The following is a 143336-nucleotide window of genomic DNA, read 5'->3' as shown; positions in this document are numbered from 1 at the left end:
CTTTCTTGCCTTCAAATTGCCTTTGACCCCGAGCCGCCAACCTTCTCCTCGTCTTTGTGTGCACACTGTGTTTGCCTTCCTCCCCAAATTATTCATGAGCCTTAACAGTCTTAAGCAGCTCACTACTCTCCCCCCATCCTCTGTACGTGCTATGAAACAACGGATCTGTCTGTTCTCTGGGCCCCAGAGACCCCACATCCCTCATCCCTGGTGTCCAGCCTGCAGTATGGGAAGCTTGCCGAGGTGCCGAGGGTCCAGCTCATCCAGGAACCCACACAGCTTCCTCCGCTCACACCCTCTCAGGCTGCTACCTGGGAGCTAAGGTGACCATCCGCACTCACCTTGGGACCCACCACCATTTTCCTTTTCAGGTTGGAGAAGTACAGAGCGAACTACCTGCATTCCACGATGAACATTCTGGTATTTGTTTTATCCCATACCTATCCATTTATCCATAATCAGTGTATTTTTCAATGCATTTGAAAGCCAACTTCAGATACCGAGACACTTCTTACATTAAATTTTACAGTTAGCTTCTCTCTTTGCAAGTGAACGGAGAATGACCAGAAATCTGCCTTGAATATGAAGATACGCACTTTCTGATAACTTGCTGCTAAATTCTGAAGGGAAGCTCTGACGTCGGGGTGGTTTTAGAAATTACTCAGATAGGAAATCATCTTATATTTAAAATGAGGTGAGAAAGCTTTTTTCTCTGCCTCTGGTAACTTTTAACCTTGCTCCATTTTATGCTGGCATCGAGGAAAAAAGGAAGGGGGGGAGGGGAGAAATGCATCGAGAGTGTAGGACATCCTCCTCTCAGTGCACATATTACCATTTCTTGCGCAATTACCCATGGAATATTCTCATTTTGGACTTTTTCCACACCCTAAATTTAGCAAGCTGGAATTATCTTTTAAATACCACTTTAAGCAACCTTTTTGAAAAGAAGAATGCCAAAGAGGGGGAAATCTGCATTTCTCTGTGGTTAGAATGTAATGGCCTCAACTTAATTATTCTGCAAAGCTGCAGATTACTCCTTTATTATATGCTGCAGATATAGTAAAGACAGTAATCTAGCAAATTCATTACAAGTCTGAAGATTAGACATTTATCCATTCAGATTGAGAAACAGGCAACGCATTTACAAGTATCTCTACTTTATACGCTCTGGTAACGGCGCGCATACAGGCAACGCATTTACAAGTATCTCTACTGTATACGCTCTGGTAACGGCGCACATACAGGCAACGCATTTACAAGTATCTCTACTGTATACGCTCTGGTAACGGCGCACACACTGAAATGAAAAGTTGCCTTAAATGTGTCAGGCAGGTTTCATTACTTAAGGGAATTCTATGTTTGAGTCTTTTTAGGTCTAAAAAAGTCTTTAAAAATGAGACCTGAGGACTTTTCCATTTGTTGATTTCTGAACTTTGAAACAGTAAAATCTTCATATAAAATCAGTTTTTCTCCAAGTGAGACATTGCTCTAGAATACAACAGAATTTCCTTTTTTCTTTTTTTAAAGATTTTATTTATTTATTCAACAGAGATAGAGACAGCCAGCGAGAGAGGGAACACAAGCAGGGGGAGTGGGAGAGGAAGAAGCAGGCTCCCAGCGGAGGAGCCTGATGCGGGGCTCGATCCCGCAACACCGGGATCACGCCCTGAGCTAAAGGCAGACGCTTAACGACTGCGCCACCCAGGCGCCCCACAACAGAATTTCCTTAAGTCAGGTTTACAAAGAGAAATATATGAAGCTAGCACAAATGTAGAGAGAAGTTTTGAATGGATGGTTTTCGTTCATAATTATTAGTTTTACGGGGGGGGGGCTTAGTATTTGAGAAACAAAAGGTTTATAGTGATGAACTGTGGCTTTTTAGGCGATCAGGGGTACCTTCCTTGCTGCTCCTCATTATGAGGCTAATTTGTACAGTGGAATAAACAAAAAATGGGTTTTAAACCCAGCTCTGTCTCCAATTAGCTGGGAGACCTGGCCTGGTTCTGTTAAGTGAGGCCTCCCATTTCTCCTCTGTAAAATGGAGCTAATAGTAAGTGCCTCCACAGTGTGGTTAAGAAACCTCAGAAACCAATAATACATTATATGTTAATTAAATGAATTTAATTTTAAAAAATGAAAAAAAAAGTACATAAAAGCACGTGTAATACAGACTCAAAGTCACATTCAAATATAAGCTATTTTTGTTTCTAAAGTAATAGGGACTTAGACCCGCAAATAAGAGGACTGAGTGACAAGTCTGCAAGAAATAAGAAAGCTTGTGTATTTCCCCCAACAGTCCGATAGTCCTTTATCAACTATACACGATGTCATAGGTGCTGCACTTTGCTTTCCTTCACTGGGCATGGCTGATATCCAGCAACTATGCCATCTGTAGAGAAGTCAGATATGGGTCATTGTACTTGGAGCCAAATACAGAGGAATACATACCTCGAACATTTTGAATTTATCGGTCAGCCAACGTATACGAACCGAGTGCCTGCGACGAGCCGGCCACCGTGCCGACCCACAGAGACCACAGTGGCCCCTGTTCCCAAGATGCGTGTGGTCTTACGAGAGACACGAAACGAACATCACGTATACAGGTGACGAACATCACGTATACAGGTGCCAAACACGATCAAGTATGCAGCACCCACCTGAATTAAACATGGGCTGGGGGTGAGTGCAGGCAGGAAAGGCCTTTCTGAGCAAGAGGCATTTAAGCAGAAACCAGAAGAACGACAAGAACTGAAGAAAGATCAGGCAGAAAAAGCATCTGTGAGCACGTGGAGGCCAGACGGAGCCTGGGTGGTCGGGGAACCAATCTGGCGTGGTTGGAGCTCAGCAAGAGAAGGGAAGTGGGGGTATAAGACGAGACTGCAGGGACACTGGGGCACATCCTGTAGGGCCAAGTGGCCACAGTAAGGAGTTTGAATTTATGATAACAGGATTTAAGAAGAGAAGCGACATTATTTGAGTTAACTTTTTCATGGAGATGGGATGGTGGGCAAGCATGGGGGCAAGAGGCCAACTGGAAGGCTGCAGAGTGGCTCAGGTGAGGTGGGCTTGGACCGAGATGGTGGTAGTGGCAGCAAAGAAACACTAATGAATTCAGGATATAATTTTGGAGAAAAAAGTCAATAGAACTTGCTACCAGATGACATGTGGGGAGGGAGGGACCAGCAAGGATGACCGGTTTCTGGCTAAATGGCTTGGTGGAGAGAAGGGTTACTCAATCGGAATGAGGTTATAGAAAGAGAAGCTTTGGAGGGGAAGATTCCGATTTCGTTTTAGAAATATTTAATTTACCCAAAGGCACAGCAAAGGAGAGGCTAGGTAGGAATCTGAAATGCACCGTTCCGAAGCCCAGCGGCACGCATGGGCGAGATGTCCCCAGCGGGGGTTGAACTTACAGATGGGATTGAAGGCCATGGGCAGCATGGGCTCCCCTGGGCGGGGGGAGAGGACTGGCAATGAGAAAGGGGTCCATGACACGTTCCAAAGCACCACCACCTTTCAAGACCAGGAGGAGGCAGAGGGTGTGGGAAAGGGGAAGGAGTGACAGAGGAGGAAAGAGAACCAGGAGAGGTGAGCTCTCCACAGGCTAGAGAAGAGAAGGCTTTCAAGAGAGAAAGATCAAGAGTCAAATGTTCCTTAGCAATCAAATAAGAGATGGAGGAAAGTGGCTGCTGACTTTGGCAATGAGAGCTACTGGTGGCCCAAGAGCAGTTTTGCTGGAGTGGGGGGCGGGGGTGGAGGCCGAGTTGCGTGTGTTGAAAAGTGAATGAGAAGAAAGAAGCCATTCCTGAAGAGCTGAGAAGAAACAAAAATAAATGAATCTACTAAACGTAGATCGAGTTGGTCACAGAGCCATAAACAAAAGAAACAAATTTTTCGGGGCACCTGGGTGGCTTAGGAGGTTAAGCGCCTGCCTTTGGCTCAGGTCATGATCCGATGCTCCTGGGGGGGCCCCTGGACCGGACCGAGTCCCCGTTGGGCTCCTTGCTCAGCAGGGAGTCTGCTTCTTCCTCTTCCTACCGCTCCCCCTGCTTGTGCTCTCTCTCTGTCAAATAAATAACTAAACAAAATCTTTAAAAAGATTTTTTTTTTAAATAAGAAAAAGTAAAAAATTTTTCAGGTGGCTAGACACGTAGCATTTGGTTGTAATTATTTACCAGTATATCCTAAAGATAAAAAAGAACAGCAAAGAAATCTTCAATTATGTTCAATAATCTTTAGTGATAACACTTCTATTTTAATACCTTTATGTGTATATTTAGGTTAAAGCAAAGAAGTAATTGTTAATGTTGTGAGAAGTGAAAGAGATGTTTCATACTTTAAAAGTATAAGCCTGATATCTTAATTTCAATAGGAAATATCAATATGAATCCATGATTTATTTTCATTTTCTAAAGAACACATATTTCTTAGATGTGTCTGTTGAGCCTGGAAACCTAAAATAAGGAAAAAAACCTCAGGAGCAATGGCATCCCACTCTTTCGATTATAGCCTTTAAATAGCATTTCCCCTTAGAAGGAGCCAGGGCTCTGGAATGGTTGATTCAGTCTTGCCATTCTAGAACGCAAGGAAGAAACCCAAGACTACTGGTCATGTCAGAAAGACACAGGAGCCAAGATGAAAAGACTCCCATTGGCCTCTAATATGTGTGTAGGGGAGGGAGAGGGTGGGGACAAGGGGTATATAGGAAATCTGTGTCTTATGCTCAATTTTGGTGTGAACCTTAAACTGCTCTAAAAATTAGACTATCTTTTAAAAAAAAATATTTTAAAGACTCCCTTTGGCCAGGAGCGCCTGGGAGCTCAGTCGGTTAAGGGTCCGACTCTTGATTTCCGCTCAGGTCATGATCTCAGGGCCATGAGATTGACCAGGGAGGAGCCCCTCTGTTCCGCTCCGTGCTCAGCAGGAAATCTGCTTCTCTCCCTCTCCCTCTGCCCCTCCCCTCACTCATACAAGTGTGCATGCCTATGGTTTTTCTCTCTAAAGTAAGTAAATAAATCTTAAAAAAAAAAAAAAGCCTCCCTTTGGCAAGAGATAGGACAATTAGAGTATGAAAAGAATAATGACAATGGAATGAATCTCATCGAATCTATAAAATTCCTTGAGATCATATGAAACTAACTAAACTAGGGCACTAAACTCATTCTAAAACCCGGTCAATAAAGGGGAAGAATCAAGCCGTTTCCCTGCTTTTCCCGTCCAAACTGTATTGAAATATCAGGGGAAAGACTGATGGGGAACTTTATAGCAGATCGCTCTCTCATCAGTAAAAGTGGGAAATCCCGAGCCTCTAGTGATACAATCAGAAGTACACAGCCCTGCCCCCAAGGCTGAGCCTGCCTTTAATCCGGCCTCTAGGTCTGACTATCTCTCTATAGGAAATGGGGGAGATAAAGGGGAAAATTCAAAGACAACAAGAAGAAGCCATCTGCCAAACCCAGAGTTGCAGTCCTTTCACAAGACAAATGGCCTGTTTCTTCAAGGGCATTTTCAAAAACAGAGGGGAGCTATTATAGTTTTCAAAACTCGACAGACGTAACCAGGAGCAAGCTTCCCGTGAGAAACGACATTCTAAGGGGACGATATAGGTGGGGAGTGAGGCAACATGTGCGGGTTTGTTACTTTGTTTTCCATTTGAAGACATTTCGCTGAGCAGAGAATCGGAGTCCTTGCTGCAGGGGGGCATGGTGTCGGGGAGAACATTCGAACAGTGGAATGGAGTCAGCCCTTTGGAGCACCACAGGGAAGGATTAGGGCACGGGAAGGGAATGCGGTTGGAATGAGGTCCTCAAAGAGACACAGTGAGCAAGAGCCCAGTCCCTGCGGAAGGACCAGTCCCTGGGTAAGATGTGTTTAGACTAATACACTAATAAAAAACACGTGTAGAAATATGACGCTGACGGCACCGATCTGAAAAAGAAGGTAAGCGAACCTAGACCTTTAGGAGGGAGAAAGATACATGGGACATGCAGTGGGTATTTTCTAGCACAGTGAAAGCTGACTTGTTGAGTCAATTTTCAACATGCCTCTGACTTTCCTTACTCTGGTGGATAGTCTATGTTTACAAGATTCTTTTGTTTATAGCTCTCTTTGCTACGCTGTTTCAAAGAATTCTGGCTCATTAAAAGCCATTTGGTGCTTACCCTACAAATCCTATGAACATGGGAGCCTTCCAAATAATTAGTATACTCTCTTCACCCAGACCAGCCTTCATTCTGTTCAAACCTCTGTAGCCTCCCAGGCAAAAAGATATAGTGGTAACCTCATTCTCCATAGGCCTTCAGGGGTTGTAAATATTGGACTCTCGTTTTTTCCATTTGGCCCGTCATCAGAAAAGTGGCTTTGCCGCAAGCCGTAATTACCTTCCAGTGAGTTCCCAATCCTATTATTAACCACGCCGAGACCACGTGAACCCTGAAAGACGGAGCTGCAAACGCTGTCCTGCTCTGCACACATCAGTTTTGACTCTTCGGAGAAAGAAAGGGAGCAAACTCTGGGTTTTGGTTTTTTGTTTTACTTTCTCTCATTTTTGTTTCTCCTGATGAGAAAGTCTTCACCGCATACCGTTGGTCGTATGGTCTTGGAAACCTTGAGAGATACAGCTAAAGGTTTAGCCACCAAATCTCTGGAATTTATTGCATTCTTCCATTTCTCCTTAAGGGAAATAGTTAAAAATTTAATCTCTTTGTCCATAACCACATTCATACATAATTTTACGTGGGTGCACACGGTGGCCTCTGTGCTTTGTGAAAAGGTGTGGCCAGGCTTTCCTTTCTGTGTGTTTGTTGTGCTAAAACTCCAGCAGCTTCCTCTCTTCCTCCTTTTCCCCACCTGAGCGCCCAGGGCCATCTATGCTGAGAAGCTGGGAGATACGCTCCCGTGTTTCCTCCTGGCTCAGGTATTCTTCGACCCATACCTAGGCATGTATCTACTTAGAAAGGCATGCGTTTTTTTAAAGCACTGTCTTATAAACAGGCAGTCACGGCATCTCTTGCATCCCATGTCCACCATTGCACAATACCTTGTGGGGACCCCCCTAGTCCCCTGGTTTAGCTCCACTTCATTCTCTTTGTGAATGGCGAGAGAATTCCCCAGTGTGAAGGTGCTCCTGGTGAGCCTTTGCTTTGCGTTCAGGTTTTTGCCCTATGAAACCACACAATGAACCTACTTGTTTCTCCTTGTGGTCTTGAAGAACCCATAGCCTTACGTACGGTCATCTGTATTTGATAGTCTCAGGAACACAGCTGCCAAGGAATTCATTTCTTCTTTGAAGAGATGTTGCCAGATTGCTTTGCAAAAACTGGAGGGAGAGGAAGGGAGAGTTAAGGAGAGGACGCGAATGTGGCTAAAAGGCTTACTCTGTGAATTTCCATTGTGCGGATTGAATGAAGGGCCAGGTGCCATATAATGACCAATCCAGTGATGTTATTAGTTCTAAAGACGGTAGGCTCCCCAGGTGACCATCGGGGCCTCTGTGGAGGGTGGCCATTCACGAGGTGTGCAGCGAAAGGGACCCTCCACTTTTAATTGTGCACCTGGGGGTTTAGGAAGGAAGGTCAGAGCCATGAAGCACACAGGCTTTGGGGGTCAAACGGACCTCACCTCAAGTCCTCACTTGACCCCTTTCCAGTGTGGCATCTTGGGCAAGTGACCCAACTTCTTAGCTTCAGGAGCCTCCTCTGCAGAATGGAGAGAGTGCTGCTAGGCTCAGAGGGTGGCTGTGAGGACAAGCGTCTGGAAGGCGCTGAGCAGAGCGTCTGACACTCGGGATAGGGGACATCGTGTCTCAAAGGCCTTCATTACGGCTCTTCCCCGCAGCCCCCTCTTGGTGCACACGCCAGCAGGTGAGAGCCGCTGAAGCAGGGATGTGTCAGATTCATCTGGGCATCTTTACATATCCAGGGAGTATTTTAAAGTGAATCCCAGACATCATCTCATGTGGACTGTTAATACTTGTTGTGTCCTTCTCATAGCAGCTCGCAAAGTGGGATCTGGAGACCCCTGAGGGTTTTGAGCTGAGGAGGTCCGCCAGCTGAAAACTACCATTATAATAATACTAACACTGTCTTTTTCCTTCTCATCCACTCACGGACGTGCAGTGGCGTTTTCAGTCGCAGACTGAAAGCAGCAGCAGATCTGAGAATCCAGCTGTCTCGAACTAAACTGATAAGACCGAGTTGCAAAATTTTACAAATCTGTTTACAAAAATGTAAGACAATGCCACTCTGGGTTTGTTTGTTTTGTCTTGGACTATGTGCTTATTTTCATAAAAATAAATTTGAAAACAGGTTTATTTAAACATGTATATTTATGTTATTGCTGTTTTAAAAGAATCAAATGGATATTTTATTTTTCAAAAGATTTTATTTATTTATTTTGAGAGAGAGAGAGCGCGTGAGAGAAAGAGAGCCCGAGCAGAGGGGAGGGGCAGAGGGACAGGGAAAGGACGACTTCCCACTGAGCGCCGAGCCTGTTGAGGGCTTGATGTGGGCAACTTCATCCCAGGACCCTGGGATCATGACCGAGCCGAAGGCAGATGCTTAACCGGCTGAGCCAACCAGGCGCCTAGGAAAAAAAAATTTATTTCACATAAAGAAAAGCTCTTGGGGGTCCCCAATACATTTTTACTATTTTATTTGAGATTTAATTCACATAACCAAAGGATTCACCTTTTTAAAGTATATAATTCAGTAGGTTTTAGTATTTTTACAAGGTTGGGCAACCGGCACCACTAGCTAACTCCAGAACATTCTTATCACCCTAAAAAAGAAACTCCATATCCTCTACCCGTTAGTCTCAATTCTTCCCCCTCCACATCCTCTTTCTGACCCCGACTTGTTTCTTCTGAACATTTGATATACATGGAATCTTTTCACTTAGCATAATGTCATTAGGATTCATCCACATTGTAGCAGGGGCCAGAACCCCCTCACTTTTTGTACCTAATATTCCACTGCATGTATATGCCACATGTTGTTTATTCGTTCATCAGTTTATGGACTTTGGGCTTGTTTCTGCTTTTGGCTATTATGAATAACGCTACTAAGAACATTTGTGTCCAAGTTTTTGTATGGATACATGTTTTTAATTCTCTTGGCTCCATACCTAGGACCAGAATTGCTGAGTCTAACTCTGTGTTACTCTATGCTTAACTTTTTGAGAAACTGTCAGTTTTCCACAGCAGCTGCACCATTTTACATTTCAACCAACAAGGTATAGGCATTCCAATTCTCCATAGCTTTTCCAAAATTTGTTATTTTCAGCATTCTTGATGCTAGACATCCTTGGGAGTATGACTCAGTAATTTTTAGAAGTGTAAAGAATTTTGAGACTAAAAGTTTTGAGAATTGCTTTTCTGCCATAGAGCTTATAAAAATAAATACAATAACATTGTCGATCTAAAGAGTAACAATAATTCCACACAATTGTGCAACACCAGGGTGATCAAGTTGGCCTGGACAGACCCAATTTACACCTTTTTACCCTTTAACCTTCTCTCAATTGCCTTCTGTATGTCTTTTTCCAATGTATTGAGAATAAGATCCGACACTGCATATAGTTGAGATGTCTTTATTTATTTATTAAAATATTTTATTTATTTATTTGACAGAGAGAGAGAGACAGCCAGCGAGAGAGGGAACACAGGTAAGGGGAGTGGGAGAGGAAGAAGCAGGCTCCCAGCAGAGGAGCCTGATGTGGGGCTTGATTCCAGAACGCCAGGATCACGCCCTGAGCCGAAGGCAGACGCTTAACGACTGAGCCACGCAGGCGCCCCGGTTGAGATGTCTTTAAAAACTTTTAATCTCTATCAGTTCTCCTTCTACTCCATTTCTTTCATGTTCGTCATCGACTGAAGAAACTGGGTAATTTGTGGAACTGCTCACATCCTGATTCGGCTGATTAAACCATTGTAGTCTCTTTTCATCTGTTTCTTTGTCCTCCATGTTTCTTGCCATTTGGTAGTTAGATCTTGAAGTTCGATTACATGAAGGTTCAATGTTTGTGCAAGAATATTTCGTAGATGCTGTGTACTTCCTATTGCATTGCAACAGGAGGCATGTGGTATCTGTCTGTCTCACTCAGTGATGTTAAGATAAATCAGTGGGTTCAGGGTTTTTAACTTGATTCAGCCATTATATGTTTCCCACCAACATACTTTTTAAATTTTTATTTTTAAGTAATCTCTATGCCCAACATGGGGCTTGAACTCACCACCCTGAGATCAAGAGTCCCATGCTCTACCCACTCACTGAGCCAGCCACCTCATATTTTTATTAGCATGGCTGTTGCTGCCTTGTCCCAGTGTTTCTTTATGAGTTGTGAAGAGTGACTCTCTAATTCCAACTGTTCTGTTGCATTTATTTTTCTTACAAACTATTTGGTTACCCTGAAATGATAGCAGAATAAATGCTTGATTTTTTCCCCTCTTATTTACCAATTTTCCAAACAAATAGCTCCTTAGATGATACAAGAGTAAACAATGAGGGATTTTAAAATATATTATTATGCATTCATGGATTTGTATACATTTGATATGTTTCAATCAATCAGTCATTATTCTTTCTTCAGCCCAAACTGTTCCATCTTTAGCCAAAGGGTGCCCCTGTTATCTTTGTTCTTGGGCTCTTTTGACATGACCTTAGTAGTATTTGATAGCTACCTTACTTTCTGGCATAACAAAATGCCACAGGCTCATCTTACACAATCCCTGCCCCAGTTCTGAAATCAATCATCTCCTAAAGGGGTCTTTGTTTGTCTTAGTGGGCAATGGCATTCAGACGACCAGTTTGGACACTAGGGCTGTTCATAGCCAATGGATTGCCATTGCTGCTTGGCCTTTTCAGTGGACACAGCTAACATATATGTATTTTGTAGAAAGAGAAAAATTAATCATGACTCACATTGCCATTGCCGATTCAAATTTTCCATTATACAACTTATCCCTAATATCATTGATTTGAGACTTGTATCTCTTCGTCTTTCACTGAAGACCTTGGTATCTAACGATATCAGTTCAATGACTTATTTACTATTTTACTTACACATATATGTACAATACAAATACATGCAGTAGCAGCTAAACAACAATACCAGCATTATTACTAATAAATACTATTATTAAGTGCAGTTTGATTTCTTTGCCATTCTTTTTTTCCTGAGGATGTGTCATGCTAGGGATATGTAGTCAAAATAATGAATTCTAAAGTCAGTTACTTATTTTTCCAGGTAGTTATGTCAGTAACTCCTGATAACACTTTGATTAGTGACTTTTTTTTCCTTTGGGAAAATGATTTGTTATTTTCTTTAAAAAAAAATAACCATGTACACCATTTACATGATTCCAAAGTCAAACTATAAAACACAGTATATGAAAATAAGCCTAGCTTCCACTCCCATTCCCTTCACTCTTTTTTTCCTATATGTAACCATTCTTATTAGTTTGTGATTTACACCTCCATTGCCTCTTCTTAAAAATGTAAGCAAATGCACACATCTTTCTTAGAAGAAAGGCAACGTATATGTGGTCCCAGCCTTGCTTTTTTCACTTAATGTATCCTGGAGTTCTGTGGCCTTCCACAGAGATGGGCTTCATTCTTTTGTAAAGCTGCACAGAACTGCATTGTGTGGCTGTTCCGTGGTTTATTCAGCCGTTCTTCTGTGGGTAGACTTGTGGGTTCAACAAACATTTATTGCGTGGCTAAATAGTGCCAGGCACTGGGGATAAAGACATGGTCTCTGGCCTCAGGAAACTCAGAGTGAAGAGGGGGAGACGCCTGCAACACAAGCAATTTGCTCACAAGGGAGTGAGATCTTGGATCCACTTAGCACAAAGAGTGCGTGGAACAGGGCAGACAGGCTCACACACAGGAGGGACACAATGACACTCTGTTGGTTGGCATCTTCCTCCCACGCCGACCTTAATATGGGAGAATCCCCATGGCAGGAACTTTTTTTTTTTTTTAAATCAATGTTTGAAATTACTTAGAAAATCATGAGTGCCACCAATTGGTCAGAGAAGGCAAGGCCAAATGAAAGAGGCAGAGAGGAAGGGTCCTAACCCCAAAATTCCCTTAAAAGAGGAAACGTAAATAAATACATAATCTGTGGTTTAACAATTAACGCCGGTATTTAACACTCACTGGAGACCAATCTAAGCCGTTGATACATATTTTTTTTTTTTAAAGATTTTATTTATTTATTTGACAGAGAGAGACAGCCAGCGAGAGAGGGAACACAGCAGGGGGAGTGGGAGAGGAAGAAGCAGGCTCATAGCAGAGGAGCCTGATGTGGGACTCGATCCCGGTACACCAGGATCACGCCCTGAGCCGAAGGCAAACGCTTTAACGACTGCGCTACCCAGGCGCCCCCCGTTGACACATATTTAACTCCTTTATTTTAAATAACAATCCTAAGAAGTGGGGACTATGATTCCTCACATTTTACGGTTAAAGAAATAACGGCACAGACAGGTTACTGAACTCTCCCCCAAAGGCACATAGCGAGCGAAGGGAGCGAAAGGAAGAAGGGAGCAAGGAAGACAGCTCACACAGGATACTCGCAAGCAGTACCCTCTCCCCCAGATGGGACAAAAGCACAGTGTCTTTGCGGACCATAATCACCCCTGGGGAGGAGAAAGTACGGTAGAGACCTCCCTCTCCACACACATCCTCCCTCCCCAAGAATGGAAAAACCCTGCAGGGCTTTCTCCGGACTCGAGGGGCGCAGGAATCCCAACGCCAGTAGCTGAGCTGCTGGAAGCGCGCCGGAGGCCCAGCCGGCCCACGCCGCAGGCCCAGCCGGCCCACGCCGCAGCACGGATTTGAGCAGCGTCCGCGAGCTGCGGAGTTGCCCGCGGAGGGTCCCCCTCCGAGCAGCCCCCGATCCGGCTCTCCAACCCCTCCATACCCTCCAGGTGTGCGCCGCCCATTTCTCCGCGCTCCCGCTCACGCCTTGGCAGCAATGAAGTCCGCTTCCCCGGGCTCCTACGACAAGGGGGAAGCTACATGCAGTCACCGACAAACTCCCAGGGGGAGTCACTACCCTCCAATGGAGTACCCCAGGTCAACTGCACACAATTCTACACTCAGGAAACCCGCAGCGAGGGGACAAGTAGTGCTGACGTAGCATGACACGGGCAAGAACAAAGGGTCGCACCGGGCAGTGGCTTTCCGCCCCGCTCCGCCTCATCTTGTCTCTAACCGAAGGCAGGTGCTTGTGGGCCCCCCACCTTGAACCTGCAGATCCCCTCCTCCCACTGACTCGGGACTTGCTCCCTGCGTCGCCTACCGCCCAAACCCAGTACTGCACAAGCCTGCAGCCCAGCGCCGCGCGCTCACGCCCGCTAGCCCGCCGGGAGCGCGACTGCGCCGCTCTGGCCACCTCTCCTTCGCGGTGGCCTCGCTTCTGGAGAGGGGGTCAGTTCCCCACGCCAACTCTTCGCCCAACACTAGCCTACCATTCGACTTCCAGCAGCCTACGGACACCCACTTTAAAAAGCCGGCTTCCAAACAAAAAGCTAAACCCAGTACCAGACCAGACTCCGAAACGCGAAAGCTAGCGAACACAATTAGACTGGTGGGAAAAGTTGCTCCAACAACCTGCAGACACATCTCGGCCTAGAAATAACGGCAACCGTAACTTTTACCTTGAGAAAAGGTGATAAAAATCCCTACCTTTTCTCAGGAGAGTTGAAAGATAAAAAGGATCCTCCAAGTTCACGTCAGACGGGTAATGTGCCCAGGTCGTAACAAGGTTTGAGGGAGGCACATGTCACACAACAGCGTGAACACCCAATCATCACGCTCATGAACTACAAAAGGATCGTTTAGTTCGTTACTTTTGAAGAACTCCCGAGTATGTCCCACCGACTTTTTAGAAAGGGTGACAGACTACGTGCTTATATATTCAGTCACAACAGTAAAATCTTGTATACTTTTAAAATACCTTCGATATTTTTCTTTTGTTTCTACCTTAATAAATGAAAACAAAAACAAAATTGGCGAGGGGGTATATCTATGCAAATTTCTCGCCCAAACTCCACCTTTTTGGGGAACCTGGATCTATGTTACTTTACGATAAGCAGGTCGTGAAATGACGAAGTGTTGCCTGAGTATTGGCGGAAGCTAGCCTTGTGCTTTGCGGCAGCGAGGGGAGCTAGGTCCGGATCCTGATAGGTACAGCCGTGCTGGAAGGTCTGGAGGGACCCGTGGAGGTGTTTGTGTCATGCCTTAGGTGTTTTTTTTTTCCTTCCTTAAACTGTTTAGGGTTTTTGTTTGTTTGTTTTGGGAGGGACCTGTGGAGGTGTTTGTGTCATGCCTTAGGTGTTTTTTTTTTCCTTCCTTAAACTGTTTAGGGTTTTTGTTTGTTTGTTTTGTTTTTAATCTTCAGAAAGGCAAGAATAATCTATCTACTGTTGGGAGTCTGAGATTCTGTTACTCCCAGAGAGGCTTCTTTCCCTTTCCTGCATCTTTTCCTTTACGCAGACTTTACTCTTTTGCGGGTTAGACTCTCGCCCCCCACCTCCACCCCCCTACGTCTTGCCTTTTTATTTGGTTTTAGTTGTGTTCTTTAGGAGAATTCCAGCCTCTGGGGGGATTTTTTTTTTTTTTCTCTAGCAGATCCCCACCAGCCTCCCATCTTGGCTCTCTGGAGGAGACCAGCTTATCATTGCCGGGATGGAGCAGGACAGCTCTTGGGAATCCCCATCGCAGGAAGGTTCTTCCTTGCCGGGAGAGCCGCCTTCCTCTGCCCTCGGACAGTCCTTCTCCCAGGTTTTGCACCGGCTTACCAGCCAGGAGTCCCGACGGGGCAAGACCAGAAGTGCAGCACTTCAGGACCTCGGTGCTCTAATAGAAGCCGCAGAATGTGATCAGTTATTTGAGGGGAGCGGCACATCGCTCCGCGGAATGCCCGAGATGCTGGGGCAGGTGGCAAAAGCCCTGGAGAAGTATGCAGCCCCACCCAAAGAGCAGGAAGGTAGAGGTCATGCTAACGCTGAAGTGGCCGAGAAAGCGGCAGCGGTTGGGTTACTATTTCTTAAACTATTGGGGAAAGTTGAGGCGGCCAAGAATTCCTTGCTTTGCCCTACATGGAAGATAGGCCTGCGTCACTTGGCAGGACCCATCTATATTTTCGCGGTCACGCACAGCTTGGAGCAGCCATGGACCAGCCCAAGAGCCCACGAAGTTGCTGGAGAGGTGCTCTCCTTACTCCTTCGAGTTACTCAGTGTGGTTCTGTGGCAGGATTTCTGCACGGAGAAAATGAAGATGAGAAAGGGAGATTTACGGTAATAATGGAGCTTCTCAAACCCGACTTGAATAAGTGAGTATTCTTGTCAGAAGGGCCACTAATTAGAGCTTCAGCCTAACATTTTAGAATGTTAGAACTCAAAGGAACCTGAGTTTCTCTGATGGTAAGATAAAGGTGTTGTAATAATAGCAGATGTCTTAAGGCCCAGGAAGGTTGCGATTTGCTATAAATGACATTATTAGTTATTGGCAAATTCGGCATTAGAGCCCAGGTCTTCAGATTCCCATTTCCTAGTGCTTTTTCCAGCCCTGACAACTGCCCTGGACATTGGAAGTTCTTTCTCATTTATTTATACTCAAATTTCTTAAGGTAGGTGAGGGTGGGGATTTGGAGAGGATTTAAACTTATGGTTTGAATTTAAACTTAGGGATCTTTAAATTCATCACTAGTTATTAGATAAGGATGGTTATTAGATATGGAAGTGAGGTTTGGGATGAAAAAAGCCCTTTAGATTGCTATTAGCTGAAGTATTTTCTGTGAGTTCCACTTGCGACTTTGTATGTTACTATTAGTAATACAAGAGTGATGACAGAAAAATGTGTACATAACTGTCAATTTGCCAGGAGCTTGGAGTTTTGAGGTAGTCTGGTACTTCTTTTTATTGGTGCTGAGTAGGACCAGGTCAGAGAGCCTTTCTGAACCTCTTTCATTTTTTTGTGATATAAAAATAATTTTATCTATTACACAGTTATTTTGAAGGTTGAGTGAAGTGTGTAAGCCCACTTTATAAGCTGTAAATTGCTTTTGTTCAAATATTGATTCACTTGCTCCCTTGTAATACTTATAATAATACTGAAGACATTTCCTTTACTCCCCTCTCCCTCCTTAGCGGATCGTCCCTGTAACCACCCACACCTCACCACAGATTCTTTACAAGCTACTGTTGTAAATGACTCCTCATTGGATAAGCTTTAGACCCAGAGCCCTGGCTGATTGATTGTTAAATGTATTTAGTGTCAGGTTTTTGGTTTTTTTTTGTCTTTTAGCGCAAGTTCTGTAAGTTATTTTGATCTAAATCTTAATGTGTAACTATCAAGAGTTATGTGTGATGTATTCTTTTCAGGGACAAGAAAATGCTCTGTTTAGCTTGAAGAGGTTGATTTTCTTTGCTCATTAATACCACGTCACTTTACTTAATGTGGTTTCACGTTTCCATGTAGGGAGTCCTGGAAGAAAAACCCTGCCACCAAGCATGTTTTCTCATGGACTCTGCAACAGGTCACCCGACCCTGGCTGAACCAACATCTGGAAAGGATCCTTCCCCCATCACTGCTCATCTCGGATGACTATCAGACCGAGAACAAAATACTGGGTGTACACTGTGTCCATCACATTGTGCTGAATGTGGTAAGCAGCCTCTTTACTCTGTCATCTTGGATGGGACAGACCGAGTCATCATGGTACCATTTTATTGTTGTCTTTTTTTATGTCTTTTATTAACTTCCTATTACTATTGTTATGTGACTAAGTTCACTTACTGATATTTTTTCTTTATATTTTCCTTTTGCCAACGTAGATTGTATCTCATGGGTAACATGTGTAAGACACCTGGGCCATTATCCTGCATGTCAAACTGAATAACCAGACCTTGAGTAATTAACAATTAACTTTCAAGGAGCAAAAAAATCAGAAACTGAAAGAGGTTATACCCAAATGTGCAAGCTATTATTATATTACTCAAGGGAACTTTTTTTTTTTAAACTGTGTATTATGGAGCTTTTAAAATATACACTGTAGAGAGTGGTATAATGAATCCTATGGCATGATAGATTCTGTGTAGCCATACTTCAGTTTCAAAAATTATCAGCACTGGGTGCCTGGGTGGCTCAGTTTGTTAAGCATCTGCCTTGGGCTCAGGTTGTGATCTCAGGATCCTAGGATCTAGTCCCACAGGGGGCTCCCTGCTCAGCGGGGAGTCCGCTTCTTCCTCTGCCCCTCCCCCCTGCTTGTGTGCCCACGCTCGGGTGCTCTTTCTCTCTCTCACAAAAATAAATAAAATCTTTAAAAAAAATTATCAACCTTTTGGCAACCTTGGGAAAGTTTTAATTGGGTAATTTGTCTGCTTGCAGCCAGCTGCTGATTTGCTCCAGTATAACAGAGCGCAGGTCCTCTACCATGCCCTTTTCAACCACCTGTACACACCAGAGTACAACCTCATTCAGGTAATGGTAAGATTTGTTTATAACTGTGAATCTCAGTTCTCACATTTGAGTGGAAGGTGGTATTATGTGAATAAGGATAGTTGAGACACATTTTCCTCTTTTGGAAAGTGAGGATGATGACTAAGTCATAGCCACCTTGAAAATAAAGAGGTAGCAAATGACTAGTGAAAATGTCTCAGTACTAAGCAGGCATCCACATTTCTGAGTCTCCTTGGAGGAGCCAGTGCTTTGTCTTCATCTGGGTCAATTATATATCACTTGAGGGTGGCTTTGTCTGAAAAGTTCTATTTTTATTAACTTGTGTCCTTCTCTGCCTCTTTGTATCAACACACACTTGAAACTCTTTGTATGTTGGATATTACATTGTCATTCTTCCTTCCAGAAGACAGTGAATACCTACTGTGTGTGACTAACCATTGTAGGTTCCAAGAGTGAATGGATCAGACAGGGCTTCTGGCTTTAAGAAGCCCTTTGGAAAGACATGTAAATGAATGAGTATTTATACATGTCTATAGTACAGTGTGATGAATCTATTAAGAAGAGGTTTGTAGAGAGTGCAGTGGGTGTCCAGCAAAGGGCGGCTAACCAGGCTTGGTGGTCTTGGGATGGTTTTAGGAGGATTTGGTGATATTTGGTGATATTTGGTGAAGGAGGTGATATTTGAAGGATGAACAGAAGTTTCTTGGGAGGGGGAAGAACATTCTGAAGACAAAAGAAACAAGTTATATAAAATCAGAGGTAGAAATAACCTCTTCTTTTATGCTTGTCCTTCCTTACCCTCTCTCCTCTGCCACCTTTTGTTTTAAATATTAATTTAAGTATTAAATTGAAAATTCAGGCACCGACAGCCAAAAAGTTTAGGGCTCTTTAGATGACGGTTTAAAAACAAAACTAAGAAAAGAACCCAAAAATCCCAAGAGAGCTAGAAGGGCGTGCCTAGACACTGAAACTTCACATAGGGTGGTCAAACTGGACACAAATGAGGACCATCATAGATTCTTTGTAGGAGCAGTTTTATTGTGAGTACGTGTAACTATCAATTAAACTTAGAAGTCTAGTGGCAATAGACTCAGATTCCTAAAATTTCAGTTAAAGTCCCAGCTGTGCCCATAAAGTCCCATTTCACAGCTTAGCAAAGAGCAGTCTGGAAGAGAAGGTGTTAACTTGTTTGGAGATCATGTAAAACAAGCTTGAAAATATAAAGAAATATACACTTAATGTATTACTGCTATCTTTCAGAATTCTAGGACACGGACCCCAAGGATAGATGAATAAAGTTGCTAGGTCAGTCAGCGAATGTGAATGCAAATGGACGAACAGTTCTTTTCTGTTACTTCCTCCTAGGCTGTGCTCCTGTGTCTGCTGGATTTATTCCCTGTCCTGGAGAAAGGCCTGCACTGGAAGGGAGGTGCTGCTCGACCCACCACGCACTGTGATGAGGTCCTGCAGTTGATCCTGACGCACATGGAGCCAGAGCACCGCCTTCTCTTACGCAGGACCTACGCGAGAAACCTCCCTGCGTTTGTGAAGAGGCGAGTGCCTGGGCTGCTGGTCTGGCCTCCTCTTCAAGCTCGTCTCCTTGGTGCCACATTTTCTCTTTCTTTTTTAGGTTGGGGATCCTAACTGTCCGGCACTTAAAGAGGCTGGAGCGAGTCATCGTTGGTTATCTGGAGGTTTATGATGGACCAGAGGAGGAGGCTAGACTGAAGATACTGGAAACTCTAAAACTTCTCATGCAGTATGCATGGCCCAGGTAAAACAGCCAAGCAGGCAGGTGTGCCAAGAGGGGCAGAACTCAGCCAATTTTCTCTTCAGAACTTGCCGAAGTGTACTTCCAATACAGAGTCTTTTTTTTTTTTTTAAGATTTATTTATTTCACAGAGAGAGAGACAGCCAGCGAGAGAGGGAACACAAACGGAGAGTGGGAGAGGAAGAAGCAGGCTCCCAGCAGAGCAGGGAGCCCGANGCGGGGCTCGATCCCAAAACCCTGGGATCACGCCCTGAGCTGAAGGCAGACGCTTAGTGACTGAGCCACCCAGGCGCCCCTCCAATACAGAGTCTTAAGCACATGCCTTATATTTGAATATCTTCCATTTTTACATTTCTATTGGATTTTGAACTGAGGAAGTCGCATTGAAAAGATAAAATACACCCATTGTTATTGCAGGTGTACCTCTCTCTAGATTTATAATGCATATTAGAATTTCAAAGGCCCTTTAGAAGTGCTACAATAGACATGCTTAACTTTGTTCACCCCAAGGTTTTTAAAATCTAATTGAGAGCGGAGAACTTCATGGCACATTACTGAACACCTGAGAGCAGTGACCAGGCGAATACTAATTGAGGATATGATTGCTTAGAAAGCATTACAACTCTGGCTGGAAGTTAGTGTCAGGAACAGTAAACTGGAAAGTAAATACTTTCTTGCACGGACAACAAAGTTTAATTCACCGAGTCCGTTGCTCCAACAATGTCTGTATCTGTTCTGAACCATAATACTCTAATTTCAATGGAAGATTCCCAAAGTCTTTACCCTTAGTTACATCTGTAACTGGACTGCCTTTGTTGACTTCTGGTCTTTCTCTCCTACTGAACTGTAAGCCTGCCCTAGGATCCTGAGTATAGGAAAGTTTATGCAGTACCTGGTTATTAAATACACAAGTACTAGAAGAATGAATGGACTAGAACAGACTGAATGGATGGATGAATGAAATTGAATCCAGTTAGTGTTGCCAGGCCTCTGAAGAGCAGACTAGGTTCTAAGTAGAGATTGGCAGGTGTAAGCAGGAAGGTTAGAAAATGAATGTCCTGTATGGAAGGAGCGGGGCTGGGGAGTGGGAAACAGTGGGTTTTATGTTGATGACAATTAAGAGAGCTGAGCAGCAAACAATATAGGAAACCGCTTAATATTTATTAAATCAAGGGATGCAAACTTATTCTTCCAGTCACATTTCTGTCCAGAGATATGGTTTAGTATGCATGTTTTCCCACTACAAATTACTTTTCAGCTCCAATTAAGGCTTTTACAAGGTTTATTATTAAAAAAAAGTACATACGATTTACCATTTAAAAGTAGACTCTGACATTAAACACCTTCACAGTTCGTACAACCATCACCATTATGCTTTTCCAGAACTGTTTTTTATCAAGATAACAACTTTCAGAAAGGGTAGTAAGTTGAAGTAAAGGCTGGGCTTAACTGATGTAAGCCAGGATCTGGAACTAAGTGACAGATAATTCTGTTTGACAGAGAGTTCCCAGAAACCAAGCTTATTCCTCTCACTTTAACTTCTAGGCCCAAGACTGCATAAAAGTTCAAGTACTGTGGACCATTTCCTTTTCTCTGGCCCAGAGTCTAAGCTCCTACTAAGGGGAGATCCTAGTTCTCCCTTTTCAAGAGGGATTATTTCCTTACAGTAGAACCAAACTTCTGGAAGGGAACAAGGTATTCTTAGGCCAGAGCGTGTAAATGGGTACACACTACACTGCAGAGGAAAAGGGGGGCTCGAAGTCAAGAAATCTGATGTCTCGTCTCTAATTCTGCTTCTAGTTCCACGGTCTTTAGGTCATTTCACTTCAGTTCCTTCATTTAGGAAATGAGGGCTTTACCACTTAGATGGCCTTCGAAATCTCAGCTTTAATATCCTGATTTACGGTATGAACATAACTTTTTCTTCTTGATTCCAGAGTTTCCTGTAGACTTGTGGTGTTGCTGAAGGCTCTTCTGAAATTGATATGCGATGTAGCAAGGGATCCAAACCTTACACCTGAGCCTGTTAAGAACACCTTATTAGAGGAAGCCACAGATTGCCTCATTCTCCTGGACCACTGTTCTCAAGGACAGGTGAAGGTAAGAGAGTCTGCAACCTGGTCCTTAAGTAGTTCCTATGACTGATGATAATTTGCTGTTCACATGCCTGACCAAGTCTGTAAATGAACATGGAGGGTTCAGGTCCCCACCTTGGAGACCACTAGCCTTCAATAGAGGTTGATTAACATCTTATTTTTCCTTTAAAGCTATTCAGAACCATTTAGACCAAAAGGCAGGAGGATTAGGAGAGTTCTCCGGGGTGAGGACAGAAAATGCACAGAAGATTAAGAGTTTATAAAACTTAAGTTTTATTTTAGTCATCTGAACTTTTTTTTTTTTTAAATGATGAAGTAATGAGCTATAAGCCACCGAGGAGTAATAATATAAGTAAAATGATTCAGATCCCAGAAATGTTTCCAGTTTTTCCGGGGCAACTGTATTTTTCCATATTCGTATTTATCCACATGGGAATTCTTCCTTTAGCTTCATATTCCATCAAAGTTAACTTCTCAAAGCCAAAGCATATAAGAGCTATGTGTGTGTATTTATATATATTTAATAAACTATTGCCTCAGTTCTTTCCCCATTTAGAAATCTTCAATTTAAAGTTATAAAGCAGCTTGAAAAGAAATTCATATCTTAAAAATATTTAGAGATAGTATAGTTTGTTCTTTTATCAGTTTATTCAAATGACTTTGTGTTGGCTCTTTCATCTCAGGCAGTTTTCGAGCCCTGGATCCAATCTGATTTGCATTGGCTCATATTAACCTGCTTCTTCCTGAGCCAGCAGGACACTTCTGTGCATGCCAACACTGTTTTTAACGTTACACCTGTTCCACGAACTGTGCTCTAGTCTTGTCTGTTCTTTCTTTCTTTTGAGTATGGTACCAAGAAAGAAGAACCAAGGTAAAAGGAAAAGAGATACCAATTAAAAAGAAAAATCAAAGCCTGTTTGGTTTCATGTTTCAGGGTCTCCTGGTCAAAACTCTCCAAAGCTGTGAAGACAGCAAGGTGGTGAACTGTATCAGGAAAGTGCAGCAGGTGTCTGAAGGCGCATCCTACGACGGAACTTAAATTTGTCTTACTTTCCTAAAGCAGGAAGGCTTTTCTTCTTGTTCCGATTGTGTAAATGGAATTATTTAAGAAAAAAGGTATTTTCATACTAAACATTATAATGTAGACCTTCTTTTTCCTTCTTTTGTTCCCAAAGAAGTAGGGAAAAGAGAACAAGAAAAAAAATGAAGTCTGGACATTTCCAAATTAAGTTGGGGGTGGGGGGAGAGGACGCCAAGGAAACGGGTGGATAACATTTAAAATTTAGAAATATTTACACCCACAAATTCATCTGTTAAGCTTCTTAGGCTCAAGCTGTTACTTCAAAGCATATGCCAACGCTATAAAAATACTCTGTTCACAACTTAAGGCTTCCTCTGCTCCCTCCCAGATTTCTTGCCCCACAGAAGTAGCATAAATATTAAAAACACAAATATTGTGTTAAATACCATATGAAAGAGCAAAAACTGGAGGTGTGCACATGTTTATGGTGAAAGAAAGGAAGATGTTGGAAATGTTCAGTCCTGTTTACAAATGTCTGAAGAAAAGTCACGTAGTTTTGGCCTTGGCCACAGGCTCTGTCTCCTGCTCATACTCTATCTCCACGTAGGCTCGTTTTCTCCGCAAGGGTCCTTTCAAGGGTGTTTTGCCTTTATGTCTGGCATCAAGGGCCTTTTCTTCTTCCTCGCTGGAGGATTTATCGTCTTGGTCTTCATCACTGCTGGCATCCAGTTTATCCATATCCTGATATGGGGAGGGAAAGAAAAGAGAAAATGCTAGATTCAAACCCCAAACTCCTTTCATTGTACTCCAGTTTAGAACCAGAGAATTTATTTGCCTGTTCCAGAAACCTTCTTTTCCCCGAGGGCCAAAGGACATCTTTTTTTGCCCAAAATCTCACCTCAAAATCACTTATGTCACTCTCATCCACCTCCTCGTCTTCCACAAACTCTCTCTTTCCCACACCCTAAAATAAAACGTAACTGTTATGTTCAAAACACAGAACGAACATTCAGCTTACACATCCAGTTTTATTCTTTGATAAGTCAGTGCGTAACGAACAAACAGATTCATAGTCTACTTACTAGGCTCAACCCAAACCGACTTACTTCCAAGTTTAATACTTCTGATTTAAAAACATTTCAGGGATATCAATTCTCATGCCTAATATAAATCATTACAGGTAAAACATCCTCATTTTAATTTGTTAAAAAAATTAGTATATAGGTAGGGCTTTAGAAACAATTCTGTACATTTCATTAAACCTATGAATTTCAAATATCAAAAAAAGGTTACTACTAGGAAAAGTACACCTGTGTGCCTATGTGAGTGTACCATGTGATTTAGCAACTACTTGCTAAATCTGGCCTTTTCCTAAAAATACAATCATTCAAGTACCTCCTCTATATCAGTAGTGAAATTAAATCCTGTATAATTTCAGTAGGTTCCTTAATGGTATAATCTGTCAGCTGATGAGGATTCATTTGTCCCCTTGCAGGAAAAATTTTAGAATGCCGATAAGTAAAACTGTCAATGTGTAGCTTGTTGGCTGAACTAAAATTAACCCCATGATAGAAAAAAATGACCAAAGAATTATTTTTGGTTCAGGGAATGAAAATAATATTCTGTCTCTCAAGTACACATGAAGAGCTCTAGTTCTACAGATTACTGCTTGATGAAGCAAAAACAAACAAGGCTTACTTCTTCATCTTCGTCATCTTTTTCCTCAGAATCTGAAGAGTCACTCTCTGCCTCCTGCTGTTCCAGGGCCTTGTCGAAGGCATGAATGGGGAAGTTGTAGATGTCGCCATACTGAGGAAACAGAACACACATCGGCTGTAATGGCATCTCAATCTTACACTTGAAGTCCACTGTCCAATAAGCATATTCCTCAGTGATTAAACGAGAATATTTAATTTGATAAGTAGTATTTCTGTATTAATTTTAAGCCTAGAACGGACAATGTCTTTAAAAGCACATTTTAAATAACCAGTGGTTAAAATCAAACAGGTAACTTCCCTGAAGAATAGAAGCATATCACTTAAAACTTAGAAGTTTATAAAACACATGGGTTGGAACAAATGTAAATTTACTGACAAAGGAAATAATAAGGAAAAGTAAGTTTTATAAATTTTTGTCTTATAAATGACACTAATTTTTAAAAAGAATTAAAAACTCATTTTAAAGAACCTTAGAAGACTAAGGTAATATGCAGGAGGATCAAACTGCATGCCTTTTTTACGGAGATCTGGAATTGTTGCCTTGGGTACAGGACTGGCAATACGGTGCAAAGGCAAAGGTCTCTTACACTGAATAGAGTGTCAGGGGGACCGGAGCACTGTATGTGTTTCTGTCAGTGAACTAAAATGGGAAAGCCAAGGCTTACGTATTTGTTTTATTCCAGGAACAAAAATCAAAGTGAAGATCTTTCCAGCATCTTTGATGATAAAACACATTTCCCACTATTTCCTAGCATGATACTATTGGTCTAAAAAATAAAATTTATATCCCAAAGCTCCTAGCTTTCTCACCGTATCTTGTTTCAGTCTCTCCAGCAATTCCTTTTCAATAGCATTATCCAGCTGAGCAGCTATTAATGCCTTTTCCTGTAACAGACAAATTTGAGTAAACCCATTTACTCCATTAATACTCATTTTTCAGCCTCTAGAAGTGGAAGAACCCATCAAGTTTTTATTTAAAAAGAATCACTTTTTTCCCCTCCTGCTATCACTGGGATTTGTGCCTCTCCAGCCAGATATATTCCTGCCTTCAAACCTTGGGAACCTGTTATTTTTAAAAATTCCAATGGTTTTATACATAGCATTCTAAATTATATTCTAACGAGGCCTTTCATAGATACACAAAGCATGCAGATCTATATACATTTAAGTGTCTTAGAAAATGAGCAATCCTGAAACAGATTTTGTAAAAGCTGAGAGAGGGAAATAGAGACTTTTACTCATCCTTTTTCTAAAACCATGTTAGATTCCATGTGACAGAAAAATAGATTAAAAATCTCTTCCTCCAGTGATCTCACTGAAAATGATACATGGTATCAACCTGCACCAGTCACAACCAAAACATAAAAATCTAACTTCAGTCTATCTTTCCAGCCTAAGGCTGCATTAATTTAGTAGTAAAGATCAGAAAAGATTTTAAAGTCTCATATACTGAAGGTTTGTTAGAATGACAAACAGTGTGCAGGATAAATCACAGGGAGACTGGGGCACAAGATCAGTTAAAAGGCTATCGTAATGTTCTGCACTGTTCTCTAAAGTGGGTGCTCACACCTCAAAGGCGATCCACTGAGATGCAGGCAGAAAACAGTCAAAATTGCGGTGTATTTTTTCCTTAAAAACTGAGCGTTATTATTATTTTTTTAATACATACTGACATTGGTGCCTTAACTCTGGCCATAAAGCAAATAGCTGTGTGTCAGATACAGTAAGGAAGATAGCCTAAGGGAAAACTACGGCAGAGTCTGAAAGTGGGGAGCTCACTACTTCATTCACATGATTACAGCATACAGCAGCTGATGTCTGCTTACGTGGATTTACAGATGATACTAAACAGTTTGCAATACGATAGCAGTAGTTCTAAAGATACGCTATTTAATTGTTTAGTACTTAAAAAGAGCTGCACAACTTAAAGAATTATGCATTTTTCACAAAAAGAAAAACGTTTCAAATTTTCCAAGATGACAAATGACTGTGTAATATGTAACAACAAAAGTTTTAAAAAATAAATACGCTTACTCCATTCTTTCAAGAGAAAAGCAGTATTTTAACAGTGAGTTGAAAATGTTTTTAAATAAACTTGTTCTGTGGGTGGAACATTTGAGAAAGAAAAGTGATTACATCTATAAGTGACACTGAAAACATACGCCTCCCATAAATGCAGCAAATCACACACTCGAACAATCTGGAAACGTAATTTTCCAGCCCATTTAAAAATCCACCAAATCGACAGTTTTCAGAGGGCTTCAGACTTATTTGGTTAAAAGCAGAACAACTTAGTTTCCTCTGAAAGGCTTGCAAGCACACCTGTTGAGCAATGCAGAACTGCTGACGAAGGATGAAAAATGCAGAGCCAGTACTTAGTGCAAACAACCAACGATGCACTCCCTGACGCGTCTCTGACGTACCTATCCGTTACAACAGCCAGTAAAAACAAACTTCTTAGCGAAGAACCAGACCTTCATTTCACCACATCAATAACAGGTATGTTACTTACGTACCTATTAGTGCAAGTACACATGTACAATAATATTTATCATAATATACCAGGGAGGATAGGTTCAAAAATTTCTTTGGTGAGGAGTCACAACGGTTTGGAGACCAATGCTATAATAGACAGGAAGTCCAAAACTCTTTATGAGTAATGGGAACAAAAGCACCAAATTATTAAAGTGATTTCTTGATAGGATATGACAAATGATCAGGGAAATGCCTCTTGGTAGAGGGGGAAGTATGAACAGCAAATACCTAGAATAACTGGACATTTCAACTTGTAAGGAAAAACTAATTGCTGGGTCTTGAAAAGCAGAAGAAAAGTCAATTTGAATGAGGTACCAGTGAGGTAGACCGGCAGACTGCTCTCTGTGACAAAGGTTGGCGTTTCCTGTCTAGATTTTCTATGGACAGCACGGTATTACCATCGCTATTAATTAATCTGGTAACAAAGCTGCCTAGTTTACTACAAAGAAACAGATAATCCAAATCAATTCCTTATAACCAATTTGAAAATCCAAAAAAAACTAAATTTAGTGGCCTAATTCGACCTGAACTGACATAAGGCTCCCTAAAAAGTTTTCTGAAATTCCATCTAGTGTGCACCTTCTTGTATTTCACTGCAGAGCTATTAGTGTATCTGATTAGAATGTTCAAACCCTGGAGACCCAAATAAACAAAAGTACTAATGAAAGAGGAGAAATAACCACCAATACCACAGAAATACAGTGGTAACAATATTATGAAAGCCTGTATACCAACATTTGGACAACCTAGTAAGAAACGGATAAATTTCTAGACACCTGTAACCCACCAAAACTAAAACAGGTAGAAAAGAAAATTTGAACAGACCAATTACCAGCAATGAAATTGAATCAATAATCAAAATGCTGCCCAAAAACAAAAATCCGAGACCAGATGTCTTCACAGGCCAATTCTACCAAACATTTAAAGAAGAATTATTACCCATTTGTCTCAAACTATTCCAAAAAACAAAAGGGGAAGGAAAACTTCCAAATTCATTCTATGAGGCCAGTATTACCTTGATACCAAAACCAGACAAAGACACTACAAAAAAAGAGAACTACAGGCCAAAAGATCTCACGAATACAGATGCAAAAATCCTCAACAAAATATTAGCAAATGAATCCAACAGTACAGTAAAAAAATCATATATCATGATCAAATGGGATTTATTTCCAGGATGCAAGGGTGATTCAATATTCGCAAAACAATCAATGTGATACATCACATCATTCAGAGAGAGGATAAAGACCACAGGATCATTTTGACAGATACGGAAAAAGCACTTCACAGAGCACAACATCCATTCTTGATAAAAACTCTCTGCAAAGTAGGTGTAGAGGGGACATATTTCAACATAATAAAGTCCTTATATGAAAAACCTACAGCCAAAATCATCCTCAATGGGGAAAAACTGAAAGCTTTTCCGCTAAGGTCAGGAACAAGACAGGGACGCCCACTCTCACCTTATTCAACATGGTACTGGAAGTCCTAGCCACAGCAGTTAGACAACACAAAGAAATAAAAGGCATCCAACTGGTAAGTAAGAAGTAAAACTCTCACTGTATGCAGATGACATACTATAAATAAAAAACCCTAAAGGCTCCACCAGAAAACTGCGAGAACTGATAAACCAATTCAGTAAAGTCGCAGGATACAAAACCAATGTACAGAAAACTGTTTCATTCCTATACACTAATAAGGAAGCAGCAGAAAGTGAAATTAACAGAACAATTCCATTTACAACTGCATCAAAAACGATAAAATATCTAAGAATAAACTTAATCTAAGAGGTGAAAGACTGTATTCTGTAAACTACAAAACAGTGATGAAAGAAATTCAAAAGGATGAAAAGAAATGGAAAGACATTCCACTCCATGCTCGTGGGACGGAAGAGCAAATACTGTGAAAATGTCTACAGTACCCAAAGCAATCTACACATTAAATGCAATCTCTATCAAAATACCAACAGCATTTTTCACAGAACCAGAACAAACAATCCTAAAATTTGTACAGAACCACAAAAGACCTTGAATAGGCAAAACAATCTTGAAAAAGAAAAACAAAACTGGATGTATCCCAATTCCAGATTTCAAGTTATATTACAAAGCAGCAGTAATTAAAACACTATGGTACTGGCATAAAAAGAGACACATAAATCAATGGACTAGAACAGAAAACCCAGAAATAAACTCACAATTACACGGTCAATTAATCTTTGACAAAGGCATAATGAATATACATACAACGGGAAAAAGTCTCTTTAACAAATAGTGTTAAGAAAATGGACAGCCACAGGCAAAAGAATCAAACTGGACCACCTTCTTTCACCATACACAAAAATAAACTTAAGATGGATTAAAGACCTAAATATGAGACCCAAAACCATAAAAATCCTTGAAGAGAGCACAGGCAGTAACCTCTCTGACCTCGGCCATAGCAACATTTTTCTAAATATGTCTCCTGAGACAAGAGAAATGAAAGCAAAAATAAACTATTGAGACTATATCCAAAGAAAGTTTCTGCACAGCAAAGGAAACTAAAAAGCAACCTACTGAATGGGAGAAAGTATTTGCAAATGATATATCTGACAAAGGGTTAATATCGAAAACATAAAACAAATAATCCAATTAAAAAATGGGCAGAAGACATGAACAGACATTTCTCCAAAGACATCCCGATGGCCAACAGACACATGAAAAGATGCTCAACATCACTCATCAGGGAAATGCAAATCAAACTACAATGAGGTATCTCCTCACACTGTCAGAATGGCTAAAATCAAAAAACACAAGAAACAGTAAATGCTGGTGAGGATGTGGAGCAAAAGAAACCCTCTTGCACTATTGGTGGGAACGCAAACTGGTGCAGCCACTGCCCAACAGCATGGAGATTCCTCAGAAAGCTAAAAACAGAACTACCCTACAAGCCAGGCATCGCACCACTGGCTATTTACCCAAAAAATACCAAAACACTACTTCAAAGGGATGCATGTACCCCTCTGTTCACTGCAGCATGATTTACAATAGCCGAAGCATGGAAACAGCCCAAATGTCCACTGATTGATGAATGGATACAGAAGCGTATATATATGTACAATGGAATATTACTCAGCCATAAAAAAATGACATCGTGCCATTTGCAATGACTTGGATAGAGCCAGAGAGTATAATGCTAAGTGAAATAAGTCAGAGAAAGACAAATACCATAGGATTTCACTATGTGAAATTTAAGAAACAAAACAAGAAAAGGAAAAAAAATCATAAAGACAAACCAGGAAACAGACTATTAACTAAAGAAATTGATGACTACCAGAGGGGAGGTGGGTGGGAAGATGGGGGAAGTAGGGGATGGGAATTAAAGAGGTTTACCATGGGGGAGAGGGGAGAAAAAAAGAAAAAAGAATGCTCAAGCCCTGCAGAGAATAGTAAGAAAGGCAACATACCAAGGTCGGATTTCTGAAACATTTAACCTCAAGAATTTCAGACAAGGTATTCCTTCTGTTCTCCATTATATAGATCCCCAAGAACCCTTATTTTAACCTGCCCTGAAAGTCATAATCTTAAAATATGAATATCCAATATCTTACCCAATACATTAGTGAACCCAAGGCCTGAACAGTTCGTAGACGATAGTGACTGAATCTTTCTCATGATCCCTACCTACACACCCCTACCCTCAATGAAAATACAGAAGCTATGAATACCAAAATGGTAGGTTACCTCTCTTCTTTTTTCCCTCCGTTCCACCTTCTTACTCAAGGGAACAAGTTTCCTCCTACAGAAAATAAAACACATTATCAGAAAACCAAAGTGCACATTCTGTGTGTTCCTTTAAAAAAAAATGAGAATGGGGTGGCTCAGTCAGTTAAGCGTCTGCCTTTGGCTGACCCCAGGATCGATCCCAGGATCGAGTCCCACATGGGGTTCCTTGCTCAGCAGGGAGCCTGCTTCTCCCTCTGCCTGCCACTCCCCCTGCTTGTGCACCTGTGCTCTCTCACTGACAAATACTAAAATCTTTTAAAAAAATGAGAAGAAAAAAGGATTGGAGTTGATTTTGTACCGCTCAGCTCAATATAGCCAAGATTATATATACTTAACAATTTTCTAGGTGTTTAATGCTATAAAGTCAGACGTTTCCACATTTATTTTAATGTGTATTTTACTTTTTGTTTTCTTTAGGCATTCTGAGACTTCTGAGGGCATTCACTAGGCCAAGATTAATGCTTCAGTTAACAAAGAAAAAGAGTTTTCTGTAGAAGACTGCCATCTTCAGCTTTCTCTGAAGGTCACAGTGAAAAAGTATTAGGATCTACCACTCCTTAGGAAGATAATCAATTAACTGAATTTCACATCACTTTTAAAAATTAGTTTTCAGTGAATTCAGAGTAAAGTTCTTACATTCTTATCTATTCAAAATTTTTAGGTCATTGTCAATTCCTTAATTTTATGATTCTGTCAGGGAGTTATAAAGAAAATTTTCTGAAGCTGCTTTTCAGACAGGGAGGGGATCATTAAGTTTTACTATACTGCTTTTTAAATCCTGCAACATCAAAGGGCACAATTTCAACTGAAGGGAAACTTCTTTTTTTTTTTTTTTTTAAAGATTTTATTTATTTATTACAGCCAGCGAGAGAGGGAACACAAGCAAGGGAGTGGGAGAGGAAGAAGCAGGCTCATAGCGGAGGAGCCTGATGTGGCGCTCGATCCTATAACGCCGGGATCACGCCCTGAGCCGAAGGCAGACGCTTAACCGCTGTGCCACCCAGGTGCCCCAGGGAAACTTTCTTCTTGTCAGCATGTCATAAAAGGTTGTCCAAAATTGATTTAATAAGAAGCATTACTAGAGATTTCACAATCACTCATCTTCCTAATATGACCCATGAAAAGATAGACTTAAAAAATAAATATAATAAATGAATGACCTAAATACTTACTGTCGCTTTAGTGTAAGTTTTCTAATTCGAATTAGGTACTGGGTGATCTTGGTGAACCTCTGCTTACACTTGTGTCGAATGAAACGGGGCCAGTAAATTAGATTTTCATCTATTTGCTCCAGTGCTTTCTCATAGTTTTTATGAAGCCGGACCTATCAAACAGAAAAAGAAAGCTTAAAGAGTAAGGATAAATTATTAGGTCTTCACTGCTATGATACTCATGGGGCCTAATGAGGTTGGCTTCAGAAATTTAATCCAGAGGTGCCTGAGTGTTCAGTTGGTGAAGCCTCTGACTTTTGATTTTGGCTCAGGCCATGATCTCAGGGTCCTCGGATCAAGCCCTATGTTGGCTCTATGCTCAACAGGGAGTCTGCTTCTCCCTCTGCCTACCCCCCACTTCCCCGCTTGTACTCTCTCTCTCTCAAAAACAAATAAATCTGAATTAAAAGTTTAATCCAGCTATGGTCAAGGAAGACAGAAAAGCACATGGCATTTTTGCTCTTGATTAATGATCATTGTAATTTTATGTCCTAAGTCTTACCCGTTCCCAGAGACGCCTAGGAAAAGCTGCTCGCTCTATAACCTTCATATACAAGTAGCACTGTCCTGCAGGATAAAGTAAATGCCATTAATATTATTTACAGAGAGACTACAGAACATCCTTCTAAAAGCTGCTGACTAGTTCTCATGGAAGTTAAAACTAAGGAGTTACCTTTCTCTTCTTTGATAGTGGCATACTGACTGTTTGCCAGGGGACAAGACGACCGATTACACAGTCCAGTCAGGCTATATTCATTTCTGCAAAAACTCTGAGTCTTAGTTCTAGAATGGGAGGAAAAGAGCAAAAATTATAAGATGGGTGACCAAGAGGGCAACTGAAGGAATCTTTGCTCAAGCTGAAAATCTAGACTCACCTTATTTTAAAGGAACAAAACTGCTTGTTTCCTAGTGTATCCCAGATAACCTACAAGACAAAGAAAAAACCTATTTCAATTGCTCTGACCCAACAGATGGGAGTATTAACTCAAGAAAACAATGCCCTAGGGCAGTGCCCCTATTTACTGAGGAAGTCTCAAAGAAGTCTTTTGAGGAATGAGAGGAGGAAGAAATGCTTTGTAAAACAGTCTGATTTGTTTTCTTTTTACACAGATTCTTGTAGAAAAAGTATATACAAACTGGCAATAACCATCACCCTATGACCCACAGATAAAATTTCATTGGAATTTTGTAAATATTTCTGAATTTTTTCTGTACCTGTACATTCCAACGAGTACGCCTATATTTTTAACAGAAATGAGAAGTATATATATTTTGTAACATTCCTTTTTTACTTAATATGTTCATTATCCATTGTAAAAGGCTGCACAGTACTAGACTGTTGGATATATGTACCGTAATTTGATCTCATCTGGCAAAGAAAATCATCTACTGCTTTCTTCTACTAACATACTCTTTATTCTTTCAACATTGATTGTATGTTTAATTTATATAAGGCACTGATATCTCTAACTCCTGACAAGCAGGAGGTACTCAAGTATTTGCTGAATCAAGGAAGGTATAGTTCCCCCTATCTGCTTGGGGGGAAGAAATGTAAACAAAACATCACAAAGTATCAGTCTAAGTGCCACAAAAGAAGTTTATAAGAGCCTTTGAGTGAGCTGCCCTGAGGAACTGGGAAAGGCTTTAAAGAAGTTAAAGCCTAAAAAATAAGTGTAAACAGGGGCGCCTGGGTGGCACAGCGGTTAAGCGTCTGCCTTCGGCTCAGGGCGTGATCCCGGCGTTACGGGATCGAGCCCCACATCGGGCTCTTCCGCTATGAGCCTGCTTCTTCCTCTCCCCCTCCCCCTGCTTGTGTTCCCTCTCTCGCTGGCTGTCTCTCTCTGTCTAATAAATAAATAAAATCTTTAAAAAAAAATAAGTGTAAACAAATAGAACAACATTTTTGGAATTTTATAGACTGTGTGTTTGGTGGGGGACGACAGGAAAAGGTGAGAGGAAATCAAACTGGGAAAGTAGGAGCTCATTATAGCCTGTAGCTTTAAATATCATCTGTAAGTTGATGACTCCCAAATTGTCATCTCCTGGTCAAACTTCTCTCCTGAGCCTAAGTATATATACACCCAACTGTCAACCTGACATCTCCGCTTGGATGTCTGAAAGGCATCACACACATTAACAACCAAATGAAGCTCTCTATTTCACATCTCTCAAAATACTGTTTTCCTTCCCCATCTCCACAAATATAACCCCCACTGAACTATTTGTCCAAATCAAAAAATCCTTTGATTTCTCCCTTTCCCTCTTCACTGAATACCGATAATACAGATCTCAAATCATCCACTTCTTTTCCTCTCCACCATTACTACCTTGGTTGAAACTACTTTGAGCATACTCTAGTCTCCTTGCTTTCATTCTTTCTCTCCTTCAAAAGCCTCTCACATAACTACACAACTTTTCACAAAATAAGTCAGAGGTCATTTCCCATTAGAAGCCCTAAAAATACTTCCTACAAGACTCTACATGATCTTGCCCTGCAAGCATATCCAACTTCATTACCTCTCTCTCTTCCCTCGATTCCTACAGCACAGGTCACACTGGTATTCTTTACTATATTCCTTCTCTCTTACCTCCAGATCTTTGCCTTTTACTGTTCCCATTGCCTGGATTTTTTGCTTTTCCCTCAGCCCATCAATGACGGCTCATTCGCATCTTTTACATCTCAGCTCAAATGTCTTCCATTTAGGAAAACCTTCCCAGATCACCTTTGTCTGAAGTAGTCTCTGTTAATTACTCTCTACTTCATCAACCTTGGTCTTTCTTTCACAGTATTACACAGTACAAGGGTATTCAATTTGTTCACGTGTTTACCATGTGTCTCCTCCACCAGAGTGCTCCAGGAAAGCAGAGGTCTTTTGTCTGCTTATTAAAAACTAAATCTTAAGTACCACAGTGCTTGGCACACCGTAAACACTTTTGTATTTCTCATACATGTAACTAAACAAATGAATCGAGGATGCTTCCAAAAAATTATAACATGGGCAGACAACAGAGCAAATGTAAAGAAAAATCTAACACGGAAAAAGCAAATTTAAAAGTAACATACACGTGGAAGAAAGGGATCCTTAAATTTCATGCCCAAACTTGGCCATACCATCCCCCCCTTACCCCCACCCGCGCCTCCTACGTCCAGTGACACCACAGGCAAAGTCCTTCATTGCTGGGTACCACGGACTAGATAAGCCAACCCTGTATATTGAAGTGACTGTGCTCCAGCCCCTTCACCCAGCTAAGGGAGCGGGATGGGGATCCCGGGTAAACACGTGAGGGCCGCACGCTCGGAATTCGGGGTTCTGGAAACCTCGGTTCTGGAGCAACACGAAGCTAATGGGCCAGCTGAGTATGTGGCTTCTGAGTCTCCTAAAGCAAGAGAACCCAGGTGGCAGAGAAACACGACACTCACATCATCTGACTGCATGGTGTCCGCGGTTCAGCTGCAAAGCCTTGCCAGATCTAGGGAGCAGCCATGCTTCTTCCGGAAAATCACTTCCGGAGAGCCTAATCTCACCTATCGCGAGAGTGTTGATTTCTCGGCTTTGCCTAGCGCCCCTTGGCGGCGTAACTCCGGCGTTAGGTCCGTCACCGCCCTCTCACACCGCTTGGGTCTTGTCCCAGGTCTCCCTCTGGGAACGCAAACCGGGTTAGCGGCGCCCTGACACCCCGCGCAGGAGTCGGCCTGGGGCGCGTAGGCGGAGGTCGCTGGGCCCGCCCTTGTCCAAAGCGCGGTCTTATGACTGCCCCTGAGTATTGGCTGCCCCCGCCGGCGACGGGCCTCCTCTGTCCCGCAGTGCGCTCGGGAAAGCGCGGTCCGCCACCCGTCTGGCCTTAGCGCCTAGCCGTCGGAGCTGCATTACTTTTACGTCGTTGCCTGGGCTGTGGAGCTCAAACTTGAGACCCTCGCTCCCGCCCTCACTTGCCCTTCACTTAACCCCAGTGACACTTGTGTGGTGTGGCATTGGGTCTTGACCTTTGAAATTCATGGATTAGATGATATTAAAAGAAGACAGAACTTGGAGAATTAACAGTTTTCCCCCTCTTTTTATTTTGACGGGAAAAAGAAAACGTTTAGTAGCTCGCACCGTTTTTCTAAAGAAGGGCGAGTTTAATACCAAAAGAGTAAAAAAAGGCATAATCTCGGAATAAGGATGGGCACTTAATTTGCATATTGCATTTTAATTAATTAAGTATATAATAAATAATGTCATTTTGGGGCATGCAGGTAACAACCATGAATTAGAACCGCCCTGTTGGAAGGGTGCCTGGGTGGTTCGGTTAAGCTGAGGCTTAACTGATTCCACTCAGGTCATGATTTCAGGGTCCTGGGATCCAGCCCCTCCCCGGACTCCTTGCTCCGCGGGGAGCTGGCTTGAGGATTCTTTTTCCCTCTCACTCTGCCCCTCCCCTCCGCTGTCAATCTCCCTCTAAAAATAAATAAATAAATCTTCAAACCAAAACCCACCACCCTCTTGGAAACCATTGATTTGTCACTGGTCTTGGAGCCAAATTTGGGTTATAAAAACCAACTGCTATTTACTAAGTATCTTTGGGCAAATCACCCTTTAGCAAACTATCCCACTTGAAAAATGGGAGTATATGAAGACTAGAGGTATGTTAAATGCATGGTTTACATTGCTTCATAAAAAACAATTGTGATTGTTCTCACTTACTTGTTTTCCCTGGTTTAAAGACCTAGAGGGCAGTCATCACACATACACATGCCCTTTTATGTTAATGAAATCAAGTTTAAAATAATGTGGAAAAGGGGTGCCCGACTGGCTCAATAGTAGAGCCTGGAACTCTTGATCTCCAGGTACTGAGTTCAGCCTACCTTGGGCACAGAGATTGCTTAAAAAGTAAATAAAAAGATGAAGTTTCTTAAGAAATAATAATGCGGAAGAAATAAAAAGCTAGACGTACCACACCACACTCCCCAAATTGTTTTAAGCAGGGGAAGTGATATATTTTTATGTTTGATTTAGAATAATACTCCTTCCCTGCTCACCACCAACAGGTGAATCCAGTGAATAATTTTTAAAACTGATTTATTATTGACATATATTAGTTTCGGTAGTACAAAATAATGATTGATATATGTATATACTGCAAGAGGATCACCTCAGTAAGTCTAGTTAGTATCTGTCACTATATAATTGCAAATTTTTTCTAATGAGAATGTTGAAGATCTACTCTCTGAGCAACTTTCAAATATGTAATACACACTTTTTATATTTAACTATAATCACCATCTGCACATTAAATACCTATGACATTTTTTAAAAGATTATTTATTTATTTTAGAGAGAGAGTGCGTTCGCATACGAGGCGGGCGGGGTGGGGGGGGGGAGGCAGAGGGAGAGGGAGAGAGAGAATCTCAAGCCCACTCAGTGCTGAGTGCAGAGCTCAGGGCTTGATCTCATGACCCTGAGATCATGACCTGAGCCGAAGTCAAGAGCCAGATGCTTAACAGACTGAGCCACTCAGGTGCCCCACTATGACATTTTTGTAACTAGAAATGTGTGCGTTTTTACTGCCTCCCCCCAACCATTCTGTTCTCTGTTTCTATGAGCTCTGTTGCCTTTCTGGGTTTTTTTAATTTTTATTTTTTTAAAGATTTATTTATTTATTTGAGTGAGGGGGGAGGGGCAGAGGGAGAGAATCTTCAAGCAGACTCCCTGCTTTGTGCAGAACCCAGTGTGGGGCTCAGTGCGGGCCTGGATCTCATGACCCATAGATCATGACCTGAGCTGAAACCAAAATTCAGACACTTAACTGATTGAGCCACCCAGGGGCCCCTGTTTTTATTTTGTTTGATTCCACATGTAAGTGAGATCATATGATATTTGTCCTTCTCTGTCTGACTTATCTCACTTAGCATAATGTCCTCTAGGTCCAGTACATCACAAATGGCAAGATTTCATTTTTAATGACTGAATAATATTCCATTGTGTGTGTGTGTGTGTCTGTGTGTGTGTGTGTGTGTATTCTTATCCACTCATCAGTTGATAGACATTTAGGTTCTTACCATATCTTTGGGTATTGTAAATAATGCTGCAATGAATATGGGGGTACATACCATTAACCCTTCAACAACATGGGTTTGAATTGTGTGGGTCCACTTATATATGATTTTTTTTCAATAAATAAAGTACAGTACTGTACTGTAAATGTATTTTCTTTTCCTTGGGATTTTTAACATTCTTTTCTTAGTTTATGGTAAGAATATAGTACATAATACATACACCAAATATCTATTGGGGTGGGAGTTGGCATGTCCCTAACTCCCACATTGTTCAAGAGTCAACTGTGTTTTTTTTTTTTTTTTTTGAATTAGTGTTTCATTGTCTTCAGGTAATACCAAGAAGTGGAATTACTGGATCATACGGCAGTTCTATTTTTCAATTTTTTGAGAAACCTCCATACTGTTTTCCAGAGTGGCTGCACCAGTTTGCATTCCCACCAGCAGTGCACAGGGAGTCTTTTTTCTTCACATCCTAACCCAACACTTGTTATTTCTTGCCTTTCTGATTGGTGCAAGGTGATATCTCATTGTGGTTTTGATTTTTATTTCCCCAATGATTAGTGATGTTGAACATTTTTTCGTGTGTCCCAACATTTTTTTCATGTTGGTCATCTGGAAGTCTTCTTTGGAAAACTGTCTATTCAGGTCCTCTGTTCATTTTTTTTTTTTTAAGATTTTATTTATTTATGTGACAGACAGCCAGCGGGAGAGGGAACACAAGCAGGGGGAAGTGGGAGAGGAAGAAGCAGGCTCCCAGTGGAGGAGCCCGATGTGGGACTCGATCCCAGAATGCCGGGATCACGCCCTGAGCCGAAGGCATACGCTTAACCGCTGTGCCACCCAGGCGCCCCCCTCTGTTCATTTTTTAATTGGATTGTTTGTTTTTTGGGGTTGAGTTGAAGTTCTTTATATATTTTGGATATTAACCCCTTTTGGATATATCATTTGCAAATGTCTTCTGCATTCACTAGTTTGCCTTGTTGTTTTGTTGATGATTTCTTTTGACATGCAAAGCTTTTTTTTTTTTTGATGTAGTCCCAATAGTTTGTTTTCTGCTTTTGTTTCCCTTGCCTCAGGAGACATTTCCATAAACACATTGCTAAGGGCAATGTCCAAGAGATTGCTGCTTATGTTTTCTTTCAGGAGTTTTATGGTTTTGGGTCTCATACTTGTCTTTAATCCATTTGGAGTTTATTTTTGTGTGTGATGTAAGAAAGCAGTGCAGCTTCGTTGTTTTGTACGTAGCTGTCCAGTTTTCCCAACACCATTTATTGAAACAACTGTCTTTGCCCCATGTTATAATCTTGCATCCTTTGTCATAGATTAATTGACCATATAAGAGTGGGGCTTATTTCTGGACTCTCTATCCTGTTCCATTGATCTATGTGGCTATTTTTACGCTAGTGCCACACTGTTTCGATTACTATAGCTTTTATATCTTGCAATCTGGGGTTGTGATACGTCCAGCTTTGTTCTTCTCAAGATTGCTCTATTTCAGATCCTTTGCAGTCCACACGAAATCTGGGGTGGGTGGATGTGTAGTAGTATATAATTGTTGTCAGATTCTTCTTTGATGAAGTGTGTAAATTGTTGGTCCCTTCCTTCCCAGAGGAGATTTTTATTAGGTTGCTTTTTCGATTCTATCTTAGCACATTATAGGCATTCTTGGCTATATTCTGGATATGAATTCTTTCTTAGATAAATCTATTGCAAATATCTTCTACTCTGGATTGTTTTCCTATCAATAGTGTCTTTGATGAACTTTGATGAACAGAATTTACTTTCAATGATATCCAATTTACCAATCTTTTCCTTTGTCTTTCGTGTTTCTTGAGGTTGATACCATTATTATCACCCTGTTTTTACAAAGAAGTTAATGGAGGTGCTTGGCACTAGAACTCTCAGGGCCAGGACTAGAGTGAGGCAGGCCTAGGGCAGCGTTGAGTCAGGGTTCTGCAAGTGTGCCCAGTGTCTCCTCATATATTGAGCCCTGGATGCCTCCCTGCCTCAACCTAGCCCTGGCCCTACCAAGGTCTTGAATTACCTCCCTACCTATATCCCTTCCCTGGAGGCTAGAGCAAAATAATTCTAACTGGGTTCTCCGAATTTGCAATTCAGTAGCCTGAAGTTAAGTTTTATTTTACTGGCAAATGAGCGTCCGGCTCAGTCTACCAAAGACGGGTACCCGATGAAAGGGACCCAGGTCTCTGCTCTGCGTACCATGTTCTCAGTCTTCCTGAAGGTGGCTGCGTTTGCTTCAGTCCTAGCAGAGTCTGAGACGCAGAGAGCGTCCCACGACTTACTTAAGGGGAGAATTTCAGAAGCCTCCCAGGAACTTTCAAGAACTGCGGAGGCTCTCTGGTGAGGGGAGGGGCAGATGCTCCCGGGAACCCCTGTGGACTGGATTCTAAGCCGGGCACCGGCGAAAACCTGGATCAAGGATCGCTGGGCCCGGGCGCGCGGAGAGTTATCCCGCCTTTCCCAAACCTCCTTTCCGAGTCTTCGCCCCAGCTCAGGCAGGGCGCAAACTGAAAGTGGAAAACCGCGGGGCTGCCGGCCGCCGAGCGAGCCTCCTTCCCCCGAGACAAGGTGAGTGGGAGGCACTGGGGCTTTTCTAGCTGGAGTGATACTTGGTGGGGACAGGGTCTTGATGCCGGGAAACCAAAGGAGACTTCCTGGTGCGCACGGAAGCTGGGAAGCTGCCCGCCGAACTCGCCGCCGCACGACACCGCCTCTTTGTGCCCAGAAGGGAGTGTGTGTAAGAGAAAGACGGAGTTGTGCGCTGCGAAAGAAGCCGAGTCTGTTTTGGGAAACCTTGGGCAGCGCTTTCCAGAGACACCAGCTGAGATTTAAACCTATCGGGGGCTGGACAAGCACAGGTGGGAGCCCGGGGAAGGCCCGCGGGTCCCCGCCGCCGCCGACTGGGGAGTTCTCACGTCCCTCCCATCTGCCAAGATCCTTCCCAGCCCCACCAGTTCCAGAACCTGACTGTGCCACTGTGTGTTGTGAATTGCATCCTTCTTCCCCACATCTTCGCTGATAATCACTTGTTGCTGGAATTGTGCTGAAGTGGTAGCGATTCTGACTGCCCAGCGATAGCGAGCATTGCGTATTTCGTGGAGAAAATGCCCCGGGGGGAGCCCCCAGACTGGCAGGCTTTCGTTATCCATACGCGACCCATTTTTTCGGGATTTTTGCACCCGATTAGCGCCCGCGAAATAGAGCTAATTTTGTGTAAGATGTGGAAATAACATCGATGTGATTTTCATTTTTTGGGTCTCTTTTTAATGATTTTTGAATATGTAGCAGATGTCACGCAAAATGACTGTTTTCCTTAACATCACAGCTCCCAACAGACTGCCCCCTACTCGCTTCCCCATATCCCTAAAATGCGTGCGGTGACTTGGCTGGTTACATTCATTTGCGGAGTGCATGCGCTCTGGCAGGGTATACGGCAAGTTGGTCTTCAGGACCTCGTTCTCCTTGTCCGCCCTTCTTTCCCTCGGCATGAGACTACCCAGAATCTCATGACCAATCTTGGGCTTGCTCGTGATGTCACACTACAACTAGGGCATTGTGTCTGGTTCACCCCGTGGTCTCTCAAAGGGAGGGCTTTCAGGTGTGTCCCGGCTCTCCGCATCGAATAATCAACGCAGGTATTTGCACACTAAAGGGCAGACCCACCAATCTAGAAGCACCGTTATCTCAATTTCAGAAGTTTCTCCTCTGTCTGCAAGCCACAGGCAATGTCCTAGCGTCAGAGGTTCGTTAAGGTCCGCTCCATTTTTGAAATGCTGTAGTAACTCTTCCTTTGCTGGCTTCCTGCTAGATGGCAGTGTGTAACAGTGAATTAAATACACAGCCTTAACTGTTACTGTTGTCTTCTATTCTTCACTTAAAACTGTTTATACTACAAACAGTACACTTAAAAAAATTAAAACTAGGGATGAATTTAGAAAATAAAGAGCAAGAACATAGTTTGGACAAACAATAATGCTTTTACATATGTGTAAGTATTGCTCAGATGCAGACATTTCCAACCCATGTTTAAGTGCCTTCTAAAGGTGGAATGTAAAGTGTTGATTTCAGTGGGAATGCATTATCTAATTGTTCCCTATAAACATTATAGGGTTTCTGAACATGGGTTATTAAACATTTTTTAAAAAGTCTCTATTTACAACGTTTTGCAGATATTGATTTCTTTGAGAATAAAATTTGAGTTTTCAAAAGTTCGTGATGAATTACTAAAGAGAATGATGATAAAGTAACTCTAAACTTGTTATATAGAAATATTTCTTTATATTTACAGAACTCTTGGTTTATGGTGACTCAAGTTGTCTTGATCACTATCTCTTTACTTGATCAGCTTTTCTTCCTTGGAGAGTTTTTGCTCCTGGACGCTATTTGTGGGATTGGAGAGCCTCATTTTGGGATGAAACCCCAGGAGAGCCCCTGGTCCAGCCCTTTGTCTTCGGGCATGTGAAGTGTTAGCCACACTGTGTTGATGTTACTTGACTGGTGTCTCACTCCTGATTATATAAATGATGAAAGCAGATGAGGGATTTCAGTTCAGATCTTTTGCCTGGTAGGAAGGTTGTTACATAGTAACCAATGAATCCTTCTTGGAGAAAGAACAGTTACTAAGAAGACCTTACAAGGAGAAAGATGAGAAAGTCTTACTCTTCAGGAGCTGGCGAAGTTCTTAGTGTGATACAGAATCTTCACAATTTTGTGCCCTCACCTCCTTTTAAAAAAACCTGTTCCCTTTGAATGCTTCTATTTGGGGCTTCATATCAGTCTTTTCTGTTTTTTGCCTTTTTTTTTTTTTTTTTTGGTCTGGATGTGTTTTAATTTAGTTTCTATATTAAGTTGCCCCACTAAATGAAGTTGTATTAGTATCGCATAATTTGAGTGCTTCAGAATGTCTGGAATTTAACCGTTTAAGAGTGGCATCGCCTGGGACGCCTGGGTGGCTCAGTCATTTAAGCGGCTGCCTTCAGCTCAGATCAGACCCTGGAATCGAGTCCCACATCCGGCTCTTTGCTCATCAGAGAGTCTGTTTCTCTCTCTACCTACTCTGCCTGCTGCTCCCCCTGCTTGTGCTCTCTCTCTCTCTGACAAATAAATAAATGAAATCTTAAAAAAAAAAAAAGTGGCATCACCTCCAGTTCTACAGTAGAGATGCGAAGGTCTCAGGCTGCAAATTCTCCCCCACTCCCCGCTGTTAATCACCAGGCTGGTGTCACGTGACTGCCAGTATCCCTTTATCTCCAGTGTTCTTGATCTGTCTCACCTGAAATGTGTGCTTGGTGGAAGACGATGACCTTCCCAGATAGAAATCTACAACCCTAAGCACTCTAGTAAAAACAAACGCTTAGTGAAATATGAAGTCTTTTTAAAAAGAGCGAGGAAAACAAACACCAATCAATGTCAGTAAAGAAAACTGGATGAAAGTGGAAACTGGAACCACTATGCCATGTTCTCCAGGTGCCCAAGGAACAGGTGCGGGCACTAAGGAAGTCTTCTGTAAATTAAGAGTATATCAGCTTTTTAATGTTCAACAAGTGTTTTATATGCATCCAATAAAGCAACTTTAGAAAGTTTCCTGAAATCTGCCAGCTTCCTGCATTCTTTCCACTGCAGTGATAGAAACAAGCATGATGATATGGATCTAGATCTCCCAGCTTGGCATTGGGAGGGGTAAGGCTGGCCAAAGCAGGGGGTCTGGAGAGTCTAGGAGAATGACTGGGGTAGTGAAGGAGGTTGGATGTGCTAGATAGGGACTAGAGCACAGAACAGGAAGCGACCCTCCAGGAATAGTCAGAACAAAGGCTATGTGTGGCGGAAGCTGGAGAAGTAGGGCTGGGTCCAGGGAGTCTTGTTTTCAGACCTAATGCATTTGATCTTTATCTCGAAATCTGTGGGAAGCCATGGATGGATTGTAATCAGAGGAGAGAGATCCAGTTTACATTCCAAAAACAACTCTGCAGCCAGGTAGAGAGTGTAAGGTGCAAGGGGTCAGACTGGTAGGAACACCAGTTGTCAGGCTTATGGAGAAACCAAATAACAATGAAAGAGGAGTGTTGAGGAGGAGAAGTAGCTGAAGGGAGGGGTTGAAAAGCTCCTGGAGAGTTGTCCCAAGGCTCTTAGACCTTCCCACCGGCCTGCCGTCATCTGTCTTTCTCAGGACAGCCGTGTTTAAGGGATATGGTGAGGCTTTACACATTATAAAATGAAAACATGCTTTGGGAGAGTAAGCCTACTTGAGAAATTACACCTTAGTGGGTATCATTTAAGCTTGGTAATTAGATACAGTCCTTTTAAAGATTCTCCCTGGTATCACCTTAAGCTCTGTTTAGACAGTTGCTTATCAAAGATTAGAGGAGAGATGATCAAAGGAGCCTCCCCAGAGCTCTCAGCTTCTGCCTCACCTCTTTACCCTGCCATGGGGACAAGGAGGGAAAGATAGAGACACACAGACTGTCAGGGTCAGAAAACCCCGTGTGTCTCCCAGGGTTACCTTTTCATTTTATACTCAGAGATGCAGGGCAGAAATCATCTTCTGAGTACCATTTCTGGGACCCTTAACCTATACTTTGGACTGGCCCTGCGAGGCTGAAATTTGAAGCTGGCATCCTCAGACTGCTAATTTGCTCTAAGATCCCTCCTCTGTCCATTTTAATTCAAAACAAAGTGGAGAAATTTGAAATTATTTTAGGGTGAGGGTATTGCTGGTTTTGATGGACTGACTAGCTCTTGTGGGAGTGTGGGCTGGTCACGCTCAGCTTCAGACCCCGCTCTGGGCAGCAGATGGCCGGCCCCAGGCAGTGCACGCAAGCCGAAAAATGCATTTCGGAAGCTCAGCTCTAGGGTCAAGAGGGTTGGTTAGCGAGCGTCCGTTTCAGATGTTACCTACCATGGTTGTCTGAACAAGCACACATTGCTTCATCCGGGAAAGGAATGTTCTGGGGCACCCTCTTGGTGGACTCTGAGATTCACCCTGGGGGCAGTGATGAAACAGAAGGGAGCTTTCCTCCTAGAGTCCCCATTGCATGACGCTTACTGACTTTCGCCACGCTCTCTGCAAGCCCATCTGTCCCACCAGTGGGGGGACTGGTGACTGGATGACAAGCTCCTGGGTAATTGATACCATATATTAGATTGATGTGCCCCGAGGTCTGGTTGATGGCTGCATGCTGTAAATCTTAATACCGTCTACACTAACTGGCTCTGTTCCTTTAGTATAGTGGTGGGCATTTAACCACAGCTCGGTCCCTGAGACCTCACTATACCTCTGGCTTTGGGAGCATAAGCTAAATTGAGATTCTTTGGATGAAAGGGAATTTGTAACCTTAAATTCCTCTGTCATAGTTCATACAGCCATGTAAAGACTCAAAAAGGTCCTACCTAGGACAGACCCTAGGACGGCGTTGTGGTAGCTGTAAAAATATCCCAAACTATGTACTCCCATTCTCTCCCCATCTTTTGTTTTCCTTTATTACTGACCCTCTTGGACTCCTAACAAGCGGTCACTGTTTCCCCCATTTCTTTCCTTTCCCGTGAGCCTGGAGACAGGTGACTTGATTTCTAGACCCACTTCAACCTTTAAAAACTATGATCTTGGGCAAATCAACTTAAAGTTGCTGAGGCTCAGTTTCCTTATTTGTGGGAACTGCGAATAAAACCTACCTTGCTGGGGCGCCTGGGTGGCACAGCGGTTAAGCGTCTGCCTTCGGCTCAGGGCGTGATCCCGGCGTTATGGGATCGAGCCCCACATCAGGCTCCTCTGCTATGAGCCTGCTTCTTCCTCTCCCACTCCCCCTGCTTGTGTTCCCTCTCTCGCTGGCTGTCTCTATCTCTGTCGAATGAATAAATAAATAAAATCTTAAAAAAAAAAAAAAACCTACCTTGCTTACTTTACAAGGTTGTTATCAGTAAGATTGAGTGGAGTGATATATGTTAAAATCTTCTGAAGATGATAGAGTTTTATACCCACTTAAGGTGGTAATAATTCATTACCTAATCTGGGTTACATTAATTATAGCTATAATAAATTGCCTTTGCATATAAAACAGAAATTGGATCATCTTCCTGTAAGGCAAGGGAAAGAAATAATGACAGTTAACGTTTATTCTTTACTGTGATGAAACTGAAGCTTAGAAAGATTTAGTAACTTGTCCAAATTTATATTACGCGTAAATGACAGAGCCAGGATTGAAACCCTCAGTGCTATCTCCGCATTTTAGGTAGTTAATAGCTACTAGCATCAACTGAGTAGAAGGGAAGGCACTTTCCAGGTTCTTACAGATTTTCGTTACATTTTCCTCTGGTATACCAGCTGACCGAGAGCGATTCTCTATAGGTATTTTCTCTGATGAAGGCAAATGATCTGTGTTAGTATTATTGGGTGGGAATTTTATAGTCTTCGTTTTTTTTTTTTTTTAAAGATTTTATTTATTTATTCGACAGAGATAGAGACAGCCAGCGAGAGAGGGAACACAAGCAGGGGGAGTGGGAGAGGAAGAAGCAGGCTCATAGCAGAGGAGCCTGATGTGGGGCTCGATCCCATAACGCCGGGATCACGCCCTGAGCCAAAGGCAGAAGCTTAACCGCTGTGCCACCCAGGCGCCCCCATTCGTGTTAAAAAAAATATAAAAGAATGCATGAACCTCAGAGTCTGACTCGTTTCTGGTTGTAATACTTATCAAAGTTGTAGTGTTGGGTAAGTTAATTTACTTTCTTCAAATTGGGTTTTCTCATCCTTAAAAAAATGAGGACAGCAATTGCTGCTTCGTAAGAGTTGTGGGAGGATTGAATGATCTCATGCATGCGAGCACTTAGGAAGGGCCTTGCTTACAGTAGGTCACTCAACAAATATTAGTGATCTCCTCTTCTTTGGCAAGATGAGTGTTTCTCCTTTTGAAGTTCAGTGGATGGGACAGCAACATACTTTAGATGAACTCAGCTTTGTTTTAGACTTAAAAGTATAATAAAAATGATGATGAATATTTTAAAATAAGATAGCCAATAGTTATTGGACATCTGTGTGCCACACTCTGAAATGAGTGTTTTAGTAATCTTATCTCATAATTCTCAATAGCTTTCTGATTAGGCACCCTTATTATCTACATTTTGGAAATCGAGATATTGAGAGGCGAGGTTAAACCAGCTGGGGAGTTGAGATTTGAATCCTGGCAGGCTGACTCTACGGCTGTTCTGTCACCGTGGATTACAGAAGTTCCATGGGTAAAAGAGGAAAAACACACCATCGATGATTTCTGAATCCAGGAGTCATTTTGTTGCTGAGGGACTTACTCTAGACTTAAAGTAGATCACGAGAGGGGAGTCCACCTTTAAGGCCAATATTTTTAACCAGAATTCAACATCATTTTTATATTTCTAGTTATATCTTTCATGCTATATCTGGGAGATGTACAATCAGATCTTAGAACCAGATGTTTGGGGTACAGTAAAGTAGCCTCAGGAACGTTGATCCTTGCTGTGTTCCAGAACTCCAGTGGGTCATTTGACCAAGACATTTGACTGCACAGAGCCCTGGGAATAAAAGGCATTCTTTGGAACTCTTTAGTTCATTTTTAAAACTTTTTGAAATGATCATACATTTCAGACAGATGGAAATCTTATTTCAGAACTTCCAGAGAATCATATTGTTCACACAACCCACTGCTTTGTTACACTTGCCCTAAAAGACTGAACAAATACATCAATAATCAGAATTTCTTATGTTGTCGTTGAAGTTATTTTCCTTAGGGAAAGTGTGGGTCAGTTGATCGTGATCTATTTTCAAACCATGCCTGGAACTTTTATTTATTTTCTCCCTGAATTTTACAGGAGTGGGTGGATAATCTTGGTAATTTTTTTTTTCATTTTTATTTTTAGAGAGAGAGAGAGAACACGCACGGGGGAGGTAGAAGAGGAGAGAGAATCTTAAGCCAACTCTGCAGTCAGCGCGGAGCCCACCCCAGGGCTCGGTCTCACAACCCTTAGACCATGACCTGAGCCGAAACCAAGAGTCAGACACTTAACCAGCTGAGCCTCTCAGGTGCCCCAATCATGGTAATTTCAATTCTGCTTTTCTACTCCTTTGAAACCTAAGGAGAAAATGACTACATGTAAGTGACTTGGGCAATTCAATCTTCTGATGGCAGAGAATATTAAGTAGAGACAGAATTTTAGACTCAGGACCTAATTGTAGACCTGTCACAGTCCTCTAATGGGCTGTGTGACCTTGACCAAGTCACTTTACCTCTGATTTTGGTTTCCTTATCTAGGAATGAGGTATCTAGGATCTCAAAGCTCCTTTTAGTTTTAAAGTGTTGGGTTTCTATGTGATAACCCTGAAAGACTACATTTATTAAGTCTTCTGCACCAGGGCTAAAACATGATTCTTTTATTACAGAATTTTTTGATGCCTTCTGGTTTGAAGAATGTCCAGCTGCTCCGGTGATAGCTTAAGAAGACTGCATGCTGTTCCCTCTTGATGCCAAGCCAGGCTCACGCAGAACCTCGGATCTCAGTCCTTCATGGAGACCAGGTCCCAGCAGGAATGACGGTGCAAGAAATTGGCACCCAGATGGTACCTCCACGTGAAGTTGTCTTGGGCTATGGGCCGACTCGAGAACACCTGGTAACCAGGCTAGCCCTCTGTCAGTCACCCGGGGCCGGGCAGCATGGTGTGGATTCAAAGGAGGAAGCTTTTGGCATCTTGCCTATGCGTCACAGCCACCGTCTTTCTGCTTGTCACCCTCCAGGTAGCAAGAATTTGGGTTGCTTAGTGTCGATTCCTGAGCCATTCCACCCTTCCCACCCTCAACCCACTCTTATTGTCTCCAAGTACTTTACTTTTTGCTTAATCTCTCAGGATCGGGTTGAGGGGGGGTGTTTCTGTCTAAGGCAAGGGAAATACTTCTTTTGTCAATAGATAAAACTGATGTTTAGTGAGTGGGTATGTCAGGTAGAAACAAAATCAGTGAGTAGGGGGTCAATTTGTGACTCTTGTAGGGTCCTGGTTCTAGAAGAAGAGAAAGTAGAGTTCCATCTACTTTGGGTCAAATTTAGATGGCTTTCTCAAAGCCCCGTCACGATGACTTCTGAAAGATGGCATTCTTGAAGAAGCTGTGTGTATTCTAGGAATAAGATCGTTCTTCGGAGCACAAGCATCCACATTAATACATTTGTCATTCTTGACATACTGTTTGACCAAGGACTGAATGTGGGTGTTTTGTTTTGTTTTGTTTTAAAGATTTTATTTGTTCATCAGACAGAGAGAGAGACAGAGAGAGCACAAGCACAGGGAGCTGCAGACAGAGGGAGAAGCAGACTCCCTGCTGAGCAGGGAGCCCGATGCAGGACTGGATCCCAGGACCCTGGGATCATGACCTGAGCCAAAGGCAGACACTTAACCTACTGAGCCACCCAGGTGCTCCTGAATGTGGGTGTTCGAACTGCAGCGTTTTTTAAGTCTTCCCACTTCCCATCTATTTCATGAAGTCGGTGATGCTGAAGTTCATTACTGATTTCAAATTACAGTAAGAATGACATAGCAATAGAAAAAGTATAGATACGAATTTAGATATACTTTGGACCCGTTCAAGCACCAGCTGTCCGTTTGGAAATCCAAAAGCCTTCTAAAGATTATTTGTGGATATGAGCAGTTCAGGTGTGGGGTGGATGGAAACAGAGGCGTTCTCTGGGCTTTTTCCTCTTGATTAAGATCAAATGAGATAACGCATATAAAAGCATTTCGGCAGACAGGCTGGCGCTGGACTTCTACCACCTTCTGCTGCCACATCAGGATTCTGGTCAGAGGAAATACTTGACTCCCTCCTCGTCTGTCTCGTGGGTGTCCAGGACCTGCTTGTGCAGGAGGGACTGGAGTTCTCTACTGTCTGTGGGAAGTTACGAGAGCTTTGATCTTACTAGACAATTACTTTGGCACTTTTTTCAGTTAAGAGGAGTGACTGTGTCGAAGCTAAGAGCTTTTCTTTTTTCTTTTTCTTTTGAGATTGTTTTTTATTTATATATTTGAGGGAGAGCAAGAGAGAGAGATATTTTTTAAATTTATATATTTGAGGGAGAGAGAGAGGGAGAGAGAATGAGCAAGGGGGAGGGGCAGAGGGAGAGGGAGATGCAGGCTCCTCACTGAGCAGGGCGCCCGATACGGGACTCGATCCCAGCACCCTGGGATCATGACCTGAGCCGAAAGCAGACGCTTAACTGACTGAGCCACCCGAGCGCCCCGAGGCTAAATATTTTTTAAAAGCTGTTTGGCGGAAAAATCTCTCCCTAAACCAATCCCTAGTATTTGGAAAGAGCTTATACCCTACATAGTAAGCATTGATCTGAAAGGTGGAGCAAAATTTGCCTCTGCAGTTTTATCTATGGCTTTCTAAAAGCCTCTTTTTAAAGTTGTTGGTTGTACATTTGCAGGGGAAGGGTGGGGTGAAAAGATCCAGAGTTTGTGGGTACAAGTCAGCTCCATTCCTTCAAGCCCCTGGGAAGTAGCCACATTCTCATCATAAACATGCTGACAAAGCTGTTGACGGGGCTAGACTTCAGTTTTTAGTGATTGTTTCACTGTCGTGATGCTGACTTCGGTGTCGTAGGGGAGCCATGATTTTTTTTAAAGCTAATGTAATTTCCTACTATTTTCGGAGTACTACTTGGCCGTCACCAGGGGTTTGGGATAATTTTTTGGCCTTGGATCCCTCAGAGAATCCAGTGAACATTATGGACCCACGCCAGGGAGTCGCAGACTCTGTCAGGGGGCAGTGGCCTTTTCCGACACTGGGGTAGCAGGCACAGAGAGGAGGCAATGCTGTGGCTGCTGGGAGTGGGACCCGGGGCCACGCAGATGTCTGGGGGAGGAGTTAGTACGTAAAGGTGTGCCTTCCTTCCACGGCTTGCTTCGGTGCCGTCTGGCTGCTAACGTTTCAGTGATGTATGCAACAGACCAGCTCCCGTTTGATACTGCTTTCTCTCCCCTGTTGCTGTAATGCCACGTCAGTATCAAAGCTTCACGTCTGATGACAAGACAGCACTTGGGGGGCTGCCCTGTGTCCGCTCTGCCCACCCTGCCCTCTAGACTCCTGTTACCGATGGCCTCGCTGTCCATTGACCCAGACCATCCTTTTTTTTTTTTTTTTTTTTAAGATTTTATTTATTCATTCGACAGAGATAGAGACAGCCAGCGAGAGAGGGAACACAAGCAGGGGGAGTGGGAGAGGAAGAAGCAGGCTCCCAGCAGAGGAGCCTGATGTGGGGCTCGATCTCATAACGCCGGGATCACGCCCTGAGCCGAAGGCAGATGCTTAACCGCTGTGCCACCCAGGCGCCCCGACCCAGACCATCCTGAGAGAAGGAAGGAAACGTGGTTTTACATGGAAGGGAGCCCAGGACTCATGGTAGACTTCACTTGATGCCACAACAGAAATTACTAGAAATATAAGACCTGTGTTATGACTCCTTTAACTGTAATAAAAAGAAACCTGTTAGTAATTTATAACGAATTCTCCCTAGAATGTAGTCTCGAGTAAGAGCCAGATGATGGCCCTGACTCTCACGGGTTTCATTAAGAAAGAAAACTATTTCCAGATACCTTATATGCCTATGAAATGGAGAAATGTAGCCGGCATGTGTTTAGGAGAATTTAGCATGCTTGTTGGTAGATATTTTGCCAGCACCTTGATCTCTGGAACTTGTGGAGATGTAAATTTACATGGCAGAAGGGCCGTTGCAGGTGGGATTAAGGTGAGACACTTCGAGATGAGGAGATTATCCAGAATTACCAGTGTGGGCCCAGTGTCATCACGTGAGTCCTTAAAAGCTAAGAGTCTTCCCTGGCTGTGGTCAGACAGAGACGTGAACAGAATAAGCATCAGAGAGAGGCAACATTGCCGGTTTGACAATGGAGAAGGGGCGGCGAGCCAAGACTGGTGGGTGACTCTAAAAGAAGGGAAAGCAAGAAAATGGATTCTTCAGAGCTTCCGGAGAACGTAGTCCTGCTGACACCTTGTTGTAGCCTAGTGAGACCCAGGTCAGACTTCTCACCTCCAGAACTATGCCACAATAAATGTGTTGGTTTCTTTCTTCTTCTTCTTCTTTTTTTAAAAATTTATTTATCCATTTTAGGGGCGCCTGGGTGGCGCAGTCGTTAAGCGTCTGCCTTCAGCTCAGGGCGTGATCCCAGAGTCCTGGGATCGAGCCCCACATCAGGCTTCTCCGCTGGGAGCCTGCTTCTTCCTCTCCCGCTCCCCCTGCTTGTGTTCCCTCTCTCACTGGCTGTGTCTGTCAAATAAATAAATAAAATCTTTGAAAAAAAAAAAAGAAAAAAAATTTATTTATCCATTTTAGAGAGACAGCGGGGGAGGGGCAGAGGGGAGAGAGAATCTCAAACAGACTCCTCACTGAGCGTGGAGCCTGATGCGGGGCTCATTCCCAAGACCCCAAGATCATGACCTGGAGATCACGACCCGAGTGGAAATGAATTGGATGTTCAACCGAGTGAGCCACCCGGGCGCCCCAATAAATGTGTTGTTGTCAGCTGCTGTGTTTGTGGTAATCTGTGATAGCCGAGATAGAAAACTAAAACGAGGCTTCGTCATCAAGAGGAATGGGAGACGTGAAAGAGGTAATGAAAGGGTCTGACTCTGTAATACTGGTCTTCTCTTTCAGGTAGTGGTTGAACTGGGAAAATTTGAAAGGAAGAAGTTTAAAACTTCCAGTTTGCAAGATGGACAGGCAAAAATGCAAGAAGAGCCTGCACATCTCTATCCGCTCCCTGGGAAAGAAACACTGACCTTGAATAGGAAGACCCACCTGGAACCCGAAAGCTACCCCGTCATGCTCTGGTGGTCCCCGCTGACCGGGGAGACCGGAAGGCTTGGCCAGTGTGGGGCAGATGTGTGTTTCTTCACCATCAACCGGACCTTCCTACATCATCCCATGACCAAAGCATTCCTCTTCTATGGTAAGTGGGGCGTTTGCCTTTCTCCCATTGCTTGCTGATATCCTACTCCAGAGCTGACTTACTGCTCACCTCCCAAGGAAGAGAACACACTGTGACATGCCTGGTTTCCTTTGCACTTGCTCTGTGTAAGGCCTGAGCATTTAGCATATACAATAAATAAACAAGCTTCACCAACATAAAGGTGGTTGGCTGGCCGCTCGGTAATTATGGAAGAGAAGGGATGTTTCCTCTCCCCTTTTCACAGCTGGATACTGTGCTTACTGAATTTGGTACTTGGGGAATTGGGTACTGCTTCTATTGCTGACATCAATTCAGAATGTCACCTGTGATAATAGCCAGGAGATTTTGATGACCTGAACAAATGTTTAATTGGACATTAGCTAAGCACAGTGTTCTTTATCTCATTAGTCAGATTAATCAGCAATAAAAATAAAAGTATTGTTCAGCATCGGCTGAACCGTATCAAGAGGAAGTTGATTTTCATCACTTCCTGAGGCTGATTGTGTGTCCTGCTGGGATTGAGGGCAGCCAGACCCAGCGAGGAGAATTAGCAAGCTGCCACCAGTGGCAGGAAATACAGAGCTCCTGGGTGGTGAGTGGAAGGGGCAAGAGGGTACAGATGAACAGAGTTGACCAAATATAGGCAAGGTTTATCAGTTAGGAAGTCAATGAAAGCAAGTCTGCTTCAGAGTGTTGTGAATGTGTGTGTATCTGTATTTGTGTGTGTGTGTGTGAGAGAGAGAGAGAGAGGGAGAGAGACTTCCACACTCCTCCTTTAGAGATTGGTCTGGGGTCTCTGCCTGAAAGCACTAAGAGAGTCTGGTCTCCTCTTGTCGTAGGCGAGACGTGGCCATCACATCGCCGCTGTAGCTATTGGTTCGAATAGTGAGACATTTCTTTGACAGTATCTGATGCTACTCCAGGGCAAACAGGCTACGGGGGAGGTCATCTAAGTATATGACACGGCTCACTGAGACGACAAAATGATGTCAACACTGAATACTAATCTATCTACAGTGATACAACTTTTGGGGAAGGCTATGGGGATGAGAAATTGAGTGGAGTGGGCAGGGGTGAGGGAGAATTAAATATTTGTCTTCTATAGTAAGAATCAATATATACTGTATAAAACTAAAAAGTCAAGAAGTAAAATATAAGCATGTTATTTGGAAATACCGGAGATCTATGTGCATGTGTAACATGTTAAAAAGTTCTGTTTAGGGGCACCTGCGTGGCTCAGTCGGTTAAGCAGCTGCCTTTGGCTCAGGTCATGATCCCGGGGTCCTGGGATTGAGCCCCACGTTGAGCTCCCTGCTCATTGGGGAGCCTACTTTTCTCTCTCCACACCCCCCACTCCTTCTCTTTCTCGCTCTCTCTCTCTCTCAAATAAATAAATAAAAATGTTAAAAAAAAAGTTTTGTTTAGGGGTGCCTGGGTGGCTCAGTTGGTTGGGCATCTGCCTTTGGCTCCGTCATGATCCCGGAGTCCGGGGATCAAGCCCCATGTCAGGCTCCCTGCTCAGCAGAGAGTCTGCTTCTCCCTCTCCTTCTGCCCCTTTGCTCGTGGTTGCTCGCTCTCTCTCGCTCTGTCTCTCGAGTAAATAAATTAAATCTTAACAAAAAAGTTTTGTTTAAGAGGCTGCCACCATGATATGACCACTTTGGATACTGGTCTGGCAATATTCAGTCAACATGAATTCATACCAGATCATTCCAGTGCTAGGTATGAAGCTTCACGAAATCTCACACATGCACACGGATGGTTTATAAGTAGCATTGTTTGTCCTAAGTAAGGTTTTTAAAATCGTCTAAATGTCCAACAAGAGAAAAGTGGTCAAATCGATAGACCTCGGAAACCATGTGAGAGAGAAAGCAATTTGGAGCGATAAGACAGAAAGTTAACACATCCTGTCTCCCCGAGATTCCTGACCTGCTCCAGTCTTGAGTGCTTGCCCTTTTTGCTGGGTACACAGATGCTGTGCTGGCTCCCCGTTGTTTTGGGGGTTCCCTGTGCCTTACTCTTGTATTGGATTCCCTGCTTCGTCTTCTTCTTCTTCTTCTTTTTTTTTTTTTTAAGATTTATTTATTAGAGAGAGAGAATGTGGGGGGCGGGGGAGAGGGGACAGAGAGAATATGGGGAGAAAGGTTGAGGGGGGAGAGAGAGAGGATCCCAAGCAGACTCCCCACTGAGCAGGGAGCCCGATGCAGGGCTCAATCTCATGACCCCGAGACCGTGACCTGAGCTGAAGTCAAGAGTTGGACGCTTAACCGACCGAGCCACCCAGGCACCCCTCCTGTTTCTTTTATGCCTTATTTTTCTCTTTCTTGGTTTATATTTTTGTTTCGGTGTGTTCTGAAGCTAAGTTTTCAGAGCCTTTATATGTGTGAAAATGTGTTCATTTTACCCTTACCTTCATTCATGGTTTGGCTCAGCACAGAATTCTAGGTTGGAGATGCTTTTCTTTCTGAATTTGAAAGACATTTTCCCACTGTCTTCCAGCTTCTGGTCTTATTGCTGGGGAATCCAAAGCTATTTTGATTCCCTCTCCTTTGTGTTCTGTTCCCCTCTCCCTTCTCTGGAAAAATATAGAATAGTCTCTTTTTCACCGGTTTGGGAGTTTAGTAATGATGCTTTGGTGTGGGCCTATTTCCTTTACTTGAGGTGGGTACAAAAATATCGGATTGCCAGGAAGCCTACACAGCAGTGTTTAGCTTAGTGACTTTTCCAGACTCACAGGTCTACGGGATCATGCACTTCCTTTATTAGCACACTGAGACTGGATTCTTCTCTCAGGGATGGACTTACCTCCAACCAAATTCCCAGGAGATGGATGCATCAGCTGGAATGCTATCTCAGGTTTGCTCTCCAGCTCCTGAAACCATCAGTGCCCCCCCTGAGGGCTAAATATATGCCGTTTTTATTACCCTGGTATTTGAGGCTCTGTCATCTGAATCCAACCTGTCTTCTAAACTTAACCGCTGTGATTCTATCAACTAAACCCTAGGTTCAAAATTCAAACTGCAGTCGTCGCCATTTTAGGCAGCAGCCACAAATGTCCTAATCTATTGCCACTGTTTATTCAGCGTCTGAGTCCTAGATTGTCCTTTCTATATTTGTCCCGTCATAGACTCTACTGAACACCCAGAATTTGTGTGGCAACATGGATGAATAATATAGTGTCTAACGTCACAGATTATTAATCTTGAGACAAAGACATTACCCGACCGTAATGCAGTTCTAAATGGCATATATTGCATAAGAGCAATGTCCATAAATCTTGTGGAATTTCAAAGAAGGGAGAGAGAACATATGATTGGAGGAGTCCGGAAAGGCTTTGTAAGACCGCCTTCATAAAACAGGAGAAATTTGAAATGTTGAGGGATAATGGAATTGGATTGTGTTGAGATTGGAGGATGTTTCGGGATGAGGGACGGCGTGAATGTGAGCAAAGAAGTAGAAAATTATGGGTAATATCTGAGGTACGGCAAGGCTATAGCATAGTTCTGGGTAAGAGGGAGATGGAGATCAAATGATATATTGGGACCAGAATGTGGAGAACCTGGAATGTTGGCTTAAGATTTTGCATCACATTGGAGAATGGTATCAGGGAGCCCCTGAGAGTTGAATGGCCTTTTAAAAGCCGGCTCAGATATAACACCTGTGAACCATTCCACATTCCCTCCCATCAGACGCAGCCTCTACTGTGTGCCAGGCACAATGCCAATCCTGAGGAATAAAGAAGATAAATAAGAGACCTAAGGCATTTGGTTTTGAATTGTATGGTCCTCTCTTCCTTCATGGAGTGGAATGTTCTAGATGACAGCACAATGTCAGTTCATCTTTGTTCCTCCTCTACCCCTTATATCTAGCGACTTATCCATGGTAGGAAATCTTCGTAGAGACCTCAAAATGATGAGAGAGTCTAACCTTCTCTTCCTCAAGGTGATAAGACTGAGGCTCTGGAAGGTGAGGACGTGCCAGGATTACACTGGGGTTAGCAGCAGAGTGGGACTGAGAGCCAGCGTGCCCTCACACTGATGCATCCATCACTCCTTTTGCCTGTACTGTATTTGAATGTACACTCATGAGTATAATTAAATCTGGATATTTGGATTTTGGAATTGCTTAAGATGTATGGTTTTTAACCGGCTGAATTAGAGATTCAGTTCAGTCAGAAGGTCTGTTGAGCAAAATGGAATGAAGACACCACACGTTTCTGTCTGAGGGCTCCACAGATCCGAATGAGGTAGGTCCCTCACAGCCGCACGTGGGACTGTGCTGCAGCGAGACTGAAAAAGAGAAGGCAGGGAAAATGGTGCAGGTGTCAAACGCTGACCTAATTCAGTGAAATGGAAACTCGGAGGATTATGTAACCTCGAAGCTGTCGTAAACCAGAATATTTTTGAGTTTGCTTGTTTCCTTTGTAGCCTACTTTCTTTCTCTTCTTCCTAGATATGAGTCGTTTACCTAATACGAACACAGTGAGTCCTGTGTCTGGTTTGAGCCGTTTGAGGAATGCAAGGTTTCAGCTCCATTAACAAATCTCCGAAACCAAAATAAAGCAGTCACAAGTGAATAAAGTGTTTTTTTTAAACCCAAAGTTCAACGGTTATGGGAGTCTTCGAAACCGTCACTGTAGTGATTTCAAACACAACTCTGGGTTTTTAGACAGTTCTTTTGAAAGATGTCTACCCAGAAGGAGGGGTTGAGGTCAGTCCTTGGCAAGAATGGGCTTAGTCAGAGCAGGGAACTGCTTCTGTTTTAGGTGAGCTTCTAAATAGAAGTTTTAGTAAGCAGAGGCACGTGGAGATTATGAAAACAAGGAAGCTCCTGAAATATTTTACTTCCTTAGGAATGTGGGGATGGGCACCCCTTGATGAAGTCTGGAGGTTAAGAAGAGGAAGGACATCAGGTTGGCCGTCCTCCAAGGACGGCTACAGCCCAGCTCTCCGGGACTGAGTGCTGACTGCTTGCTGGGAACTCCAGTACCTTCCCCTTGGGGCAGGCTCCTTGTTCCCCCTACACTTTCCTTGGATGTGATCTCATCGCCTTCTCAAAACAGCCTCGTAGGTGGGAATTCTGTCTCTTTTTGATGAAGAGGGAAGTAAAGCACAGCGTGAAAAGGCTTGTCTTCGGTTACCTGTGTGGGTGGTAGAAACCAGAACTTTCTCCTCATGGGCAAGCGTGAGATAATAGAGGCCAAGTTATATTTCCAACCTTGGAGAAGACTTAGAGTAAAGGAATTATCAGAAATGGGTCGGATTATTCTGGAAGACTTCTTCAAGAACCGGAGTTACAAGGAAGGTCTTTAGCAGAGGAGAGTGTAGCTCGCCCCAGACAGGGAAGTATCATGAGCAAAGCAACAGAAGTCAACATTCTGGCTCATTCTGTGCCTGACATGTTCACGCAAACATAGTAGACACTTTCTTTGTTTCAAGGGACACTTTGTGATTTCTGGGTGTCTTAGTGTGATCACGTATAATTAAAAAGAGAGGGATGGGGGGGGGAGCCGCTCTGCGGCTAGGGCGTTTGAGTCAGTCCTCTGGTGCAATCCTCATCCCTCAGTGTCTAGTTATTTTCGTCAGTTCACCAAGTGTTCTTCAGGCTATAACGAATAGTGATCCAAAGAGGAGACTCATGCTTATACCAAAAAGCCGATTTATTCGTGTGTTATCTTCATGGTCACAGGAGTACTGCTGTTCATTATTTGGGGTATCTCCACCCAATGATCAAGTTAGCCAGAAAAATGGAATGAGAATCATAAGGTTGCTTGGTGAGCTTAGAATTTTTTTTTTTAAAGATTTTATTTATTTATTTGACAGAGAGACAGCCAGTGAGAGAGGGAACACAGGCAGGGGGAGTGGGAGAGGAAGAAGCAGGCTCCCAGCATAGGAGCCTGATGTGGGGCTCGATCCCAGGACCCCGGGATCACGCCCTGAGCTGAAGGCAAATGCTTAACGACTGAGCCACCCAGGCGCCCCTGGCGAGCTTAGAATTACAGGAAACATTTTAATGGTCTTGAGGGACAAGGGAGAGCCCTTGTTGGCTTCCTAAGTCCCTAACAGAGTGTACTAACAGTCATTGCCGTTATCAGTACCCACTCTGCCAGGCACCAAAGAGATACTCTCCGTGTATTCTCTTATTTAAAACCACCATAACAGTGTGTAGTTGCCTGGCTATTATTATCACGATGGGAAACAGGCTCAGAGAATGTAAGTGAGCTGCCCAAGGTCACACAGATGCAAAGTGTCTGATCATGTGCCCAAACCGGATTATCTGATTCTACAACTGATATTCTATTCATATTTTACCGCACTGTCTACACCAGGGGCTGTGAGCCTGTACACCAGATCCAGCATCTTTCTCCTTTGGAAAGGCTCGCTCATCAGAGAACCCTGATACCAGCCATCTCTCCGTCTTCCAGGTTTCATGCAAAGGTTTACTCTTTTGTTTACTCATTCCCCTTCAGACATTTCGTTCGTTCGTTCGTTCGTTCATTCATTCATTCATTCATTCATTCAAAGCCTGACGATGACGAGGCATGACTTATGGAAGGAGATCAACTCACGTGTTTCTCTCTGCCCTTTAAAACCCTATTCAGGGGGTTAATTTTGACCGTCCCCTAAATGGAAACTCTGGCAGATCTCCAGCCTTTGTGCTCACTCATAGGCAATGGACGATTTTATGGTCACTGTACCTGCACTTTAACTGCACGTCGCGAGTTCAGTTTCAAACTTAGAAAGTGGCATGTTCAGTCCCAAGTAGAGTCCCATCTGGACTCGGAACGCTCCTAGGGTAACATTTGTTGTGTTCACCAGCTTGGACCTCTTTTCATGCCGCAAGCCCGCTGCCCTGGGAAAGGCACTTGTGCTCTTCCTGCTGTCTACCCTCTGCTTCCTCCCTCTCCCTCCGTCACCAGCTGCCTTTTGGAGCCTGCTGGAGGTGCAGTGAGGAGAGGGAGGGGAATTAAGGAGCTAGGGCATTTCTTACTTGGCTGTGCGGCTTCATATCTTCTGAACCAGGCAGATGGTTCGAGCCGGTGTCCTTGAGTGGGTCGGGCAGAGGATGAAGGGTGCTTTTTCTATTCTGGGGCATTTTCATGGCGTTTGGAGTTTGCCCGTTGGACTTTCACAGTTTCCCTTCTCAGGAAGCTGCGTAGTCAGACGGCTTCCCAGCTCCTGGCATCCTGCAGAACGCATCCAGCCTCTCTCTGCTGAGGTCTCTTTGTTCCTTGTAGGGCTCTCGTAGGAGGCCCTGAAGCTGCCTGCTGGCTCCCCACATGTGTCAAGGGAAGTATCACCCACCTCTTACCTTGACTGGCTTTGAGATCATGGGCAGGTCACGTCCCCTCACGGTCTGGATTTTCCTAGCCAGAGGGATTAGGGGAGCCCAACCCTGGCCCACGGTCCTCGGGCGCCTCCTCAGGCGTAAGGTGGGCACTTGCCCTCTGTCTCTAAGTTGCAAGAACATATTACATATTTCAGAAGTTTTCTAGGCAGCCCCCTGGAAACGGGGTTCGGAGCAGGGCACGAGTGCCCGCCATAGAAATGCTTCAGTAGTGTCCCCACACGCTCTTCTCTCTCATCCGTTTCTGCATCCTTGACCTTGTTGTGGAATCCAAGAATCATAAAATGGGTTCTCCTTCATTCCATGCATAAATTCGGCGAGTGGGGGCAAGTATGGGTTCTGTCTCACAATTACTCCACATCTTGGTATGTGTCCTGTCGGTTCTATTCCGACCCGAAGTCATACAGGGTTTCTGCAGAGCGGCCCCGTTTGCCAGGCCCCTTGCCACGCCCCGGAAAAGCACAGAAAACACACAAGTTTGGTTTCCCATGATTATATCACAGCTGATGTGTTAACAGCCTTGATTTCCTTAGATGGCCTTCCTGAGTGACACCTCCCTGAGCCGTGCTCGGGGGTAGAGATTTCTGCTGATCTCGTCCATTACGTGTTAGTTCTTAGTAATTTTTGTCTCCAGAGGTTGATCTTCTCTTGGGCCCCATGCATTGAATTAGTAGGTAATTGTTCTTAATAGCATGCCAGATTAAGACTTATTTGGGAGGTGGGAAAGAAATGGCCTTAATTGGACTGTGTGGCCTGTAATGAAGTTGAACATGAAGAGAAGCTCGTCATAACTAGGTGATAGATTGTATATGATATATGATATGTGTATATGTATGTATATGTGTTTATATCTACCTGTCTACATATGTCTTTGCTGTTATCAAAACTCTTATTTATTTATTTTTTAAAGATTTTATTTGAGAGAGTGTGTGCGTGCATGTGCAAGCAGGGGGCGAGTCAGAAAGAGAGGGAGCGAGAAAATCTCAAGCAGACACCCTGCTGAACGCAGAGCCTGTCGTGGGGCTCGATCTCACAACCCTGAGATCAAGACCCGAGTCAAAAACCAAGAGTCAGTCGCTTAACCGACTGAGTCACCCAGGCGCCTCAAACCTCTTATTTTAAACAGACATTTTATTTTTACTTACATAATTATTTGTGTGGTACTTTACAGAGGGTAAAGACCCCCAGAGATGTCTCCTCTAGAATTCCAGGTCCTTCCTGTGGCCTCTGAGACTGCAGGCTCTGCCCTGCTGGGTTCCAGGCTCACCATGCTCTTGTCTCTCTACCCTGAGCTGCTCGTAGCCCCTCCTCACACATGGGGGAAGCCTTGCCGGCCTCTGAGCCTGTCACTTGTTCTTGATCTCAGGGTTGTGAGATCGAGCCCCACGACAGGCTCCCTGGGATGCGGTCCCCTGGCTGGTTCCTTCCCACCAGTCTGGGGTCTGTGAGTGATGCTTCCTCAGACGGGCCTCCTTCCTCACCTTCTTTCTGAAGCAGGCTCCCTTCCCACGCCACTCTCCGGTGCCATAAACCCTGGCCCGGCTTTATTTTCTCTTCATGGCACCCATCACTCCCGAAGTTTGCTTACTCATCCGGGGCCAGTTATCAGCTGTCTCCCCATGTTGGAATCTAAGTACAGGAAGACCAGGAGCTTTGTTTTGTTTGCTGCTGTCATCCCACAGCCTAGAACAGTGCCTGGCCCCTGGCAGGCTTCAGGGAGCATTGTTGAATGAATAAGTGAAACTGGCCTGGTCTCCTCATGTCGAGATGGGGGAGGAAATGAGAATGTTGGTATTTTTAATTTTAAGATTTATCCATTTATTTTGGAGAGAGAGCGCATGTGCGCATAGGAAGGTGGGGAGGGGCAGGGGGAGAGAATCCTCGGCAGACTCCCCAGGAGGGCAGAGCCCAGTGGTGGGGCTCAGTCTCTGGTTGCCTGAGATCAGCACTTGAGCCGAATCCAGGAGTCCTGCTCAACCAACTGAGCCACCCAGGAGCCCCAGAGAACGTTGGTATTTTTATCTTCACTGCGTCTTGAGATTTTATATAACTTACCCACGCTGTGCCTGGTATTCTTTTTGAATGTGTTCATTAGACCCTATGATTAACACGCTGTTTTATTTAAATTATGTTTTATCAATTTTTTTTTTCCGAATTAAACTTTCTGCTGCAAGGCTTATTTCAAAGAAACAGCAGAATCTGTCCTCATTTCCTAGTCCCTTGAAGCAATCACTTTCAGCTGTTTTAGCTATTTCTTAATACCATGTTACTTCCTAACTTTGTAATCGGGAAGAAGAACATTCACTCTGGCTGCCTGCAGGTCTGGACACACTGCGCGGATGTCCCACGCCTGGTCCCGCACGGCACCTAGTCCGCGTGGTCACGTTGGGCACGGTTGTGTTGTAACTTCTATCATGTCACTCGGGTATGATTGATTCTGACTTTAACTAGGTAAGACCTGGCAGCCAGGGTCAACAGCAAGGGAGTAGCCGTCATGAGAACAGAGGCACTCGGTGTTACTAATGCCCAGTGTTCAGGTGTCAAGGTCATTGGCTGGAAAGTGAAAGAGGCAAATCTCCGCTCCCACTTGGGCTTTTTCAAGGGGAGTTGGGACAGTTTTGTTTTGAGCGTTCATGTAATAGAAGGTACGGGTCATTCTTCCCACGCCTGTCAGCTTTGTTCGCGTCTCTAGAACGTTTCTTCAAGTCGTGCTGGCATGGTGGAGAACCAAACCCAAATCCTCTTAAAACTTGAGAGTTTATGACCTTACTTCTTCTGTAGATGAGCGGTTTCTGAACCCAGCTCACCCTGAGGTCCTGGGTGAGCAAACAAGCAAAACCCTCACTCCCTGGGCTCTACTTCCAGCATACTCAGAATCTCTTGTGCTGAGACTTGTAATCTGCCAGGGATGTTGTCAGATTGGGCTAAGAGGCGTTTTACAGGGCTTTTGGAAGGTGTGGGAAGAGTTGGCCAGACATTCAGAAATAAAAGAAAACATAACGTAACGATAACACACTGGTTTGGCTCAGCAGTAAATAATATTTATACCTGTAATCACGAAAGCCCTGGATATCTACTTAATCAAAAATGGATGAGGAGTCAGAGGGAGGTGCGTGAGGGGACGGGTTAGGTACGTGACCAGGTTGAAGAGTGCGCTTGTTGTGATGAGCACCGGGTGACGTATGGAAGTATTGAATCGCTTTACTGCACACCTGAAACTAACATAACGCTGTATGCTAACTAGCCGGAATTTTAATAAAAACTTAAAAAAAAAATGAATGAGGAGGGAAGACATGAAGGAGTGCACTTGTCGTGATGAGCACCGGGTGACGTATGGAAGTATTGAATCACTTTACTGCACACCTGAAACTAACATAACGCTGTATGCTAACTAGCCGGAATTTTAATAAAAACTTAAAAAAAAAATGAATGAGGAGGGAAGACAAATATGTGGGGGTGATCTACGCAAGTTCAATCTACGTCTTCCATCGCGGGAAGACAGTAGGTATTATCTAAAAGTGAAAAATCAAGAAATAGCATGTTAAGCATGTTATTTGGATGTTTTTGAAGTGTGAGTAGAGAAGAGACACCTGAAAGAATTGGGAGCGGTGACTTCCTGCATGTGGAAAGGGGGTAAAAGGGTAGGGCAGGACACCGCTACCTGGTGTTAATGGCCTGATAAAAGGCCTATCTCACTTTTAAAGCTATATGCAGGTATTAATTTGGTATAAATAGAAAGTTAACTAACAAAGATATTTTGTCTCATGAGATAGTTAAGTGCAAGGACAGTAAGAACAGTTATTAATAAATTATGCAATTCCTAGACTTTTTTGCTTTATCGGGATACCTTTGGGAAGAGTGTTGATCATGTAAAAACATCAATATTTCTTCTAGCTAAGGTATTCATTTCCTTCCATGAAAACATTACATATGAATATTACTTGATTTTCAGTCTCTCCACATAAACAGATAAATCAACTGAATTTTCTAGATGTTGTTTCGTGTAAGGACAAAGGCTTTAGTGAGCCTCATAATGTTTAGTTCTGAGGGTTGTTCAGGCAGGAGGGGAATCCTCTTGGCTTGGTTTCTGACCTAGCCTCCTTCTTCTTTTTTAACCGTCTCTGTTCTTTTGGTAGCACGTGGTTATATAAAGATTAAAGGAAGAACAAAAGGGCTGAAAACCTGAAAGCATTCCTCAGGCTAATGTTATAGATCTGGAAGGAAGCAGAGAAGTAAGCAGGGTCAGAGCCCAGCACTTTCCCTCTGGTTGGCAGGAGGAGGCGTGGACACATTGCATGACTGTGGCTTCAGCAACTTGGGCCGATGGTTGGGTTGGCCCCGATCCAGTTCTGGGCAGAATCTCCGACACTGGGAAACCCTCCGGGACGAGCTGGCAGCTCCCGTCTGCAGAGCAGACAACCACGGTGCTCACAGGCACCCCAAGTAAGACCACGCAGCTTTCATCGATGTGTTCTCTTTGCCCTTAAAAATTGAAAAACACGGGGTGCCTGGGTGGCTCAGTCGTTAAGTGTCTGCCTTTGGCTTGGGTCATGATCCCAGAGTCCTGGGATCGAGCTCAGCATCGGGCTCCCTGCTCCGCTAGGAGCCTGCTTCTCCCTCTCCCACTCCCCCTGCTTGTGTTCCCTCTCTCACTGGCTGTCTCTCTCTGTCAAATAAATAAATAAAATCTTAAAAACAAAATTAAAAAACAAGACAACACTTCAACTGAAGAGAGTACGCAGACCCTTTGTTTTCACTGATTTTATGTTCACGTTTTGGTCCACCCCATCTAGATCGTTCTAGGGCGCAGAGTGAGCTTCCTGGCCTTTGAGAGAGGGGGTGCTCGGGAGCGTCCCGGACCTGCTGGACAAGGGCCGCCAGCGTCCCTCTCTCACTGGCTTCGTGTTATGTTCATGGCGCAGATGCGGGAGAGGTCTTGAAATATTAAAAACTTCTGTATTCGTGAAAAAGTAACCTCTCCGAAGGAAGCAGACTGTTCGTGCTGATAATGAAAGTGGAGGCGGAAGCAGTGTTTTAAGAAACAGTGGTTATTGGGCAGAAGAGAGCGATCTAAGTAGATCAAAGGGTAGAGCATTGGACTCCTTTACAGTTTGGATCTGTGTGAAGTAGTCCGCCTGGTTCCATGTTCTGAGGATGTTGTCTGCTACCGTATTTGTGGTTTGGTAGAATTGAGAATGTCTGGAGTTGTATGCCCTGCTGCTGTCAGGGTCTGCTCCTCATTTATTTATACAACTGACATCTAAGAAACATTTATTTTTAAAATTTTTTTTTAAGATTTTATTTTTATTTGAGAGCGGGAGCAAGAGAGAGAGAGAACACGAGCAGGGGGAGGGGCAGAGGGAGAAGCAGACTCCCTGCTGAGCAAGGAGCCTAATGCAGGGCTGATCCCAAGACCCTGGGATCCTGTCCTGAGCTGAAGGCAGTCACTTAACCGCCTGAGCCACCCAGGCGCCCCATCTCAGAAACATTTATTATATGCATATTCCTGGGCTGGGTGCTGGGGGTATAGCAGGAAACACAGCAGGCTCTGCCCTGTGGAGCTTATGAAGTATGTAAATAGGGTGTTACCTGCTAGGGATGAGCATTTTGACTTTAGACAGAGTAACTGGGGAGACCTCTATGAGATCATAACATTTGAGTCTGAGACTTGAAAGATGGGAGGAGACAAACCTGTGTACAAAGTGGAGGAAATTAATTTCAGATCGAGGGAGCAGCTGATGCATAGGAGAGCGGGAAGGAGTTGATGGGAGGGAGGGTCAGAAAGAAGGTTATTGTGGCAGGAGCACCAGGGGTGCGAAGGGAGAGCATAGGAGATGAGATTTGAGGGGCAGACAGACGCCTGTGATAAAGGGCTCCAGTAGACAGGGTGAGAGGTCTGGATACAGTCTAAGTGCAATGGGAAAATATCAGAAGGCTTTAAGCATAGTTGCTATGATCTGATTCCGGTTTCGTTCTGTTCTGATTAATATTTTATTTTATTTTATTTTTTTAAAGATTTTATTTATTTGACAGAGACAGCCAGCGAGAGAGGGAACACAAGCAGGGGGAGTGGGAGAGGAAGAAGCAGGCTCATAGCGGAGGAGCCTGATGTGGGGCTCGATCCCACAACGCCGGGGATCACGCCCTGAGCCGAAGGCAGACGCCTAACGGCTGCGCCACCCAGGCGCCCCCTGATTAATATTTTAAAAAGATCTCTGATGGCTTCTCCATGGAGAATAGATTGTACCATGAAGGTGGAAGCAAGGCACAGTTTCCATTAAAGAAGTGAAACTCTGGATTAGGGTGGGAGGTAGTGGAGAAAGAAATGGATAGATTTGAGATGTGATTTGAAGATGGAATGGATGTCTCGATGTCTTAGCGGTATTTATTTTTATATACGCGGGTGTCCAAAGAGGGAATTTAACTGTGCTTATTCATTTAACTCCTTGGCCTTTCAGACACTTAGTTCAACCTCACGTTATCAACTTACCACGACTGTGATGCATAAACAGCGTAAATGCAGCTATTCATTTCCTTCCTGATGGGTAAAAACTATATGTCATAAATTATTGATCACTAAATATTTTGCTTCTCCGGGCACATAAATATTTAATTCTCAAGGTTATTGACATGTGCATATTTTACTTTCCTGAGTAGAGACATCTAAATTTGCTATCCCAGATCATTGGTAACTACATATTTTTAGTTGCACGCAAAGAGCCGTGTGCAACCCATAGTCCTATAACTCACTGCCTAAAACATTGACATTTGTTTACTGATGAAGCCGTTGGCATTTAGTCAGAAAATCTGCAGAAAAACACCCATTTTATAGGAGTCATTCTGCGCTCTACCCCCTCCCCGCCCCCACTCCCCCTAATGAGTTTTTTGAATCACCTGGATACGTTAAAAGAAAAATACAGCATTTTGTTTCTTATTCTAGACCAAATCAACATCTCTGGAAATGAGGTCCAGGAATCCGTGTTCTTTACCAAACTTCCCAAGAAGTAACAATGTAGCTAGTCTTTGGGGTGGGGGTGGGGGTCTTGGGAACAGCTCGGAGATGGTCTCTTAGGTAGCTCCCACCGCTAATGTTTTTGACTTAATATAAAATCTCTAAGTTCTATCATGAGAATTTATAGCTGTATCTTTGGTTTTATATCCTGTTGTTGCTTATGTATGCCTATGATTTATTTCATGCTTTGGTCTTTGGTAACAGAATATCCAATTATAACATTACGCCTTGGGGAAAATAAATCCTCTTGAAGACATCTGCCTTGTGACAGTTTCCAAGAATGTCTCATGTCGAAATTGGAAAACTGTTCGTAATTGGACATGTGAATTTTGATGATTCTTTCACAGGCATTATGCAATTAGGGTATTCTTTCGGCCACATGGGCACAATTTGGTCTTTCAGGAGCACTTTGTTGTTGGACTAATATAGCATCTGGTGATGTCTAAAAGTGTCAGAACCAGGGGCCTCTGCTTAGAATGAGATTCTTATGACTGAGCTGATGCTGAACAAAAGCTTGGATCCAGGAGGGGTGAGACAGATTCTTTCTCCATGGTCTCCACTCAGCAGCACGCAGACCCTGAATGCACATTCCTGGGGCAGGGGGAATTGCACATGCGGTCATGAAACTATGCAACTCTGGAGACCGAGGGGGGCTTCGGGGTTACTTGCCCCAGCTGTCTGCCGCTTGCGCATGTTAAAACAGTCCCATTGGATTCCCCTCTGGTCAGTGACTGTAAAGCTCCTGGTTTTCCAGACCTGGACATCTGATTGGCTAGAGTGGTGCATCTTCTCTTTATTCTCAAGGCAACTCAACTCTAGTTTTTACTTCCATACATGACATCAAGCAGTGTGTAAGCTTGCGAGCTCAGTCATCCGCAGTTTGAAGAGAAGGCAAATGCTCACTCTCTCATTTCCCAAGTGACCCTATTTTCAACCTCTAGATTCAGTTTTCGAAATATTCTCTGGTTTGGGTCACCAGTGTATGGAGAGGCACTGAAAGCATGGAGGTGAAACGAGCATTTTTGCTATTCGTGGCAACCACTTACTTCTGCTTTTGCTCCTCCTCTCACTGTGACCCCCTCGGCCAGTGCTCTGTCTTCATATTGACTTTGGGCTGCGGGACACCGTGCCTTGCTATTCTGCTTTTGCTATTCTGCTTTTGCTCCTCCTCTCACTGTGACCCCCTCGGCCAGTGCTCTGTCTTCATATTGACTTTGGGCTGCGGGACACCGTGCCGCTCGCACGGGCGGGTGATGTTGTCAGTCACTTTACAAAATGGCGGCTGGTAACAGCAGCGGTGATGCAGGAGATGGTGAGTTTTGGCACATGGGAGAGATTTGCTCAGCTTAAATATGAACTGGGTTATATCTTTTCATTTTAGTTAAGGTCAACTAAACTTTTTTTTCTTCCTTGTTGCCTATATTCATCACTCCTCTCCCTTATTTACTAGCCAACATTTTTGTTGTCCCCTCGTCCTCCTCAGTTGCTTGGTGCATTTCTGTCATGAGTCAGAGGAATTATATACCCACTTTGTAACACCCATCATGCTTTATATCACATTATTTCTTGGAAGAAAGAAGCTGAAAGTTGTTTCATATTAGCCAGACTATTCTGAAATACTCAGACTGACAGAAAGAACTTCTCTCGTCACGCACAAATAGCCGTCTACTTGTATATCTTTCCATTCTTTGTAGAAGTAATGGTGGCCTGTTTTTGTCAGGGAGAGCCACACCATAACCAAACTATATATCCCCAAATTGCTTGAGAAACTCTACGGTATAATGGAAAGAAATGGGTTTGGACAGCCAGTTGGAGCAGGGCTGACTTGTTAGACGTGTGACATTAGCACTGTTTCTGAACCTTATTAACTTTCTTTTCTCATTTATAATATGAGGAGAATTCCAGTTTCTGTAGTGTGTTTGAGAAGTTTTGAGATAATTCATGTAAAAGGCAAAACATCACCAGAGGCATGGTCGATGCTTAATTAGAAATGACAGAGAGTTATTAATACTGAGAGCACAATGATTATGTCCATAATATTCCTTTATTATCCTTTTAATGTCCATGGGATCTGTGGTGTTGTCCTCTTTCTCATTTCTGACAAATTGTGTATTCTGTCTCTGTTTATCTTAGCCTAGCTACCGGCTTATTGATTTTACTGATTTTTTCAAAGAAGCAGTTTTGGTTCCATTGATTTTTCTCTATTGATTTCTTGTTTTCAGGTTCATCGATTTCTGCTCTCATTTTTATCATTTCTTTGCTTCTGCTTATTATGGATTTAATTTGCTCTTCTTTTTGTAGTTTCCTAAAGTGGAGACTTATGTTATTGATTTTAGATCTTTCTTCTTTTCGAATGTATGCATTCTATGCTCTAAATTTACCTCTAAGGAGCACCTGACTGGCTCAGATGGTTAAGCGTCCGATTCTTGGTTTCGGCTCAGGTCATGATCTCAGGGCCCTGGGACAGAGCCTTGTGTTGGGCTCCACACTCAGTGGGGAGTCTGCTTGTCCCTCTCCCTCTGCCCCTCCCCCTGCTTATGCTCACTCTCTCTCTCTCTCTCTCTCAAATAAATAAATAAATAAAATCTTTTAAAAATTTACTTCTAAGCACCGCTTTCTCTGTATCCCACAAGTTTTGATAAGTTGCATTTTCATTTTCGTGTAGTTCAAATATTTTTACATTTCTCTTGAGGTTTTTCTTTGACTGATGTGTTACTAGGAGTGTGATGTTTAACCTGCACATATTTGGAGATTTTCCAGTCACCTTTCTGTTCTTGATTTCTAGTTTGATTCCATGTGGTCTGAGAGTAAGTCTATGATTTCTATTTTTTTAAAATTGTGAAGGTGTGTTTCATGGCCAGAGTATAGTCTATCTTGATGAATGTTGCACGTGAACTTGAGGAGTGTATTCTGCTGGTGTTGGGTATGGTAGGGCATAGATGTCAATTATATTCCGTTGGTGGATGGTGTTTAGTTCAAGTATGTCTGCTGATTCTCCACCTGCCAGATCGGTCCATTTCCAATAGAAGGGGGTTGATGTCTCCAACTGCAATAATGAATTCACCGTTGCCTCCTTGCGGTTCTATTGATTTTTGTCTCGTGTAGTTTGACAGTCTCTTATTAAGTGTATACATGTTTAGGGTTAAGTGTATTCATGCTTATATTTAGATGAGCTAATGTAAAGTTCAGGAGCCACAATAATAAGATTATAACAGATTTAAAAGTAGACTGGGGCACCTAGGTGCTCAGGCAGTTACACATACGACTCTTGATCTCAGCTCAAGTCTTGATCTCAGGGTCGTGAGTTCAAGCCTCAGGTTGGGCTCCACGCTGGGTGTAGGGCCTACTTAAAAAAATAAAAATAAATAAAAATAAAAGACTAACAGAGATGGTTTTGGGGTAGAGACATTTTCTTTTCTTTTGAGCAGGTTACTGTCTTCCTTGCTGGTCCAAGTTCCCCATCCACTTTGGGGGAGGGTCGGACTGTTCCAGAAGAAAAGTTTGACACTCGTATGTAACATTGATGTTCAACTTTTCTTATTTCCTGTTCTTTCCTTTCCTTTCTAAAGTCAGACTGCTCTCTCGAGGGGATTTTCTACCTTTCTTTAGTTCCCACTGTAACATAATGGGAACTAAGACTAGAATACTCAGCTCAGAGACTTCTCTTCTGGAGAAGCTACCCCTTGCCGTCGTGACTGCTTGGTCGCAAGCCTCGCTTCTCCAGGCAGAAGGAAGGGGAGACGGCCTCGTGCTTTCTAGCCGTCGGTGTGATGGGGCACGAACAAAGAGGGAGAAGTAAAAGAAGGTAGATGCCAATATTTTGTATTTGTCCTTGCCAACCCCAAACCCTGCCTTCGGGTCACATTTTGGAGTGGAGACATTAGAAATACGTTGGTAAGCTGAGGAATACACAAAGACAGGCAGGTCTTGAGCTAAAAGCTGGGGTCCAGCATAGTTCAGTGGTCAGCCTGGTGTGGCCAGTCAGGGGCTTCCGGTCTGTTCTCCAAAGCTCGTGTGTTCTTGTGTTGCTGAGCGTGAAAGGCGCCAAATGTCCCCTGGCAGAGGCCAGAGGCGAGCGCCTGGCCACGTTGTGGCGGCTTGTATGTGCACAGACTTAAGTCCGGGCGGTTGTACGCTTCGCCGCAGACAGCCCTGCGGTGCCAGCGTCCTCTCAAGGAGCACCCCGGGCCCTGGCAGGACCCCTCGGGACCAGAGCACGTGTTACAGGCGCCGGCCTCAGCGACAGGATGTCACCTCTGAGGTTCGAGAAATCGGAGGACACCTCACAGTCCTGGGGCATCTTCTCTGCTGTCATACAGGGTCGCGAAAAAGAGGTAGCAGAGCACGCATTACAGGTGCCGGCCTCAGCGACAGAAGCAGCAGGATGTCACCTCTGAGGTTCGAGAAATCGGAGGACACCTCACAGTCCTGGGGCATCTTCTCTGCTGTCATACAGGGTCGCGAAAAAGAGGTAGAGAGGGAGGTAGAAGCCGGGCAACCGGACAGACATTCTTACCTCGAGAAAATGAGTTGCACGACTGTTGGGAGGTTTTGCCTTAGATTGGGTTGAATCTGTCGTTTTCCCTTCGTGCGCGGGGGATGGGGACTTATGAGAAACACTGGGTTAGTTACACAGAAGATACATTTCATTTCCTCTCTGACACCTCTCAATTGCACTTTACGGGAGCAAATTTTGCAGCCCAGTCACTGAACAATTAATGACCTTTTCCTGCCGCTTCTTCGCATCTTGGTGGGGCTTTCTTTTCTAAGGTCTCTCAAGCTGCTCCGACAAGATCCCCGTAAGCCTCATAGTGGCGAAACTTTTCTAAGACTATTTAGCACCAAAATGCAATAGACACAGCCCCCCGTTTTCACTGTGTCACGTTTTCCTACTCCTTCAGTCCCGGCCACAGAAGTAGCAGTACTTCATGTGTGCTTGGGGTTCACCTTACAGCTGCAGTCCCTTTAAGTGATCTTCAGGGATCCATTGTAGTATTTATAATTGGGAAATACTTACAGGCCTCTTTTTTTTTTTTTTAAACTTTTAAATCGAGGTGTGACATTCATATATTTCACCAATCTTTTTTTTTTTTTAAAGATTTTATTTATTTATTCGACAGAGATAGAGACAGCCAGCGAGAGAGGGAACACAAGCAGGGGGAGTGGGAGAGGAAGAAGCAGGCTCACAGAGGAGGAGCCTGACGTGGGGCTCGATCCCATAACGCCGGGATCACGCCCTGAGCCAAAGGCAGACGCTGAACGACTGAGCCACCCAGGCGCCCCATATTTCACCAATCTTAAGCCATTGTTTTTGTTTTTTTGTTTTTTGGTTTTTGTTTTTTTGAGAGAGAAAGAGTGAGCTAGCAGAGGGAGAGGGGGGAGAGAATCTGAAGTAGGCTCCAGGGCCAGCGTAGAAATGCGTGGCTCCATGTCACGACCCTGAGGTCATGACCTGAGCTAAAATCAAAAGTCAGACGCTTAAATGACTGAGCCACCCAGGCGCCCCTTCTTAAGCCATAGTTTTAAGGTTATTGATTTGCTTTATGAATCGGTAAATTTCTATGTCGTTTTCTAAATGACTTCCTTCCGTCTTGGACAACAGGGTGAGTTAGGGCCGTCTCTGCCACTCCCTGACCTAGTCATCTGCTTATAGGAAGCTAGAATGTTGAAGGATTAATTCAGAACTCACAGAGTTGCACTTAATTTCATAAAATCCAATAAAGTGAATTTTATGGGCCCTCTGAAATGTTTCATCCGGTGAGAGGGAGGCCATCTGAACTCGGGCTCCAAATCCCATGCTGCCCATGATCCCACCTTCCCTTTCTCTCTTGCCAACCGCAACCAACCTGAGCTCCCCTGAGTGGAGGATCCACGTCCTCAGTTTCCCCTGGAGAGACAAAGGTCATCTTAGCAAATCTGGGTAGACCGTGAACAGCCCCCTTCCTCACCTTCTCAGCACCTTCTATCATTTCCCTTTTATGACCTAAATCCTCTGAGAACCATGTCATGGCCATCTCCGCCTTCTCCCTCTGCCCCTCCCTAACTTCTCAGCTCCCAGCTCCAGGCCCCTGCACTCCCCTGAAACCGCCCTTGCTAAATTATCAGTGACATCCCTGCTGTCAAATCCTTCACGTTGCTAGATAAGATGAAGGCATTTAAAAAAAATTTTTTTTAAAGATTTTATTTATTTGTCAGAGAGAGAGAGAGCGAGCATGAGCAGCAGAAGTGGCAGGCAGAGGGAGAAGCAGGCTCCCCGCTGAGCAGGGAGTCCGATGCGGGACTCGAACCCAGGACCCTGAGATCATGACCTGAGCTGAAGGCAGACGCTTAACTGACTGAGCCACCCAGGCGCCCCAGATGAAGACATGTCTGGTCCTTGTCCTGTTTGACTTCTCGGCAACCTTGGACGTCGTCTTCCTTCCCCACGTGCCCTCTCCTCCTGGCTTCTCCAGTTCGGCACTTTTGGGTTTCTCCTCTGTCTGCCCTTGGGGGTCATCCTTCTCTGGCTGGCCATTAAATGTTAGAATTCACTAACGGGATCTGATGCCTTCCCTCTCTCTCACTCTGGATTCTGCGTCTGGGCCGGTGGTTTACAATCGGATCAGTCTAAATGCCTGCTTCTTATAACAACATGTGATCTAAGACAAAACATACTGTCCTGTCTCTAATACACAGGAAAATCATTTCCGTTTGGTGGCATTTCAGTACATGCGTGCGCCTGGTCGTATGGAAGGCTTAGTGAAGTCGCTACATGCTTGTGCCTCTGGGTTGTATCAGTGACTGTGAATATGGTTATTCTGTGTGTGGAGTCTGCAGTGTAGACTAACAGAGGAGTGTTGCCCTGTCATTCAGGTACTGGGAGCACTGATGTGATTTTCTGAAATGGGTAAATACTGAAGATAAGTCCACTTTTCCTTAACTTACGTGGTTTTTACATGCCTGGAAAATTCAATGTAAATTGAAACTAGGCAAGAAATACAAGCCTTGGTGTTTATACAGAAGACGAAGAGAATTAAAAACAGGTTTTTCACTTTCATGACAGGTGGGACATGGGACATTTCTTCTCTGTGAACTGCGTTGTGCTTTTCAAGGTGTCTTGAATCACTGCGGGTCACCTGTCCTCATCTCCCCTACCCTGGGAAATTCCAGAAATGCCCCTGGGGTCCTCCTTAATAGTCGAGAACGACTGCGGCCCCTATGCACCTGAGCTTACTCCGGCCTCTCTTCTGACCTTGATGCCTAAATAACCTGCCGTCTGCTTGGTATCCATTTTATGGGTCCCAGCATCACCTCAAACTCAGATAACGGCTGCAGTGTCTACCTGTCTATGCAGGTCGGGACACTAGGTCTCCCTGACCCTCTATGGGTATCCAACTCAGACAGTTCTTTTGATTATATTTCCTAAATACTGAAAATATTTTCTAAATGCTGTTGTTTTTAATCTCTCCACTCTCCCAGGCTCTACTTTAACATTTCACTCTAAGCTGCCATAACCACTTAGGAGGCCCTCCACTGTGGCCTCTGGCTCATCCAGCTGCTTGCACTCAGCCCCTCTCTGCTTCCTCTGGCTACACGGATTTCCCGTCGTCCCTTGTGTTTCCGTGCTCCCTCCTGCTGAACACATGCTGCCTCCTTCTGGAATGTTCCTCCTCCTTCTTCGTTCTGTGTATTCCAGCCATCCCTCAGCCCCAGCCACGTCGCTACCTCCAGAAAGCTGTCCTCAACCACTCTGACAAGGTCAAGTCCCTTACTACAGGACTCACTGCGTTTCATAGCCCATGTTTGAGTCGTGGCATTACGTTTACTCCTATGAGTAGTTGATTAATGCCTGCTTTTTTCACCGAACTGTAAGCTTCTTGAGAGCGGGGTGTTTTCTGATTTTGCTCACTACTGTATCTCCAATACCTACCACACTGGCCCGCATGCAGTAGGCCCTCCGTAAATGCTGAGCGTTCCTGAAGCTTGGAAGATTTTATTTTTTTTGTGGCCAGAGCGTGACCTGCTCCATTTTGTGACGACAGGGGGCAGCAGAGAGCCACCAGAGGAGAGGTTAGAAAATCAGTTGTCCGGCTGTTTAACCAGGAGTGGGGAAAGGGAGGGAAACAGGTCCAAGTGGAAACTGAGAAGCAAAAGAACAGATTTCACAGAAGAAAAATGGAGCCAGAGGGAGGAACTTGGAGTTAGCTGGAGGGGGCTGGAAAGGGATGTCTGATGTGACATGGTCTGCAGTAGTTGGTGTGGCCTATTTAACTTCTCCCCAGGCCTGGCTAGGGTTGGAAAGACTCCTTCCTGAATACACCAGAAAGTCATAATGATGCAGATGGGGAGGAAAGGAAAGGAGATGCCAGTTTCTTCTTGCAGTCACAGCTTTGTTTTGGAAGCTTCTGTCTCCACAGGTGGTGACAGTTCTATTCCTTGAGTGGGGTGTGGGACGGCAGGAGGGGCTGTGGGGCGCTGGGAAGAAGGGAAGGAAGCGAACATTTCCCTAGTACCCTCTCTCTGTGTTACAAGCACAAAATAGTCCTATAAGGTCAATATTTTCCTCATTGGAAAGGCGAGGGTGCTATGGGTCATAACACGCTCCGTGTCATATTCATGTGGCTAAACTGAGTTTTTAGCCCTAACTCCCTTGGCTCAGAAACTCGTGATCTTTCTCAGACACTCTGGTGCCTTATTAAAGATTTTGGTAATGGCTGTTTTTTTTCACTTGCTGTTTCTAAAGACAAGTATACCCTTTCTGATTATGCACCATATTGGCTGGATTCAAAACTTACCCTAGAAACTGTTATCCCTGTTTATGGACTTGTTGGCTCTTGGGAAATGAAATGTACTATAAATATAAAATATGTTGCATCATCAGTTGGCAGTTTATAATCTCTAATTGCTAATAAAGACTCAGAATTTGAAATGTGCAAGTTTTTTACGGCATGTCTGTAAGGAGCAAAAATCTCGAGAATTGTCATCCTGATTTTATATTGAAGGATACAAACTAATTGTGAGGTTTTCTTAGTCACGGTGTTAATGAAGGGAATGCTCACGGTGGAAATAGGATCTCTGCTCACACCTCGTGAGCCCCAATTAAAATGAGCCTAGAGCTCAACAATTTTTCACCTGAAATGTAACTACCAGAGAAGGAAAATTCGGGTGGAAGTTTCGAAGAGAGCTCTTCTCCATGGAACACAGGCCACGCTCTTGTAGATATCAAAGACTTGACATCAGCGTGCCTTGAGCTTCCCCCTCCAAGCCTGTCTCTTTGGGATTAGCAAAGGAAGTGTGCCGCAGGGCCAAGGAGTAACTGTGCAGAGGGAGCACGGTCCACGTCCGGGGAGCCACAGGCTCTCTCCCTGTTACCTAGTAGCAGAGGAAAAGCGTCGTGGAACTGATGTGCGTCAGCATTTTGGCAGGGAGAAATGTATGGTTTTATCAGATAGTAAATAATGGTCAGGAAGAAAATACATTCTTCTCATTGCAAAGAAAGGAGTGTGGTGAAAAGTGGATGGTTTTTTGGGAGGGGGGGTTTGTTTTTTTTTTGCTTTCAGGAGGGGATGAAAGGCATCGAGGTGGACCTTTCGTCTTAGATACTATCATCTGTGTTGCCTTGTCCATATTTGTGAAATAATGTGGTTCAAGCAGTTGTTAGTGACAACGATCACTTTCCTGTGTGCCTTCTTCACCCTTTCAGATAGCCCGCAAACATCAGAGAGCCTTCTGAAACCAGGCACACGCCAGACTCAGTGTTTTTCAAGCATCTATGTGTCCACCTTCCTTCCAACACTGTTTGATTCTGTAGGCATAAACTGTCAGGGAGTCATGGAGATGGCACACAAATGGGTTCTTTTCCCCAACTGGATAAACAGTTGTTTAAAGCTCAGAAGACATTTATTTCCCCCCTTCGTCATGACCAGGTTCCAAGGCCCTTCCATCAAAATCTTTTGAATCCACAATGAAGCCATATTATAAAACTAATAATCCAAGCCTGAATTCTTGGACCTCAAACTGGGAGGCTGACTTTCTGAAGAGGCTAGAAGAACCGGGACGAAGAGAGAATGTGACATTTGAAGATGTCAGTGAATGTCTAGTTTACAAAATGTAAAATGCTTTCCCATAAGGTGACACTAGAGGGCAGTATATACAGTAAAATCTCATAATGGAGCAGGCCACTGAATTCTTGTATTTCCAGCTATGCTTTTTTTTAATGTTCAAATATCACTCCTTAATTCTGTTCATTACATAACAGAGGGAAAAAGACACTGAAACTCTATGCCATCATAACAAAAAAATCTTAAGAGGATGAAGAATTTTGTGAATGTGATTTTTATCAAAGTCATGGTTATACTTAGCTTAAAAAATCAGGTAGTATTAAAATTTTTAATTTGGATTTAAAAACAAAACAGTCCTCTCCCCCTGTCCTCTATACCTTTCTTTCCTGGAATTCTAAATAATATGTGCTTACTTCTGTTTCTGAAGACAGACAGTTATGAGGTTATTTTTAATGAATTACTCCAGACACTCATATATTTATTTCCCCCCTCCCGAGTCTATCTCACATAGTAAAATTTTATTTCATACAAGAAGTCATTGTTTACTGTGTCATTGTTATGATTTCAAGTTTTCATCATGGCAATGTCACCCAGCTTGCACACCAATCAGCCTTGTATTGTTTGTCTCTGATTATCTCTACATTCCTCCTCCTTCTCCTAATTATTTGAAGCAATTTTCTTAAATTTATTTAATTAATTAATTTATTTGACAGAGAGAGAGACAGCCAGTGAGAGAGGGAACACAAGCAGGGGGAGTGGGAGAGGAAGAAGCAGGCTCCCAGCGGAGGAGCCTGATGTGGGGTTCGATCCCAGGACTCTGGGATCACGCCCTGAGCTGAAAGCAGACGCTCAACGACTGAGCCACCCAGGCGCCCCTATTTGAAACACTTCTTCTTTTTTTTTTTTTTAATAATGATTTTTTATTATATTATGTTAGTCACCATACAGTACATCCCCGGTTTCCGGTGTAAGGCTCGATGATTCATTAGCTGTGTATAACACCCAGTGCACCATGCAATATGTGCCCTCCTTACTACCCATCACCGGCCTATCCCATTCCCCCACCCCCCTCCCCTCTGTAGCCCTCAGTTTGTTTCTCATAGTCCATAGTCTCTCATGTTTCATTCCCCCTTCTGATTACCCCCCCTTTCTTTATCCCTTTCTTCCCCTACCGATCATCCTAGTTCTTATGTTCCATAGATGAGAGAAACCATATGATAGTTGTCTTTCTCTGCTTGACTTATTTCACTTAGCATTATCTCCTCCAGTGCCGTCCATGTTGTAGCAAATGTTGAGAACTCGTTCTTTCTGATAGCTGAGTAATATTCCATTGTATATATGGACCACAACTTCTTAATCCAGTCATCTGTTGAAGGGCATCTCGGCTCCTTCCACGATTTAGCTATTGTGGACATTGCTGCTATGAAACACTTCTTAAACGTCACATCATGTCACCAGCATTGTTCACGTTATCATGAGTATGAAATACGGCTCCGCATGGGGCCAATGATTACATTTCCTTTTCTGATACTTGATTTACCTGAGCTAATAATCGTCTTTAAACAATTGCCTGGTTTTTATGAGTTACTTCCCATTAACTTTCACTTTATTTTAGCAGTATTCCATCAGCGGTACCCAATACCTGTGTATGGATATGGCATTTTTACATGTGGGTGTATAAAATACGTTTTATTTTTATCGATTTATTTATTTTTATTATGTTATGTTAGTCACCATACAGTACATCCTTAGTTTTTGATGTAGTGTTCCATGATTCATTGTAGGTACATAAAGTTCAAGTAAGTGGTCTGATGTATCAGGTAATCTGTCGGTGTTACTTCTCCCCCAGGGAACATTTGCTCGGCTGCCTCCTCCTGCTTTAAACTGGACTTTGTTGCCAGGGGCTTGGGTGGCTCAGTTGCTTCTAGGTCATGATGCCGGGGTCCTCGGATCGAGTCCCGCATCGGGCTCCTTGCTCAGCGGGGAGCCGGCTTCTCCCTCTCCCGCCCTGCTCGTGTGCTCTGTCAAGTAAATAAATAAAATCTTAAAAAATAAATACACTGGATTTGTCACTCTTGTTAGTCCTGCTGAAGGTTCTCATCCCAGAGCTTCAAATATCCTGATGAATGATTTTTTTCCCATTTTATGATGGGATTCCCTATTACCTAGGTCTGCTTTCAACTCTCTTGATCTATTCCCTACAGTGGCTGCAGCCCATTTCCTAACCGTTTCGTAAGGTGGGTACAAGGGTGCTTTGGGAATTGGAGGCCTAACATCTTCCCTCAGAATTTTGGAGGTTTGCTCCATTGTCTTCTAGAAGTCTGATGTCGTTCTCATTCCTGCCGCTTTGGTGCTGAACCTTGTGACCAGGCACACAGGCCAGTCTGACTAAGGGACCTCAGATTGCCGCTTGGGGGTTGTGACTATACAGCCTTATGTCTTTGAGGGGAAGCTACCGTGAATACAAACGGAAGAATATTGGCATCTGGATTTGGCTTTTTCTTGATATTAAGTTATTGCTCCTTGTGTCTGGTAGTATTTTGCTTCCCATTCCTTTACAAATAACAAGTTTTCTGTAAATTTTGATGACCTCGGTTGGAGTGGGTCTCTTTCTCTCATGGGACAGGCACTTAGTACCCTTTCAGTCTGGAGGCTTATGTCATTCAGTCCTGAAAACGTATCTCATACTATTCTTCAAGCCATCTTCTCTGATCTCTATTTTCTTTCCTTCTTTAAGATTTTATTTATTTGAGAGAGAGAGGTCGCAAGCATGGGGGAGGGGGTTAAGGGAGAGGGAAAAGCAGACTCCCTGCTGAGCAGGGAGCCCAATGTGGGGTTCAGTTCCAGGACACCGAGATCATGACCTGAGCTGAAGGCTGACGCTTAACCGACTGAGCCACCCGGGCGCCCCTCTCATCTCTATTTTCGAAACTACTATTAAGTGGAGATCGGGTCTCCTAGATTTTGTACATTTTAAATTTTTTTCTCTCTCCTATTGCGTTGTCATTCTATTCTGCTTTCAGGGGATTTCTGTTTTATGTTCCAACTATCCCATTACACTTAAAATTTTAAATCTTTTTTTTTTTTTAAGATTTTATTTATTTATTCGACAGAGAGAGAGACAACCAGCGAGAGAGGGAACACAAGCAGGGGGAGTGGGAGAGGAAGAAGCAGGCTCATAGCGGAGGAGCCTGATGTGGGGCTCGATCCCATAACGCCGGGATCACGCCCTGAGCCGAAGGCAGACGCTTAACCGCTGTGCCACCCAGGCGCCCCTACACTTAAAGTTTTATTATACTGCTTTTAATTTTATTTTTTTCTTTTACTGGTTTTGTTTTCCTGATGCACTAATGTAACGGGACTAACTACATTAGTGCAGTAAACCTGGGCCAGTTCTCGGGAGCTGCTCCGTTTCCGAAGGGAAGTGTTTGAGTAACACAGACCTGGCCGCCCACATTCTGGGAGCTGGTGGAGATAGGGCCTGGGGCTTTACCTCCCTGCTCCCCATTTTCCTCAAATCCTCCTCTTTATAGCTCTGAATGCCACCCTGCCCTCTCTTGTGCCTCACGTGAGCAAGTGCGGGCACTCTCATTTCAACGATATGGGCAGAATGAGTCCGCAGTGGTCTGGCTGGGGGTGTGTTGGTCACAGGCTACGTGGGAGAGAGACGGAAGCTGGACTTCTGGGGCTCTGTCATCAGATTCTTCAGGAATCCAGTCTTTTCGTCCCTCATCCCTGCCTTCCACAGTCCCAGTCATGGGTTTCAAGCAACGTGGGCTCAGGAAGCTCCCTCCTAAACCCCCCACCCCCAGCACCTTCCTCCATGGGTCCCCCTGCTTCACATTTAAATCCCTCACCTGACTCAGCCGCTTCTCCCAATTTTTCGTCCTTTAGGTTTGTATCTTTTGTTCCGTTGTTTGTTTCTGGACGTTTTAGTGGGATTTGAGGACGGGGAAGAGGTGACCTTGTGCTTAGCCAAGCCAGAGAGTGCTTACCATAGCGAGCCAGGCCCCGAGCTCCATTTTGCTTACCCTGCCTGAGAGCTGAGGTGTTGCTAAAGAAAAGATTATTCGGGGCGCCTGGGTGGCTCAGTCCGTTAAGGTCTGACTCTTGATTTCAGCTCAGGTCATGATCTCAGAGTCGTGAGATTGAGCCCCATATCAGTCAGGCACTGTGCTGGATACAGACGGAGTCTGCTTGAGATTCTCTCTCTCCCTCCCTCTGCCTGCCTCCCATTCTTTCTCCAAAAAATAAATCTTAAAAAAAAAATAAAAGGAGAAAAGATTATTCATGACCCTTCCACTAAAGGTGGTAAGGAAGACTTGATTCAAGGGAGGACACACTCTATTCAAGGTGTGGGACCGTGGCAATGGGGTCTTGCGGGGAGAGAGATTGGGTTCAGCTCCAGATACGGCCTGAGCAAATGTGAATTTACAGCCGGGGAGCAGGTGGTATGTCCTTGGAAGGAATATTCCCAACATGAAACGGCAGGGTGAGGGGGTTCTGGCCCCGCAGACGGAACAGGATTCTTGCTGAGGGCTGGCCGGGGTGGTCACACCACGTGGGGATGGTGGAGGATGAGGAACCCAGTCAGACAGCAAGGGTGATCGAGCCGGAGGATCCTGGCAGAGGGATTCCTGCTAAAACTGGGCGACTCAGGGACAAACCCAGACGCTCAGAAATCAGGGCCTGGTTTCAGAAGAGCTCAGTGGAGCGCGATTAGAGTCTGGTGAAGGCGAGATTCTGTCACTGTCTTAAGTCAACTTTGGGGGAATCGTTTTTTTAAACTAACAGAGAGAGAAACAAGGTAAGGTGTTGTATGGGAATAAAGAAGGGGGAAACAGCTATACTAAGGAAGATTTGTTTTATTTGATTTTGACTGATAGCTACAGGGCTTGTGCCCTTTGAAGGAGCGATACTTACTGAATGTATCAAGTTATTCTATTTAGCTCATTTTAGAGGGTCTGATCTACTTACGGTATATATACATTGATGGCATGTATTCGATTGATCGATTCCATGTATTAGATTGATTCCACTGATGACATGTGTAAGGACCCGCTTTCCCTGGTGCACTGTTCTGGCAGAGTGAACTGATGCCTTTCTATACATTGCTGGGGCATCGCTTGCTAAAATTCTCCCCGCCTTATTTGATGCAATTAGTACGTTTGCCCGAGTGAGCAGAGAAGGACAGAGATGGTGGTGAAGAAGAGACACATTTGATGGTTTTCCCAGATATGAGTGCTGGCACTTTTTTTTTTCTTGCAAAAATAAATATAAAATGAACACACAGAATAAACAAAGCTATCGTGGTTTTGTATACCTAGGAAGTGAAGCGTTTCTTGTTTCGTGCTTCTCCATTCCCAGTGCATGGACCCTTCACTCCAATGCCTTTGTGCCCAGGGTCTCCTAAGACGGCAAAGCAGAGGTGCGATGTGTGATACGAGAGAATAGAGAGTGTTTTCTAGTGGTTAGCTTGACGGGCTCTGCGGCGGCAGCCAGGCCGATGCCTGTGAATCAGGCCCAGGATTTTCCATCTGGCTCGGCCTGGCTCTGTAGCTGGAGGGACTTGACTGACTCAAACCGCGGCTCTCGTTGGAGAATCGTTGCTGATGATCCGTATTTGACGCCTTTATCTATTTTCATACTGGCTTACTATTGTTCCCAGTGCTTCACTTTTGTTTTCTTTGGCCTGTAATTTACTGTCTAGGCACACATTTGGAGACCTTAATCAAAAAAGTGACGTAGGGATCCTGATCTCAAAGGTTGTAAGTTTCACTGCTGGTGGGGATTTTACTGTCCCACTTCTTGACGAAAGATCTTGAAAATGTACATTAAGTAAGGACGGGCTTTCAATCCCAGGCATTGTTAGTCAGCGTGCATCCGTTACCTTCCGTCAAAATGGGCTGTGTTGCCGGTAGGGTGTGCCCAAGATTTTTGACTTTTGTTGTCCAGCCAGTGAAGCAGAGCTCAGGAATTGTCAAATGCCTGTTCCGAGCTCAGACGTGGAAAGCCCTGGCAAGTGTAATGAAGACTTTTTGAGATTCAGAGCTCTTTGCTGCTGCCCAGTGAAATTCACACGTGCTCTATTTAGAGCCGGTCCTAAGATGGTGTTCCAGATGACTCTCTCTTCATGGGGCGTATTGTTTTCAATCCAAAATGAAGATTTTTTTTTTAAAGACTCTCTTTCTTATTAACTAATGGTACTCTGCAATTTTTCATTTTGAGAGAGAGAGAGAGCCATTCAGTAAAGTTGAAACCAGCCCGTCCTCTGCAGCATATCTACCAGGGAACAGATTAATAGAAAATAAAAATATTACTCCGTGGTTCATTTTGGCCCCATTCCAGCTGTGCCGTAGATTAAAACTACTTCGGCATTTCCCTGTCTCGCTCCTTCATCCTGATTCTGTGTTATTCTGTCTTAATTTTCTTATGTACCTTGGAGCAGTGGATGTGCTATTTTTCTCATTACGTCATTCACCAGTTCTAATCCTCTAATTCCTTTCATGCAAGCTCCAGGATATCTCTGTGGTGCCGTTATTTTTCCTGAGCACTGGCTCCAAGTTACTGTGGGAGGATTTATTTTCGGGCCTTGGCATCTGAATGGCCGGGACAATACCCCGCGGCTAGCCCCTGCTCGTTATTAGACAGGGGGCTTGGCGGTATGGTAGGAAGCCAGAGTGCAATGGCTGTGTGGGGTGGACATCAGTAACAGGCGGTCCGCCTGCTGGATCTGGTTTGGGCAGACCGCGCTGCACCCCCCCGCCCCGTGCCAGCTCAGCTTTCGAGTCCCAGAAGAAGGAATTGGCTCTGATGCTTCACTGGGCCAGGGTCTCAGCTGTGTACTGGACCTCATTACATACCATCAGATGGGAGCGTCAACCCAATAACTTTCCATTTCCCAATCGGGAAATAATTCTGGGAAGATGTTTGGCTTTATTGGTGCTGTGCAAGGGCTGCTTTACTGGGCTAACAGGAACCAGCAGACATTTGGCAAATGGAAGTGTACAGGCATGCATACACCCAAAGACTCATGCGTCTCAGTCTTTGCCAAATATGTACCCAGCGGGAGACTCTGGATTTTCACTTGAGAAATTTCCAGGGTTAAGTTCCTGGACACTTCCCTGCAGGCCTTTAAAGACTGGGCTGCCGTCGCTCTCACAGTCACCACTAGGAGGCAGCACCTCCCCCCTCCTGCGGGTGCTACCTGCCTGCCTGGGATCTGCTTAACGACAGAGCACATTCTATCATTTCCCGCCTGGGATGCCAACTCTTTGCCGTGCATATCGATCCTCTGGACAGCGTTAGAATCACAGAAGAGGCAGGAAACTGAAAAGTGATAGTTTCCTTGGATCAGGGCAAGATAACACTCCAAAAATCAGATATTCAAGGACTATGTTCCTACAGAAGGGTCACTTAATGATGCATTGAAGGACGTCTGTTTGGGACCTCTGGTCCCCTCCCAGGTATTCCCGTCCTGGAAGCGTGTGCCTCTGTTCCCTAGTACCCAGCCAACTCTCAGACATTTCCTTGAAGTGAGTAAATAAGGCACCAAGGTCAGAACGGAGACTACCTCCTGAACCAAAGCCACTTCACACGTTTTTATTAGATTAGGTTCCCACCGTGGGGCTTATCTCTGCGCTAGAAGCTGTTTGTGTGGGGCTGCTCTGTTGCATTATTCAGAGGCTCTGAAATCCGCACGCCTCCCTTTCTACTCTCTGTGCTGCTGGTCCTCTAGTCGTTTGAGGAGTTTATAGTTGTAACAAGGGTAAAACGTTGTAAAATGGCAGAACATGAGCTATGCTTTTCTTTGGATATTTCCAGAGAAGGAATCTGTACAATTTCCTGTGATGGATGACTGCACACATTCCGAGTGAATTTTGAGTGTATTTTACATGAGGAAGCGAGGTAATGCACCCGCCGCGCCCGCAGAATCCTACAGCTGTAGAGCTGAAAGTGACCGCAGCACTTCCAGCCGCCCCACGCCCCAGAAATCCCTCCGACAGCATCCTTAAAACATATCGCTCCTACTAGGTATTTACCCCAAAGATACGGATGTCCTGAAAAGAAGGGGCACGTGCACCCCAATGTTCATAGCAGCAATGTCCACAATAGCCAAACTGCGGAAGGAGCCAAGATGCCCTTCAACAGACAAATGGATAAAGAAGATGTGGTCCATATATACTCAGCCATCAGAGAGAACCATTACCCAACATTTGCGGCAACATGGGTGGGACTGGAGGGGATTATGCTAAGTGAAATAAGTCAAGCAGAGAAAGACAATTAGCATATGGTTTCACTCATTTATGGAACATAAGAAATAGCAGGGAGATCGGTGGGAGAAGGAAGGAAAGAATGAAGGGGGGGATCAGAGAGGGAGACGAACCATGAGAGACTATGGACTCTGGGAAACAAACTGAGGGCTTCAGAGGGGAGGGGGGTGGGGGATTGGGATAGGCCGGTGATGGGTATTAAGGAGAGCACGAATTTTATGGAGCACTGGGTGTTATACGCAAACAATGAATCATGGAACACTACATCAAAAACTAATGATGTACTGTATGTTGACTAACATAACATAAAAAAAAAGAAAGCATGATTAAAAAAAAACAAAAAAAGCCCCATATTGCTCCAATCTGTCCTGAATCTTCTGGGTGGTGGAAGATCTCACTCTTATTATTTTGTTATTTTATTTTATTTATTTTTAAAGATGCATTGACTTATTTTAGAGAGAGAGCACAGTGGGAGGAGCAGAGGGAGAGGGAGAGAGAATCCCAAGCAGAGTCCCCTCTGAGCATGAAGCCCTCGCCGGGGCTGGATCTTGGGACCGTGAGATCAGGACCTGAGCTGAAACCAAGAGCCAGTTGGGTGCTTAACCAATTGAGCCACCCAGGCGCCCCTCACTCTTATATTTAAAATCAGCTCCTGAAGGGTGAAGTTTACATATCATAAGTGTGCATATTTTAAGTCAGCAGTTGGTGAGTTTTGACAAATGTAGGAATCGAGATACAGGGCATTTACTCATGCTGGAAGGTTCTCTGGTGCCCCGTTCATCAGCCTCCCCTTTCTCCCCATTCCCCGCCTCCCCAGGAAACCACTGATCTGATTTCTGTCATCATAGGTTAGTTTTGCTGGTTTAGTGGTTTTATGTATTGGCTTGTACACCAAGCAGTCTCTTTTGTCTGCCCTCTGTCGCACGACATATTTTTGAGATTTCTCTATTTTCCAATCAAGAAGAGACGAAACTCTGATTTTTAACCCCTGATGTACATGACAAGGAATAAGACTTGGTTGAGCATAATTCATGCCTCTTCTGCCCAGGTGGAGTGTATGGAGGGCCTGGGGACTGTTCCCTTTCACTGGAGTGTGGCCCTCGGGGGGACACCAACTGTCCTGCATTGCCCTGGGCTCAGGGAGTTCCTTGAATACAGGATTTTCAGTGGTGAAATTGGACAGGTCCCAGGCAGATTGGGACAGGTTGGTCACCCTAGCCCCCTCTGGTAGGTACTGTATAGCATCAGAGGTATGAGCTTCTAAACAATAGAGAACAGGCGAGAAAAATGGACATTTTATGTTTCTTCACCTCGAGACTATCAGTGACAAGGAGCCCAACTTGGGGAGAGTCCCTCTGGAAGCAGTCCAGCCGTGGAGGCGCCTGAGGCTTCCATCAGTTGAAAACAGTTGACTTCAACTAATGATTTTTTTTTAATACTCTGGTTACCTAATTTATTCAGGACATATTGTGTTTTATTACTATTCTACTTTCCAGAATACTATTTAAAGAGCTCTGACATTTAAAAGTTTAAATGTGATCAAGATTATAAAGTATGTTATTTGAAAGCACCAAGATAAGCTAGTAATTATTATGATGTCAAGGTGCTTGTTTGATGGACCCCAGCTTGATTATTCTGATGTGCTTAATTTTAAAAACCCACCCAGCCTTTCAACTGGATTGCAAGGCATTGCTCTAACCTGGCTTCTCGGAGGATATGTGCTAATGTGTCATTTCCATCCGAGATCATTCATTAGCGGGATGTTAGCAAGACGTGTTCACCTGTTGATGTGCGAGTAAATTATAATCTGCCAGCTCTCCTTTTCGGGCGGATGAAATGCCTGGCAGTTAACTGTGCCATGTAATTTTCCACATAAGTTCTGAAATGTGATGCCCTTATAAGCCTGCAGGATTCCAAGGGCAGTGTTTTCTGCGCAGTGCTGGCGATGTTATGGCGGTTTCTGAGTACATTTCCGAGCTTTTATATAGCAGACGAAGTATGTGAGATTTCTTTTTTAATGTTTTTTTATTACATTATGTTAGTCACCATACAGCACATCCCTGGTTTCTGATGCAAGGTTCGATGATTCATTAGTTGCGTATAACACCGAGTGCACCATGCAATATGTGCCCTCCTTACTAGAGATTTTTTTTTTTTTAATGCTTCTTTTCAGAGAGGTGCCTTGTTTTTTCTGTTAATTTTTTGTTTTTTTTTAATGCTTCTTTTCAGAGAGGTGCCTTGTTTTTTCTGTTAATTTTTTGATCTTTAAAAATTACACAAAATTACTTGTAAAAATTACAAGTAGGGATGCCTGGGTGGCTCAGTCGGTGACGCGTCTGCCTTCAGCTCAGGTCATGATCCCAGGGTCCTGGGATCGAGTCCCGCTTCGGGCTCCTTGCTCAGTGGGGAGCCTGCTTCTCCCTCTCCCTCTGCCCCCCACTTGTGCACTCTCTCTAAAATAAGTAAATAAAACAAATAAAGTCTTTCAAAAATACATAAAAATTACAGAAGTAATGCATGCATATATCACTAAAAACAATAATGAAGCAAAAAATGAAATTTCACCCTTACTTACTCAATCCCTGTCCCAGTTAGATTAATAGCTATCCTTCTAGAATTTTAATGTATAACTGAATTTAACATGTAGTTTTGTCTGTTTTTTTTTCTTACACTGAATCATACTATAGATATATATTGGTTTTTCCATTGAAACATATGTTTTAATTTTTTTTTCAAGTTAGAATATATCAGTTTACTTCATTATTTTTAAAGCTACGCTGATTCAGTAGTATAAAGGTACCTAAATTCACTTAGTTATTCCCCTGTCCATGGTTATTTCAGTTATTGTTTTTTTTTGTCATGTTACTATGAACTTACTTGTATGTCTCTGCTCATATGTGTTATTATTTCTCCAAATATCTGAGAATGGAGTTGTTGTGTCAATGGATAAATTAAATTAAAATTTTGGTATACACTGCCAAATTGGCTTCAAAAAGGCTGTACCACTGCTCCTCAAAGTTTGAATTCTTTTTACACGTGAAACATTTGAAACAAAACAGAAACGGATAATTGAATTTTGCAAGCTCAAACAGCAAATTGGGAATTTGCTCTGCTTTTAATAAAATCTTATTTATTGCTAACTTACACATTTGACTTGTATAAAACTTCTCAGAAAAACTTGCCACTTGGTTATTGATTTATCAGCCAGTTATAATTTCATGGACTTCATATGAGTTGAGGTTTAGAATGAATTTTAATGTTTTTCCATTACTGACTGCTAAGAAGTTTTCGTAACCCAAACACTGATGGAAATGTGGTCCTCGTGCAATGGTCAAGACAATACCTCTGCCTACAAGGTCTTCTGCACCAAAGCTCAGGTTAAGAGTCCAGTTCTTCTTCTTCTTCTCCTTCTTCTTCTTCTTCTTCTTCTTCTTCTTCTTCTTCTTCTTCTTCTTCTTCTTCTTCTTCTTCTTCTTCTCCTTCTCCTCCTCCTTCTCCTCCTCCTTCTCCTCCTCCTCCTCCTTCTCCTCCTCCTCCTCCAGATTTTGTTTATGTATTTGAGAGAGAGAGAGCACAAGCATGAGGGGGGAAGGGCAGAGGGAAAAGCAGAAGCAGTCTCCCTGCTCAGCAGGGAACCGGATACGGGACTCGATCCCAGGACCCTGGGATCACTACCTGAGCCGAAGTCAGACACTTAACCAACTGAGCCACCCAGGCGCCCAAGAGTCTAGTTTTTTTTTTTTTTATCAGTTCCTTAATATCCCTTTTTCCATTTTTATAACTCACTAATTCCTTCTCAAATCATTGACTCTCTCAAGAATTTTTTTTTTTTTTGCGAAGAATTAAAAACTGGATGCCGAAGTGTTGCTAAGACATCGCATTATTTTTTGTATGAGGTGGGAGTATCACTAGCCCGCCATGAGGTATTGTCGTAAGTAACTAAAATAAAACTGCTACACTTGTCAGAGTAAATGAGGCAGGAGAGTGTTACTAAGATGATGTAGGGGTTTTCTCATCAATTCATTTCCCCTGCTTCTCCCTAACTTAATATGTCCCTTTATGGTTACAGAAACCTATTGGCCTCATTGAGTGGAGATGAAGTCATGAAATCAAACAGCGAGGAATGTGAACCGAAATTCCTATTTGTGATAGGACTGAAAAAATTTGCAGATGACACCTGTATGAAGGGCTTTCAATGCTTTGATTTAATTCTAAGACTTTTTTAGAATTCTCAAGGGTTCCACATTTGAGCTCTATCCCTTTGGCACACGCTTGCTGTTAGCATCAGTTTCTACTTTTACTTCTTGCTCTTTCTCCGTCATTGCCAAAGTAAGCTAAGGTCTGACTTCTGCAAAATAAGATCTGAAAATGCATTTGTTTATTTTCCAAGTATTTTTGAGTACATACTACATCCGGGGCATTATGGTAGGTTCTGCAGGCAAAGATTAACAAAGCATGGGTCTGGAAAGGTCTCCCTGTCTGCTGGGGGGCTAGACGGGGGCACACCTAATTGCAGTTGAGTACAAGGAATGCTGGAGTTCAGGCCCAGACCAAAAGCCACAAGATAACTGAATAGAGAACAATGGACATGAGGACGTGGGCAACTTGGAAAGCTCTTCTTTCAAGAGTCTTCACCTCCTAGAAGTCCATTGGTTGTAGCAATGTAGCAGCCTGTTTTAGGAAAAGAGCAGGAGAGGTCTCATCAAACTCACTGTTTCTTGGTACACCAGCATACAGACTTCCCAACCGTCAGGTCACAGACTAATGCCAATCCCATTGAACTGCATTAAGCTGTGAGTATCAAAAACCCCACTGAAAGTGGCTTCGTAATCAAGGCATTAATCTATTCAATCAGCTGGAAGTCTAGGGCAGATAGGCCTGTTTTGTTCAGGATGTCACGGAAGACATCCTTCCACTCTGTCATTTTCCTATACGGTCATCCGATGGCGGTGGCAGCCAAAAGCTCCGTGCCCTCACCTACCCAAGCACATCCGACAACCCCCAAACTCTGGATGATGGTATCCCTCTTGGAGCCACTCCATGCCGTGTGCTTCTGTTCTGTGCACCTGCTCTCTTGCTGGCCAGCTGCCTGCTCACGGGCACTGCAGCTTGGGACGGCAGGGATCACCAAGCCATGAGGCAAGGCGCCCTGCCCACGAGGCTTCCCTTGTCAGGGTTAGAGTTTCCGGGGGAGTTTTCATTGCCCCCTCTGTTCTTTAAGCCATAGTTTCTACAGGATAGGGTACTTGGGGACAAATTGCATCTTTCTTTGAGAATGAGTAATAGAGCATAAATTAATATCACTATAAATTCTCTTTTTTTCCCAAGACATCAGTAGTGATTGTACTCAAGTGTTTTAAGAAGTGTGTTCTTATTTGAATCTTTCATGCGCTGATACACTCATACACATTAATAAACTCAAACATTGTTTTTCTTTGGGAATATGGGGGCTATTTCTACTGCTTTTCCATCTCCCCTCTACTCTCTGCTTGTTCTTTTATTTTATTTTATTTAAAGATTTTATTTATTTATTTGAGAAAGATTTTATTTATTTATTTGAGAGTGAGAGTGAGAGAGAGCACAAGTGGGGGGGGCAGAGGGAGAGGGAGAAGCAGACTCCCTGCTGAACAGGGAGCCCAACTTGGGGCTTGATCCCAGGACCCTGGGATCATGGCCTGAGCCGAAGGCAGACACTTAACCGACTGAGCCACCCAGGTACCTCTCTGCTCCTTCTTTTATTTATTTATTTTTAGCACAGTAGAATTTCTTGTATCGAGCGTATGTTTACTAGAAGTTTGATGAAAAAATTTAAATGAAATAAAAATTATAGGAAAACGGTTATGTCCTTTGCTGTTTTACTCTTTTCTTGATTGCCAAAGGAGAGATAGGTGTATCTTCCTTGTTTATAGTGTTAAACCTGGGCCTGTAAAATATAACTTATATATCGTATCACTAAGGGCTCCTAATGGGAACCTAAAATTCTTGACCAAGTTTGTTGCTGTTTCTTGTTGCTTCTGTGATGAGACATGTCCATTAGAAAGTCAGGCTGGGGGTAGGTGAGGTATGATGAACTTTGGAGGGCAGCGCTTTCTTCTGCACTGTTTCTCTCTTGGGGAGAGAGAGACTCTAAGATGATTATTGGAGTGGGACATGGGAAGCTTCGAGAATAAGGAGAGTTTATTTCTCTCGGTCCTAGCTTCCCACTAAGGTCAAATGTGGCCCAGAGGCTAAGTGGAATGCAGTGATTTGGCAGTCCCGTATTCACCAGGCGGGTAGACCTGCTTTGGAAAAAACACTCAGTTGTTGTCTTGATCGTTGGCTTCAGAGGATGTAATTAACTTGGACATTGATTGCTGTGTTAAAGATGGACTTCTGTGAAATGTCCCTCCAGCAAACAGCCTAAGGACAGACTCATGGCTGGTGTGCACTGAGGTCTTGGTTGCTAGTGAAGATGTCAGCGGTATCAGGTGCCTTAAGCTGCAATGCACCCAACTTATGAACACAGCTATCTGATGCCCCTCTTTCCAGCGTTCAGCTTTTGTCCCACAAAGTGGAGCCGTGGGGAGGATACCGAAGGGACTCCGTACATACACTAAATGGACTAATGCTAGGTGATCACTACAAGGAGTTGGGCAATGCTGCATTCACCGACATGGAAATACGGCCGTGGTAGTTCTGTGGATCCTGCTAGGTTCACACAGTGTATATAGTGTGTTTTCATTTATGTAAGACAAATTAACTTAGTTCTTAAAAGCATTTTTCCTGTTCAAATTTTGGTATCTCCCCAATCTCCGTGTATTTTGTAGTTGATAGCCTCCCTTCAATCACTGTCAGCAACAGCAGGGGTGCGGTAGTGACGGGCGGTGTGGCCACGAACTGGGACCATTTGAGGAAAGAATGTAGGTCAAGTTAATGTCTGAAAACTTTCTTTTCTTACTTTTTTTTAGAGAGGGAGAGAGAGAGGAGCGGCAGAGGGAGAGGGAGAGGAGAATCTCAAGCAGGCTTCATGCTGGTCATGGAGCCCCACGTGGGGCTCGATCTCACAAGCCCGAGATCATGATCAGAGCCGAAATTAAGAGTCAGACCCTTAACCAACTGAGCCACCCAGGCGTCTCTAATTTTTTTTTTCAAAAAGATTTTATTTATTTATCTTAGAGAGAGAGAGAGCAGGGGAGGGGCAGAGGGAGAGAGAGAATCTAGAGCAGACACCCCGCTGAGCACAGAGCCTGACCTGGGGCTCAATCTCATGACCCTGAGATCAAGAGCTGGATGCTTAACCGACTGAGCTACCCAGACAGCCCTGTCTGAAAACTTTCTTTGACACCTTCTGGTAATGCAAAGAAAGCATTGGCATCAAAACTTGGGGATGGGGTCAATGGTTTGGAAGAAAATCCCAGAGATGATGGCACTGCATACTTTGAAGCAATGCTGGATGGTTGACAGCCTTAATGGCTCAGAGCGAGACATTGTGTAGAAAACCACAGACATCAAAGATTCAAAAATGATTCAGAGTTGGACTCTGAATCCGAAGACATTTAGGTACTTTAACTGATTTAACATATTTTTCTAAGTATTCACAAGAGCGATAAATGACAAAAATCTATAAGCAAATCTAAAAGAGTTCTTTTAATAAGTATAAATAAAAAGAAAGCACTTTAATAAGTATAAATTCTAGGAAAACACTAGATCTTAGTTTAATTGGAAATACTTTTAGTGACACACAAAAATGGTACATCTTATAATTTAATTTTCCTAGATATGGTCAAATGTGGTATTTTCCTTCCTTCCTTCCTTCCTTCCTCCCTCCCTTCCTTCCTTCCTTCTATCCATCTATGCGTTTTTTTGTTTTTTGTTTTTAATGCAGAACATATAAGAAACTGTTAATAGAGGGAAGGGTTCTGGGTTTCTGGTACTTGGGAGAGGGAGACATTTCTCCTATATAATCTGTTTATTTTAGTCTTTATCAAAGCTATACATTCTCCAAGTTTGAATATCAAGTAGTTAGTTAGGTGACCTCTCAAGACTTGTATCTGATGACTCTTTTGGTTGTTATCCCCAGATCTCAAATAACATGGCGGATTTACTATTTCATGGTTTTCAGTATTAGGCATTATCTACAGACACTGTCTTGGAAGATGAGGGTTTATTATTTTACCCTCTCCTATTCACTCCCTCACCCTTCTCGTATCCTCGCCGTCCACTTATATTATCGTATTGGATAGATCAGTATTCACTCTACATTTTTACGGCTGTGCAAATGCAAATGATATTCATGGATGAACCAGCTCGTTCACTGATTACTTGTTTGCCCTGAGTTAATAGTTGAGTTTTATTCATTTTTTTAATTGCTTGTTTTCTTTATGCACTTACAAGCAGTTCAGCCCCAGACTCTGACCAGTCAGAAATAATTCCTCCGTTCTTTCTCCTGCTACGGCTATTTCCATTGCTGTTATTCTACTTTGAATTTCAGCTAATGGCTTAACATTTACATTCATAATCATAAGACCCCTGGAGCTTATTTTGTTCATCTTTGAAGCCCCAGAGTTCCCAGTTCAATGCTTTCCAAATAGCAGAACTCGCCAAAACTTTGCTTTTTAGGAGTGGCCCTGCTTCTCCGAGTCAGTGGTTATGTCTCCGATCTCCAGGTATGTTGGCTGCAATAGAATCAGAATGTAGAGACCCAGAGATGCCCTAATGTGGCTTTTACTAACAAAGAATAAATTCTTCACATGCCTTGAGGGAGATCACGAACGCTAATCCAGGTTTATGTAGCCTTGCCATGGAAGTCTCAAGGGAGGGCTTCAGTAGAACATTCTAGAACTCTCTGCAGTGGCTTTGTCAACCAGCCCTGGGTGACACGGCAGCTCCTGTCTCGCGGGGAGGTGGGGGGGAAGGGCAGTGCCTTCGGTGACACTGCAGACTCTCGCTCCTGCTCTCGTTCCTTCTTCCTCTTCTCCCTCGTTCTAATTATTACCGTGGAAGAAATGGAATTCCCTTCTGTGTTTAGGTTTAGACGCTCTCAGAGGTACCTTAATTTGCTAAGCTTTTTGCAGACAGCACTAGCAGGGAGGTTAGCAGTTGTAAAGAGTTCTCTCAAACACTGGAAGTCGTTTGAGCTTCAGGAAGCAAATGATTTAATCCGAGGCAGGAAATGAGAACACACTCGGTGAGGCCACTGCAAGCTTGGCCGAGGCGGAGACGATTAGCAATACCCGTGATTTATGAGCCCTTGCCAGCCGCGCCGATGGTGTTTCGCCCAGTGTGTCTTGAGCTTTAATATCTTTTAGCCCCAGAGATTTTCATTTCCGACATGTAAAAGTCTCTGTAGTTAGATCTTCAACAAGAAAGTCTTCTTCTCTTTCTTACGTTCATGGTCAAGGAACGCCGTGGAGAGGATTTGGAGTTTGTGACAAAACGTAGAATTTGGTCAAATGGAGTTTTACTGGAGGTCTTCGCTTCTACCTCACCCTTGTCCGTAGCTACGTGGGTCATCAGTATCCCGTATGTTTTACTTCGCGGCTCGGAGGAGGCATTTACAACACGGGACCTGAAGGCGTCACGTGCGTTTGGTTTCAGATAATTTGATGGTTCCTTTCATCAAGGGAGCCTCATTTTCTGATTTTGTATTTTCCCTTCTTAAGTAGGAGGCTTGCATTTTTTTCTCCTTCCCCGTTCTCACCAGATGGACTGAGAGATAAATGGAGAGGGGGAAGTGGAAGCCTGGAATTGGTGATAATAAGGGGGTAAGAATTGTGAAGAAACAGTATTTTTAGGAAAATCAAGGAGTAAGCGATCAAGAGAAAAAGCTGCAACAGAACAGGAAATAATAAATCGCCATCAGGTGGAAATCGAAAGGTTTTGAAACGGACTTCTGCATTAATCATAGCTGGATGGGGAAACAAATTGTTCTAGGTGTTTCAGACAATGGGAATTTATTATGGGGATTGGTTGCAAAGGCTTTGAAGGGCTAGTGGAGCAAAAGAAGGGAGGGCAGATTATGCAGAATGAATAATGGGAGACTGCTGCCACCCCTGGCCTGGAGAAGCAAGAGGGGAGATCAGTTTACCCAGAGTGCAGGATGGCAGTCTCCGAGGCCCCACTGTTGGAGGCGAGCAGGAACCTGTGAGCTGGTATTCCCAGGTCATGGCCACTGCTGCTGTGGCTGTCACCACAGTCTATGTGGCTGATGTCTCTGCTACAGCTGACGCGGTCACATTCCTAGGTGCTGCTACTCTCTGTGCCACAGGAGAAGCCTTTAGGAAGAGGCTCCTTCTTGCCCTTCTACTTCCCTGTCCCCTTACAGTGCTCCCATTGGCGGGATCGAAATGCAAGCCCGAAGGCAAGGGATCCTGAGAAATGAAGTTTGCAGGGTTTCCGCCCCCTTCAGTGCAGAGTGAAACACAAAGATAAGAATGGAACTGAGAAACTAACAAGCCAGTAATTAACATGACCTCCTTTTAGAAAAAAGAGCTCAGGTTCCTCTGTGCTTTCTGTGAACCTTGCTGTAGCTGAGAATACTGTAATCTTGGGCAAAAACCATTGTAATACCAAGCCTAGCATTTGAATTCCCAAAGGAAAGTATGGTCCACTGGGGGACATTGGTGTATCTGGAAGAAACTAGTCTCCACCCAAGAGGGGGTCTCTGCTTTAAATTCTCTGCTTTCATGGGGCACCTGGGTGGCTCAGTTGGTTAAGTGTCTGACTTGATTTCAGCTCAGGTCATGATCTCAGGGCTGTGAGATTGAGCCCTACCTTGGGCTCTGCATTGAGCAGGGAGTCTGCTTGGGATTCTCTCTCTCCCTCCCCCTCTGCCCCCCCCAACCCCCCCACTTGAGCAGGCTCTCTTTATCTAAAAACAAACAAATAAAATCTTTAAATTCTCTGCTTTCGTGATGGATTTATATAAAGCATTGACTCATGGGTCTGTTTGGGTGGAAATTGTTTTAAAAAATTAAAAAAGGATAAAATCTTCCATGAGCTTGATGCTTTGTTCTCATAGGAATTTGTAATTGGTGTGTTTCAAGTCACACCAGGAAAAAAAAATGCACGTAAAAAGCAACTTTGTCTGATCACATATAGTGTTGGTCTAGCATGCGAAAGTTTTAGGGATTGCTTAGATCTCTGGGGCATGTGCTCTGGGTGGCAGCTCCTTTATACATTCTGGAGTTGTGTGTTGGAGTTAAGAAAATTTCAAATACCTGTAACGTAGAGTTTCTGTAAGTTTATACTTGGCCCGTTGGAGTAATTATTCCAATGCAGTCCGAAGATTATGGTTAACCCAATTCTGTGCACCTGAGATGTATTTTAAAAGGGAAAAAGGAAAGAAAGGGTTATACTCAAAGGTCGAGTACCTAGCTTACTCTAAGAGGCTCAAACCAACCTTGGCGATGATGTCAGTGGAGGATAAGAAGACACGGGAAGGATTGAGCTTTAGGGGAAGATGGCTAGTTTAGTCAGGGCGTGGAATCAGTGATTTTTTAAAAAACTTTAATCTATGCATTTATCATTCCTCAAAACCATTCGAATGTACAGCTTATAAGAAATTTATCACAGAGGTTGAATGTTGAGACTGCAATTTCCACGAGGGTCAGTGGCCATCTGGAATAAATGATGTTGCCTCCATGTTATTGTCATGACAATAGTAATAAAAACTAATATTAATAACATCAATAAATGTAAGTTTTTATTGCTATTTGTCAAGCATTATGTAGGTAGCTTTTTTTTTTTTTTCAGGTTTGGACATGTGCATGTCTGTCTGTCTTCCTTCTTCCTTCCTTCCTTTCTCTCTCTCTCTCTCTCTCTCTCTTTCTCTCTTTCTCTCTTTCTCTCTTTCTTTCATGTTCAGTTAGCCACTGTAGAGTACATCATTAGCTTTTGATGTGGTCTTCAGTGATTCATTAGTTGTGTATAACACCCAGTGCTCATCACAAGTGCCCTCCTTAATACCCATCACCTGGTTACCCCATCCCCCACCCCCTCCCCTCTGAAACCCTCAGTCTGCGCCCTCCGTCGAAGAGGACGACCTTCTCCGGTAGAGGAGTTCCGCTCTTCGGTCAAGGGTATACGAGTAGCTGCACTCCCCTCCTAGAACCTCCAAACGAGCTCTCAAGGAATTAGTGATTTTTTCGGGCTATCCAAGTGGATATTTCTAGCATGCTGGTTGAAGCTCAGGGGAACAGTCTGGATAGAGTGTAAATTTAGGATCTATCAGTAACTAGGTTTAGTTAAAACCTGAGGGGGGATGGGACAACAGTCAATTTATTATTATTTTTTAGAGATTTTATTTATTTATTAGAGAGAGAGGAGAATGAGTAGGGAGAGGGGCAGAGGGAGAGGGAGAAGCAGGCTCCCCGCTGAGCAAGGAGCCCAATGCAGGACTCGATCCCAGGACCCTAGGATCATGACCTGAGAGGAAGGCAGACGCTTAACCGACTGAGCCACCCAGGCGCTCCATGTTGGCATATTTTAGAATAAATCACTGAAAAGGAATCATCTTGGGGAAATATGCTAAAAGGAGGTAATCATCCCTCCTGTCCCTTCTCCTATCCAACCATATTGGATGTCATTGTTCAGAGGTTTTAAATCTGGATTTGTGTCCTCGGTTTAAGGAATCACAAAAGGTGATCGGGCCCCTGTTATGCCAGAGCATGAATTCTAAACTCCAAGCAATCGTGCTTGGGAAGGATGATTGGCAACTTAAATTTGGACAATGGAGATTTTAGTCTCGGCCAAGAGGGATCAATTCTGGCTTTGTCCAACTTTGCCCCTTCATACAGGGTGAGGAGTCCATGGACTAAGGTCAGAGGCCCACCTGCGGCCACAGAGCCCATGCCTCCCTCTTAGACATCACACTCCAGGTACCAGGACCCCAGAATCCCTGCCCCAAAGCCCAAAGTGGAGCCCGTTTCCAGAGCCCACACTGGCCACTTCTCTGGTTTATCTTCCCAGGCTGCTAGTATGCACCCTTGGGCTGGCCAGGGGGTGACTGCAAAGGTATAGAATGTAAAGAAAAATTTTACACTGGATACTTGTTAAGAGAGATTTTATTCGAGCTACTGTAGTAGAAGAGAGAGACTTCAGTCTAGAACTGAGCTCAACTCCAAATGCAGCAAAGACAGCTGGGGATGTCTGGCCAGCCCCTAGAGTGAGGGGGTCAGTGGATGGAGGGTTCTTAAGAGGATAGCAGGGGTAGGAAGCTGAAGTAGCTTCAGGATTCATGCTGGAGGCAGGCCAAAGACTTGGACATCAGGTATGGGGGGATGAGGGACTTGGTCAGATATCAAGGACGGGCTGGGGATTATCAGCAAACCAACATGGCACGATTCTTTGCTGAATCTGGGCTCTGCAGGCCGAGGACAGGGTGGCTGGCCGCGGTTGAGGCATAGTGAGAGGAGGGCCCAGAAGAGCCTGATTAAATCTGGTCAGAGAAGAAGTTTTTGTCAGGTCAGAACTTGGACTTGCGGGTTGAGTTGTCCATGTCCTCACAGTGTGACTTAGAGCCGAGGGTGGAAGGGAAAAGCAGCCAGGCACCCCTGCACTCTAGCTGGGAACTCTGAGGAATGGAGAGTTCTCGGTTTGAACTTGGCCTTCTACCCGCAGGTTCCTTGGCAGGACTCTAAAGGCTGTTGCCATCGGGCTGGGCAGAGCCTGCCTGGTGGGCACTCCCAGCTGAGGAGCTCAGGAGCTCTAGGAGGCCCTGGACAGTGGGGGCAGAGAGGGGCAAGACCCGGGACAGGCCAGGAATGAACCTCTGCTCTCCTGCGGAAGAGGAGGGGGAAATGGTGTCCATTTCACCACGTGGGGTGGTGCTGAGTGAGTGGAAAGGAAGGTTTTGGGGGTGAGGTGAGACCATCAGCAAGTGAGGAGAACATCTCCCTTCTCCTTCCACCCTGTGCCAGGCCCCAACAAGAATCATGACTCAGGACAGAAAACCATGTTGATTTTGAATATATAGTCTCCACATTTGGTGTGAACTGTGGCTTTGCACATGAAAAAAAAATTCACCAGTATATATATGTTAAGGTGGAAGGATAAACCATTCAACACTTGTTAAAAGTGATTTATAGCCATTGAGTGTTGAGGCATAGGGTTCTCGGGATTCTATATTCTTGCCTCAGGCCCTGCACCGCCAGGAAGGGGCTGCAGGGTTACTGACTGGCCTAGAGCACAGGCCCAGGAAGGGGGCGTGAGAAATTTCCAGGCCTGGGGGCAGAATGAACAGATGCCTAATTGAACAGGTATAATTGAGAGAAGGCTCCATGATGCAAAATTGATTAAGGGGCAGGCAGAAGGACTCATGAAGAGAGACGGTGGGAGAAGAAGGGAGAATACGGGTCTAGAAGTTAGCATGAGAGAGTTTCGAGTCCAGTGGCCTGCCCGCGTCCCCTGACTTGGCTGGAACCAGGCCACCTTCACAGGTGCGTGTATGGTGGGTTCCTCGACTGCCTTTGGTTAGAATTTCACCGGGGGTGATCGGGGTCTTTCCCAGGGGCCAGCACCATTCCTTCCCATGTTTAGTTAACCCTCAGAACCTCAAGAGAAAATAAATGACCTGATGGTGTTGGGTGGGTAAGTCGAGAAAATTCATGTGAAATGGGCTTTTGAAATAGAATTGAATCATGCAAATTGTGAATGGTAATATATGGTCTAAATTGTTTTTGCCCCAAAGTTTTAGTTTCCTCTATTGGGGTATTTTTTGTGGGGCGCACAGTTTTGGGGCAGAATTCTTTTTATTTTATTTTATTTTATTTTATTTTATTTTATTTTATTTCATTTTATTTTATTTTAAAGATTTTATTTATTTATTTGACAGAGAGAGAGACAGCCAGCGAGAGAGGGAACACAAGCAGGGGGAGTGGGAGAGGAAGAAGGAGGCTCCCAGCAGGGAGCCCGATGCGGGGCTTGATCCCAGGACCCCAGGATCACGCCCTGAGCCGAAGGCAGACGCCCAACGACTGAGCCACCCCGGGCGCCCCCAGAATTCTTTTTAAAAACAGGGATTACCTCTGGAGGGCATTTTGGGGTGGGGGGGCTTTCCTGATGAAGGCCTGTGTCTTCCCCAGTGGGCTAGGTTTAAGCTGGGTAATCTTTTGGTGGGTGTGCCTAGGATTGCCAGGAGCAAGTCATTCAAAAAGAAATCAGCGTTGTAGCAGGGGCCGGTGATCTTTCTGGTCCTTTAGCATTAGCTGGTCTGAAAATTCTGGTCCCCACCAGGGGTTTTGGGTTCCAGATGAATGACTCCAACTTTGTTAGTAAAGTGGGGTTCCTAATACATGCTGCCTTCTGTTTTCACCAGTCTGGGTGGGAATAATGAAAAAAAAAAAGAATCTATGTGCTTGCAGAAGCAAAGGAGCCCATAAACACATCATAAAGTCCTGTCGCTCTTCTGCTCGTCTGCCACTTCAAATTCCGTCTCCGTAGTTAGCAATCTGGCATCATTTGCCAGCATTAATTTTTTTCCATTTGTATTCCAAGTTGCAATTCCCTTTACAGTGCACTTTAGTGCTTAAGATCTATGTGTCAGCTGTTATTTAAAGGAATAAATGAATTTGTCAATATTCAGTAAACACAGAATCGCCCAGAGAAATGAAAGTTTGAATCCAAAGTTGTTGAATGTAAGAGCCAGGGAAGCTGACTGTGGAAAACTAGTGAACTAATCTCCTGCAAGTTAGTCACATTTTTAATGGATTTACCATAGTTTAATTGACTTTTCTTACTTTCAGGGTTCCTACTCTTGTGATAGTGGGCAGTGCCCTGGAGTTGGAGAGAGCAAATAACTCAGTCTCCTGAGCCACAGATAGAAATTGTTCAGTATCGTCACTCCCATTCTAGACCATGATCTCCTCAGTGAAGAACAGTGGACCCTTGGACAATGCTGGTGTTGGGGCGCCAACCCCCTGACACAGTCAAAAACCTGGGTCTAACTTTGGACCCCCCCCAAACTTAACTACTAATAACCTAGTGTTGACCAGAAGCCTTACTGATAATATCAGTCGGTTAACACATTTTTTGCATATTATATGTATTATAAACGGTATTCTTACAATAAAGTTAGCTAGAAAAAAGAAAATGTTATTAAGAAAAACATAAAAGAAAATACATTGACAGTACCGTATACCGTATTTATTGAAAAATATCCCCATGTAAGTGGACCCATGAAGTTCAGGTCTGTGTTGTTCAAGGGTCAACTGTATTGAGGTCTGTTACGGTTCTCCTTTCAGTATTCTTGAGTGTTGACAATCTGAAATTGTAGGGTTAGGGGAGGAGCTCACTGGGCAAAATGCCCTATTTTGTAAATCTCTCCTGGAGAATTTTAGTTTGGAAGAATCTGATAAAGAGCCTATTGTAATGTGATTTTGTGTGTTGTGTATGTATTGTAGGGAAGTAGCTAGGAAGTACTTTTAAAGGTAACAAATAATGGGAAATGTTTTTGGAAAGTTAGGTCTTTTTGCCCCTCTGTTAAAGAGGCATCCCCCCACTTCTAAGATGGCCCCACTCCTACAAGCTAAATAGAATTCAGATGGTTATACTGGAATCTCACATTCTCATTTTTAAAAAAGCTGTGTTCCTTTTTAGAGCATGAATAGAAGTAAACATTTCTTGCTTAGATTCTGCGGGCTTCTTTTACTACCCTAGATTGCATATGCGAGGGACCCCATGCTCTGCTCCCCGTCCTTTCAACATCGAGCCTCCAGTAGCAACTTGGCTAAAGGTGTAATGAGCCGGTCAGCCCTCATCTCCTAGTTGTAATGAATGAAGGGCTCATGGCTCATACTTGGTACCAGTTTCAAGTCCCATTCATATTATCAGTGCAATCTGAGTGGATCTAGTCACTGGCCACAGAAAGATCTACACACAGCTATTTTCAGTGCCTCCTTTGCTTTTCCGACGTGGATGAGCAGAGACGAAACCCAGGTCCTCTCCACTCTCCGAAGCACGGGAGGCAGGCGTGTCTTGTTGCTTCGCGGCTCTGCATTTTGGGTCTTTGCTGCGACACCCCCAGGGTGAGGCAAATAAAGAGTCACGCATGTGCCATTTAGCAGCAGTAGACAGCCACTGATGTCTGAATCACTCCCTCAAGACACCTGTGCCCGGCCCCGCATTAATTCTGAACCCACTGTTGTTTTAATCATACCGCTCCAATCTTTTTTTTTTTTTTAAAGATTTTATTTATTTATTCGACAGAGATAGAGACAGCCAGCGAGAGAGGGAACACAAGCAGGGGGAGTGGGAGAGGAAGAAGCAGGCTCCCAGTGGAGGAGCCTGATGTGGGGCTCGATCCCATAACACCGGGATCACGCCCTGAGCCGAAGGCAGATGCCTAACCGTTGTGCCACCCAGGCGCCCCCATACCCCTCCAATCTTAATCTTCCATCTCGATTCCTGCCTCTGACTCCTGCGGATTGGGCTCTAGTTCTTCCTCTCCCGGGCAAACGGATTCTTGTTCTGCCTTGAGCAGAAACTTACTGTTCTAGCTCAGGTGGGTGGGTTCCTGTTCCCATCCTTGGCCAGATGACCAGCAACCACTTCATGCGATACATTGCCTTCCTGCTCAAATTCGCTGATCTTTCATGTCTTCACGTTTGTCTGTTCACCTTTCTGATCATTACATTTCAAGTGTGTGGATGAGCATTCTTTCTGATGCTCAAGGTCAAATATAGCAAATGCTAAATAAAAGAATACATAACCATTTTTATATGTTAGTCTTTCATTCTTGATCGTTGAGGAGAAAAGCCTGTATCAAGACTAGTAGTACTTTGCTCAGCAACTTCTCTGTGCTCAGTATACGTCCTTCAACATAATCTTATTTGATCTTTAATTGTTTAAAAGCCCTTCTTGATTAATTGATTTCTCATTGTGGTACTGTTGGCACCAAAGAGTGTGTATTTATTTGAGAGAGTGTGCACCGACATGAAATAATTAATTGTTACGAATTCTACCAGAGAATATGTTTTATTCTGTTGGAAGCATTTATTTGGGCCTTTTTTCCCCAGTGAATGGTGGGAGATGGATTTTTTTGGCCATTTCCTTACATTTAAAAACATTTTCAAATCAGGCGCCACAAAATCATCACTGTCAGAAACACTTTAGAAATTCGGTGTTACGTATTGGGGTATCGTCTTAATCGTTTCTCATTTATAGAAATAACTTCTTCCTGATTGAGTCTCCATCCACGCTGTCAGGAAACAACTGCTTGCCACATCCATCACTTCTGTCTGCACATGATCATGTTTCAAAGGTTTCCCAATTAATCCCATGGAAGCTAGAATCACTCATAATTATAATCCTGTTATGCCTTCTTTTTTTCTTGATTGCTGGCTAATTCATGCCCATCCTGCAGCGGTCTGTAGCATAGTGCTATTATCAGCTGTTTTGTCTTTAAAAGCCTCTTGTCTACCATCTTGACTAAGATTGATTCACTGCACTTTGTTGAAATCGATCATTTTGGATGGAAAAAAAAAATCTATCCTGCATATTTATTCTGGCGACTTTTGCATGATTTCACTTTTTTTTCAGTGCATCAATCTGCCAACTGGTTGCTTTCCCCTTTTTCAGCTTCCTTTCTCTTGCTCTTTTCTTTTTTTAAAGAATTGTCTGTCTCTTTATTTCTCCTGCCCTCTCTTATTCAACACCTCTGGGAAGAAAAGCCAATTACCAGGGGCAGTGGAATAAATTCTCCCTTTAGAACCAGGCTGGACACTACTCCCATTTCTCTTAACGTAAAATCAGAAAGAGGGTCCCTCTCCTTGGTGCTCGTCTTCCTGAGCAGTTTCCAGGGTGACAGCACATGACTGACTGCCAGGAATTTTGCAAATGCTGTGACATTGCTTCTTTGTAGCCTTGGACTTCTCCGTATTCTAATTTTACCAGGTAGACTCCAAGTTGGATACTAAAATTCTCTTGCACGTACTAATGTTTTCTTTTCTTCTTCTAGGCACTGACTTTAATATAGATAGCTTACCTCTGCCTCGGAAAGCCCATCATGACTGGGCCCTTTTTCACGAAGAGTCTCCGAAAAACAATTATAAGCTCTTCCACAAGCCAGTCATCACCTTGTTCAACTACACTGCCACGTTCAGCCGGCATTCCCACTTGCCCCTGACCACCCAATACTTGGAGGGCGTAGAAGTCCTGAAGTCACTCCGATACCTGGTTCCTTTGAGGTCCAAAAATGACCTTCGAAGACGACTTGCTCCGCTGGTATATGTCCAGTCAGACTGTGACCCGCCATCAGACAGGGACAGCTATGTTCGAGAGCTGATGACCTACATCGAGGTCGATTCCTACGGTGAGTGTTTACGAAACAAAGATCTCCCTCAGCAGCTGAAAAATCCAGCCTCCATGGATGCCGATGACTTTTATAGGATCATTGCACAGTATAAATTTATCCTCGCCTTCGAGAATGCAGTGTGTGACGACTACATCACTGAGAAGTTCTGGAGGCCTCTGAAACTGGGGGTGGTCCCTGTGTATTATGGGTCCCCCAGCATTGCAGACTGGCTCCCGAGTAATAGAAGTGCTATTCTCGTATCAGAATTTGCTCACCCTAGAGAACTGGCAAGTTACATCAGACAACTGGATCATGACGACAGATCGTACGAGGCCTACATAGAGTGGAAGCTGAAAGGTGAGGTCTCCAATCGGCGACTTCTCACAGCGCTCAGGGAACGGAAATGGGGAGTGCAAGATGTCCACCAGGACAACTACATCGATGCATTTGAGTGTATGGTGTGCAGCAAGGTGTGGGATAATATCCGGCTTCAGGAAAAGGTGAGCAAATCGAGGTTTGGCAAAGAGGCACTAGGAGGGCCATCTTGGTTGTCTCTGCCATTTTGTATCCTGTCCCAGCCTCTTCATACAGCTCTTCACTCCCATTAGAGAGGCCAGATGCTGCAGGGAGGTGAATATTTCATTACTCTCCTCTGAGGACTGTCATGAAGTTTATGAGTCATGTCGTTTTTCCCGAAGGGCTTAACCTCCCCTTTCTTGTTTCTTCCGGAGGACACCGTGCTGCAGGCGCTTGCTGGGCAGTGATAGAAGCAGGCTGCAGAGGAGGGAAGAAAGCCAAAAACATAACAATTTGGGAGTTCTGAATCTCATCCACATAGTCAGTCCTTTGACTTTTCCATCACTGCTCTGTTTTCCGCCAGACCCTTACATGCTTGCCTCATGGGTGCTGCTTCGAAACTTATTTTCAGGGATAGGCGCCTGGGTGGCTCAGTAGGTTAAGCATCTGCCTTCGGCTCAGGTCGTGATCCCAGGGTCCTGGGATCAAGCCCCTCATTGGGCTTCTCCCTCTCCCTCTGCTGTTCCCCCTGCTTGTGCTCTCTCTCTGTCAAATAAATAAATAAAATCTTAAAAAAAAAAAAAGAAACTTATTTTCATTTCTGGTATGCAATCGATTAACATCTCTCTCTCTCTCTCTCATTCTTGCTTTTACCTTTCTGGTACACACATGCTTCACTTTTTCTCTTTCAGCTGAAGAAAAGCTAAAAGAAATAATTTGATTTCCTCTAACTCTGATTATTTTTTATCTTGTGGCTGATGATAATTTAATCATTGCATTTGGATGTAGAAAATACTAGAAGAATGTCAAATGCATTTCCCCTTTCTCTACTCTACTCCTTCTTTTCTCTCCCTCCACACAGATCCAATGAATTATCTATTGCTGTGTAAACAATATTGTCACAAACTTCATGGCTTAAAACAACACACATCTGTCATCTCACAGTCTCTGTGGGTGAGCTCATGGCTTAGGCAAGTCCCCTGGAAGCCTGGTATCAGTCTATCAGTCAGGGCTGGGTGTTCGTCCAGAGGCTCAATTGGGGACAGGTCTGTTTCTAGACTCACATGCTTGTTGGCGTATTCAGTTTCTTGAGGCTGTGGGACTGAGGGCTTCAGTTTCTTGCTGGTTGGAGGTTGGAGGCTGCCCTCAGCCTTTAGAGGCCATTCACAGTTCCTTGTCATATGGGCTTCCCCAGCAAGGCTGCCTGCTTCCTCAAAGCCAGCAAGGAAGTGAGAGAGTCCAGCAAGACTCGTGTTACAACCAGTGTATATGTGATTGTGTGGTCACGTACACATGATCACATACATCTCTCACCGTTGCTGGATTTTATGGCTTAGAAGCAAGTGACGAATAACATACACGCGAGGGGGAAGGACTACAAGGGTGTGAATACCAGGGGCAGGAAGCCTGGGGACATCTGCAGTCTGTCCACCACACCTGTTGAATCCTAGTAGGCCTGTACTCTGTGTTGAATACTTTATTTATGTAGGGGAAAGTCTTTCAATATTGAAATAATTAAGTCAGTTAAAGAACATTTACTGATAAATGATCCTGTTCTCAAAAAGGCTATAGTAGAAGATAGAACATGGACTCATCACAGGTATAACTTCACAGAATTGGGATAAACTTCTAAAAAATTATCTTTGAGGTATAATTGAGGTACTATAAACTGCTATGGTTCGATTAATTGTGACATATACCTGTGAAACCATCACCACCGTCAAAATAACAAACATTTCTGTCCTCCTCAAGAGTTTCCTCATGTCCTTTTTTAATCCATCCCCTCTGACCCCTTCCTTAGGCAATCATACATCTGCCTTTTGTCACTTTTGACAAAGAAGCTAAGTCAGTTTTCTAGAATTCTATATAAATGGAATCATGTAACAATTCTCTTTTGTGCCTGGCTTCATTCACTCCACATGATAATGTTGACATTCATCCACAACACTGTGTGTATCAGTAGTTTCTCTTTATTGTTGAAATTTGCACGTACCAGAATGTCCTCATCCATTCACCTGTTGATGGACATTTGAGTTGTTTCCAGTTTCTGGCTTTTACAAATAAAGCTGCTATGAACATGTATGTACAAGTCTTTGTATGGACATAAGCTTTCATATCTCTTCTGTAAATACCTAGGAGTGAAATGGCTAGGTCATATGGTAGATGTATGTTTCACATTTTGAGAAATTACCAAGCTGTTTTCCAAAGTTGCTCTCTCTTACCTTCCCACCAGCATTGTATGAGAGTTCCGTTCATTAACAGTTAGTGTGGTCAGTCTTTTAGTTTTTGCCATTATGGTGGGAGCATACTGGTATCTCACTGTGAGTTAATTTGTGTTTCTCTAGTAACTAATGATTTGAGTACCTTTTTTTTTTTTTAAAGATTTTATTTATTTATTCGACAGAGATAGAGACAGCCAGCGAGAGAGGGAACACAAGCAGGGGGAGTGGGAGAGGAAGAAGCAGGCTCACAGCGGAGGAGTCTGATGTGCGGCTCGATCCCATAACGCCGGGATCACGCCCTGAGCCGAAGGCAGATGCTTAACCGCTGTGCCACCCAGGCGCCTCTGATTTGAGTATCTTTTAATGACTTGTTTGCCATCAGTGTCTTCTCTGGTCATATGTCTCTTCAAATCTTTGCTCATTTAAAAAAATTGAGTTGTGGGGCGCCTGGGTGGCACAGTGGTTGAGCGTCTGCCTCCGGCTCAGGGCGTGGTCCCGGCGTTATGGGATCGAGCCCCACATCAGGCTCCTCTGCTAGGAGCCTGCTTCTTCCTCTCCCACTCCCCCTGCTTGTGTTCCCTCTCTTGCTGGCTGTCTCTATCTCTGTCAAATGAATAAATAAAATCTTAAAAAAAAAATAAAAAAATTGAGTTGTGAATCTTGAGTTGTAAGAATCCTTTATACGACAAATGTTTTCTTCTAGTTTTGGGGTTGTTTTTCCATTTTCTTTTTCTTTTCTTTTTTTCTTTTTCTTTAAGATTTTATTTATTTGAAAGAGACAGAGCACAAGCAGGGGGACCAACAGGCAGAAGGAGAGGGAGAAGCAGGCTCCCTGATGAGCAGGGAACCCCAAATGGGACTCGATCCCAGGACCCTGGAATCATGACCTGAGCTGAAGGCAGACACTTAACCAACTGAGCCACCCAGGCACCTTGTTTTTCCATTTTCTTTTTTCTTTCTTTCTTCTTCTTTTTTTTTTTTTTTAAAGATTTTGTTTTTATTTATTCGACAGAGATAGAGACAGCCAGCGAGAGAGGGATCACAAGCAGGGGGAGTGGGAGAGGAAGAAGCAGGCTCATAGCGGAGAAGCCTGATGTGGTGCTCGATCCCATAATGCCGGGATCACGCCCTGAGCCGAAGGCAGACGCTTAACCGCTGTGCCACCCAGGCGCCCCTTTCCATTTTCTTAACAGTATCTTTTGAAGTGTATAGTTTGCAATTTTGATGAAGTCCAGCTCATCATTTTTTTCTTTTATCATTTGAGTTTTTTGTGTCCTGTTTAAAAATCTTTGTGTAACCCAGGGTCACTAAGATATGCTTCAGTTTTATTCTAGAAATTTTGTCCAGCCAGACATGTAGGTCTATAGTCCACTTATAGTTAATTTTTGTAATGCAGCATGGTGTAAGAGGTGAGGTTTGGTTATTTGAATGTCCTGTAGTATTGGCATCATTTGTTGGAAAGATCATTTTTTCACGATTGCATTACCTTGGCTTTTTTTTCAAAACTCAATTGGCCTTACATATGGGTTAATTTCTAGACTGGTAAATATGCCTGTATTTACATACTGTAGTTTCATAGTAAGTGTTGGAATGAGATAGCGTCAATCTTCCAACTTGGTTCTTTTTCAGAATTATTTTTACCATTTTAGGTCTTTTGCTTTTCCATATAAATTTTAGAGTCAGTTTGCCAGTTTATATGAGAATGCTTGATAGCATTTTCATTGGGATTGTGTTGAGTGTTTGTATTAATTTGGGGGAGAATTGACAATATTGAGACATTTAATCCATAAGAATGATAGATCTATCCATTTATTTAGGTCTTCTTTAATTTCTCTACATTACTTTGTAGTTTATTGTGTACAGGTTTTTTATAACTTTGGTCAAATTTATCCCTAGGTAGTTCACATGTTTTGATATAATAGTAAATGCTATTCTTAAAAAAAACTTTATTTTCTGATTGTTTGTTGCTAGTACATAGAAGTAAAATTGATTTTGTATGTTGACTTCATAGACTACAACCTTGTTAATTACTCTGATTAATTCTGTATCTTTTTTATAGATTTCTTAAGATTTTTTTTACATAAATGATTATGTCGTTTACACAAAAAGAAAAAGATGATTTTATCCTGACTTCCAATTTATTTGCCTTTTATTTCTTCTCTTTTTTCCCCGTACTGCACTAAGACCTTCATTACAATTTTTAATAGTACTGTTGGGACCATATGATTTCACCTTGTTCCCTGTCATAGAGAGAAAACATTGTTTTTCATCATTGTTTATGATGTTAACTGTAGGATTTTGGTTGGTGCCCTTTATCAAATCGAGAACGTTTCCTCTGTTCCTACTTTTATGAGGCTTTATATCATGAGTGGATGCGGAATTTGTCAAATGATTTTCTGTATCCATTGAGACGATCATATGTTTTTTTCTTTTTTAGTTTATTTAATGGTGAGTTAGAGTGATGATTTTTGAAGGTTAAACTGACCTTGCTTTCCTGAGATAAACTTCACTTGGTTATAATGTATTATCCTTCTTCTTATTGTTGGATTTGAATTGCTAAAATTTTTGTTAGAAATTTTTGCATCTACATTCATGAGGTATACTGTTCTGTATTTTTCTCCTAATGCCTTGGCTAGTTTTCTTATATGGTAATGCTGGTCTCATGTTCCCTTTTCTTGTGTTTTCTGAAAGAGTTTGTGTAGACTTGGTATTATTTTTTTCCTTACATATTTTGTTGAATTTACCAGTAAATCATCAATACCTAAGTGTTTGTTTGTTTCTTGTGGGACAGTTTTTAAGTATAAATCGAATTGTTTTTAATAGATATGAAGCTATTCCAGTTATTCATTTCTTTTTGAGTGAACTTTGGTAGATTGTGTCTTATAAAGAATATTTTTTTTCATTTTATCTAAGTTGTGAAATTGACTGGCATACCATTATTAGTATTCCTTTATTCTTTTAATGTCTAGTATCTATCTAAAAGTCACCTCCACTGTCTTATATTAATTTCGGTCTTTTTTAATGATTAATCTAAATAGAGGTTTATCCATTTCATTGATCTATTCAAATTGATTATTTTTCATTGATTATTTTTTAAATTTTGCTTTATATATTAATGATTTCTGTTCTTTATTATTTTAATTATTCTTAATTTGGACTTAATTTGCTGTTTTCAAATTTAAGGTGGAAACTTGGGTCATTGATTTTAAACTTTTATATTTTTATAATATACATGTTTAATGCTCTAGACTTCCTCTAATCGCTGCTTGAGCTATGGCCTACAAATTTAGATTATTATGTTAATGTTAATTCAGTTTAAAATATTTTCAGTCTTCTGTTCTGCTCCTAATCTTCCTCCTGGGCAACTGATGAAGGTCCATGGGAAAGAGCTTTAGGGTGGGTTTGAACTCTTGTTTTGTGTCTGGGGCTCATAGGGATTCCAAACCAGCATGGTAGCCCATACGTCACCTTTAAGAATTTGTGAAAAATTTAACTGATTTCTTTCTTTCTTTTTCTTTCTTTCTTTCTTAATTTCTTTCTTTCTTTCTTTCTTTCTTTCTTTCTTTCTTTCTTTCTTTCTTTTTCTTTCAGATTTTATTTATTTATTTGACAGAGAGACAGCGAGAGGGGGAACACAAGCAAGGGGAGTGTGAGAGGGAGAAGCAGGCTTCCCACCGAGCAGGGAGTCCGATGCGGGGCTCGATCCCAGGACCCTGGGATCATGACCTGAGCTGAAGGCAGACGCTTAACAGCGGAGCCACACAGGCGTCCCTCATTTCTTATTACCTATTTGTATGATGACCACCTCTTCCTCTTGTGTTCTGTCAAAGGTTAAAACAGATCATGTATCCATCTCTCCTTAGAGGGTCTTGTCACTATGGAATTCAGTTTACTGGGTTGCTGTGTGATTTCAGTTCCCTGATGGGCTCAAGAAAAGTTATGAATTTATAGATTATTTGACTTTGTCCTAAATGTTAGAATAGGAGCCATGTCCTCTTTGGAAACAAAATATTTGTTAATCATACTTTAGAAACAGCTTGTTTTTCTGCCCAGAACCCCAGCTGGAAAGTCCATTTGGGATGCTGAAATTTAGTTACTTCTAAAATGTCATAACTATTTCATCAAACACACTTCCTTCAGGTCATACGGTGAAATATTTCTCCAAGAACACTCGAGTTAAAAGCCCATTTCATAAGATTCTTTTCTTTGTGGTACCACCTCAGATAGTAGCTTTGTTGTACATGGTTGAATGGACTCTTGAGTGGGCAGGCAAGGAAACAGAGTATTATTACTGGCTTTCTCATATAAACAGTTATGCAAGGTCAGGGTTGGGAAGGCCATCCAACGGTATGTGGTCAGTATGGCAACCAGATGACTGGTGATTCAAGTATCATGAACAAGTCATCCGCTAATATCTTGGAACATTTCCGGTGTTGGCAATTTCATTATTTTTTAAGGCAGCCCATTTGATCTTTTGTTAGTTTTGGCAGTTATATTTTTCTTTGTTTTGAACCCACATTTTCCCTTCTATAGTCCCTTCTTAGCTACCTGCTTCTGACTCTTTAACTCAATGGGTTGGAGTTGCCTCTGTACCTCTCAGTCAATAAATGTGAGCAGTGGCTTCTCAGAAGTTTTTCATGGTAATCACTTTGGGTCCTCCTTACTTGATTCTGTTCTGCTTTTGCTCCAAATACAATCTCCACCTAGCTGTGAACTCTGGCTAAAGTAACTCCAATTTTGAGCCTACTTTGGTTTTTTGAAAATAATTTTTTTGGGTATCATTTTATATTGTTGTTTAGACTGCTCAGATTTTAAGTATTAGGGGCGCCTGGGTGGCACAGCGGTTAAGCGTCTGCCTTCGGCTCAGGGCGTGGTCCCGGCGTTATGGGATCGAGCCCCACATCAGGCTCTTCTGCTATGAGCCTGCTTCTTCCTCTCCCACTCCCCCTGCTTGTGTTCCCTCTCTCGCTGGCTGTCTCTATCTCATAAATAAAAAAATTAAAAAAAAAAAAAGATTTTAAGTATTAGTGTTTCCTAGTGGTTTGCTCTTTGGATTTGTGTTCTGGTTCTCTGCGCTCAGTGTTGTCTTCGTAAAGAAACTCTGTTCTAGTTCCACGCCCTTGGAAGCCAAACTCCATGATCATTTGTCAGTGGTCCCCAAGAGCAGGGAGGATTTGGGTAACTGTATCCTTGTCCCTCTTCCAAACATGTTAATTCACTCTTCTACTTAGAGTCCTTTCAGATGCTTGAAGAAAGCTTTATATGCATCCTAGGTCATCTCTTTTTCAGGCTACACCCTAATATCCTCTAATATGCTTCTAATGGGAGGTTTAACAAAGAGAGAGTATGTTGATCCAACCGTAGGTAGGTACCCAAATTATTGTATTTCCAAATTGATTTTTCTACTCTGCTTTCTAAATTCCTGATGGTTGAAGATTCTAACTATTACAAATCTGACACATTACAAACCTTATTATCTTCATATTAAAATTTTTTTTAGAAAAAGATATATATGTACAAGCTTAAACTATTCAATACTTCTGGAAAGTTAGTTTAAAAAAGAGCAGTCTTTTACTTTCCCTTTTCCCCCCTCCCCAGTGGTAATCTCTTACCACCATGTCTAGCTGATTATTTTGGTATTTATTCATTGTTTCTAAATAACATGTTTTTACACTCTTTTGTTTTCTTTTTTTTGATGTCCAGTGTTCATGTGATCACGACTGTGCAGTGCTCTTCTGAGATGAACCATGTAGTGTACTGGGGTTTGTTTCCCTTGCCTGGACAGCTTTTCGTTTCCTTCTCATTTGCCTTCTTGTTTGATCATTTTTCTACGTATGTATCACTCAGTCAATTCCTGTGGATCGTTTAACTCTCCTGTGAAGATATTCAGATTTCCCAGGCATCCAGTTCATTTCGTCTTGTTGCAGAAGTTGCTCCCGGAGCCTTCTGACCCTCCCCAGTGGGCCGGCTGCCCTCTTCACCTTGCGTGGACCACCAGCCTGAGAGCTCCCTGCCCCAGCACTTGGGGATTTCCCTTTCTTATCTTTTTCTGACACATCTCTTGTGTGCTTGTCTCCCTTTTCCCTAGTTTTGCTCTTTTGTTTGAGCCTATCCTTGTACAGCTTCCCGAGAAGGGATACGTGTGGGTGTCTGAAATGTCTTCATTATACTTTAACATTTAAGCAATAGTCTAGCTGAGTGTAAACTACCCACTTTTCTTAGAATTTGGAGGCATTTTGCATTGCCTTTTAAAAGACCTTTAGTTTTGAAATGATTTTAGATTGACAGAAGAGTTACGAAGATAGTACAGAGTTCCTGTCCACCCTGCACCTGGCCTACCCTATTATTAACACTGTACATGGCCATGATACATTCCTCAACACTTGAGAAATTAATGTTGGCCCACTGCTCTTAACTGACCTGCAGACTTTAGTCATATTTCACCAGTTTTTCTACTAACATCCTTTGTTATCCTTTGTTCCAGGATCGAATCCAAGATACCAAATTGAAATTAGCTCTCATGTCTCCTAGTCTTCTCCAAACTGTGACCAGCGGTTGAGTTTCCTTATTTTTAAGAACTTTGATACTTTGGAAGAGCACTGGTCGATATTTTTGTAGACCGTCCCTGCATGGATTTGTCTGCTGTCTTCTCATGTTAAAACGTAGGCTATGGATTTGGGGGACTATTACTGCAATGGTGAAAGGGCACTACTTCTTTTTTTTTTTTTTTTAAGATTTTATTTATTTTATTTGACAGAGAGAGAGAGACGGCCAGTGAGAGAGGGAACACAAGCAGGGGGAGTGGGAGAGGAAGAAGCGGGCTTCCCAGTGGAGCTGGGAGCCCAATGTGGGGCTCGATCCCAGGACCCTGGGATCACTCCCTGAGCTGAAGGCAGATGCTTAACGACTGAGCCACCCAGGCGCCCCGTAAAAGGGCACTTCTCTTCACACCATATCAGGGGACGCATCATATCAATGTGACCTATTGCTGGTGATGTTAACTTTGATCATTTAGTTAAAGTGGCATCTGCTAGGTTTTCTCTGTGAGTTTACTAGTTTTCCCTTTCCATTAAGCGAGTCACTAAGTCCAGGCCATGCTAAAAAGGAAGAGGAATTCAGCTCCACCTTCTTGAGAGAGGAGTATCAAACAACTTGTGGACTTATGTCTAACGAATAAATATTTGGGGGGGAGATATTTTGAGGCTATGCCAGTATTCTTTTTCTTCTTCAAGTTTTACCCATTAATGTTCCCATTCATCAGTTAGTCTTACCATTGCTTTTTAACTTCCGGTGTTACTGTCAAGAGATCTAAAACCATCCTAACTGCCGATGCTCAGAATGAGACTATTCTTCACAGGCAGGCTGTAGAATCTCTTCCTTCTTTCCTGTGTTCTGGAATTTCGTGAAAACATTTGGCAGGAGACTATTCGTGTCACTATGGAGTGAAGACAGTTGCTTTAAAAGGAGAAGTATATGTGGGGTTCTGTCATCTTAAGGCAGGAACCCAGGACTTGGCTTCCTTAAATTTGTAATTCTTTTTTCCTTTCTCTCAACACAGGGCTTCCCACCCAAAACATGGAAGGCCGACGTGACCCACTTGAGTTGCCCGGAGCCTGCAGCGTTCGCTTTCTCGCCTCTGGCTCCGCGCTGGAGCTCTTTGCGGGAGATGTGGATACCCAGCTTCGAGCAATCCAAGAGAGAAGCCCAGGCGCTAAGGTGGCTGGTTGATAGGAATACAAATTTTTCAGCTCAAGAGTTTTGGGCCCTGGTATTCAAGGACTGATTTCTCAAAGTATCAGAATGATACAGACTAGAGCTCTCTCGAGGTTTGTTTTGTAGGTTGCCTTAATACACGAATGTCATAGCTCCGTTGTTGACTGTCCTTTAGGATAAGGAATCATTGCTGTGGTACTTATCATGAGCCCTCTCAGATAGTGGATGTGAAGTACCCTCAGGGGTCAGCTCGCTATTTTTTATACTAAAAAAGTAAATATTTCTTACGGTCGCCTTCCATTGACATGTCTGGACCGATGCACCTGCCGCCTCTTGTGGAAACTCCGCTCGTGTGGCGTGAGCGCGTCCCTCCCTGCAACGGAGGCAGAGGGTGGAGCTGTGGATTCTCGATACTCACCTCACTGTCTGCAGTTTGTTAGTATCTGGCCAGCCCAGTGTCCCGATGCTGAGCATGGACACGAAATGCAGTAGAACTTGGCAATGAGAGATTCCATCTGTTGGTTTCCGGGGATGTAAGTGAGTAATAAAAGCTGGGCGAATTTTATCTGCTCTTTCTCTTCAAGTCAGAAGAACGTATGCCTGTCTGCCTTCTCCTTACTCTTACTACCTCTTTCTTCTTCTCCTCTTGCCCGGCCTCCTCCCCCACTTCCCCCGCCCCCCCCATGAAGATGTGCCTCTTCCTTGTGTGCTTTGAATAGTGAGATGTTCTCAGTGGTCCTTTATCTTGCCCAGCAGAATAATGATTGTGTGACCCAGGCTGGACACCCCGTACCCTTCGATCAATGTGAGAGTGGAAGTGAATGGCCCCCGGGAACTCGGGTTGTGTTGAAGGCGATCTGTCTTTTCTTAGGCACAGCCTGTAATGGTGGGCGGCCGACTCTGTAGGTGAGCATTCCCTGTCATTTCTGATCCTGCACAGAGCAGTTTCGGCTGTCCCGTCGGGAGCTTCCGCTGGAGCTCCGTGAAAGACAAGGAGAAAACACGGGCTCGCGTTCTGTCCCCATGTGAGGCTGGGGAGGCTTTTAGGGATCCTAAGGCCTTTGCCACCAGACATGTCCTGACTTTGGTGCTGCTTATCGTGGAAAGGCGTCAGCCCCTGAGGACAGACAGAGTCCCTGACTCTCGTGTCCCCGAGGTGGCATGGGGGTGAAACTCAGGATGGCCCCCGTGGTGCCAGCTCCCCGTTGATCCCAGGCCGGGGCCTTCACGTGTCAGCCACGCACAATCTCTTCGTGAGCAGCGCGCTCTCTGGTTCTGCTGAAACCAGTACATTCTTTCAGGAGCAAGCAAGGTCACATTGCTGGGTGGGAGAAGGTTCTATGGCTGGGTTTTTCTCAATCCCAGCTCTGCCATTAACTGAATATGATTTAGTACAACTCTCTTAACCTCCTTGGGCCTTAGTTTTTGTACCTAAAAAAAAAGAGCGATTGGGCTGGTCATTGAAGTTCTTTCCTATATAATGTTCTTTGTTTATCAAAATTAAGAAGTTTAATTTTGTAGATGTTTTTACTCAGCCAGGAGCAAATCTTTTAGAGCCACTGCATGGTTTTCAAGGGAAGAAAGCTTTTTGGAGGAAGAAGCATACTTCCTGGGTGGTATTAGGGATAGAAAGTGGGTTATCTCTACCTTTTTTTTTTTTCTGATAATATCCAAAGGGAAAGCATTGGAAAGGGGGATTGTTTGTTACAGACCAGATTTTAAATTGTATATTAAACGAGTTTGGTTGTCGTACTCTTCGTAAAAAGCCCAGAATGTGATTTGTGCATCTGGTGAGGTATTATCTGATAGCTCCGGGTCTCCATAGATGCCTTAAGCAAATACCCAGTGCTCATATGCTGTGCGTATGTTTTAAACCTCCACATTGCATGTAGTTTTGTTCTATCTTGGTTCTTTTTTTTTTTTTAAAGATTTTATTTATTTATTCAACAGAGATAGAGACAGCCAGCGAGAGAGGGAACACAAGCAGGGGGAGTGGGAGAGGAAGAAGCAGGCTCATAGCAGAGGAGCCTGATGTGGGGCTCGATCCCAGAACGCCGGGATCACGCCCTGAGCCGAAAGCAGACGCTTAACCTCTGTGCCACCCAGGCGCCCCTATCTTGGTTCTTCATCAAGACTCCGTAGACAAAATTCTGCCTGAACTTTTTTGAAGTATGGAGCCCTGAACAAACTTAGTGAAATGAAATAATTGATTGTTTAATGGGGCATAAACATCTTGTGGGGGAAGACGATGGAGGAGAGGGAATTCTGTGGGATTGAAAATGGGGTGTGTTTCAGAGAAAATAATTCAAAAGTTCTTTGGGGTTCTTTGAGTACCTGTAGATTTGAGACTTTATTATTCATATTTTTTGTTTTGCGCATGCGTCTTCTGTAATAGGCTTTTTATTAATGAGATGGTACCCTCGTCTAGATAATTGCTGTCATGGAGTGAGAGACATGGCCCCACTGTAGCAGCATTCTTATCTGCAAATGGGGAGCTGTCAGTTTTGAATTCCATGTAAGTCCCCTCAGTGACATGGTATCCATTGATCCCATGAGACCACACCTTTCTCTTTACCCCCCTGTCTCCACTTGTGAGCTATGATTAAGAGAGTCCTGTCCCACGGGGCTGCTGTGAGGAATGGCTCACGGCTGGGAAGGACTTGGTGTGATGCAACATTCTGTGTAGGGTGTCAATACGTTTTGCTTGGATTTTTCTGAGACTGCTTTTCTAAGTGATATGACGAGGTGGATAGAAACCTTCTCAGAAATGTTGAAGAAAGGGCTCACTAATGCTAGTCAGTAGTCTTCACATCTTCACCTGAAAATGAGATAACTTTGACCAGTGATCATGTAGCAGTTACAACATTTCAGAACCTGATTGTGGACCTGCTTCTTTGTTGCTATTAGGAGCTAGATTCCAGTAACAATTGAGATTATTGTCATTATTAGTAAGAGTTTGAATGCAGACAGTGTTGTGTGCACCACTGAGAAGTAGGAGACATAAGCAAAAATGAACGTCCTTGCTTTGACTCGCACATTGTAGATTACGCGTGGGAGAACTAGCCTAATATCTATGGACATTGTACGAGTCCAAGCACAGCGCAGACCTGAACCTGAAATGCCCAGTGTTATGCTGTGCGTTTAAAAAAACCATTAGTGTAGCTTGTAATTCCTGCTAAGGATGACAAAGCATTAGGGGGATCCAATGGAGAGTTAGTTTTCAGTGAATGGTATTATCTGAGGCATCATAGGTACAAATCTACATAAATGACCTATGTCTTTCTTGGAATCTTCAAAGTATAAAATGTAGAAGTTCACAGACCGAGGGTAATGGTGGTCAGTTTATGTTTCAAAGAACTTTGCAATCCAGAATGTTCTGTAAAGCGCTTTCTTACCCTTCTTTAGGGAAGTTCTTTTCTTTGTTTTCATTTTCGTTCTTGTCATTAGTGATACTGTCTTTACTGCATAATTCTTATCAACATGTATCTTTATTTTCTTCTGATTACAGAAATAAAAATGCTTACAACACTTGGAAAATTGAGCTGTGAACCATGACTCCAGAATAAGAAGACCTGGTTTTAGTCCCCACTCTCAGTATGCCATCTAAAGATGATATCTTGGGGTTGCCTGGGTGGCTCGGTCAGTTAAGCATCAGACTCGATTTCAGCTCAGCTCATGAGCTCAGGGTCATGGGGTGGAGCCTGTGCTGGGCTCTGCGCTCAACGGGGAGTCTGCTGGAGATTCTCTCCCCCGCTCTCTCTTCCCCTCCCCCTCGTGCTGGCTCTCAAATAAATAAATCTTTAAGCAAAAAGAAAGATGGTACCTTGGCCAAGTTATTTGGCCTTTCTGAGCTTCAGTTTGCTCACCAGGGAAAGCTTATTGTACGTCCAACCACACCGTGAGGTTGTGAAGTGTAAATAAGCCAGTATTCATTCTTCACTCTCTACGTGGAAGCTGTGGCTGCTCCGGCTCTCTGTGGCCATCACCCTTTGTTTGCGATGACCTTGACTGAGATTTGCGCAGAATTAAGGAATGGCTAGTGATAGTACCAGCGATGGTACTCCATTTAGTTCTCCGTCCAGTTATCTGATACCTGTTTTTTGTTGTGAGATGGGCATTGGGCTGGGCACCTTAGTCGGTGTGAATCGGACATGGGAGAGAGGTATGACGGTTCTGGGTAGGGCTTTGTGCTATTACGATGGTATGAAAGCCAGGGGCTGAGGAATGCTCAGATTGTACTGTCTCTCCCCTCCAGGGGATTTCTTTCTTTCTTTTTTTTTGAAAGATTTTATTTATTTATTCGACAGAGATAGAGACAGCCAGCGAGAGAGGGAACACAAGCAGGGGGAGTGGGAGAGGAAGAAGCAGGCTCATAGCAGAGGAGCCTGATGTGGGGCTCGATCCCATAACGCCGGGATCACGCCCTGAGCCGAAGGCAGACGCTCAATCGCCGTGCCACCCAGGCGCCCCCTCCAGGGGATTTCTAATGGAGTTTTACACAAAGCTCCTAACAGCATAACAGGAATCCCACAACCTTTTTATAGTAGCTGTGCAAACCCAACTAAACCCAGTGCAGTGACCTCTGGCAGAAGCCTTTCCATGTTGCAATTCTCAATCTTGGGAGGAGCCTGTTCGGTGTGCCCAGACCATGAGAGAGAAGAGAAAGGTGACCAGGTCTGGAGGTCCTGCCCCTTACAAGTAATAAGTTTACATGTTAACTGAAATCAAAAAAGAAGAAAAGAGGAGGAGCCTGCTCAGGACTTCTGGGAGACAAGCCCATTTTGCTCTTCATACATATTGATGCGAGAATATAAATGCAACGCATGGGAGCCCGCTTTTAAGTCACAGTCACCTCTCTGGCTAATAAAATATGGTCCATCAATAGTGGGGTCTAACCCATTAAATTAGCAATCCTGGTGGGGGGTATTATTAAGAAGATGGGCACAGGCAGAGGTGTGGGGAGTGACGCTCCGTGATTTTTATCTTCTCAACGCATTGGGCTTACCGGCCAAGCCGTGGTCAGTCGATGTGGCTGTATCCGTGAGGGGTGTGACCAGTCATGATCCACAGAAATCTCCTTTCACCTTCCTGAGGCTTCTTCCCAAATATCTGTCCGTGTTCCTTTGGGTCCCTCTGGAACCACTGACACGAGCAGTTGAGCTGTCTGACACTTCTGAAATGAATCAGAGTTGCACGCTGATTAATGCCTCCAAGGGTGTTTTGAGCATTAGGTCAAACTTTCATTCCCTATTTTATTTCTCGTGCAAACTATGGCCACATCATCCAACCTAGCTTACCAGAAATGGTTGTACAACCAGCCCAAATAGGCCATTATAGATATTTGGAATTTTACTATCACAAACTCCTTAATTAAAAAAAACAAACTGGGGATGCCTGGGTGGCTCAGTTGGTTAAGCAACTGCCTTCGGCTCAGGTCGTAATCCCAGGGTCCTGGGATCGAGCCCCTCGTTGGGCTCCCTGCTCAGTGGGGAGTCTGCTTCTCCTTCTCCCTCTGCCCCTCCTCCTGCTTGTGATTTCCTGCTCTCTATCAAATAAATAAATAAAATCTTTAAAAAACCCTGATTGAATAGGTCATTAAAGAAACTTAAAGGCCATCAAGGTAGGTGGGGGTGATATTAAGGGTTTTGCGTCAGGGGCATTATCTTTTCACAGGAGCCTTTGAAATCAGCCTAACATAACTTGCTTCTTATAGAGTAAACATGACTGTGGGCACTCATCTAGTAAGTCACACGGGAAAAAAGAAAAGCTAGTTTTATTTAAAAATGTCCTGAGGAAGCAATACAAATGATTAATTTTATTAAACCTTGATCTTTGAGTCCATGTCTTTTTAATATTGTGTGTGACAAAATGGGGAGTATATATGTCGCTTCTATGTACCAAAGCTCAGTAAGAATTGCAAGGAAAAGCACTTGTGTGATTGTTTGAGTTGTGAGCTCATCTAGGACCTTTTTCATGTAATACCTTTTTTACTCAAAAGAGCCTCTAGCAAACTATGGATATCCAGACTTGGGTTTTTGTCAGTCATCTTCATGAAAATAAAGTGAGCCTGTCACTTTAAGAAAACTAATCGAAGTTGTTGCCCATGATAACATTTCAGCTTTCAAGTGAAAGTTAGGATTTTGGAAAACTGATTTCCACCACTTTGAGCTTGACAACGTCTGGATGCTTAGAAACTGTCCTGATGCAATTGGTGGTGATACTAACAAATGCTGCTTTTGACACTGAATGTAGACTGAGATGATGATGTGTAAGAGTGTTTTTAGTTTATTAGTTTGTTTTTATAATTCTGAGAAAGGAAAAGAGGGTATCAAATACTGGAGAGAGAGCAATTTTTTAAAAAATTAAAAAAAAATTTTTTTTTAGTTGGAAATTTCCATTAGGAAAATGGAACTTCTAGTGGGAGATTTTTAAAAATTATTGATTACCTCCTTGGAAATTGGGGTAAGATAAAAGGTAATGAGAGCTTTCATGGAGGGAAAAGAAAAAAATGGATTAAGGAACAAGAAAAATATTTTAAAAATATATCAAAATGATCATTATTTGGGTGACTCAGAATGTCAGGCTGCCTGGAATTTATTAATGTGTTGAATACAGTTTTACTGAGCACTTACTATGTGCCAGGAATTATTCTGGGCCATGGGGTCCAGCAGTGAATGGAACTGACAAAGCCCCTGCTACCTTCGAGCTGACATTCTGGTTCTAGTAGAGGAATGAGAACGGAAATGAGTTCGCCGAATACAAACCACTGCCTGGAAGCTTTATTTCTTTATTTTGTAAGAGCCCCATGGGACGGAATTTACCTCCTGACTCCCTACCACCACAGCTGAAACATGAGATGTGATATAAATGGGTTATATCGATAGTGTATTAAACATGCTATTTTGAGAAGATGTGTTAAAAGTACTAAGAGTTCAAGTTTAAAATGAGTTGGCAAGTCTAGAAGCAAATCTTTTCTCTATTCTTTTCATTCTTTACTCCATGGTTTTATTCTTGTGCCTCAGAAGAGGGGGCATTTCCTTGGTCAACATCGGGTGATTTCTGGCAAGAATTAAGGACTGTGACTGGGGATTGGCAATAAAGATGGCGGGCCCACTGGGCAAGCCGGGCTGCCCTGTCTAAACCGCGTCTGTTCACCTTAAGTCTAGGGGCTGGGGCCGGTCAGCTTTTACTTAGTCATAGCACCTGGAGAAGTTTTATCTCACAAGCTGTATTCAGTCATCGTGTGTATAGTTCACACACCATTAGTAAGACTCCTTTCACCACTGAAATAATATTATTTGTTAGTCTGAGAAAATGCAGGTCACTGCGACGAGCATCTTTTAGGAGTGAAGTATCATCACAGATGTCTTCTATGTCTCTTTCTAGACCGTTTCTGTGGTCTAACACAAGCCTCAGTGTGAAGTCAGCCTGGGGGTGGTGGAGCAGGAGCCACGAAAAGGAAACCTCTGATGTCCCCTCCTTATTTGTTTGTTGATTGTTGCTGTAGCTGTAGGGACGCCATTGAATATATATTTTGGTCATCTTTATTCAGAAGGATGATGCCGCTCCCTGTGCCTTTCAGCAGCGTATGTTTTCTGGAAAGACTGTGATAGGTTGGTGGCCTTATGGTTTATTGTCCAAACTGGGACACTGTTGAGAGTGAAAGGGGGAGCTATTACTTAAGCCAGGACAGGGACGCCTGCGTGGCTCAGCCGTTAAGCGTCTGCCTTCAGCTCAGGTCATGATCCCAGGGTCCTGGGATCGAGTCCCACATCGGGCTCCATGCTCAGCAGGGAGCCTGCTTCTCCCTCTGCCTGCTGCTCTCCTTGCTTGTGGCCGCTCTCTCTCTCTCTGACAAACAAATAAATAAAACTAAAAAAAAATTAAGCCGGGACAATCGACATAAACTGGGATGTGTGGTCCTCCTTGCCGTAGGGAATGTAGGTGGCAACGGGCATTTTAGCACCGCTGTGTTCCAAAACTGTCTCTGAGCTCGGGGGGCTGGGGGGAGGAAAATGTTATTAGTGTCGTTGAGGCTAGGCACCGCTGGATACTGTCCTGTGTAATGGCACGTAGTTGCTACAATACCCATTTGAGGTAGATCGTTTTCTCTCCTGCTTTTATAATACGAAATACAAGACAACTCTGTTTAATCATGGTGGGGTGACATTTTAAACATGCGTAAGTCGACAGAAGCCATTATTCAAGCTTTGCTTCTTCAGTGGTCGAGGCCTCCCTGTGTCCTGGGTAGAGAAGATCTGTGCCCCAGCAAGGACCTTTTGGTCAATTGGTTTATAGGCAGCAAGGTTAAGGCAATTGGGTCCCCTTTGTTCTGGAGGAAGGAAGGAATTTTTTTGTGCTTGGAAAAGGTAGCACTTTCAAATACCTTCGTTATGGAAAAATCAAAAACCAATTAGAGGAAGAAGTGGAAATTTGAGTAGAACAGGTGCTGTGGACTCTTGAAAATCACTGAGACTTGGAGACTCTCCCTCCTCATCTTACAGAACTTGTTTTCCCACACATCTTATTTTGACGAAATTTTAGAAGTGTAGAAGACTGGTAAGAATAGTATCATTAGGGGCGCCTGGGTGGCGCAGCGGTTAAGCGTCTGCCTTCGGCTCAGGGCGTGATCCCGGCATTGCAGGATCGAGCCCCAAGTCAGGCTCCTCCACTATGAGCCTGCTTCTTCCTCTCCCACTCCCCCTGCTTGTGTTCCCTCTCTCGCTGGCTGTCTCTATCTCTGTCAAATAAATAAATAAAATCTTTAAAAAAAAAAAAAAGAATAGTATCATTAGCACTCGACATTTCTTCAGGTACGTTCACCAGCTCCTATATTTTGCCACATTTGCTTTACCTCTTCCTTCCTTCCTTCCTTCCTTCCTTCCTTCCTTCCTTCCTTCCTTCCTTTCTCTTCTCCTTCCTTCCTTTCTTCCTTTTTTTCCCATTTGAAAGTAAGCTGTGAAATAGAAGTCATCCAAACTGATAAGGAAGAAGTAAAACTTTCACTACTTGCAGATGATATGAAAACCTTAAAGAATCCACCAAAATAGCTACTAGAATTGATACATGAGTTCAGTAGTCACCGGATACAAAACCAATGTGCAGAAATCTGTTGCGTTCCTATACACTAACAATGAAGCAGTAGAAAGAGTATAATCCTAAGTAGAAAGTAGAAAAAAAAAAAAAAGGGAAACAATACCATTTACAATTTCACCAAAAATAAGATACCTAGCAATGCAGCTTGTAATCCAAAAAGGTGAAAGACCTGTACTCTGAAAACTATATGGCACTGATGAAAGAAATTGAAGACGAGAGAAAGAAATGGAAAGAATTTCCATGCTCATGGATTGGAAGAACAAATATTATTAAAATGTTTGTACTGCCCAAAGCAATCTCAGATTCAATGCAATCCCTATCAAAATACCAACAGCATCTTTCACAGAACTAGAACAAACAATCCTAAAATTTGTATGGAACCACAAAAGACTCCAAATAGCCAGAACAATCTGGAAAAGCAAAAACAAAACTGGAGGTATCACAATTCCAGACTTCGAGTTATATTACAAAGCTGTAGTAATCAAAACAGTATGGTGCTGGCGCAAAAATAGACACATAGATCAATGGAACAGAATAGAAACCTGGAAATAAACCTGCAAATATATGGCCCATTAGTCTTTGACAAAGCAGGAAAGACTATCCAATGGGAAAAAAGACAGTCTCTTAGTGAATGGTGTTGGGAAAACTGGTCAGCTAAATGCACAAGAATGAAACTGGACCACTTTCTTACACCATATACAAAAATAAACTCAAAATGAATTAAAGACCGAAACATGAAACCTGCAACAATAAAATCCTAGAAGAGAGCACAGGCAGTAAGGTACAGCATACGGTATAGCATGACATCAGGCATAGCAACATTTTTCTAGCTAAGTCTCCTGAGGCAAAGGAAACAAAAGCAAAAGTAAACTATTGGGACTGCATCAAAATAAAAAGCTTCTGCACAGTGAAGGAAACAACAAAACTAAAAGGCAGCCTATAGAATGGGAGAAGATATTTGCAAGTTATATATCTGATAAAGGGTTAGTATCCAAAGTATATAAAGAATTTGTAAAACTCAACACCCAAAAGCCAAATAATCCAATTTAAAAACGGGCAGGAGACAGGAACAGACATTTCTCCAAAGGAGACATCCAGATGCCAACAGACACATGAAAAGATGCTCAGCATCACTCATCACCAGGGAAATACAAATCAAAACCACAATGAGGTATCACCTCACACCTGTCAGAATGGCTAAAATCAATAACACAAGAAACAACAAGTGTTGCTGAGGACGTGGAGCAAGGGGAACCCTCGTGCACTGTTGTGGAGAACGCGAACTGGTGCAGCCACTCTGGAAAATAGTATGGAGGTTTCTCAAAAAGTTAAAAAGAGAACTACCCTATGAGCCAGTGATTGAGCTACAGGGTAATTACCCCCAAACTACAAGAATGCTGATTCAAAGGGTTACATGCACCCCGATGTTCATAGCGGCATTATTTACAACAGCAAACTATGGAGGTAGCCCCAGTGTGTACTGATAGGTGAACAGATAAAATGCAGTATATATACACCAGGGAATATTATTCAGCCATAAAAATGAAATCTTGCCATTTGCAATGACATGGATGGAGCTAGAGAGTATAATTCTAAGTGAAATAAATCAGAGAAAGACAAATACCATACGATTTCACTCATTTAAATTTAAGAAACAAAACAAAGGTGTAAAGAGGGGGAAAAGATAGGGACAAGTCAAGAAACAGACTCCTAACTACTGAAAACAAACTGATGGTTACCAGAGGAGAGGCGGGTGGGAAGACGGTGCTATGGTGATGGGGATTAAGGAGTGCACTTGTGATGAGCACTGGCTGATGTATGGAATTAGTGAATCACCATATTGTACATCCGAAACTAATATTACATTGTATGTTAACTATACTGGAATTAAAAAAAAAGAAAGTTGCAAACATCACCCCCCTTCTGTGAAGGACATTCTTCTGAATAACCACAATCCCATGATCAAATCCAAGAAACGAAACACTGATACAATGATATTTAATACACATTCCATATTCACTGTTTCCCAACTGCACAAATGATGAGTTATTGCAGTTTCTTTTTTCTGTTTAATTCAAGATCCAATTGAGAATCACATATTGCCTTTATTTCTTATCTATCTTTAGTTAATAATTAATTAATTTTTAAAAGATTTTATTTATTTATGTGACAGAGAGACAGCCAGTGAGAGAGGGAACACAGCAGGGGAGTGGGAGAGGAAGAAGCAGGCTCCCAGTGGAGGAGCCTGATGTGGGGCTCGATCCCGGAACGCTGGGATCACGCCCTGAGCCGAAGACAGATGCTTAACATCTGCGCTACCCAGGCGCCCCTTATCTATCTTTTTTAAAAAAAGATTTTTTTTTTATTCATTTGAGAGAGAAAGGGAGAGTGCAGACGGAGCGTGAGAGGGAGAAGCAGACTCCCTGCTGAGCAGAGAGCCCGATGCGGGGCTCAATCCCAGGACCCTGGGATCATGACCCAAGTTGAAGGCAGACACTTAACCAACTGAGCCACCCAGGCACCCTATTTTTTATATATCTTTTACCTCTTTTAATTTAGAAGAGTTGTCTTGTTTTACCTTGTTTTATTTTCTTTGCTCTTTGGTCTTTTGTGATGCTGACATTTTTGAAGAGCTGGGACCATCTGTCTTGTAGAATATTCCATAATCTGGATTTATCTGATTACTTTCTCATGATTAGATTTATGGACCCTTTCTCTTTTGAAGTTCAACATCATTAGAACATCTCTGAAGCACTGAAGAGACCCTAACTAAGGCCTTACCAGAGAAGACACCAACACTTCCCTCTCCAAGTGGAGATTCACTATATGAGAAAAGGGAACCTGGGTCAGTGACTCCGTCTTGACACCCAGGTCTGGAGAATGGTTAGTGTTTTGTAGTGAGGTGTGTGTGTGTGCACGCACCTGTGTGTATGATGAATATGTGAGATTGAGAGAATGAAAGAAGGAGGAAGTGGAGGAGGGGGAAGAAAACTAACAAGGTATTTAAAGAGAAAAATATGGTAGCAGGAACAGTCATGGGGAAGAGAATGGAGTCTTACAGTGTACACATTAATTTTTCCAGTTTTTTCTCTTTAAGACAATTGTAAACAAGAACAACTCCTTGGACTAATAGGCCCTTAAAGTTCTTAGATTTATTAGAATAATTAGAAAGGGAGATAAAACCTTTTTTGAGATAGGAAAGATGGAAGCTTGCATTTAAAAAATATGTGATTTTATTTTATGACCTAAAAGAGTGAAGCAGGACATATCATTATGTACATAACTTATTCAATGCCAGATCACTAACGAATGACAGAACCGAATTTCAAACCCAAGACTGTTGTGTTTGCTCATGTTCTTTCTGCCATACTCCATTTTCTCCGATGGGATCTCTTATGGGATGGATAGGTTGTTGTGATTCTTAGCAGTACCCTGGAAAAAATAAAATGTCTTTCCCACCGGTATGGAAAAATCCAGTTCTACCCTGATAGACTTTAAGACAAATAGGAAATTCTTTATTAGTGAAAGGGAGCCTGTGTCCACATTTACAAGTCAATCTATCTCTTTTTTTAATAAGATTTATTTTTTTATTAGAGAGAGAGAGAGAGAGCATGCGAGTACATGCATGGGGGGAGGGGCGGAGGGAGAGGGAGAGAGAATCTCAAGCAGACTCCCCCCTGAGCGAGGAGCCCAAGCCCAACACGGGGCTCAATCCCATGACCCTGAGATCAGCACCTGAGCTGAAGTCAGGAGTCAGTCACTTCACCAACTGAGCCACCCAGGTGCCCTGCAAGTCAATCTATTTCTTCTTCAGAAACTTTCGTGTGACTTTGGAATTACAAATAGTTTGGTTTGAATGTATTAAACACTTGGGAAAGCCCACGGCAACGGTGTTCGCCTTAAAAGACACTCCCATCTTTGGGAAGGCCTAGATTTGGTGGCATCTCCCCAGACTTGTTTGCAGGATGCTCTGTTCTTCTGTATACACAAGTCCTTCCACTTGCCCATTGCGAGAGCTGGCAGATTGAAGCCCACAGAAGACTGGAAAGTACTGATGATTTGTTTGTGCAAACAACAGAAACTCAGAAAAAATGATGTTGGGGTTTGGGAAGGACACTACAGTAAACCAGGATCACAGTTATGGAAAAACAGCTTTTCATGTTCAAAGAAAACCGCATAATGTGTCATTTTCTGTGTCCTGTCTGGTACACCCCTCCTACCCCCCCACAAGGCCCGGATCTAAGACATGAAGGAACCACTCATCAAGTCTTGGATTCTTTCTGATTTGATACTTGTCCAAAATTTCCTCCATTTTTTGCAGCTATCGAGGATAATGTAGCTCCCCAAAATTCATATACTGCCCTGTCTTTCGAAGAAGCAACAGCCCCAGATAAACTTTATAAGAGGCTTTTACGTTTTCAAACTGTGAGAGAGTGGCAGTGGTAGGGGACAGAGGGGTATGGGCCATGAAGCGACAAATGCCCTTTGCGGGGAGTTGTGAACCAGCGTTAGGTCGGCGAGGCCAGGTTGTCCGGCGAGGCTGAGGCGCACGGCCGTAGTTCCAGAGAGAAGACTTGCTATGGGTTTCTTGACAGAGGCCAATTCTCAGTTTTGGTTTCAGGAAATCCCGAAACAGGAAATAAGATGTTGCAAGCGTGGGGCTTTGGGGACAGACTCATGAGAGAGATGAATTTCAACAACCTAAAAATTGCTCGGTGACTTCTTGGCGTGTGAGGACGTGTGGCCGAGCCAAGGTGAAGCCCCCGTTGCTCCCTCCGTCTGCAGCTGGCTCTAGTGCCCAGCGTTTTCATCTACGCAGCCGCATTCCTCAGCTCTGCGCGGGACCTCCCCTCAAGTCACACAGTCCCTTAGCAAGCTAAGGGTCATCTGTGAGGGCACGGAAGACAAGGAGAAAACAACCCCAAATCTGTGTGGAATAGAAAGAATCTGTTTTGGCAGGAATGGGAGGGGGGCTGGTGTGGAGCTCGGGGTGTAAACAGTCTGATCTCAGCGTTGGCAGCCTCTGAAGTGACCTTGGAAAAGACCTTGTGTCAACTCAGAATCTCCAGACAAAATATGTGAGTTCAGCCAAACGTCCGAATGTTTCTGACAGTTGCCGGGTTGCCATCTTATTCATCATAGGGGATGGTCTTCACTGCCCTGGGCTTCAGGGGGACTCAGAAGAGCTGTTGTGAAGGGGCACCTGGGTGGCTCAGTCAGTTAAGCATCTGCTCAGGTCATGATGCGGGGGTCCTGGGATCGAGCCCCACGTGGGGCTCCCTGCTCGGCAGAGAGCCTGCTTCCCTCTCCCTCTGCGCCTCCCCCTGGCTGTGCTTGCTCTCTCTCTTTCTCTCTCTCTCAAATAAATAAAATCTTTAAAAAAAAAAATGCTGTTGTGAAAGGAGACCTCCCCGCCCCCAATCCCTCCTTTCCCAGCACCCCACAGGTCATGGGGGAACGTTGGACATTGCAGCTATACTGAGCTATTGTATCCTCACGTACCACCTAGAATACGGTAGAGTTGGATTTAGATGAATTTGGACACGACTAGAGAGCGACTCTGGAGACTGCGAACCTGAATGCATCCACCAGGATTGACAAATCTTTTAAAATGCTGTTCTCACGTGTGCGTGCTGCTTCCCGATTAAGCAGAGAACTCGTTGTCAGGCTGTGCGCACTTTCTCCCATGTTTCCGTGAGTCACACGTGTCTTCAGGGCACTGCCCAGTGGGATCATTGATTAATCTGAGGTAGTCATTAATTGTTTGATGTCTGGCATATAGAAGGATTGGATGGTGTCGGGGCAAATATAATTTGAGAATAGCCAGGGGTGAGTGACAGCTTTGCTCTTCTCTCGACTCCCACTGACTGCAGACATTCAAAGTGAGCTTGGCAATTATCTAAGAAAGAAAGGAGCGACATGTGGTTTTTTCCCAACGGGGGATTTCATTGTCCATTTGGGTCCCTTTGTTTACTGCATATCAAAGAAACCATGACAACCATATTCGTCTCCATTTCCTCTCCCCTCGGTGTTCCTGCTTCCATCTGTTTGATATTCACCACTGCAGTCAACTTTCCATCTCTTTTTTTCCCATTATATGTGGAAGTACACTTATGTGAGTTCATTTTTTTTTAAAGTAAAAGAAAATAAAAATGGAAAGATGGTGCTTGACTTGATAAATTGTGAAATACCTTCTCTACGCTTTCTCTTTCTTAATTCTCACTGGCATGTGACATGTTCATTTACTTGACTTGCCAGAAAGTGCTGGTGCGATGCGCGGAGATGGGCCATCGCAGGAAAACAAAGCAAAAGAACCCTCCTCCGCTCTGCAGATGTATGGCTGTGTGCTGAGAAATGCCGCCTCCCTTCTAGGTATGGTGTACAGCTCCATCTAAACTGGTCCCTTTCCACCAACAAAGTCTCAGGCAGTGGCGGCCAGGAACACCTCTCTCCTTCCTCGGAAAGCGGTTTTGTCCTCTTTTTAAGGCTTTTACAAGCTTGTAGGGTCACGTGGCTCTTTGATGCGTGTGAAACACAGAAGGCAGTAACTAAGCGAAAGAAAGACCGGGACCAGCTTGAATGGGACACCGAGGGGACTTCTTTTGTGCTGGAGGGCGACCTTGAACAATTGCAGAAGTTCGTCCTTTTACAGTCGAGTAGTCCAAGACACAGGCATCCCCGGCTCAGGACTCCTGGCTGTGTCTGGCGTTGCTGTGAACTACCTTTGTGACCTTGAGCAAAACATTTCACCTCCGTATGAACTCCGATTCCTTCGTATGTAAAGTGCAGTACTATTGCATGATATATAAGCCTCCAAAGAGCCTTTCAATGATACTATTCTGTTTCACGGCTAAACAGTAACACTGGCAATGATTTTGCTAGTTTTCTTCTCCTACCCCCTTATATACGATTCTAGCTTCGGCCCTCTTCATTTTTTTTTTTTTTTTTTTTTTAAGATTTCATTTATTTATTTGACATAGAGGGAGGGAGAGACAGAGAGAGCAGCAGAAGGCAAGGGGAGAAGCAGGCTCCCTGCTGAGCAGGGAGCCCGATGAGGGATTCGATCCCTGCCAGGACCCTGGGATCATGACCTGAGCCGAAGGCAGACACTTAACCAGCTGAGCCACCTGGTGCCTCCCTCAGCCCTCTTCAAATCTCACTCTGTGGCCTCTCTGTTCTCTCCTGTCCACTTCACATTTACAACTCTCATGAATATACTTATGACTCAAAACATTAAAAAAATTCTATACTGCATTATAATTATATAAAATACAGCGCACCCATTCAAGTTCAATGAGTTATTTTCTATATATATGTATCTATATCTATATCTATCTATCTATCTATCTATCTATCTATCTATCATCTATGTATCCACCACCACAATCAAGATACAGAACGTTTATATCACCCTAATAAATCCCCTAGCTCTCCTTTGCATTTGGTCCTCCCCCATTCCTGGCCCTACCACATCACTCATCTGCTTTCTGACACCAGAACTTTGTTTTTCTCCTTAAAGCCGTGCTTCTAATCACGATCAAATATGCATGCTCAGCTCCCACTGGAAAATGTGACTTAGATGCATCACAGGGCCCTCGACCTTTGCAAAATGGAAATCAAGATCTTTCTCCATAAATCTGTCTAATCACCAAAATTGTACATCAGAGAATCAGCGATGTTCCTTCCTTGGCTTCTCTTTCTGATTTAATCCATCCCACTTAATAATCTACTCCCTTAATGTATTCACATCTATCCCTTCCTCTGTCACTGTTTCTGGTGAAGACCTCACCAACCACAGTCTAGTCCCACCAAGTTCAGAAGCCTCATGGATCTCTTCTAAGGTCATGCCCTGCATCCTTCTACCACCCAGCTCAGATGACCTTTGTGTAACTTGTTCCCGATAGATTTATAAGGTGTGAACTTTATATTCTACTCACCTCAGGGCCTTCTCTCAATAAAACCCGTCTCTTGTAAATCAGGTACTCCCTAACGTAATGTCCTTTAATAGCCACTCATCCCCTTTGGGATACAGACTCTGGTATAACGCTTACCTGACTTCCCAGGCTCACCTTTTACTCCCCCACCATTACCTTACCCTGTGCTCTGCTAAACCAAACTAATTATATGTTGCCTGAACACTCCATGTTTTCTGCATACCAAACATTTTTGTAGATACTGTTTTATTTCCTCTGCCTGGAATATCAGCTTGATGAATTCCTCTTTATCCTTCAAGACTCAGCTCAAATTATTCCCTCAGTGAATCCTTCTTTAATACTCTCAAAGGCTATCAGTTACACTCTCCTCTTTCATTACACATTGTATATTTCTCCTTTATAAGCACCAAGATTACACTCCAATGTGGAGAAGCAGGGAGCAGTACAACCCATCCCCTGGAGTCATCTTAACAGGTTGATAGGTCGAGCTCACGTGAACATACATGTGTGCATGTACACACACCAACAGGGAATGAGGAAGAACACTTTTTTAAAGATTATTTCACAGAGAGAGAGAGAGAGACAGCACGAGCAAGGGGAGGGGTAAACAGAGAGGGGAAGCAGACTTCCTGCTGAGTGCAGAGCCCAACACAGGGCTCTACCTCCCCACCGGGAGACCATGACCTGAGCCAAAACCAAGAGTTGGACGCTTAACTGACTGAGCCACCCAGATGCCCCGAGGAAGAACATTTTTAATAGCCTTTGACTTTTGGTTCAAGTTCTACATTCTAGCTCAGGGAGAGTTTTAAAGAGGATTTATAGCTTTGTGAGTGACTCTTCTCCACATTTCATTAGGTTTTTCTCCAGTTTCTTTCACTGGTCCAGTTTCTTTTTTTATTTTATTTTATTTAAAAAAAAATTTTTTTTTTTTAAATTTATTCATTTGACAGAGATAGAGACAGCCAGCGAGAGAGGGAACACAATCAGGGGGAGTGGGAGAGGAAGAAGCAGGCTCCCAGCGGAGGAGCCTGATGTGGGGCTCGATCCCGGGACTCTGGGATCACTCTGAGCCAAAGGCAGACGCCTAACGACTGAGCTACCCAGGCGCCCCTCACTGGTCCAGTTTCTTTTCCTTTCTTTCCGCACTCAGGGTCCTGCTTCCTCTCTGCAGGTGTATGTCCTTGAGCACTGTGTCAAGTCCTCAGCTGGATGCCACCCAAGGTGGAGGGAAAAAGGCATCCCCACTGTTCTGGGCTATGTAGCATCTGCAATCCCATAGGCATGATCTCTAGATTGTCTTGCTAAACTATCATCTGTCTCCTGTTACCTTCTCTTACCCTAGTCTGGTATGTTTCTGACATCATGAGGAGAAAATCGAGATGGGAAAAACCTCTCCTGCAATGTCTATAAAAGGATTTATTGTAATTTTTATGATCTGTTTACATGTTTGCCTCTTCCAGGCTGAGTTTCTTGGAGATCAGATAGTGTTTTTTTCTCTAGTGTCCCGCAAAATCAATGACTGAATGAATCTTATGATGAACTTGAATCCTGCCTGTATTTCTATTACACAGGTAATGATTTTATGTTAAATAGCATGTTCCGCCTTAACAAATATCTGCTCATGAGTAAATGAAAGCGTGTCTGAATATCTGTAACTATGTTTGAATTTGAAATATTCCCATTTATTTATTTATTTTTTAAAGATTTTATTTATTTATTCAACAGAGATAGAGACAGCCAGTGAGAGAGGGAACACAAGCAGGGGGAGTGGGAGAGGAAGAAGCAGGCTCATAGCAGAAGAGCCTGATGTGGGGCTCGATCCCATAACGCCGGGATCACGCCCTGAGCTGAAGGCAGACTCTTAACCGCTGTGCCACCCAGGCGCCCCTGGAATATTCCCATTTAAAATTAGCAACAAGCATAGGCAATATTTCATGCGCTGAAACTCTAATTCAATGCATTCTATTTTAAAATAGAAATTAAAGCCAAGCCTGGATAATTCATTTGGATAATTAATTTGCCAAGTCTTCCTGCTGATGGTAGACATGTAGATACGTAAGATCAAGCAGTATCTGAAGAACTTAGGGTACCTTAGGAGAGAAGAAAATAAACAATCAGAAAATGCAACCAAACAATCTACACTTTTTTCTTTAGCATGTTCGAAAGAGGAAGCTCAGTGTCAGTTCAGAGTGATGATTGCAGAGATCAAGGTAGGGCTTCTTGTTTTCCTCTGGGAGTGTAAGAGCCTGGATGGGTTCTCTTGTTTTTTCTGTGCAGAAGGCGACAGGCCCAGGAGAAGGAACCCCTGGAAATCAGCTGGCTTTTGATAAACGTTTGTTGAAGAATAGGTTGTGTTGTTAAGTGTCGGAAAGTTGGGCAAAATATTCAAGAAGTCCTTTGGAGATTATATAGGTCTTCAAAATGCCAATAAGTGTCCTGTAATTTCAGATCTTTATGGAGAAATCATGCTCCCTAGTCAGGGGCTAAAATCTCTTGGAAACTTTCTCTGACTAACCCACCTCATGATGGCTCTCTGCTTGCTTTACCTATAACGTTCATGTGGGCTGTCTAATACTCCCTCTGTTTGTATGATGTGTGACTACGTGATACTTCAGGCTAATTCCCAAATTTATTTCCTCTACTAGATTATCTTGTGTTAGGGCTTCATGTCCTTTCTCCACATTCTCTACAGCTCAGTACCTATCTACTATGCTCTAAACATTTTTCCATTTGGCTGTGATGTGATTTGAGTCTCAAAACAACTTTGTAAAGCGAAAATATTGTCATTCTGATTTTTGCAGATGGGAAAACGGATGTAGACTGTCAAGTAACTTATACGAATTTACGTAGCACGTAAGTGGCAGAGTCCAGATTTAGATCAGAGTTCCTGATCACTCCTCAACATAGTTTTTGAAAGGAACAGGTTTATTCCAAAAAATGTGCTAAGAGGTCCTTTAGCTGGCAAAATAAAATAAACATGCAGTGGGTTTTTTTGGTCACAGAACTGGTATATCTTTCATGCCATCTGCAGAGTATGTCTACCATGTTGGTCTTTCCTGGAGTGTGTAATCCAAGGTTCTGCTTTGAAGTGGTGCTTAATAGAGAAGGGGTTGTTGGCTGACAGTGTGAACCAGACCCTCGGATGATGGACCGTGGTGGTCGTCTGTTGATCCACAAGTGTAGTTGAAACAGTAAGGTAAGTCGACCAGGAAGGAAATGTAGCTCACAAGTAAGCAATGTGAGTGCCTCTCACAGAGTTTTCTCTTTTTCTTTCCCCTGCACTGAGGGGTGGGCTATTATTTTAAAAAATGTAATACATACCAAGTTCTGTGATTGCTAATTACTATCATCTTTCCTCTTTTCATTCCCCACTGTTCCCCCTGCCATCGTGATGACATCTCCTCCAGGCACTCATAAATTTCATCCCTCCAAAATGGAATATAAAAACCTATTAAAATACACCACACATGGCGATTAATTGCCAGAAGAAAATCACCCAGAACCTTGATCTCAGACCTATCTTTTAAATGATGTAAATCCAATTTATCTCACGCTTAAGCTTCTTTGAATTCTAGTGTCCCAATCACCCTATGGTAGCCTTGCTCCCTTCTTCAGGGTAGTTTAATAAAAAAGATGGAATTACCCCATATCCATTTTTAATTGCATCTCTTTAGATAAAATAGGTTGCTATCAGAAGAGTTTTCTTTCCTGAACCAACTGCAAATGTGTTTTTAATACAAACTGTATCAGTCCATAAGAAATCTACCGGAGCAGTAAAATGCTCATGAAAAATAGGCCCTGTGGGCTAACTCATGAGTCCCAATTGCATTAGGGCAATTTCACATTCCATCTTTATTTTGATGCTTCCTACTCTTCAGCTCTGTTTATTCCTGGGACCCATCGAGGGCTGTCGCAGTTATCGAAATGTCATAAAATAAGGCATTCAATGATATTATCTTTAGGTACAAAGTAACTTATCCATGCATGAAGGTAAGCTGTAAGGTAAATTGCTAACTTTGACTGAGCAAGGGATTTGCAGATTGTCTCTAGGATGATTTGGCAACTGCTATCTCAGGTTGTTTCGGTCCTTTTGATGTGTGTCTGTGCTCTCTAAAGCTCCTTAGGTTTTAGCTGGGACATCCACTCTTCTGGCTCTGAAGCGGAGCTAATCTGCTTTTCTGCATCACAACCTTCATCTGTGTTTTTGTTTTGCCTCAGCAAGTGAAGGAGAAGGATCAGGGCATTAATCTCTCACTCCATTAGAAGGATGCATTTCCACTTTCATCCAATTAGCTGCTGTAATTTGAAGCTTTGGGGGCCTGCTGATAAGGTGGGAGCCTGGCAGCAACAAGGCCCACAGAAAGCTTTCAGAAGGCACACAGTGAGCTGTTATCACGAGTTTCACTGAAAAGATCAAATATCGCCTGCTCACCCCAGCCTGATCTCAAATCCGTATATATTCATTAACCGTCGATATGTGGTTACTTGGGGAGGTTACACAAGGCTTCACACAGAAGTTCGGTCAGGTCTGAAGGCACATGGAACCCAAGCAGCCAGTAATGAGTTCAAATTTCTAGCACAGTTTGTTCTCAGGGGCAAAGGGTTTAAGCAACTGTCTTCTTTCCTTCTTTTATTTATTTTTTATTTTTTTTCCTTCTTTTAAAACAACAGTATCCTAGACCTTTAATCTGACTCCCTTTGTTCATTTTTACTGATTTCTGACATGAGCAGGGCAAAGGAACTAACAGGGACAATGGAACCTGTTCTTTCTGGAAGCCTGAAGAGACTCCTGTTAAGTTCCCAGCACAATGAGGTGCTGATTTGCATAGGCAAAAGGGCCTGGAGGTCTTTTTTTTTTTTTTTAAGATTTTATTTATTTATTTGACAGAGAGAGACAGCCAGTGAGAGAGGGAACACAAGCAGGGGGAGTGGGAGAGGAAGAAGCAGGCTCCCAGCGGAGCAGGGAGCCCAGATGCGGGCCTGATCCCAGGATTCCGGGATCACGCCCTGGGCCGAAGGCAGATGCTTAACGACTGAGCCACCCACGCGCCCCAAGGCTGGAGGTCTTAACACCCCATTTTTATGTCTCTCGACCACTTCCTGCAATATGAGCCAAGAGCACACGTCCTTCTAGAAATAAGGCCAAATATTCTCTGAAAACTTTAGCCTGACCATGAGGATGATGAACGTGAAAGGGATTCTGCTCTAAATTTTGGAGTCGGACATTTTCTCTTCTAGAATGATCTCCCATTTTTCTAGGGACAACTCCAGCATCAAAAAACTGTTTGTGAGCAATAACTACACATGGAAAATTCCTTCCTCAAAGAGAAAACTCATGCACGTGGAGTATCCAGTCAATTACTTCTGAGAGCAGAGGATGGGCTTGGCAAAATGGAGAGGTCCAATAATACACATGCAGTCTGGATCTCTCTTATTTTCTTCTGCAGTTTCCTCATCAGTAAAATAAAAGGGTTGCATACTTGAAATTGCTAATACCTCTTTTGGTTTGAGTATTCTGTAGTTGGTGAGGCAGCATATTTCAATTTAGGTTGGCGAATATTAAGCTTGTGTTTTGCCATTCTCGCTGGTTATATATATACACCTCTAATTAATTGTGAAAACAATTCCTGCTGACCTTGGAATTCCAAGGCCCTAAAAATCCTTCTGAACATAGAATTCCAAGTAGCCACTGTCCATCAGATGAAGACAAAACTTAAATGCATTTCAGATGTAATGAACAGAGATATAATGACAAGACAAAGGAATGGACAGAGATCTGGTCTTGTGTCTGGTCTTACACTTCTTTGTAGCCCTTGAGAAGTCAATTAAATGCTTTAAAATTAAATTCGATATAGCTTTTGCATGAAAATAAGTTTTCTTTTCTCTGGGAAAAGTGCCCAGAAGTGCAATTACTGGGTCATGTGGTAGTTGCATGTTTTATTTTCTAAGAATTTTCAAGAGTGGGTGTAACGCTCCCATCAAATACATATGAGTCATCCGTTTTTTTCTGCGTCGTCACCAGCATTTAGTGTTGTCACTATTTTACATGTTAACCATCCTGATTGGTGTGTAGTGACATCTCATGGTGGTTTTAATGTGCATTTCCCTAATGGCTAATAATGGTGAAGATCTTTCCATAGTCTTTTTTGCCTTCTGTATATTTTCTATGAAATGTCTCTTCACGTCTTTAGCCCGTATTGTAATTGGATTTTTTCCTTTTTTACTGTTGAGTTTTGAAAAAAAAGTCTTCACATACTCTAGATACTAGTCCTTTGTTGGATAAGTAGTTTGCCAACATTTTCTCCTACTCCGTAGCATGTCTTTTCATCTTTTTAACAGGAGCTTTTGCAAAGCAAAAGTTTATGATTTTGAATTTATCATTTTATGTCTTTATTTTTATTTATTTATTTGAAAAACATTTAAATTTTTTAAATCGAAGCATAGTTGACATACAATATTGTATTTCAGATGTATAATATAGTGATTTATATTTATATACATTACAAAATAATCACCATGATGAGTCTAGTTACCATCTGTCACAACGCAAAGGTATTACAACATATATTCCTTATGCTATACTTTATATCCTTGTGACTTACTTACTTTGTAACTGAGAATTCGTACCTCTTCATCCCTTCACCTATTTCACCATCTCTCTACCCCTCTCCTTTGGCAACCAGCCGTTTGTTCTTTGTATTTCTGACTCTGTTTCTGTTTTGTTGGTTCATTTTGGTTTTTGTTTTTTAAAAGCTTTTTTATTATTTTTACTTAATCTCTACAGCCAACGTGGAGCTCAAACTTATAACCTGGAGATCAGGAGTCACGTGTCCTAGCGACTGAGCCAGCAGGTGCCCCTCATTTTGTCTTTTTAGATTCCCCATATAAGTGAAATCATACAGTAGTCGTCATTCTCTGTCTGACTTCAGTCTTATTTCACTTAGCATAATACCTTTTAGGTCCATCCACATTGTCACAAATGGCAAGATTTCGTTTTTTATGGCTGCATAATATCTATATCTATATCTGTATCTGTATCAATCGATCTGTCAGTCTGTCACATCTTCTTATCCATTCGTCTATGAATGGACACTTAGGTTGCTTCCATATCTTGTCTATTGTGCAAGCAAACCTCACAGATACTGTGGGTTTGGTTCCAGACTATTGCAATAAAGTGAGTATTGCAATAAAGTGAGTCAAATGAATCTTTTGGTTTCCCAGTGCCTATGAAAGTTACGTTTCACCATACTGTAGTCTATTAAGTGTGCAAGAGCTTTATGTCTAAAAAACAATGTACATATACCTTAATTAAAAATACTTTATTACTAAAAAATGCTAACCATCACCTGAGCTTTTGGTGAGTCATAATCTTTTTGCTGGTGGAGGGTCTTGCCTTGATGCTGATGACTGCTGACTGATCAGGGTGGTGGTTGCTGAAGGGTGGAGTGGCCGTGGTAATTTCTTAAAATAAGACAACAATGAAGTGTGCAGCATCGATTGACTTTCTTTCATGAATAATTTCTCTCTGGCATGCGATATTGTTTGATAGCATTTTACCCAAAGTAGAACTTTCAAAATTAGAGGCAATCCTCTCAAACCTTGTCACTGCTTTACCAACTAAGTTTATGTAATATTCTAAATCCTTTGTTATCATTTCAATAATCTTCACAGCATCTTCACCAGGAACACATTGCATCTCAAGAAACCACTTCTTTGCTCATCTTTAAGATGCAACTCCTTGGGGCATCTGGGTGGCTCAGTTGTAGTTAAGTGCCTGACTTCAGCTCAGGCTGTGATCTCAGGGTCTTGGGATTGAGCCCCATCAAGCTCCTTGCTCAGTGGGGAGCCTGCTTCTCCCTCTCCCTCTCCCTCTCCCTCTGCCCCTCCGCCTGCTTGTGCACTCTCTGTCTCTCAAATAAATAAATACATAAAATCTTAAGAAAAAAAGAGATGCAACTCCTTGTCCATCAAAATTTTATCATGAGATCGCAGCAATTCAATCCCATCTTCAGGCTCCACTTCTAATTCTAGCTCCCTTGTTATTTCCACCTCATCTGCAGTATTTCCTCTATTAGAGTCTTGAATTCCTCCAAGTCATCCATGAGGGTTGGAATCAACTTCTTCCAAACTTCTCTTCATGTTGATATTTTGACCTCTTCCCATGAATCAAGAGTTCTTTTTTTTTTTTAAAGATTTTATTTTTATTTTTATTTATTCGACAGAGATAGAGACAGCCAGCAAGAGAGGGAACACAAGCAGGGGGAGTGGGAGAGGAAGAAGCAGGCTCATAGCAGAGGAGCCTGATGTGGGGCTCGATCCCATAACGCCGGGATCATGCCCTGAGCCGAAGGAGACGCTTAACTGCTGTGCCACCCAGGCACCCCGAATCAAGAGTTCTTAATTGACATCTAGAATGACGAACCCTTTCCAGAACATATTCAGTTTATGTTGTTCAGATTCATCACGGGAATCACTATGTGTGGCAGCTATAGTCTTACAAAAAGTATTTTTCAAATAATGAGACTTGAAAGGTGAAATTACTTCTTCATCTTTGAGCTACAGAATGGATGTTGGATATATACCCAGAAGTGGAATTGCTGATTCATACAGTAATTTGATGTTTAATTTTTTGAGGAACCATCATACTGTCTTCCATAGTAGCTGTACCATTTTGCATTCCTATCAGCAAAGGCTCAAGGATCCCAATTTCTCCACAATCTCAACTGACGGTTGTTTGTTTTGAGAATAACCATCCTAATGATATGGAGTTATATCTCATTGTGGTTTTGATATGCATTTCCTAATACTTAGTATTATTCAGCATCTTTTCATGTGCTTATCTGTCATCTATGTATCTCCTTTGAAGAAATATCTATGTAAGTCCTTGACCAATTTTAAGGTTGAGTTGCTTGTTTTTTATTGTTGTTGGACTTTTAAAAATAACTTCTGGATATTAATTCCTTATCAGGTATATGATTTGCAAATATTTTCTCTCATTCTGTGGGAGGCCCTTTGACTCTGTCAATAGTGTCCTTTGATGCTGTCCACCTTATCTATTTTGTTGCTGTTGCTTGTGCTTGGTGTCATAACGAAGACGTTATTGCCAAATCCAGTGTCATAAAGCTTTCCCTCTAAGGTTTTTTCTAGGAGTTTTATAGTTTTGGGTCTTACATTTCAGTATTTAATCCATTTGGAGTTAATTTTTAAGTATAACGTAAGTATGCAATTTCATCCTTGTGCATGTGGATATCCAGTTCTCCCAGCACCATTTGTTGAAAAGACTGTCTTTTCTCCAAGACATCCTTATTGAAAATTATTTGATCATATATGCATGGGTTTATTTTTGGGCTCTCACTTCTGTTCCATGGGTCTGTGTGTCTGTTTTCCTGCAAGTGCAACACTGTCTTGATTACAGTAGTTTTGTAGTAAGTGTTGAAGTCAGGTAGTGTGAGAACTCCAACTTTGTTCTTCTTTTTTCAAGATTATTTTGGCTATTTGGGTCCTTCGAGATTCCATATGAATTTTAGGAAGGATTTTCCTATTTCTGTAAAAAATATCACTTGGATTTCTATAGGTGTTTTTTTCTACAGGGATTGTATAGAATCTGTAGCTTGCTTTGGGTAGTACTGACATTTTCATATTATCAAGTCTTCCAATCCATGAACAGGGGATATATTTCTGTTTATTTGTGTTTTTACTTTCTTTCAGCAGTATTTTGTGGCTTTCAGTGCATAAGTCTTTCATCTTCTTTACTAACTTTTCACTAAGTACTATATTATTTTTGATATTATTATAAGTGGAGTTGTTTTCTTAGTTTCTTTCTTAAATTGTCTATTGTTAGTGTTTATAAAATATAACTGATTTTTGCATGTTGATTTTTGTAGCTTGTGACCTTCTAGATTTGTTTATTACTGAATTCTAACAGTTTTTCTATTTGTGAAATATTTAGGGTTCTCTACAATAAGGTCATGTTATCTTTGAAAGGAGATAATTTCACCTCTTCCTTTCCAGTTTGGATGCCTTTGTTTCTTTTTCTTGCCTAATTGCTCTAAAAAACCAACTGGAATTTCCAACGTTATGTTGAACAGAAGTGGCAAAAGTGGGCTCTTCTCTTGTTCCTGATCTTAGAGAAAATCTTTTAGGCCTTCACCATTGAGTTTGATGTTAGCTGTGGGTTTTTCATATGTGGTTTTTATTATGTTGAGATGATACCCTTCTATTTCTAACTTGTTGGGTGGTATTGTTATTTTTAATAATGAAAGGATGTTGAATTTTGTCAAATGCTTTTTCTGCATCAGTTGAGATTTTTTTCTCTCCATATTTCTGGTAATGTAGTATATTATTTTGATTGATATTCATATGTTGGACCATCTTTGTATTCTAGGAAGAAATCACCCTTGGTCATGGTATATAATCCTTTCAATGTGCTGTTGCATTCTGTTTGCTAGTATTTTGTTGGGGATTTTTACATCAATATTCATCAGAGATACTGGCCTTTAGTTTTCTTTTCTTGTTGTATCTTTGTCTGGCTTGGTATCAGGGTAAGGCTTGCCTTACAGAATGAATCTGGAAGTGTTCCCTCCTCTTCAATTTATGGAAGAGTTTGAGAAATGTTGGTGTTAATTTTTCTTTAAATATTTGGTAGAATTTACCAAGGAAGCCCTCTGGTCTAGGGCTTCTTTTCTTCTTGAAAGGTTTTTGATTACTAATTCAATCTTCTTATTAGTTATAAACTACTATGGGCTGAATTGTGTCCCTGAAAAAGTCATATATTGAAGCCCTAACACCTAATACGTGAGAAGATGATTGTATTTGGAGATAGGGCCTTTCATGTAGTAATTAAGTTAAAATGGGTTTGTCAGTGTGTGATGTGACTGTTGTCTTTATAATAAGAAATTAGGACACACACAGAAGCACCACATACATGTGTGCACAAAGGAAAGAGCAAGTGTGAGACCCACACTGTGAGAAAATACCTGGTCGATAGTATTTTGTTATGACAGTCCTAGCAAACTAAACCATGGGTCTGTTCAGATTTTCTATTTCTTCATGATTCAATGTTGGGAGGTTGTATGTTTCTGGGAAGTCATCCATTTTATCTAGGTTACTCACTTTGTTAGTATGTAATTGTTCGTAGTACTCTCTCTTTTACTCCTTTTATTTCTGTAAAATTGATAATAATATCCCCTCTTTCATTTCTGACTTAAAGTCTCTGTGGTTTTTGACTACAGTAGAAGTGTTATTGTCTAACAGTATTCTGTCTTGCTAGGCGATCCCTTTTCTGGTCCTTTGATATTTTCTAGTT

General features: G+C 43.1%; 3 protein-coding genes, 1 long non-coding RNA gene and 1 other non-coding gene across 14 annotated transcripts; 2 read left to right on the top strand and 3 right to left on the bottom strand.

Moving 5' to 3' along the window:
- Positions 1–8373: 8373 nt before the first annotated feature.
- Positions 8374–14081, bottom strand: LOC103681354. Of its 2 annotated transcripts, XR_573272.2 has the most exons (3): positions 13963–14081; positions 13692–13828; positions 8374–8583 (listed from the first exon to the last, which is right to left on the bottom strand). It is a non-coding gene; the product is annotated as an uncharacterized LOC103681354 (long non-coding RNA). The 2 variants fall into 2 exon arrangements; XR_005838261.1 differs by lacking the exon at positions 13963–14081 and having other exon boundaries at positions 13692–13947.
- On the bottom strand, positions 13737–13840 carry LOC121105676. Its single transcript, XR_005838307.1, has one exon. It is a non-coding gene; the product is annotated as a small nucleolar RNA U13 (small nucleolar RNA).
- A 39-nt stretch (positions 14082–14120) lies between the features above and the next one.
- TTI2 (TELO2 interacting protein 2) lies at positions 14121–24275 on the top strand. Of its 8 annotated transcripts, none has more exons than XR_005838259.1 (9): positions 14121–14192; positions 14634–15340; positions 16489–16675; positions 17398–17490; positions 18835–19022; positions 19100–19243; positions 21178–21340; positions 22271–22452; positions 24085–24275. XR_005838259.1 is itself a non-coding variant. In XM_040643292.1 (8 exons), the coding sequence occupies exons 2-8, from the start codon at positions 14694–14696 to the stop codon at positions 22373–22375; spliced, it is 1527 nt and encodes a 508-aa protein (XP_040499226.1). In that variant the 5' UTR covers positions 14177–14230; positions 14320–14693; the 3' UTR covers positions 22376–22468. The 8 variants fall into 8 exon arrangements, 1 of the variants encoding a protein (XP_040499226.1); XR_005838256.1 differs by having other exon boundaries at positions 14139–14250; XR_005838257.1 differs by having other exon boundaries at positions 14142–14210; positions 14637–15340.
- MAK16 (MAK16 homolog) lies at positions 21586–35115 on the bottom strand. Its single transcript, XM_008710911.2, has 10 exons — positions 35004–35115; positions 32458–32507; positions 32256–32365; positions 32085–32149; positions 31544–31695; positions 30330–30384; positions 24886–24960; positions 24056–24166; positions 23256–23321; positions 21586–23098 (listed from the first exon to the last, which is right to left on the bottom strand). The coding sequence occupies exons 1-10, from the start codon at positions 35016–35018 to the stop codon at positions 22904–22906; spliced, it is 894 nt and encodes a 297-aa protein (XP_008709133.1). The 5' UTR covers positions 35019–35115; the 3' UTR covers positions 21586–22903.
- A 4907-nt stretch (positions 35116–40022) lies between these two features.
- FUT10 (fucosyltransferase 10) lies at positions 40023–115566 on the top strand. Of its 2 annotated transcripts, XM_040643291.1 has the most exons (6): positions 40023–40208; positions 47520–47696; positions 48040–48391; positions 52314–52608; positions 104215–105050; positions 114847–115566. In XM_040643291.1, exons 3-6 carry the CDS (start codon positions 48311–48313, stop codon positions 115069–115071), a joined length of 1437 nt encoding a protein of 478 aa, XP_040499225.1. In that variant the 5' UTR covers positions 40023–40208; positions 47520–47696; positions 48040–48310; the 3' UTR covers positions 115072–115566. The 2 variants fall into 2 exon arrangements, with proteins under 2 accessions (XP_040499225.1, XP_008709140.2); XM_008710918.2 differs by lacking the exon at positions 47520–47696.
- Positions 115567–143336: the final 27770 nt, after the last annotated feature.

The sequence above is a fragment of the Ursus maritimus genome, unplaced genomic scaffold (genome assembly GCF_017311325.1).
Source record: "Ursus maritimus isolate PB19 unplaced genomic scaffold, ASM1731132v1 scaffold_28, whole genome shotgun sequence".
Taxonomy (NCBI): domain Eukaryota; kingdom Metazoa; phylum Chordata; class Mammalia; order Carnivora; family Ursidae; genus Ursus; species Ursus maritimus.
This window is presented reverse-complemented; position numbering and strand designations above follow the sequence as displayed.

Bases quoted from the DNA above. Each gene is read 5' to 3' on its own strand.
- TTI2 (XM_040643292.1), top strand. From the start codon at position 14,694: ATGGAGCAGGACAGCTCTTGGGAATCCCCATCGCAGGAAGGTTCTTCC. The intron at 17,491-18,834 runs GTAATGGTAAGA...ACTTCCTCCTAG, and splicing joins CAGAGTACAACCTCATTCAG to GCTGTGCTCCTGTGTCTGCT. The intron at 19,244-21,177 runs GTAAAACAGCCA...TCTTGATTCCAG, and splicing joins ATGCAGTATGCATGGCCCAG to AGTTTCCTGTAGACTTGTGG.
- MAK16 (XM_008710911.2), bottom strand. The intron at 31,696-32,084 runs GTAAGACTTAGG...TCTGTTTGATAG, and splicing joins CTAGGCGTCTCTGGGAACGG to GTCCGGCTTCATAAAAACTA. The intron at 24,961-30,329 runs GTAACCTACCAT...TGTCTGTTACAG, and splicing joins GGAGGGAAAAAAGAAGAGAG to GAAAAGGCATTAATAGCTGC.
- FUT10 (XM_008710918.2), top strand. From the start codon at position 48,311: ATGGTGTGGATTCAAAGGAGGAAGCTTTTGGCATCTTGCCTATGCGTC. The intron at 52,609-104,214 runs GTAAGTGGGGCG...TTCTTCTTCTAG, and splicing joins CAAAGCATTCCTCTTCTATG to GCACTGACTTTAATATAGAT. The intron at 105,051-114,846 runs GTGAGCAAATCG...CTCTCAACACAG, and splicing joins ATATCCGGCTTCAGGAAAAG to GGCTTCCCACCCAAAACATG.